This window comes from Microcaecilia unicolor, chromosome 4 (assembly GCF_901765095.1).
Source record: "Microcaecilia unicolor chromosome 4, aMicUni1.1, whole genome shotgun sequence".
NCBI classification, from domain to species: Eukaryota; Metazoa; Chordata; class Amphibia; order Gymnophiona; family Siphonopidae; genus Microcaecilia; species Microcaecilia unicolor.
Genome location: NC_044034.1, coordinates 149,577,985 through 149,705,441, shown reverse-complemented (window position 1 = coordinate 149,705,441; position 127,457 = coordinate 149,577,985). Strand labels below are relative to the sequence as shown.

The 127,457-nt window shown below is 43.3% G+C and overlaps 3 protein-coding genes across 6 annotated transcripts; 2 read left to right on the top strand and 1 right to left on the bottom strand.

The window, feature by feature from the left end:
• The first annotated feature begins 12,198 nt into the window (after nucleotides 1-12,198).
• DHCR7 (7-dehydrocholesterol reductase) lies at nucleotides 12,199-44,508 on the top strand. Of its 4 annotated transcripts, none has more exons than XM_030200732.1 (8): nucleotides 12,199-12,271; nucleotides 24,685-24,779; nucleotides 25,979-26,201; nucleotides 30,005-30,095; nucleotides 33,622-33,835; nucleotides 38,334-38,538; nucleotides 41,181-41,312; nucleotides 43,518-44,508. In XM_030200732.1, the coding sequence occupies exons 1-8, from the start codon at nucleotides 12,248-12,250 to the stop codon at nucleotides 43,980-43,982; spliced, it is 1,449 nt and encodes a 482-aa protein (XP_030056592.1). In that variant the 5' UTR covers nucleotides 12,199-12,247; the 3' UTR covers nucleotides 43,983-44,508. The 4 variants fall into 4 exon arrangements, with proteins under 4 accessions (XP_030056592.1, XP_030056593.1, XP_030056594.1 ...); XM_030200733.1 differs by lacking the exon at nucleotides 12,199-12,271 and adding an exon at nucleotides 17,510-17,600; XM_030200734.1 differs by lacking the exon at nucleotides 12,199-12,271 and adding an exon at nucleotides 21,568-21,726.
• A 3,359-nt stretch (nucleotides 44,509-47,867) lies between these two features.
• Nucleotides 47,868-94,090, top strand: LOC115468762 (zinc finger protein 90-like). Its single transcript, XM_030200730.1, has 11 exons — nucleotides 47,868-47,968; nucleotides 51,822-51,927; nucleotides 56,626-56,894; nucleotides 66,756-66,817; nucleotides 69,710-69,927; nucleotides 71,412-71,537; nucleotides 74,448-74,990; nucleotides 77,286-77,387; nucleotides 83,745-84,305; nucleotides 89,332-89,403; nucleotides 93,238-94,090. The coding sequence occupies exons 2-11, from the start codon at nucleotides 51,840-51,842 to the stop codon at nucleotides 93,384-93,386; spliced, it is 2,190 nt and encodes a 729-aa protein (XP_030056590.1). The 5' UTR covers nucleotides 47,868-47,968; nucleotides 51,822-51,839; the 3' UTR covers nucleotides 93,387-94,090.
• Nucleotides 94,091-102,634: 8,544 nt separating this feature from the next.
• LOC115467947 (L-lactate dehydrogenase B chain-like) lies at nucleotides 102,635-126,579 on the bottom strand. Its single transcript, XM_030199452.1, has 7 exons — nucleotides 126,445-126,579; nucleotides 125,734-125,851; nucleotides 122,684-122,857; nucleotides 110,017-110,190; nucleotides 107,120-107,231; nucleotides 103,938-104,061; nucleotides 102,635-102,799 (listed from the first exon to the last, which is right to left on the bottom strand). The coding sequence occupies exons 1-7, from the start codon at nucleotides 126,577-126,579 to the stop codon at nucleotides 102,635-102,637; spliced, it is 1,002 nt and encodes a 333-aa protein (XP_030055312.1).
• Between the last annotated feature and the right edge of the window lie 878 nt (nucleotides 126,580-127,457).

Genomic DNA, 127,457 nt, shown 5'->3' with positions numbered 1-127,457 from the left:
CTGAAGCATGTAGTTTAGGTGGGATGTGAGGTCTGCTATGAAGCGGTCAAGGGTGGATTTCATTAGGTAGTTGGGACAGGTATCTAGTTTACAGTGAGTGTTGGAGAACCTGCTGATCGCCTGTGCAACTGCATCGACGGTAAGAAGGGTGAATTTTAACCAGGTTCAGTCAGCCGGGTATTCTCCAATGGTTGGGTCCAACTCATTAAGGAAGATTTCGATGCCAGTGTTGTGCTGAGGTAGCGTGTTGCGTAGGTTTGCAATTTTTTCATTGAAATACTTAGCAAGTTTGTCTGCAGATGGGATGTCTGTATTTGATGTAGTGACCAAGTTAGTGTCTAGGAGTTTGTTCACGAGTTGATATAATTTCTTCATGTCTTTGTAATCTGTCAGTATTTTAGTTTTATAGTATGATCTTTTGGTCTGTCTTATTGCGTATTTGTATTTTCTTTGTGATTGGTTCCATGTGTTGAGTGTGTGTTTTTCTCCATGCTCATTCGAGTTTCCTGGATTGTGTTTTTAGCTTTTTCAGTTCATCATTGAACCATGGTATTGAGTTATGCTTACGTAAAGTTCTTGTTCATAAGGGTGCTATTTCATCTAGTATGCATTTGCATCTTTTATCCCATTCCACGAGGTAATATATGGAGTCTGTTTGTGCTGTCCATTCATTGTTGTATATCTGTTGCCAGAATGTTTTCGTGTCTACTTGACCTCTTGTGCTGTAGGATGTGTGAGAGGTACAGTTGTGTTCCCATGTATCTATGTTCACTAAGCCTCCCTCATCTTCTTTCATTATATTCCATGAAAGTTCCACCTTCAGATCTAACTTAAAAAAAAAATACGTTGCTTCCATTAAGTCTTCCACAAAAATCATGGTCAGTGGCTTCATCTGCTCCCTCGGGGTGCTGCATTACTACAAAATCTACCCTGTTTTGTCTCCCTGTCCCTTATTTATCTTCACTTGGATTGTACAGAGCCAATTTAGCCATAAAGCAAACTAAGCACTCACCTAGGGCAGCATCTTCTAAGGAGTGGCAAAGAGTAGCTGAAGTGAAAGTAAAACAGTCTTGACACCAAACTAGCTCATGAAAAATGAACATGAGAGCATGCTGTTACCTTCAGGATGTTTCAAGTAGCCCCTTTACCTGGGTAAATGGCTTTTGGAAAGTGAAATTGTGCATTAATTGCATTTATATAAAAGTTAAACATCAATGTTCAATCATGTATTTGTACAAACTTGTTCTTGGAGGGATGGTGTTGGGGTGATCACAATTTAATTATCTAATTCTTAAGGAGGGGGCTCTAAGACCTGAAAATAAATTGGAGGGGGCACAAAGCTGAAAGTTCATCTAGGGTGTTTAACACCTTTACATCGGTTCTCAGATTGTAAACCCTGTATAATAGAGACTTGCTACCTTCTGTATTTGTCTGGTTCTGTATTCCCTGTAGATTTCCTCTGCTGTCTCTTGTGAAGTGTACACTGATACACACATTTCTGCTTTGTACTTACTGGCTTTGTCCTATTCCTTGTAAGAAGTAGTAATGTCCTGCAGTTGCAATCCAGATGATTTATGAATTATGAAAGATGGTAGGAATTATTAGGGAAGGGATGCAAAATAAGACCAAATATATTATAATGCCTCTGTATCACTCCATGGTGCAACCTCACCTTGAGTATTGTGTTCAGTTCTGGTCGCCATATCTCAAAAAAGATATAGCAGAATTAGAAAAGGTTCAAAGAAGAGCAACCAAAACGATAGAGGGGATTGAACTTCTCTCATATAAGGAAAGGCTAAAGAGGTTAGGGTTCTTCAGCTTAGAAAAGAGACAGCTGAGGAGGGATATGATTTGTTAAGTAACTATAAACAGATTGAGGTCTACAAAATCCTGAGTGGTGTGGAGCGGGTGGAGGTGAATCGATTTTTCACTCATTCAAAAAGTACAAAGACCAGGGGACACTCAATGAAACTGCATGAAATACTTTGAAAACAAATAGGAGGAAATATTTTTTTTCACTCAAACAATAGTTAAGCTCTGGAACTAGTTGCCAGAGGATATGGTAACAGCAGTTGGTGTATCTGGGTTTAAAAAAGGTTTGGACAAGTTCCTGGAGGAAAAGTCCATAGTCTGCTATTGAGGTGGAAATGGGGGAAGCTACTGCTTGCCCTGGGATTGGTAGCATGGAATGTTTCTCTATAGTTTATTCATACATGTTATAGAAAAAAATGCAAAAAAACTAAGCTGTGATGTTAGCAGATCAGATCACATGATGTACGGACTAATCTCTACAGTGCAAATACTCCAGCTAGCAGTGGGCTTTGCCCAAACCTGATGCAAGTACCATGTTTTAATCCTCAACCTAGTCAGACTCTGGTGTGTCTCAATTAAATAATTTAAAATAAATTATATAGTATATCACACGTACGGGTTTCAGAGGCACAAAACAAATGCATTCAGAAATGTCCAAGATGTGTCACTGGATGATACTTCTTCCCCAAATGTGCTAATTGTTTATGGTTGTATTCTCTGTTGTATACAGGGCCAAATATATTAGGTTAAGGTCATAGGCATTACTATGGGGTGGCACAGGGTGGCAAGTGCCACCCCAAAAATTGTTTTGCCACCTCGGTATTAGCACACTGCCCCTGCACTTGGATAGAAGGGAAAGCAATGCTGCACATGGATGGGAGAGATGGGAGTAGAGAATACTGCACAGAGAAGGGAAAGGGGAATGTACATGGATGGAAGAGAATGGAGAGGGGGACATGTTGTACATGGAAGGGGAGGGAAAGTGAAAATGTGTACGTGGATGGAAGAGAAGGGAGAACAGGAATGCATCTGTGGATGAGGGGGGGGGGAATGCTGAACATGGAAAGAAAGAGAGTGGAGGGGAGAATTGTGCATGGATGGAAGGGAAGGGAGAAAGAAGAAAATGCTGCACATGGATAGAAGGGAAGGGAAGGGAAGAGACAGGAGGGAAGACGTGCATAGATGGAAGGGAAGGAAGAGGGGGAAATGCTGCACTTGGATAGAAGGGAAGGGAAGAGAATGGGGAAATGCTGTACATGGATGGAAGAGAAGAGAAGACGTGGAAAACTAGATAGTTTTGAGAAGAAGGAAGAAAAGTGGAAAGATAGGTGCTAAAGATGGATGTAGGGCACAAAGTGAAGAAGAAAGGAGGTGAGAAAATAAATAACAAATGGACTGGAGGTCCTGGAAGTAGTTAAGCACACAGAAGGAGGGAGACAGAACCAGAGATTGGGAACAAGATTATTAAAAAAATAAAATCACCAGAGAACAAAGGTAGGAAAAAATGGTACATTCAGTTTGAATTATGTCAGTTTTTAGAATTTATGTCTGCTTGGCATTATTTTGCACTGTAGAGGAGGAAATGTGTTTTGTTTTGTTTTTCTATTTCTCTGGTGTTGCATTGCATGCAGAGTTTGGCATCTCAGGTTTCAGTTTAATTTTTGTCTACATTAGTACTTTTAATTTCTGGTTGTTTATCCTGTATTTTTTTTTTTACAAGCATTAGTGTCTATGCTCCGTTTCAGATAGCACCAGCGTTTTTGTGCTTAGCCTTTCTATCCCGTGTAATCTTGGAGGAACATCTGTGTACGTCAAATTTTGAAGACCCCTGAGGAAGCCCTTTTTGGCCGAAACACGGACCGTGTAGGGTCCCAATAAAACTATTTTGGTGCTCTTACTATCTGTGGTCTTCAGTCTGGTGCTTTTGGTTTCTCTTCTTGTGGTTGTTTATCCTGTTTTTCAAAAGGGGCTACTCTGCTTGTGTGACCAAGGCCAGGGTGGGGTGCTGTGGAAGAGTATGAGAGATGAGATAGGTCCCAAGGTGGAAATGGAGTTAATGTGGTCAAAGAGAGGTAATAGGGGATTGAGGACAAGGTAAGAGATAGAATGACCTGGAGACAGGGGAAGGATGGATAGACAGGGATGGAGCAGAGGCTGGTGAGGGGATGAGAGGTGGCAGAGGGTAGATGAGGGATGAGAGGGTGAGTTCAGAGGATAGAAATGGGGGACTAGGGAGTGGATGAAATATAGAGGGAGGATTAGCAGACTGGGGAAAGAGAAAGACAGATGGGGAAATAGGATTGCTGGAGAGAGGGAGAGGAAAAAAGTCGCTAGGTAGATGAGAGGTGAAAAGAAGGTGACTAAGTACTAGAGGGTGAGAGAAAGGGAGAATGAGGGGTAAAAATCATATATGGGTGGCTATAGAGACAGAGAAAAGAAAAGTGAAAAAATAAACATAAAAAAAGAAAGATCAGTGCCAGATGGATGTAGAGAAAAAGAAGGAAGAAGGACAAGAGGACAATGTCTTTTCATAGGTGGGTCAAGGCTATTATGGTTGGGTAAGTTTTTCTTGTATAGGCTTTGAGTGTCTTTTTGCAGGGTTTTGTGTTATTTTGCAAAGTCTCTGATCTGTTTGAAAGCAAGCTCTGGGGCCAGAGCTGCCAAAGGTGACCCTTGTCACCCAAAATAAAAATGCTCAGGATTGGTCTCTGCATCCTATAAATGTCATCGTACAAACAAAAACCCATCTGCTTTAAACAAAGTGTCTGACAGTGGAAGGAGCTTGTGCTGTTCATGAGGTGATAATCATTCTAAAAAACTTAATGGGGCTTCAGGGCAACGTCCCTACATTTACCATATGGCTCCCCAAGTTTCAGGAAAGTTGCCATTCTGTTATGTCTGAGAGCAGTCAGTTTAGTCATCAAATAGACATGATCCAGGGGTCTGTTTGCTTTTTCAGAGCAGTCAGCTTTGTATATATAACCAGAAAAAAAGGCTGCTCCCTTTTGCAGAGCCGTAGCGAGGGGAGCTGACACCCAGGGCGGGTCGCCGCTGTGCACCCCCCCCCCCCCGGGTGCAGCACGGCTCACCCTCCTTCCGCTGGAGCGCACCTGCCCCCCCCCCCAGAGCGCATACCTGCGGCGAGGGGCGGGCGGGCGGGAGGGCCGATCCGCCCCGACTGCACGTTGCTGGGGGGTGTCGGCTCCGCGCTGGTTCACTGCTCTCAGTGCACCAGCGCGGAGCCGACACCCCCCAGCAGCGTGCACCTGGGGCGGACCGCCCCCCCCTTCCTACGCCACTGCCCTTTTGTGCTTAGTGATTATATATTGTTCATGCTGTGTGCAGAGAGACTCAGATCTCAAGCCTTTCCTGCAGCTTAGACTGTGTGTGTCTTAGCTGTAGATGCAACTTTGTTTGATTTTAATTTCCTTGTAAATGTTTGACCATTTCGCAAAGTCACAAATATGTTTTCTTTGAGCTTTTGCAACTGGAGACCTTTTTTTTGAATGAGAAAACCATAGGGCTTGGTCTGCCTTTTCCTTTTTTACTGGAGTTTGGGAGGTATTGGGAGATGTCATAATTTAAAGCTTCTGGTACGATGATAGTTTGTATTTTCTTGTTTTTGTTTTTCTCGTTTAAAATATCTCTTCTCCTTCACATGATGTGGATTGAATTGTTCTAGTTGTTGGAATTTTGATCCCTTTTGAGTGGACATATTTCATAAGCGTTTTTACTGCTTCTTTTCTTCTGGTTATTTTCATTGTATTACCATTGGAAATTCAATTAAAGAAACAAACAAACAAACAGATGAAGTGCAAGAGATGATATTCATTGACTATGAATGATTGACGAGATAATGATTCAGAATAAAGATCTATGTATGCTTTATTGACTGTGCCAAAGAGTTTGATAGAGTAAATCATGGCAAGTTGGTAGAGATAAAGTTAGAGATGGTATACCAAAACATTAAGGGGGTCTTTTACTAACGCGTGCTCACGTTTTTAGTGTGTGCTAAAATTGGGCATGCGCTAAATGTTAGAGACGCCCATAGGAATGCATCGGTATCTCTAACGTTTAGCGCATGCCCAATTTTAGCATGCGCTAAAAACGTGAGCGAGCCTTAGTAAAAGGGGGTCTTATATATTTGTATCAAACAGCTACAGGCAAAACAAGAGGATATGAAAAAAAAAAGAGGAGTATGAAAAAAATGTGTGCTCTCCCCGTGTTTATTCAATTTACATATAGTGATTTTTTAATCTTGGAAGCTCTGGGAAATCAGTGGCATCAACTTAACATACATTCCCTGTGCTGATGATCCCGTACAATGGGCATCTAGGAAGAAAGAGGAAGGGAAGGAATATGGGCTTTAGGTAATACCTTTTTGGTAATAGCTCAAGAGCCAGCGCAAGAGTTTTAGGTACACTAAGCAAACCTTCAGTCTTGCACCCCCTCCCCCATCAATCATGATCAATCCAACATCAGCACTCCTAGAATATTAATAACCTGGGTAAATGGGTTATTTGAAAACTGTCCACCTTCCCTCCTGTTGTTTTTATTTTTTTTAGTTTGTGGGGGTTGTCAGGGCCTATTGTTTTCCTTTGATTGCTGGTGCTCCTCAGAAGCTGCTGCCCTAGGCAACTGCCTAGTCCTGATTAAGGGTTGTGCCAGCCCTGAGTTAAATTCAGGTACAATAGATAATTCCTTTTCCCCACACAGTAGTTTTTGCACTTACTGCTCTAATAGGACTGGCCATAACATTTGAAGATGTCATAGAGGCTGATATGTACATCTTTGTTTGGGGGGAGGGGGGATGGTGTCAGTGACAACTAGGGGAGTAAGAGGGTTATGCCTTAATCCCTCCAGTGGTTATCTGGTCATTTAGGGCATCTTTTTGTGATTTAGTCGTGATTGAAACAGACCTACACCCATAGGCGGTCGGTGGCCCAACTGTTTGGGAAGGCTAAAGGGGGCGGGGTTAGGGGTGGGGCCAGGGGTGGAGCTTAAATCCATAATTGTCTGATAACACACAGAAAAAAATAAATAAATAAAAATAGAAGTCACAATTAATACCTTTTATTAAATTTAGATATTAGCTATGTTTCATATGTCAAAGAATAAAGTGGTTGCTCAAAGCATATACTAACCACAATCGCTCAACTGCAAAACACTATGCACAACTTTGTGCAAAAACACACTCAGAACCTTACTGTACCATAAATATTACACTGGGCAGAACCTAATACACCAACATACCACCCATACGTAAAATGCAGACCGTCAACAATATGAAACAAGGGATCATAATATCACAATTCTCATGTAGAGCCACAAAACACCCTAATTCATGTTTAATGTGGGATAAAATGCCGTAAATAAATATAAACTTTTAATGTTGAGCACCTGATTCTCAAAGTGGACATATTCCAAACACTATAATGAAAATAAAATAATCTTTTCTACCTTTGTTGTCTGGTGACTTTGTTTTTCTGATCATGCTGGCCAAGTATCCGATTCTGCTGCTATCTGTCCTCTTAACTCCGGTTCCAGGGCTTCCTTTCCATTTATTTCTTTACTTTCTGCCTTTCTTCTTCATTTCTTGCCTTACATCCGTAAGTAAAAGCTGGGTCCTCTGCAGACTTGACTGTCCAGTGGATCCAGCTTCTGCCTATTTTCTCCATCGATGTGCAGGTTTTCCCCCTTTTCCCTCATCTCCTTCCTCTGTCTTTCCTCCCCTCCATGCATGTCCAGAATTTCTCCCCTTCATTCATGTGTATCTCCTTCCTGTCTTCCCATCTCGCCATCCATGTCCAGCAACCCTCTTCTCCCCTCTAGCCACCCGTGTCCAGCAACCCTCCTCTCCCCTCTAGCCACCCACCCATGTCCAGCAAATCTCCTCTCCCCTGACCTCCCCTCCACCCATGTCCAGCAACCCTCCTCTCTCCCCCCTGCCCTCCCCTCTATCCACCCATTCCAGCAATCCTCCTCTCTCCTCTGCCATCCCCTCTATCCACCCATTCCAGCAACCCTCCTCTTTCCCCTGCCATCCCCTCTATCCACCCATTCCAGCAACCCTCCTCTTTCCCCTGCCATCCCCTCTATCCACCCATTCCAGCAACCCTCCTCTTTCCCCTGCCATCCCCTCTATCCACCCATTCCAGCAACCCTCCTCTCCCCTGCCCTCCATGCATACCCAGCGCCAGCGCGATTCTCTCCTTCCCTTCCCCTCCCCTCCCCTCGTTTACTATATGCCCCGCGCCATCTTTAATTTACCTGCGTCCCACTCCCAGCGTCGGCCCGCCACATCATTTCAAAGCCCACCCTGCTGCCTGTCTCTATTCTTCCCTCCGTTCGCGATGTGATTCGTTCGGCAGAGTCCCGCCTTCTGACATCATTTCCTCGAGGGCGGGACTCTGCCGAACGAACACGTCGCGAAGGGAGGGAAGAATAGAGACAGGCAGCAGGGCGGGCTTTGAAATGACGCGGCGGGCTGACGCTGGGACGCAGGTAAATTAAAAATGGGGGCAGTTAGTAAACAAGGGGAGGGAACAGGGAGACTCACGGCGCCGCCTAACTCTTTCCTGCTGTGGCTGGGGAGGCTTAGCCTCCCCAAGCCTCTTATACCGGGCGCCTATGCCTACACCAAAACGTTTAACTTTTAGCCCTGGACATTTTTGCTTTCTTCTTTTATGGCAGAAAAAATGTCCAAGCTTTGAGAATGTCTAAATCCTGCCCCCAACACGCCCCCCTTGTGATTTGGATGCACTGAAAAATGTCTTAAAATGGGTTTCAAAAATAGCAATTTGGCAAAAAAAAGTCCATTTGCCGCTTTGTGTTGCTTTTTGGATGTTTTTCTGTTTCGAAAATGAGCCCCTTGATATATTATTTTATTTATTTATTTCGATTTTGCTCACACTGTAGTCTGGATATTTCTCTGTCCCAGGAGGGCTCACAATCTACCTTGCCTTTCCTGAAGGCATTAGTAGCTGGTGTTTGTATTAAAGTTAGAATAGAAAGGAATGCTAATTAGAATAGAAAAGAAGCAATCAGTTATTTTTTTTTTTTATTTCATTTGTACCCCGCACTTTCCCCACTCATGGCAGGCTCAATGCGGCGGGCAATGGAGGGTTAAGTGCCTTGCCCACAGTCACAAGGAGTTGCCTGTGCCGGGAATCAAACTCAGTTCCTCAGATCCCCAGGACCAAAGTCCACCACCCTAACCACCCTAACCACTAGGCCACTCCTCCACTTGTTATAACATCACAAGTCATAGAGGTGATCCAGTATACAATGCATATGCCATGCACTTACAGTAGGTCATGCAACATAATCACAGCATTCATGCAGACAACTACCCAGGACAGTGTAATCATGCAGTGGCACCATTACCAGCCAGGGTTAGAAAGGCTGGTAATAGTGTCATTATATGTAAGACATACCTTCTCAAGAAACCCAATGAGTATTCCATATGCACTAATAGTTATCTTGCCAACCACTGTAAAACACAGCATCATACAACCTTGTAAATGTAACTGAATCTATATAATCTCTAGCAACTGTTAAATGTAAGCCACACTGAACCGAAACTAGTTTTTGGATAATTGTGGGATACAAGTATGAATAAATAAAAGTAAATAAATAAATTACACAATAATAAGCAATGTGCACACAAGAAGATCAATTCTATAACCTATGTGCACATATTTATATTCTGTTAAAGAACAGGCTCCTCACCTGCACCCTGTTGTCAAATTGCCACTATAGTGTATTTGCACACAGTTAGACATTATTTTTATTTATTAATTATTATTTTAAGTACATACAGTCAGATTTAATTAAAAAAGCAGATTACAATAGAAACATACATAAATTCAGTAAAACATAAACATCACATGGTAATCTGTATTGTAGAAAATCATTAGCATCATATCTACTGTATATGATTTGAATGTTCTAATATGTGCTTATTAGATGCATTTATCTCTGTTATTTGAATTTCAGTGCTGTTATATGTGTATATTTTTGTTCCTGTTTTATGGTAGGTCTGTTATTAGGTTTCAATTTGCTGTTTTCAAGTTTACCTCATTTACAAAGCTTTGGCAATAGGGGGCCTGCGTTGGCATCAGCATGAGTTTTTTATGCACGCCAAGGCCCCCCTTTTACCACAGCAGGTAAAAGGTAGGTCTTTCTTTTCTTCAGGAAATGGCTGTGCGGCAAGGGAACCCTTACCGCCACCCATTGAGGTAACCCAGCAGTAACCAGGCAGCACATGGAACTGCCTGATTACTGCCAGGTACACACCAGTACTACAAAAATAAACATATTTTTGTAGTGCCAGATATGACGGCATGCTGGGGATGGAAAAGCTCGGCAGCATTTCCTTTTTAGCGCACGTTGGCCTTATTGCTGCTTTGTAAAAGGGCCCCCAATTATATTTATGTTTATATTTGGTCATTTTACTACTGTTATGGTGTTAAAATGATAAGTTTAAACTGTACCTGCTATACACCACCTTGGGTGATTATCCTCATTAAGGCGCTTAATAAATCCTAATAAATAAATATAAATCACAACATACAGCTACTCAAAACATTTGTACCACTTCTTTGGGTCAGGTGTACATTTGTGCACTGTTAGGGCTAGTTACTAGAGCCTATTTTATGGAGGTACATTGGTGCCTATCTGGTGACTTTTTTGGATGCCTCACGCAGGTGCCCTATTTATTTATTTATTGAGTTATTGCATTTGTATCCCACATTTTCCCACCTCTTTGCAGGCTCAATGTGTCTTACAATACATCATGAATGGTGGCGATCAGGGCCGGTCTTAGGCAGAGGCGACCAAGGCGGCCGCATAGGGCCCCGCGCCTAAGGGGGCCCCGCTCTGCCTCCGCTCCGACCTCCGCTCGCCTCGGACGACCGTCCGCATCATTCATGATGATCCCGCGGCTCGGCCACTCCACTTATGGGGAGGGGAGGTTTCATGATAGCATTGTGCTTATTATTTCAATCAGTTTTTTTGTACAAGTTTAGCTTCATTTGTCTTTATTTGAAATTTCATAAATTAAAAAAAAAATTTTTTAATGGAATAATCTTATCAATGGGGTGGAGCTAGGGTGGGGCGGAGCTAGGGCAGGGCTAGGATGGGGCCCCACCAAATTGGTCTGCACAGGGCCCCGCACTTGCTAAGACCGGCCCTGGTGGCGATACATTAGAAAATAGACATTTTGTGTTATTGAAGGATCTTGGGCAATATGATAAGGAAAAAACATGATAATGGTATAGCAAGCAGAATATTATAAGACAGTTCTGATTATATATGAAGGAGTTGTGTATATTCACATTGGTTGATCTTTGTGGTATGCTTTGTTAAAGAGATGGGTCTTCAGTAGTTTACGAAAGTTCGTTAGTTCACAAATAAAACCAGGCCTAAATAGGCAGTTTTGATATTTCACATAGTTCCTATGTTATACCACTCTCCCCCAACAATGAAGAGAAATAAATAAGAACATAAGACTAGCCATAATGGGTCAGACCAACAGGCCATCTAGCCCAGTATCCTGTTTTCCAAACAGTGGCCAAGCTAGGTCACAAGTACCTCGCAGAAACCCAAATCGTGGCAACATTCCATACTACAAAGCCCAGGGCAAGCAGTTGCTTACCCATGTCTGTCTCCAATAAGAACATAAGAACTGGGTCAAAAAGGAAATACAGGCATTTGAAATGCACAGTTATACAGGATACCAGCAATTCTGATGATTATCTGGAAATACCTCAACTCACACGACAAGTGCATGAGATGCAGTAGAACCACTGGTTTCATTTACACCCCCCCCCCCCTCCAATATACACCAGTCAGGATTCAGGAAGGCGCCATACTTTTTTATATTCCAGCTCCTCTTCCAGTGCACTCCTGATGCTGGCACCCAGGACCATTACCCCTCCCCCCCTTATGGATATGCTACCTATGAAACTAACCGGAAAGCTAAAACAGCCTCTATGGTAACAACTAATTCTAAAGAATTAAACTGGAGAAAGAAGTTCTTTTCATTATCATGTTTGGGCACAAGAAATGTAGGCTATTGGGAAAAATATTGTGCCTGACAGGCTGTATCATGCAAACCACCAGAATTTTGTACCATCTGTGCACAACATAGTCATGCAGCAGCTTGCAAGAGTACTGCAGGTTCTTCATTCCTTCCAGCTCTTCCTTCCTTATCCCTTTTCTCTCCGGTTACTACGGTTACTTAATGGGCTCAGATGGTTTCAGACAGCTGCACCAATCCAGCTGTGAAGCGCCATGCGATGCACTGAATTTCATTGGGCAGCCATCGTAGGACACCACCCATAGGGCTATGGCCATAGATGAAAAAGGACCTCCCCCGTAGATGTCGCTTCAGTAACCTCATACTACAAGAGCTGAAAGAGGCGAGCAGAAAATGAAGACGCGAGACCAGAGCCAGGTAAGAATCCGGGCTGCTCGTTTTCCCATTGTTACAGAAGCCATACAAATGCATTCGCGATATACACCGAAACATGCACGGTAACACGTATAAAAAAGGTTAAATTTAGCAGAGGTTTGATACTATTCGCCAGTTTCATGCCTATGCTTATTCAGCATATTTAAAGAGCTCAGAGTCATTCATGAAAACAGTACTGCTCACTCACACTCAACAGAATTTAGAACTGTTGATTGGAACAACACATTAAAAAAAACATGTTAATTGCCACTGACTTCTCATCACAATTTAGATGAGTATAATAATAATAATAATAATAATAATAATAAATATAGTTGAATCAAAGTGGGGTGCATGAGTACCTGTCCAGTCTCTTGGGTGAGATGCACGATCGGTCCTATTCAATGTCTACCGCATCATACAAAGAATGAAAATAACAAGAAACCACGGTGGCTTGTAAGAGTAAATCGCATTTGAACAGAATAAATCAGAAACATTTTTAACTATTTACAGGTAGAATTCACATTGAAAGAGTGCTCGGGATAATAGATAATGAGGAAAGACAGCGAGCCTAACCCCGGACTGTTGGTAATGCAGTATTGCAACTAAGGATGCCATACGTTTGAGGTTTCTTCCACTCTGTCGCCTCCACAGGGATGCTGCTACTTGTATCTAGCATTAGTGGTAAAAGGTCAAAAGAAAAGATACCAGGTCGGCCGGCCGCAGGCCTCCACCTTCATCTCCAGTTTAGAAAAAAGGAAACCAGTGATCAACCTGTTATGAATGTGGCAGCAAATCAGCATTGTGTACCATCCTGTGCAGAAACCACGTGTTTCCTCCGTTTCTTTTTTTCTTTGAGGAAAACAAAAAAAAGAGTATCAGCCACCTACTAAAAACACCTTCTGGTCTCTCTACAGCTTAATAGGCTGCAACTGAATATGGCTAAAACTAAAGCAGAGGTTTTCTGCAGGAACCAACAATTTGTTGCCCTGTACCTGTACATCGGTGGTGCTGATTCAGGAGGTTAGCACTGATCTTAGGGGTTTTCTTGGACTCTGGGCTGTCTTTTCTTGCCCACAATGCATCAGTGGTTCACCAGTGCTTCTTTAAATTGCAACAGACTTGCTCAATACATTGGTACTTACTTATCTAGATTATTGTAATTCCCAGTTCAAGGGTATTTGTCAAAGAACTTAAGCATTTGCAACTTGTACTGCAGTGAAGCTACTTTTGAGGGGGGAGAAAAATATGTTACCCCTCTGTTACAGGCTGAACATCGGTTACTGATTCATTTTCGGATTTTATTTAAAATACTTCTCTTGGTGAATAGGCTTCTCAAGGTGGGTTCTCCAGAATTTCTGTCACAGTATATGATTCCATATAGTCCCTCTCGGTCCCTTTGCTCTGCACAGCAGCATCTGCTGTTGGTACCAACCCCAATCTCTTTGACAACTTATAGGAACTCAGGGGGTTGTTTACTAAAGCTTAGCTTGAGTTATCTGCAGTAGGGCCCATTTTATTCCTATGGTTTTATTTATGGTTTGCAAGTGAGTTTGTTGTCAAAGATGACACCTAAAATCTTGATGGCCGCTTTGAAAGGAAGAGGTTGGTTATCAATGAGAGGAGGAAAAGGAATAGGACACACAAATGGATTCACATTTTGTAGCATTAAGGGGTTTGTTTTAAGCCAGGCAGAGACTTTGGGCATGTAGTCATTAAGAGAGGGATCAGTGATACGACAGACTCTGAATATTGTCTGCATAGCAGAATGTTGTACATCCATGGTCTTGTATGATGGCCAAGAGCAGAGCGAGAAAGACATTGAATAGGGAGGGATCCAGGATTGAGCCCTGGGGTACACCAGATAGAAGATCAAGAGTGTCTATAGAAGTGTGATTAAAGGTGAGCTGAAAGGTTCAACCAGAGAGAGAGATTATATGGAACAGGAGTTGGCAAACTATGACCAATGGGACCATTTCATTCAGCTCACTCTGCCTGCCAACTCTGTAGCTCTAAAATCACCAGTGCTGATGTAATTAGCAAAGGGTCACATGCACTTCTAAATGATGATAGCAAAAGGAAAGGGATGGCCTGTGAGCTGTAGTGTTGGTTGTTTCAAAGCTAATTTGATGTGCTGCTGGTTTCAGGTGGTAAGTGTGTGTTTGGCCCAGGTTGGTGGAGGCATCCTCTTGCTGCTCTGGGAAATGGTTCCTTAGCATGTAGCATAGTAACATAGTAGATGACGGCAGAGAAAGACCTGTACGGTCCATCCAGTCTGCCCACAAGATAAACTCATATGTGCTACTTTATGTGTATACCTGACCAGTGGCGTTCCTAGGGGGGCTGACACCCGGGACGGATCGCCGATGCACCCCACCCCCGGGTGCAGCCCCCCCCCCGGATGCAGTGCGATCCCCCCACAAAAGACTCCCCCCGGGTGCACGCCACTGGGGGGGGGGGTGCCGCGCGTGCCTGTCCTTCATTCGTTCCATGCTCCCTCTGCCCCGGAACAGGATGTTCCGGGGCAGAGGGAGCATGGAACAAATGAAGGACAGGCGCGCGCTGCACCCCCCCCCCCAGCAGCGTGCACCCGGGGCGGACCACGCCCCCTTTGGTACGCCACTGTACCTGACCTTGATTTGTATCTGCCATTTTCAGGGCACAGACCATAGAAGTCTGCCCAGCACCAGCCACCCAATCTCCACTAAGCTTCTGAGGATCCATTCCTTCTGAACATGATTCCTTTATGTTTATCCCACGCATTTTTGAATTCCGTTACCGTTTTCATCTCCACCACCTCCCGCGGGAGGGCATTCCAAGTATCCACCACTCTCTCCGTGAAAAAATACTTCCTGAAATTTTTCTTGAGTCTGCCCCCCTTCAATCTCATTTCATGTCCTCTAGTTCTACTGCCTTCCCATCTACACAAAAGGTTTGTTTGCAGATTAATACCTTTCAAAGATTTGAACGTCTGTATCATATCACCACTGTTTCTCCTTTCCTCCAGGGTATACATGTTCAGGTCAGCAAGTCTCTCCTCATAAGTCTTGTAACGCAAATCCCATACCATTTTTGTAGCTTTTCTTTGCACCGCTTCAATTTTTTTTACATCCTTAGCAAGATACGGCCTCCAAAACTGAACACAATACTCCAAATGGGGCCTCCCCAACGACTTATACATGGGCATCAACACCTCCTTTCTTCTGCTGGTCACACCTCTCTCTATACAGCCTAGCAACCTTCTAGCTACGGCCACCACCTTGTCACACTGTTTCGTGGCCTTCAGATCCTCAGATACTCATGGTCCAGCATGCCATGTGTGGCATGCTGGACCATGAGTGGGTGAAAGCCAAGAGCTATCATGTTTCTGGAGGTTGTCTGAGAAGTATAAAGCAGTTTCTTCAATCTTTTCTCAAAAGGGAGAAAAGGCCCCTTCTTTATTTTCTTTTCTCCCAGGAATACCATCCACTTCCACTCTTCTTTTCTTTGGGGGGGGGGGGGGGGTGAAGCAGTGAAGAGTCTGTATCCCTCTTTCCCAGCTCCTAAACAGGTAATAGCCACAAACGTGACCCATGGAAAATAAAAACTGTCTACCTCTAACTTTCAGCTACAGTGCTTAAAGGATTTCCAGAAACAAAAGAAGACTGCAGAATGTATTTCTAGTTTAGCAAAACTAAATTTTGAAGATAAAACTAACTAATTTGTTAAAGAATCAGATAACACTGGGCTAGACTGAAAGCTGAGCTTTAATCTAAACTCTTAATGCTTTTTAAAATCAGTACTATCAGATAGCACCAGGTATGGGTGGAAAATCTTACTGCATGTGGAATATGAACACTAAACCCTTGAACAGGTAATGCCATCAAAAGCTGTTGCTTAGTGGTAAGAATGTGGAATGCTTTTAAAGCCAAGGTACTGTAGTCAGATAAATGTATTTATATGAGCACTAAGGGAATAGGACTTCATATACTGCCTTTCTGGTTTTTGCAACTATATTCAAAGTGGTTTATATAGTATATACAGGTGCTTATTTGTACCTGGGACAATGGAGGGTTAAGTGACTTGCCCAGGGTCACAAGGAGCTACAGTCGGAAATTAAACCCAGTTCCCCAGGATCAAGATCTGCTGCACTAACCACTAGGCTACTCCTCCTCCTCCAAAGTAGTTTGTAATAATAATCATTGTTATAGCTGTACTGAATGTACAATACAGCACTGTACATTGATGGTAAGAATATGCTCCTACCAAAAAAAAAAAAATTACAACCTAAATTGTTAGCTAGGGCAACTGGAGAAATAAGTAGACTCTGGATCTCGTTCATTCGTTCTCTCTCTCTCTCTCATCCTAACATCAATAGCATTAATTTTTGTTCTTAAACATTGGGCAAATCATACTTGTCCACTAACAGAGAAGGTGCAACCAGAAACTGTGCTTGGTCTTGCAGGGATTGGACCTGGAGATGTTTTCTTGGTTTTTGTCTTTTCTGTGCGTTAAAAGTTTATTTTAATAGTATAAGCCTCATTCTTTGGTACACATTCCATTTTATTTAAATCATTTAATGCATTAGCTTGGCAACAAATGTTAAAAACAAATTAAATTCTCATGCTAATAAAGTTTTTATTGTGCTGACGGGTCCTTATAGCGCACAAGCAAAAGAATGCTAAAGAAGCATGCTTCTCAGTGAGTGTTGCTTTTATCTTGGAAATTGCTCACACTGAAATTAGCTAAACGAAAAAATAGCGGCTCTTTTTATCTCAGAATTCCGCGAGACGCCGAGACCTTAGCGAATCGCCTCCTCCTCGAAATGACGTCAAACCCTTCCGCGCGGCGCGCGCGAATCATAACCTCTTTAATTCCCTTTTGTGACTTTGTCAGCTTCGCGCGCACAATCTCATTGAGGTTTGTTATCCAACAAGCAACAACTACCAACTTCCTTGCAGACAGCTGCAGCGAAGCGGCCACAAGCCACGGTCCCCTGTGTCGTCCACTCACCGTGGGCTAAACCACTCGCTCGAAAAGACGGGGGGGAGGAGAAGAGAGAATGAAAATTTTAAGAATTATATTCACCCTCTGCAACACTCAGAGCTTGTGTATTCTAAAAATTGGTTCGCATGACGAGGTTTTCCTCCCGTGCACCTGCCTCTGTTTCCATCGAAACAGGAGTCCAAGCCATGCTTCAGCTTCCCTTTTAGACCGGTGGACTCTGGCAAGGAGGTTTTCTTTTACCCTTGCCGTGGGCTTTTTTTTTTCAATAATAACTTTATAAAGCCACGCCCACGCATATCGTAGCTACGGGGAGCTAGGTCAGAGAGAGGCTGCTCCCTGGGCTGGGGTGAGTGTGAAGGGACTCGTCTCAGTGATGAATGTCAGTTTCCTTCCACGTGACTCATCCTGATGTGCTTTATTGGGTGGGTGGGGGGGGGGGGGCAACTAATTATATAACAAAATGGCAGATAACGGTCACCTCTGGGATGGGGGAATTGTATGCATTATCTGGTGATCAGCTAGAAGCAGTATGTTCACAGAGGCACTAAGAACTTGGTTCTGCTTCAGGTTGTTAGCAAATAATAAAGGATTTAGTAGGGACCGTGGGAGCCAGCTTTGGGGGGGGGGGGGTGCAATGAATGGATGCTTGAGCACCCCCAATATTGAACAAACTCTTTCACTGTGTCCAGTGAGGGGTAATGTGTTTTGCGTTTAGCACATGCAATCATTTTGAAAAGTTGGCATTTTTCACCCGTTGCCAGATACAGGGCGTGAAATGATAACAATTGAAGTTCAAAAGCCCCCTATTGCCCGGCCTCTGGCTGTACTAACATCTAGATCAGTGTACTGTTTCAGCCCACGGTAACTGCATGGTTTCTTCACTGACCCGAAGAGATGATGTTCTGGCTTATTACCTAGCGGCTGTCTTCTAATAATTGTAGGTTCTCTGCCTCCCTTAGCTAGTTGCTGGACCTAACGTTTGTATGTCAGTTTATAGGACGATTTTTACAATCCTGTATCTTGTTTTCTTTTTGCTAGACTTAAGCAGCGTTTAAATACAGCAAAGCTTGTCAGTGATACCTTATTAGTCCAATAAAAAGGTATCCCCTGTAATTTGTTGATTTTTTTTTCTCAAATTGAAAAACAGATTCTCCATTTTTAGTTGAATTTTAGTTGCTTCCACAAATGGAACAGAGAAAACAAAAATATCTCAAATTTAAGCAATGTGGATTCCCCAATCTAACTGTAATAAAATTAAGAGCTAACTTTACTAAGGGGGTTATGTGTGCAGAAGTGCATTCAGATGTAAAGCAGTCCCCTGCCTTCTCGGATTTGCAGGAGGGGTTTGACTTCCAGTGTGGTCACAAAAACGCACTGGAAATACACATCTCATTAAAATAACTGTTACCCTCTCCATGCACCTAACTGAGCTTTTTGAAGGGCTCCCAGGAACTGAAATCTTTGTAATGAATGCCTTCATGACTATTGTTTTGTAAAAGGAACAGGCTGTATACTCTAGCTCATTTTAAACCTAAACCTTTTGACATTTCCGTTGGCCAGCCACATTTCTGCCTTGATTAAATATCTCAATACCAACGTGTTTGCCTACAGAAAATAGTTGCTTTTTAATTTAAAGTTAAAGAAAAGTGGTATGGTAGCTGTGTTGGTCTACTTTTAAAGGTAATAAATAGAAATAAATCCAAACTTAGAAAAGAAAATAAGATGATACGTTTTTTTTTATTGGTACTTAGCAGTGGTGTAGCCAGACTGCCAATTTTGGGTGGGCCTGAACCCAGAGTGGGTGGGCACAAAATGTTCTCTCTACCCCCCTCCCCCAGCAAAATTTAGTCACACTAATCAGATGCATTTGTCACACAGGGGTAAAGTGATGCTTTTCAGTGCATCAGGTTTCAGAAAATAATTTATTTAATAGCCTAACACCCTTTTCAATGAGCTTTCAGAGGTCTAAACCTCATGCCTCAGGTCAGTATAATGCTGTTATGGTATCCTCTCCTGACCTAAGGAAGTATTGGTCTCTGTAACGTTATTAACACAGGTACCATATTACTTGATCCTAAATTAAAAAATAAAATTATTTTCTTTACCTTTGTTGTATGGCCATTTACTTTTTCTCATTGTGTTGCTCCCAGTCGCTAGATTCTGCTTTCCTTCATTTTTGCTTAACTCTTCTGCACCATTTGTCATTTTTCTTCAATATTTTTCAGCGTCTCCCTCTGTCCAGATTTAATTAATTCTTACTATCCATTCTTTAATTTCCTTCTTTTTCCTTCATCTACCTATGGCTTTTCATCCTTTTCTCACCCTTGTTCTCCCCATGCCCCTTCCTCTTATTCTCCAGTCTTTCTCTACTCTCCTTTTCCATCCATGAGCTCTCCTCTTTCTCTCCCCATCCTACCAGTGTCTCCCCTCTTTCTCTCCCCATCCTTCCAATGTTTCCCCTCTTTCTTTCTGCATCCTTCCATCCAGCGTCTTCCCTCTTTCTCTCCCCATCCTTCCACCCATCTACCCTCTCACCTGATCCTTCCATCTAATGTCTCTCTCTCCCCCTCCTTCTATCCAGTGTCTCTCTCTCTCTACCCTTTTCTGTTCAGTGTCCCTTCTCTCTCCACATCCTTCCAGTCTCTCCCCTTTCTCTCTGCTTCCATCTCCCTCTTTCTCTCCCCATCCTTCCATCCGTTTTCCCTCTTTCTCTCCCCATCCTTCCATCCAGTGTCTCTCTCTCTCTCTATCCCCTTCTTTCCATCCAGGCCTGCCTGCCTGCCCACCCACCCACCCAACACTGACCTGCCAAGTCTTCCGCGAAACACACGGCGCCACCTCCCATTTCCGGCCACTGCTGCTTCTCCTGTTGAGCAGCAGTGGCCGCTACAAAACAAAAAGTGCTACCAAAAATGTTTTTAGAAAGCAAGCACGGCACCGCAGGCAGCCATCAGGCATTGGCTGTCGGCTCTGCAGCCGCTCCCCTCACCTCTCACGTCACTGCGCTCCTCCGGGGTCGTCCTCCAGGGGCAGTGACGTGAGAAGCAAGAGGAGCGACTGCAGAGCCGACAGCCAATGCCTGATGGCTGCCTGCGGTGCCGCACGTGCTTTCTAAAACCATTTTTGTAGCACTCTTTGTTTTTGTAGCGGACGCTGCTGCTTCACAGGAGAAGCAGCAGTGGCTGGAAATGGGAGCTGGCGCCGCGTGTTTCATGGGAGACTTGGCAGGTCAGTGTTGGGTGGGCGGGCCTGGAGGGAAAGTGGCTGGGCCTGGGCCCGCCCAGGCCCGCCTGTGGCTATGCCCCTGGTACTTAGTAACGGGCCCGCCCAGGCCCGCCCGTGGCTATGCCCCTGGTACTTAGTAACTTAGTACTAAGTTAGTTCAATTAAAAGGGTATCTTATTTTCTTTTCTATGTTTTGATTTATTTCTGTTTATTACCTTTAAAGTTAAAGAACAAATGCCAGAAAAATTTAAAATTATTTTTGAGACCTGTGACCAAATTATTGATCATGGTTGTTTACTCAACCCAAATCTTTATTTGATCGTAACAGGTTTACTGCAGTGAAATGAGCCTGCCATGATTGGGAAAGTGCGGGGTACAAATGTAACAAAAAATAAAATAAACCCTATCATTCAGTAAAGAAAAAAAAGGAGTCTCACCATCGGGTGTAGATTTCAATGTCTGAATACTGTGTTGTAACATTTACACTTTAGCTGGCTCCAGAAAAAGGAGGACAGATTGAGCCAGTCTGGGTTTTACTTCCATTGCTTTCAATGGAAGCAAAACCCAGACTAGAGCCGAGCCATATGGTAACCCTATACATACCCATTCTGTAATTCTTTTTAATTTTTTTGCCACTGTAAGTTGCGGTGATAATTAACTCTGTGTTGAAACAATAGAGGAGATGGGTTATGGTCAAAACCTGATGAAAATTCAACAGCCTTTATGATTGTACCTTTTTCAGATAAAGGTAGTCCTTTAACTACCTACCATTCAATAATAGGGCATCTGCGCAGGAAACTGTACCCTGAACTCAGAAACTATACTCTGACCTCCCACGTTACTTTCAGGTATAAAAGAAGCAACAGACTGCAGAGCTGATACATTGCACAAGGAGGATAGAAAATGCTGCCAGTGATTTTCTAATGATTTGCTAACTCAAGTTAAAAGTCCAGTTCTGTATCTACCCAGAATAGGAAGGAAGTAAGGAATCAAGCAAAGTAGTCAGGCTTGTGTAGAATCTTGGCAGTGAGAACTGACATTACTGGGAAGCTTGGATGGGCCAGTTGTGCTTTTTCTGCCATCATGTACTACATCTCAGTGTATGAAGAATGATGTTGCTGTTTATCTGGATCAAAGTAAAACAATCTTGAAGATGGAGCGAAGTGATAACATCCTCTATAGAACCAGCAACACAGATAATGAAGACAGATAAAGATAGTAAGGACCATCTTACGCAGAAATAAAAGGTTGGTAGGAAGGGAAATGGGGAGAAATGCATTCACTGCCTATTAATTTATTTAAATTGCTTATATGCTGTCATAGTTACCTGATGCTAGGGTCCACCTTGGGGATCAGCACCCAAGAAAAAGATCTAGGTGGTGGTGTAGATAATACTGAAGTCTTCTGCCCAGTGTACAGTGGCGGCCAAAAAAGCAAACAGGATGCTAGGATTATTAGGAAAAGAATGGTAAATAAGACCAAGAATACTATAATGCTTCTGTTTCGCTCCATGGTGCAACCTCACCTTGAGTATTGTGTTCAGTTCTGGTTGCTGTATCTCAAAAAAGATATAGCGGAATTAGAAAAGATTCAAGGAAGAGTGACCAAAATGATAAAGGGGATGGAGCTCCTCTCCTATGAGGAAAGGCTAAAGAGGTTAGGGCTCTTCAGCTTGGAAAAGAGATGGCTGAGGGGGTATACAATTGAGGTCTACAAAATCCTGAGTGCTGTAGAACGAGTTGATTCACTGTTTTTATTTTTTTCAAAAAGTACAAAGACTAGGGACACTTAGTGAAGTTACATGGAAATATTTTTAAAACAAATAGGAGGAAATATTTTTTTCACTCAACAAATAGTTAAGCTCTGGAATTCTTTGCTGGAGGATGTAGTAACAGTGGTTAGCATATCTGGGTTTAAAAAAGGTTTGGACAGGTTCCTGGAGGAAAGTCCATAGACTGCTATTGAGACAGACATGGGGAAGCCACTGCTTGCCCTGGGATTGGTAGCATGGAATGTTGCTACTATTTGGGTTTCTGTCAGGATTGGCCACATTTGGAAACAAGATACTGGGCTAGCTGGATCATTGGTCTGACCCAGTACGGCTATTCTTGTTCTTATCTAGTATGCTTGGTGGTTTACAAGAAACACATGAATTAACATAATCATAATACAAATAACCTGAAAGGGCAGCTTAGTAAAACAAATTGAAACTATCCAATATAAATTCATACCTGTGTAGAAAAAGCACAGAAATATAGGTTTTAATGTTTTTCCCTAAAAACATAAAAATTGTGCTCCATCTAATGATTACTGATGTCGATGCAAGGGCCCTCTCCCAGAAAATGCATGTGTACATGCTAGTACCCACTTTCTGAGCACAAGTTGCACAGTAGAGCATACCTAACTAAACTGGAGCACGTCTAATAGTGCAAAACCAAGAAGAGCTTTAAGCAGCAGTGTAATACATTCAAACATGATGAGCTGCAGAAAGGCAATTGGTGAAGACCCTGTAAACTTGGGGAGATATGATCAAATCAGCCACATCTATTAAAGGAACTGGGAGTTCTGTATTTCATTTATTTAATATTTTATGTATAGTTGTTTGCTGTTTATTTTGATTGTGTATGTTTGTTACCCACATTGTAATCCTTGGAAATAGTGAGCTAATTGAACTGCCATTCTGGAGAATGATTGAGAAAAGTTTTGTCTGTTGGGCTGGATTCTATATAAGGTGTCTAAAATGTAGGTCTACAGTAAGACACAGTTTGTAGAATAGAGCATAGGCTGGGGGAATGTGCATACAATTTAGGCGTGGCCATTTATGCCACTGAAAACCTGGTGTAAATACCTGCCCCTAAATATAGGCACATTCCCCCAAATTCTTTAACAATGTGCATAAATATGATTCACACCTCCAAACACCTACACTCCTCCCATGGCCATGCCCCCTTTCTAGCTACACGTGTTGGAATTTACGAGCGCCTTTTTTTAGAATACGCCTAAAAAGAAGTACCTGTAAATTCCAATTATTGCCCAGTGATAATTGGTTGCTATCGGCCAGTTATCACTAATTGGCTTGATCCTCAATTGGCCATGCACACAATTTAACGAACGCTACTCGCATCTTAGAATCCAGCCCATTGTGGCTTCTCTGGACAGATGGAGTAGACTGTGGCATACCAACAGAGCTTTGGAGCTGCACAGCCTCCGCTCACAATTCCTTATGCTTGTTTATTTGGATTTAGCTCACGCCTTTCCAGTTGTAGCTCAAGGCAAGTAATATTCAGGTACAGTAGGTATTTTCCATATTCAGAAGTTGGAGATGTGCAAAATTCTTGAGGTATGAATAATTTTTGCACAATAGAAGCCAAAATTCCCATGGCACTTGACATATTTACCGAACTGAAGCAATTCAAACAGGAGAGATGGGGAGTCTGAAAGTGCAAGATTGCAGAAGAAAAGATAGTAAGACTTGAGTGGCTGCTGTCTTTATGAGTTTTAAAACATTAAAATCAAGGCTCTTAAGTATAAACATCCAGAAGATTCTCAAACCACAATATTTTTCACATCTAGATTATATTCTTGAAAGATGTATCACAAATTTCTGACCATCTAGAACTCAGTAGTGCTACTCAGGGTGTACCTTTTCATACCATAAACCATAACCCTGTTGAAAATAATATTTGCACATAAACAGTGTGCATGTATATTAAACATATAAATGGCAAGTGACCGACTCACCTGCAAATGCGCAGTAGAGACTTCCCTCTCTGTCCTGCCCTCGCGTCAAGACGTGATGACATCAGAGGGCAGAACAGAGAGGGAAACGGAGTCGGACTGTCGGACGCTGCCGCTGGAGCCTGGAAACAAACATGGCGCACACCAACCTCCACCCTTCCCCGCCGCCGCTCCCGCCCCCCTCCATATCGGGCCCCCTGCACTGACCTGACAGCGCCTCTCACCTCCGTGTGGAAGCGCTGCAGGCAGCAGCAGAGCAATCTGCTGCTGCCTGCAACGCTTTCACACGGAGGTGAGAGGCGCTGTCAGGTCAGTGCAGGGGGCACGGAGAGGGGAGGAGCGGCGGCGAGGAGGGTAGCTGGAAATCTCCCCCGTTTTAACGGGCTTAACGGCTAGTAGCATATAAAAAAGGGAGAGCATACATTAAAATGATCAGTTAAACTCAGTGTCTCTTTTTCCCCCTATAGAACACGATGATGGAACATCCCAAATCGAATCTAAGGAGTCAGAGCAGTAGACAAAGTGGTGAAAAAATTGATCATGGGCGGTGGGGAAGAGCCTGGTAAGATCTGGACCCAAAGCTGTGCACAGCTGGGCATACTCCATCATTAAGTTACCATGCTAATATGATGTGGTGAGTCTTACTGGTTTCAGAGGATGGTTCAACAGATTGTACTGCTGTTTGTCCAGTGGAACTGGATATTTTTTGTTGCCAAATGGTGCAGTAAATATTGGGGAATAAAAAAATCCAGCTGGCAGGGTACGGGAATCCCCACCTCCTGGTGCAGTGAGCATGGACCAGGGCTGTTGGAGTTGCCTGAGCCAAGGACCCTCCAGGCCCTCCCATGGTCTCAGCCAGAGACCTGTATAGTAATTTTTAAGTAATGGTAGGGAAGGGGGATGGGATTTGATATACCTTCTTTCTGTGCTTACAATGAAAGTGGTTTACATATTATATACCAGTACTTACTTTGTACCTGGGGCAATAGAGGGTTAAAGTGATTTGTCCAGAGTCACAAGAAGCAACAGTGGGAATCTAACTCAGTTCCCCTCATTCTCAGGCTACTCCTGCACTCCACACTGGCTTTCCTGAGCAGTTTTCTTAATCCACAGCTACTGGGTTTCAACTATTTCCACTTTACTAAATGCTCCTGCATTAACTCTGTGTTATCTAGTTAGCACATGCTAATGCAAACATGCTAGCTGGATATTACTTCCCTGACCATTCTCCACCCCTCCTGAAAAAATTAACACAAAAAAATAATGCACGATTAGTATGCACTGAAAGGCAAAATACTGTAAAACTAATATATTTTGCAGTAAGACTTTAACCCTCAGTTAAGTGCTTAATGTGGTTTCATAAAAGGGCCCCTTCTGCTCAATATTTCTCACACTATTTTGTGCAGTATGAAACAGGCAATGTCTTTCTTAATCCATAGGTCCTTAGATAATTATTGCAAACTGGTTTCTTTTTATAATGCCTAGTGCACAATATGATGTCATTAGTAAATAGGGGCTATTATCTGTAATAGTTTACTTTTGTGCACAGTATAGTGTGAACTGACTGTAGGAGACAAGCCTCTGGGCTCCTTGGATTAAGTGAAATGTATCTCAAAGACAAGATTCCCATGTGTATTGATCATTTTCATGTGTACCTTGATTTTTTTTTTTTTTTTTTTAAGTAGCGTATATGTTGAAGAAGTCTAGTTAGGGATTGTCCACATATGGACTTGTGATATAACCTTCAGGTTCTTCCTGCAGGGAGGTGGACTGGTTTTCTTTGGCAAGTGTCATCTTCCTTCTCCTCTTCGCACCTCTGATTGTCTATTACTTTGTAATGTCATGCGATCAGTATCGTTGTGCCCTGACTGGACCTATCCTTGATCTGTACACGGGACCCTCGCATCTCTCTGACATCTGGAACAGGATGCAGCCAATAAACCGGAGAGCTGTAACCATCTATACTGTGTGGGTCACGTTCCAGGTAAGGTCTCCTGTTGCTGTGCTGCCCTGAAGAAACTTTGAAGGATAAAGGCAAATTTGTTAATCAGACTATTGACATTTCTGGACTACCTAACCAAAAGTGTGCCTTAGGCAACTTGTAGGAAATGAGAAAAAAATATATAGTCCAATTGGTGTCAAAATGTGAACTTCAGCAACCATACACAAAGATTATACAAATCCTCAGCTCTAATGAAACATTTGGGCAAACTCTGGTTCATCTCCCTTCAGGTCGGAAACTTTTGTTCACTTTGAGGCATATTTTCAAAGCACTTAGCCTTCCAAAGTTCCATAGGTTTCTATGGAACTTTGGAAGGCTAAGTGCTTTGAAAATATGCTTCTTTGGGTACCAGGAGTAGGCTGCTAGACCATGAACCCGTTGTATGTTCTCCGTTATTGGCCCTAGCCTTGAAGTGGAAATACATTGTTTATTGTTTTTGAATAAGTTTGAAGCTCAACTGTTTGTCTGGATTTTACAATGTTTATCTTATGATTAGTTTTAGTTTTACAAGTGTTTGTTATTCACTAAGAAATGTAATGATGGATTGGTTATAAGTATATTAAGTGAAATGAAATGTATGTTTCATAAAGCACATCAAAATTGTATTTGAATGAAAAGAGCTGTACAAATGAAATGTACACTTTTTCCATTCATAATAATGTTCAATTAAGATTCAGTCGTTATCCCCTCCAGAATTTAGAAGCATCTCCCACTCTTTACTTACGTCATGGGGGCTGCTAGACTAATCCTTGTCAGAATCCCATGCAGGTAATGCACACAGATGGTTGAAGAGTGGATTGAGGGAAGGAGATTTTAAAAATTGTGACAATGAAAGGTGTACACTTCTATTCCAGGGGTTCTCAGTTCAGTCCTTGAGACACACCTAGCCAGTTAAGTTTTCAGGATACTCACAATGAATATGTATGAGATAAATTTGCATGGAATACCTCCATTGTATGTAAATCTGTCTCATGCATATTCATTGTGAGTATCTTAAAAGTCCCAACGACTGGTTTGAGCACCTCTGTTCTATTCCAAAAAAGTGTGACAGTATTCAAAGAAATGAAATACAGTGCAATCCGCTTAAGTGCAAGGGTCTGGGACCAAAGAAATACACGCAGTTAACAGGAGCGTGCACTTAACCGTTGTGACCCAGAGAAGCTTGACATCTGATAAACATATGTACAGTACTGTTTATTATACGTATACAGTCTCCGTTAACTGACGTTAGGCTTACTTGAAGTAATCAGTCACAGTCCTCTGTACACCCTTGTGTCTGTGAGTTCCATAGACTAAGTCTGCCAGACGATAAAAACTGTCATAGCACTGACATCCAGTGGCCTCCAGATAGGCCCCCACAGTGTTGAGACTCTCCAGGAGGTTGTTGAATTTCGTCAGCATGTGCCTTGCTGCTCATTTCATCATCTGTTTCATCTTCAGCCATTGCCTGCATGTAGGCGCATATCTCAACAGTGCTGTCGTCAGCTATTTTTATTTTTTTATTTTTGTTACATTTGTACCCCGCGCTTTCCCACTCATGGCAGGCTCAATGTGGCGGGTAATGGAGGGTTAAGTGACTTGCCCAGAGTCACAAGGAGCTGCCTGTGCCGGGAATTGAACTCAGTTCCTCAGTTCCCCAGGACCAAAGTCCACCACCCTAACCACTAGGCCACTCCTCCACTCATAATCAACAGCTACGTAGTGATGAAACTCCTCTTCAGTAACACCGGCTGGGATGTCAATAGCCTGTTCATCTGACGCGTTTGCAACAGCTGCATCTGTTTCGTCCCTCTCCACATCCCTAACAAAGCTTGCCTGCTTGTAACAGTTCACAATGGTTGCCTGTGTAACATGATACCAGGCTTCTTTCTGCATATGTATTTCTGCATATGTAGGGAATCCAACAGTGATAGATTACGAGCCAGTTCAACAGCACGTTTATCTTTGCCAGTCTGGTCATCCATAACGCTCATCAGACGACGTAGCACAAGAGCCCGATAATGTTGTTTGAAATTGGCTATTATGCCCTGATCCATAGGTTGGATCAGAGAGGTAGTAGTGTTTGGTGGCAGGAAGACCACCTTGACGTTAGACAGCCTGACATCATCCCTGTGTGCAGCACAATTATCACAAAGCAACAAAATCTGACGCTTTTGTGCCCGCATTCTAGTGTCTAACTTCTTTAGCCACTGATACAAATTTCCGTTAGCCTTGTATGACACAGGAAGTCGCTTAACATTCTTGAAGCAACAGGGCTGTTTGCTCTTTCCATTGACGAGTGGTTCCAACTTCTCACTCCCGTCCATATTGTAGCAAAGGAGGATCGTCAGTTCAACGTTTTACTTCCTGTAGTTTCGGCTTGTTTGAATGCAAGTGTTCCATCAGGAATCGCTCACCAGTAGAGACCGTTTTCGTCAGCATTGAAAATGTCACAAGGTGCAAACTCGTTCAAGATGGTAGGAAGAACTGAAACAACCCAATTTTCAGCACCAAAGTCATCAACGTCTTGTTTTTCACCATGCTGTTTCTTGAATTTTATGTTGTTCCTCTCCTTCCATCTTTCCAACCATCCAACAGTGGCTTTGAATTCAGTTAGTCCAAGACTTTCAGCTAGCTGATTAGCTTTCTACATAAGCAGTGGACCACTGACAGGAAACTGTCTGTTTCTGACTTGAGAAAACCACCGAAGAGCATCTTCTACATCCTCAGCTTTTCCTGCCCGTTTACGTTTCCGGTGTGGATTTGTATTGTTTTTTGCCAGTCTTCCAGAAGCTGGTCTTTCTGCTTCAAGATACATGAAATTTGACTTGGATTGACACCATATTCTTTAGCAATAGATGCTTGACTTTGTTTTCTAATTTTTTAAGAATTTCCATTTGTTCAGCCAGTGTTAAAGTCTTACAGTTGCGCAACGACGACTCCAGTGTACACTCTAACAACATTCTTTCGATTATTCTGCTTGTGGCAGTTAACCGAGATTTCAAATTTACCGCCCCTCTGTCACGCGCCAGTCAGCTTCCATATTCCATGTGTGCGCTTATGCAGAGTCTTTCCTGCAGAGGAGTGGTCTTAAACCATGCATATAAGCGAATCTTGCACATAACAGTGGTGCGCTAAACTGAAGTTTGTCCCCACAGAAATTGATGGCGCCAAAAATGGGACCAAAGTACGGCATGCAGTTAAACAGAGCATGCACTTATCCGACGTGCACTTAAATGGAGTGCACTGTATATGTGAGCACACTGAAAGAATCCAACATTTAAAGAGAAACAAGATAGCAAAGAAGGCCCCAAACTGGCATTTGAAGAACATTGCTCATAATGCAGTATTATACAGAGGAGAGGAAGTGACCTAGTGCTTACAAGCAGTGATTCCCAAACCTGTTTTCAGGATATCTACAATGAATCTTCATAAGTTTAGGTTTGCATGTACTTCCTCCATGAAGATTCATTGTGGATATCCTAAAATTCTCACTGGCTAGGGTAACCCCAGTACAGATTTGGGAACAACTGGCTTAGGGCAATGGGCTGAAAAGCAGGAGTGCAGGGTTCAAATCCCACTTCTGTCACTGACTCCTTGTGACCTATACCATTGCCTCAGGTACCTGCTGGCTGTAATCTCTTCAGAGTAAGGAATCCATTGTACTGGAGTCTTTCTCAGCACTGTACAGTGCTCTGTATGTCCAGTAGCGCTATAAAAATAAGTATTAACTGTTTTGTTACGTAACAAAGACAGAAATGATATTGATGTGCTGTAAAATGTGTTGATGTATCATTTGTGTGCAGATCATTTTGTACATGGCTCTCCCTGATTTTTGCCACAAGTTTCTCCCAGGATATGTAGGAGGAGTCCAGGAGGGAGCTCGTACTCCAGCTGGTAAGGACTCATGTTTCCTGGAATATCTTCTCTGGTATGCACTATAGTGTACATAGCCTAGGAAGTTCTTAGACACTTAAGAGAGGCTGAGCACCTGATGGGCCAGTCAGAGACTGCCAGTTTTGATTAGGGAGGGCCTTCCACAATTGAACTGGTCCCTTATTACAGGGAAATTCAGCCAGTCAAGCAGTGGCGTAGCCAGACTGCCAATTTTGGGTGGGCCTGAACCCAAAGTGGGTGGGCACAAAATTTTCTCTCTACCCCCCTCCCCCAGCAAAATGTAGTCACACTCAGATACATTTGTCACACAGGGTAAAGTGCTGCTTTTCAATGCATCAGATTTGAGACAATTTATTTAATAGCCTAATCCTTTTCAGTGAGCTTTCAGAGGCCAAAACCTCCTGCCTCAGGTCAGTATAATGCTGTTACGGTATCCTCTCCTGACCTAAGGAAGGAAGTATTGGTCTCTGAAACTTTATTAACACCATATTACTTTATCCTAAATTAAAAATACAATTATTTTCTTTACCTTTGTTGTATGGCCATTTACTTTTTCTCATCGTGTTGCTCCCAGTCTCTAGATTCTGCTTTCCTTCGTTTTCGCTTAACTCTTCTGCCAGGGTTTCCTGGCCATTTGTCATTTTTCTCTCCTTTTTCTTTGCTTTCTTCAATATTTTTCTGCCTCTCTCTCTCTCTGTCCAGATTTAATTCATTCTTACTATCCATTCTTTAATTTCCTTCATCTACTTATGGCTTTTCATCTTTTTCTCACCCTTGTTCTCCCCATGCCCCTTCCTCTTATTCTCCAGTCTTTCACTACTCTCCTTTTCCATCCAGCAGCTCTCTTCTTTCTCTCCCCATCCTTCCAGTGTCTCCCCTCTCTCCCCATCCTTCCAGTAGTCTCCCCTCTTTCTTTCTTCATCCTTCCATCCATCCATCCAGTGTCACCTCTTTCTCCCTACCCTTCCATCCAGCGTCTTCCTTCTTTCTCTCCCCATCCTTCCACCCATCTACCCTCTCTCCTGATCCTTCCATCTAATGTCTCTCTCTCCCTCCTTCTAACCAGTGTCTATCTCTCTACCCTTTTCTGTTCAGTGTCCCTTCTCTCTCCACATCCTTCCAGTCTCGCCCCTTTCTCTCCCCATCCTTCCATCCAGTGTCTCTCTCCCTATCCATCCGTTTTCCCTCTTTCTCTACCATCCTTCCATCCGTTTTCCCTCTTTCTCTGCCATCCTTCCGTCTGTTTTCCCTCTTTCTCTCCCCATCCTTTCGTTTTCCCTCTCTCTGCCATCCTTCCATCTGTATTCCCTCTTTCTCTCCCGATCCTTCCGTTTTCCCTCTGTCTCTCCCATCCTATGTTTTCCCTCTTTCTCTCCCCATCCTTCCGTTTTCCCTCTCTGCCATCCTCCTATCTGTTTTCTCTCTTTCTCTCCCCATCCTTCTGTTTTCCCTTTCTCCCCAGTCCCCATCCTGCCATCCGTTTTCCCTCTCTCTCCCCATCCTTCTGTTTTCCCTCTTTCTCTGCCATCCTTCAGTCTGTTTTCCCTCTTTCTCTCCCGATCCTTCCGTTTTCCCTCTTTCTCTGCCATCCTCCTATCTGTTTTCCCTCTTTCTCTCCCCATCTTTCAGTTTTCCCTCTTTCTCCCCAGTCCCCATCCTGCCATCCGTTTTCCCTCTTTCTCTCCCCAGCCTTCTGTTTTCCCGCTTTCTCCCCAGTCCCCATCCTGCCATCCGTTTTCCCTCTTTCTCTCCCCATCCTTCTGTTTTCCCTCTTTCTCCCCAGTCCCCATCCTGCCATCCGTTTTCCCTCTTTCTCTCCCCATCCTTCCGTTTTCCTTCTTTCTCCCCAGTCCCCATCCTGCCATCCGTTTTCCCTCTTTCTCCCCAGTCCCACCCGATTCAGGCCCGCCAGCCCCAGCTACAAACAGAAGAAGCGCTCAGCTGATTGAGCTGAGCGCCGCCACCAACGCTAAAGATGAGAAAAAAATGTTAAAAAAAAAAAGCGCGGCACCGCAAGCAGCCTCGAAGCATTGGCTGTTGGCTTTGCAGGCTCCTCCCGTCTCTTACGTCACTGCCCCTGTTTTGCTCCAGGGGCAGTGACGTAAGAGATGGGAGGAGCCTGCAGAGCCAGCAGCCAATGCTTCGAGGCTGCCTACGGTGCTGCGCTTTTTTTTTTTTTTTACATTTTTTTCTCATTGTTAACGTTGGCGGCAGCGCTCAGCTCAATCAGCTGAGCGCTTCTTCTTTTTGTAGCGCCGGCCCTGCTGCTCAACAGGAAAAGCAGCAGTGGCCGGCAATGGGAGCAATGGGAGTGGGCGGGCCAGAGCTGAAATTGGGTGGGCCTGGGCCCACCCAGGCCCACCCGTAGCTACGCCCCTGCAGTCAAGATAACCACGGAGTGGTTTTATCAAGAATATCAGATCCACTTGCATATTTACAACGGTCAAAAGTAAACTGACTGACTTTTATTCACTCTTGTGCACAGACCCACAAAATTTCAGCCTGCAGCTACAGGCTGTTCTTTCTAGACTTACTGCAATTCCTTGTAACTGGGGTTATCTAAGACCTAAAAAAAAAAAAAAATTCATTAATCAGTACAAAGCACTTATTGGAAAACAAGATAGCCCACATTAAGGGATCGAGAGGATAATTAAAATAATTATAAAAGAAATCCAGATTACTCCATAATAACCCTAGTTAAATTCTTGGTAATCTTATATTTACCTGACATCTTTACAAGCATTGCAGGCAGTCCAAAGTTTAGCAGCCTGGTTGTTGCTAGAGGTACGGTAGTTAACTGGTAAGTTTATTTACTGTAGTACCATACTGTTCATGTTGCTGCAAGTGTCAAAAAAATGGTGTGTTTCATACCAGTAATTGAAAATGTGTGCTTTTCTTTCTGCATACATTTGTTTATTTACCATATTTTTCACTTTTGCAAAATAGGGGTACATCTTAGAATCAAGGAAATGTAGTATGTTTATATTGCTTTTTTCCTGACATGTTTGTGTATTGTTACCTGCCTAGTGCAGTAGATGGTGGGGGCTGTAAATACAAACCCCTAGGGCAGTGTGCATAAAATTCTATCCTCTATGCGGTTTGGGAATTGCTTATAAAAGTATTAACCTGGCAGGGACAAAATTACAGCATGCAGTTTGTCTAAAATTTTGCTAAATTTGCCCCACTAGGTTGCTGATAACCAGATTAAACTTTTACATCTTGCTGTAGTGCAGTGCTCAAACATGATCCTTGATGTGCCTCGACCCAGTCAGTGTCAGGATTTCCACAATGACTATGTATGAGATCTATTTGCATATATTGTCTGAATTGAATGTAAATAGATCTCATGCATATTCACCGTAGAAATTCTGTAAACCTGAAACCTGCATGAATTGTGGTCCATGAGGATCAAGTTTGGACATTCCACAGCCACAGGCAGCTATGTGAAGTCAGGCAGTTTCTTGCAGAATGAATTGCTCAGATTCCTGAAATGCATGACCCCTAACATTTCTCCAATATTCATTAGGTATAATAAACAAGTATCAAATCAATGGACTTCAAGCCTGGATAATAACTCATCTCCTCTGGCTTGCCAATGCTTACTATTTCCATTGGTTCTCTCCAACAATCATTTTTGACAATTGGATACCACTCTTATGGTGTGCAAATATTCTAGGCTATGCCGTTTCCACATTTGCAATGGTGAAAGCTTACATATTCCCTACTGATGCAAAGGACTGGTAAGTTTTGTACTACTATTTAACATTTCTGTAGCACTGTTGTATAACTGTTCAATCACAATTTTTAAAAGTGCTATTAAAAACTTTAATTGCAGTTAATCACTGCCCAGATAGTACCACAGCAGTCAGACCTGAAGCTGTCCTAAGTTTACTTGGTTAGCTAACCATCTGTTTTGCGAAGCCTTCTTCACCCCTCTTTTAATTTTGGTTGTAAACTGCATAGGAGCCATAGTTGGCCCCCTTGCAGTATATCATGTTATGTGAAATAAGTAAAATAATAAACTAGGTAGTGGGCTCAATATGGGGAAAGGGGCAGGAGTTAGTTTTACCAAATGCACTCCCAAAGGTCAGGACCCTAGCAGTAGTACCACAAGACTACTGCTACAGGTCACAACCGCCCTTTTGAACCTGGAGCCAGCATGGGCAGGAGTGACTGGAAATCACTTCTGCCCATCCTACCCTAGACCGTCAGGGCATCCTTAAACAGGGCCGGTCTTAAGGCGAGGCGACCGAGGCGGCTGCATAGGGCCTCACGCTCAGGGGGGCCCCGCGCAGCGCGCCTCAGGTCGCCCCGCCCCGACCGCCCGAGCACCACTCTCCCTCCCTCCCAAGTTCAACAACGCGCGACGGCGACGTGGTGGGGGCGGTCCACCCCAGATGTCAGCGGGTGGTGGTGGTGGTGCTCCGAGTCCGCTCCCGGCGCTGCTCGTCCTGTCCTGCCTTTAAAAACCCAATTTGAAGCGCTGGAGTAACAGGCAGCAGCGCCTCGCGTCTGCCCTTCTACTAAAAATCTCTTCGACAACATCATTGGGCCTTCCCACATTGAGTCCCGCCCTCCTCTGAGGTAACTTCCAATTACCGCGAGGGCGGGCGGGACTCAATGTGGGAAGGCCCAATGACGTCGTCAAACAGATTTTTAGTAGAAGGGCAGACGCGAGGCGCTGCTGCCTGTTACTCCAGCGCTTCAAATTATTATTTTTTTTAAAGGCAGTGAGGGTGGTGGGCCTGGGCGGCAGGAGAATGGAGCTGGTAGGTGGGGAGGGACTCAGATGGGAGAAGGGTGTGGGGCTCTCAGGTGGGGGAAGGGTGGGGAGGGGTTCTCAAATGGGAAGGAGACTGAGGTGGGGAGGGGTTCATGGATGGGAGAAGCAGAAGGGGGTGGGGAGGGGGTTCTTGGATAGTTGAAGGGGACGGGTGGGGAGGGGACTGGGGTTCTTGGATGGGAGAGACTGGGGAGGGGTTCTCGGATGGGAGAAGGGGACGGGTGGGGAGAGGACTGGGGTTCTTGAATGGGAGAAGGGGACTGAGGTGGGGAGGGGGTTCAAGGATGGGAGAAGGGGATGGGGAGGGGGTTCTTGGATGCTTGAAGGGGACGGGTGGGGAGGGGACTGGGGTTTTTGGATGGGAGAGACTGGGGTTCTTGAATGGGAGAAGGGTACTGAGGTGGGGAGGGGGTTCAAGGATGGGAGAAGGGGATGGGGAGGGGGTTCTTGGATGCTTGAAGGGGACGGGTGGGGAGGGGACTGGGGTTCTTGGATGGGAGAGACTGGGGAGGGGGTTCTCAGATGGGAGAAGGGGACTGGTGGGGAGGAGACTGGGGTTCTTGGATGGGAGAAGGGGACTGAGGTGGAGAGGGGGTTCTTGGATGGTTGAAGGGGACGGGTGGGGAGGGGACGGGTTCTTGGATGGGAGAAGGGGACTGGGTCTGAGAAGGGGCAATATGGGAAAATGGGGGCCATGCGTGGGTCAGGTGGGAGAATGGTTCTGAAAAGGGGGGCCCTAATACAAGGCATGTGGATGAAGGGGGCTGGAACTGGGGGCTGAAAAGGAGGTTAGGTGGGATAAGAGGTTGGAGACTGAAAAGGGGCAGGGGCTGAAAAGGGGACAGGGAGAAGTGGCTGGGGGGCTGAAACTCGGGACTGGTAGGAGAAAAGAGCTGGGGCTGAAATGGGGGACTGGTGGGATAGTGGGGCTGGAACTGGGGGCTGAAAAAAGGGGCGGAGAGAGGGGCAGATCCTGGATGGGGGAGCAAGAGGGAGGGCAAACCCTGGATGGATGGGAGAGGGAGGGCAAATGGTGGATTGATGGAGCAGAGAGAAAGGGCAGACAGTGGATGGAAGGGATAGAAAGGACAGACAGTGAATGGATAGGGGAGAGAGAGAGGGCAGACAGGGGCAGATGGTGGATGGAAGGGGCAGAGATAGAGGGCAGATGTGGATGGAAGGGGCAGGAAGAGAGGGCAGACATTGGATGGAGGGAACAGCAGAGAGGGCAGACACTGGATGGCAGAGAGAGACCGAAGACAGATGCTAGATGGAAGGAAGACAGTGAAAAGAAGATGAGGAAAGCAGAAACCAGAGACAACAAACTGTAAATAAAATATATATTTACATTTTTTTGCTTTAGGATAAAGTAGTAATGTAGATATGTTAATAAATGTTTATAATAGAACATGCAAACAAGATAATCTTTTTATTGGACTAATTTTAATACATTTTGGCTAACTTTCGGAGAACAAAACCCCCTTCCCCAGGTCAGGTCAGGATAGGATACTGTAACAGTACTATACTGTATTGACCTGAGGAAGGATGTTTTGGCCTCTGAAAGTTAAATATATTAGTTCAATAAAATGGTATTTTATTTTCTATATTTGTTTTATTTCTATTTGTTAATTTGTAAAGTGGTGATTGGTATTTGTTAGTTTTTTTCAAATTTACATCTGCTGTCTTTATATTTTGCACAGTACTAGGGGACATTTTCTGTTTCTGTGGTGTTGCATTGTATTCAGAGTCTGGCATCTTGGGGTTTCATTTTATTTTTTGACTAAATAGAAAGTTTATGATTACTTATTCTATAGTGGATTAGGGTGTATCTGTGTTTGTGAAAAAGACATGGCTTTCAGTTGGCACTGACTGCAGGATCGACAAGCCCTGGAGCTGGGGGCCTTGGAGCTCGGAGGGAGGGGTGGCGGGCCCTGGCGCTAGGGTGGGGGCAGGGCTAGGGTGGGGCCCCATCAAATTGGTCTGCATAGGGCCCCGCACTTGCTAAGACCGGCCCTGTCCTTAAAGGTAGGTCTGGGAGGGTCATCACAAGGGGGCTTGGATGCTCTTGGGGGAGGTTGCGCTCCCATCCCCTCTCATGTCAGCATTATCAGTACTCATAATTTTAATCACCATTAACAATGATTAATCAACAGCACTAGTACATACCACCGTACAGACACAAAAAATAGAGGAAATGCCTGTTCCAGACTTAGTCTAGTTGACACAAAACAAATTACTTCTATTAATTCCTTAATAGAGATGTACATGCGTTAGTGTCCGGTCAATTCATTAGTGTGCCTTAAATATTTTAGTGTGCTAAGTGATTTAATGCTCAGTAACCAACGAATTGTGTGTTTTATTTATGTATTAGGATTTATTTATCGCCTTTCAAGAAATGTCATCCAAGGCAGTATATAATGTGTATAATCCAGACATAGACAGTAATTAGTGGTAAAAATATTACACATTAAAACACAGTATGCTACTTCCAAAGTTAACACAACACACATTAAAACATCTTAATAGACAGCATGGAAGTAAGCAGAGGTGGAACATGTAGACATAAGATGTTAAGGTGCTCATTTTCAAAGCACATAGACTTACAAAGTTACAATAGTAACCTGTGTGCTTTGAAAATGAGCCTCTGTCAATTAGTATGCATTAAAATGTAATAGTACATGCTAAAGTGGAGCTATTAAAAGGAATGTGTGAAACACACACACACAAAAAAGACCACACAAAAATCAGGAAAAATTAAAATGAACCTTTTTTTTTTTGCTTCCACAAATCCTTATCACATACATTTTTCAGAAACAAAATATGAAAGAGAATTTTCATAACCTTTTACAGCAATGAAATAAGAGATTCTGTGGCCATGTTATTCATAGTGCACAGCATACAACCCCATGGTGAAGCCTTGCCCTTTCCCAGCAGATGGCTCACATTTAAATAAATGGTTGCAACAGCTTCACCTTGTTTTATTATTTGTCAAATGTTTTAAAGCATTTGTTCTCAATAATTGCTAAGGACTCCACATAGAACCAGACAAAGAGCTTGCTGTGTTTTCTACTACAGACCTGTAGAAGTGGTATTGGAGAAACGTGGATTCCTTCCAGATTTCATACTTATTGAATTGACTTGACTGTTAGGGTACTATTTTGCTTCTGGAGATCCTGCCTCTTCAGTACAGTCCTCTGCGCTTACCCTGGTATAGGAATGTATTTTCCTCCATGTTGATTATTGTAGCTGTTCACTTCCTTTCTTGGATTCTGGTGATAATACATCTATTTAGCATTTACAGATATGGCATAACAGTGCATATGAGACATTTCATACAGGCATCTTTCTGTCTTGTATTCAGCCTTCTGCTTCTCAGTTTAAAGAATCAGCCTAATACTTTAGCAAATTAATAAAGTAATAAGGGGAAATGATTGAATTTTCCTTTTTTTTTTTAGCAAATTCACAGGTAATTTTTTCTACAACTTCATGATGGGGATTGAATTTAACCCTCGCATTGGAAAGTGGTTTGATTTCAAGTTATTTTTCAATGGTCGTCCTGGTATCATAGCCTGGACCCTGATTAACTTGTCATATGCTGCAAAACAGCAGGAGCTGTATGGCCAGGTTACCAACTCCATGATCCTCGTCAACGTTCTTCAGGTAAATTCAGAATAATTGTTGCACAGATTCCATATGCATTAAACTGTAAATGCATATGGTCCACCTTATAATCGAAAGAGAAAAATGCCCATATTCCGACCTAAATCGGGAGATGGACGTCTTTCTCTCGCGGGCGCCCAAATCGGTATAATCGAAAGCCAATTTTGGGCGTCTTCAACTGCACTCCGTCGCAGGAACGAATAAAGTGGACGGGGGCATGTCCGAGGCGTGGTGATGGCGGGACTGGGGCGTGGTTATCTGCCGAGGAGAGATGGGCGTCTTTAGCTGATAATCAAAAAAAGGCATTTTTACTGCAATTTTGAGTCACTTTTTTTGGACCCTTTTTTTTCACGAACAAGTCCCAAAAAAGTGCCCGAACTGACCAGATGACCACTGGAGAGAATCATGGATCACCTGCCCTGACTCCCCCAGTGGTCACTAACCCCCTCCCATCAAAAAAAAACCCCCACTTTACAAACTTTTTTTTCCCAGCCTGTATGCCAGCCTCAAATTCTGTACCCACTTCCATGACAGCAGAATGTGTTCTATCCTTTGACAGGCTTTCCCTGGTTCTGATGTGGGTCTCGGGTTAGTGTGACACCTTTTCTGTTAAGGGCACTGCAGAGTCACATCAGCCATGCATTGTGGTGGATGTAGGGTATTGGGCTCCGTGATTCCACTAGCTTGTGTTAAATGCTCACGATGTTGGTAGTTGGTAGGCTCTACTCCCATGGTGCTTTTCCCTCTGCTTACTGGGTCAGAGTGTGCCCTGTTTTGTTTCCGGTAGTCCTTGAGGTAGTGGCCATTTTTGTAAGCCAGTTTTAGATCCTGTTCATGTGTTAGCCACGTTATAGCACTTAGTTCTTACCTTGAATGTTGCTGAAAGAGGGCATTGTACACTATTCTGCCAGCTCAGACCTACTGGTAATCTCAGTACCAGCGAGACTCGTTGCCAGTGGGGCACAATCTCTGATCTGCAGTTAACTGTGAGTAAAGGTGCTTATTCAAATAAAGGACGTTTTCAGCAAGATTAGTCTTCAGGTGTCAACTGCTGTAACAAGGTTATACACCAACAACAAGTCCTGTCCCTGGAGCACTTTTAGTGGGTACTGCAGTGCACTTCAGGCAGGCAGGCAGGCAGACCCAGACCCAGGCCCATCCCCCCCCCCCCCCCCCCACCTGTAACACTTGTGGTGGTAAATGGGAGGCCTCTGAAACCCACTGTACCCACATGTAGTTGCCCCCTTCACCCCTAAGAGCTATGGCAGTGTTGTACATTTGTCCCTCCCACGACCAAATGGCTTGGATTAGGACGTTTCTGAGCTGGACGTTTTTATTTTCCATTATCGCAAAAAAAAAAACAAAAAACCACCCAGCTCAGAAAGGACCAAATCCATGGCATTTGGTCCGTCCAAACCGTATTTTCGAAACAAAAGATGGACGCCCATTTTTTTCGAAAATACGGTTTGTTCCGCTTCTTCACGTACCCGTTTTCGGACATAGATGCCCATGGAGATGGGCGTTCGCGTTCGATTATGCCCCTTGGTATGTACCTATTCTATAATGTTAGATATAATGAAAGGGCTCTTCTGCTAAAAGAGATAAGGGTCTATAAAATCATGAGTGAGGTAGAACAGTATCATTTGATTTACTGTCAAACAATATACATTGTAACAAACTTTACAGTAATTTTCATACACAGTTAAATAGGAAACAGCTATTTCCCATCTCAAATAGTACAAAGCCTGATAGGCAGCACATTTAAACAAATTGGAGAAAGTATTTTCCCATGCAGCTTGTAACTAAGCTGCAGAATATGGCCAAGGCAGTTAGCATGGCTGACTGTAAAAAGGTTTTAGTCAAGATCCTGGAGGGAAAGTCCATCAACTATTATTAGCCATATAGTCCTGGGAAATCCATTGCTTATGCCTGTGTATGAACAATAAGGAAAGGATCTACTTTTCTGGACTGGCCACTGTTGGAGATAAGATGCTGGACTTAGACCAAGACCTTTGGTCTGACTCAACATTTTATATTTTAAGGTCATGGATTTGATATACCACCTTTCTGTAGTACAACTTGAACTAGGCCTGGTTTTGCTCCACATATGGACTTTGTTTCTGCTTTTTCTAAGAGAAATTAAGAGCACTATAAGTTCATGGATGCAGTGGGGAGTTATCATAAGGCTGAGTTTAATGGTAAGTCACAGATGAAGGGCATGCAACTTTCTCATGCATATTGTGGGTATACTGAAAATCTGACTGGCTAGGTGTGTCCCACGGACTGGGTTGAGAACTCCTGGACTAGATTCCCAAACCTGGTCCTGGAGGCACCCCAGCCAGTCCGGTTTTCAGGATATCCACAATGAATATTCATGAGAGAAATTTATATACACTGTCTCTGCTGCATGCAAATCTCTCTCATGAATATTCATTGTGGATATCTTGAAAACCTGACTGGCTGGGGTGCCCCCCAGAACCAGGTTTGTAAACCAATGGACTAGATGAACCCTGCAGTCCTTTTTGTAATTCTAGTGGTTAAAGGTCACATTCAGCTGATTGTTTTCTAGTGTATACAGGACTTGTGGGAAAGCAACGCTCATCATCATTCTTCAGTCAGTAATATCAATTTGGTATTTGCAGGCTATCTATGTGTTGGACTTTTTCTGGAATGAGACCTGGTACCTGAAGACCATTGATATTTGCCACGATCATTTTGGATGGTATCTGGGATGGGGAGATTGTGTTTGGCTGCCTTATCTCTACACATTGCAGGTAAAGAGAAGCAAGAAAAATATCCAGTACCAGCCCAGTTCTTACTCAGTTATTAACAGTGGTGGTGCACAAAGTGGAAATTGCTCTTTTTCTGGGAAAACTTCTCTAGTGGGCTACAGTACCATGAGCCTTATTCACAATGCCTCAGGTTCTTTCCTCCTCAGCCAATGTAGTTACAAGTCCTTGGGTAGGAACCAGAGGTTGAGGCTCCCTCTGAAACCATAAATCTATCCAGCAAGTGTCATCATAGAAGTGGCTAATATTCCTCCCCACCAGAGTCTGTGAAGACTGCCTCCATAGCATCCCCACTGTGGAAGGCTCAGGGAAGTACAAACTGGGTCCAGGAACTGAACTAGAAGGTTGCATGCAGACAGAAATCTAACTCATCTCCACCGCAAGTAATCTCCTCCATCCCAGCCCGCCATGCCGCAGTCACCTTGACCCCCCCTCAAGAAAGCCAGATTCTACAAGCAGTAAAAATTCTAGTAAGAGTAACATAAATCATTTTCTTCTGTACTCGGCTAAGACAGCAGATGTACAGATTAACAGGACCCAAAGCAGTCCAAAACAAGTAAAAGTCAGAAACAACAGTTTATACTTAATTGTTCAACCGCCCTTAGGATTCAACTTTGGGTTTAAAAAGCAAAACCATGTGCTTGTAAGGACTGGATAAATGAATTAAAGCAAATGCCCTTAATATGTAATACTTGGTAGCAATAATGAAACAGTAATAGAATATTCACATAGCAAGCAATCTGAGGCAACAGATTTATTTTCTGCTGAACAATTAATTTTGTAAAAACTTGGCGGCTAATAGTGTGCTGAACAGGACAATGTTAGCACATTTACACTGATACTGGACAGAACTTCTGCATGCAGGAAGCCCTTCCCTCTTTGTGAAATAGTAGTAATAAAAAAGGCAAGTGCATTTTTATAATATACCACTGCAATCCACAAAACAAACGGAGCAAATTCCCACATGCTATATTTTTCTTTTAATGTAGACACGGGGGAAAAAAAGATTTTAAGTGCTCACAGGTTTCAACCTAATTCATGTTTAATGTAGGATATAAATGTAATAAATAGAAACTGAACGTTGAGCACCTGATTCTCATAACATGATGTCTGTTTTAGTGGCCTAGTACCAGGAGAAAAAAAAATCTCTGCATGAATATAACAGTGCTAGGGTGTCTCTTTAACCACCTCCTCCAAATGACACACTGATTACAATTTATAAACAAATTACTACTCTACCTATGAAAAGTTATTCCATTATGATACTTCCTGTGTACATCCATATGCTGCACAAGTTGGTATGTTTGAAAATATAAGTGAGATTAAATTAAAATGCTCCCAACAATAAAGAACGTGGATGCAGCAGCTTATAGGTTTGTTTGTTTGCTTTGTGTATATGGCGATGATGGCTGCATGAGGAAGGGGAAACAGAGACTACTGTAACTGGCTTCAACTCCCTCCCACCGACCCCATCCAGCCCTGGATGTCCTCCCTGCACATACCTCAGATTACCCTGGTAGTCTGTCTTGCTTTGGGGCAGGAAAAGTCCCCATGCACTCATGACCGCTGCCGCTGATCCTCTTGCCGCCGCCACTTGAAATCTCAGTGCCCATTTTAAACAAACGGCGGTGGACAGAGAATCGGAGGCAACAGGCAGGAAAGCATGGGGACTTTCCTGCCCCGAAGCAAGCCACTAGACCATGAGGGTAATCTGAAGTATGTGTGGGGAGGGAAAGCAAAGCTCTGTTAGTTTTAGAGTTCTGCGGGAACCCCGCAAGACCCAGGTCCATCCCTGTGGGATCCCCATAGACCTTGGACTATCCCTGCAGTCCTGGAGATCCCTGTTAGCCCCGTTCCCGTGCAGCTCTCTAAACTGAATCCAAGTTTTACACCAGTTTGACCCAGAATCCACTTATTTTAGCATGTTCCACTTAATCTCCTCCCCCCCCCCACACACACACTTTTTTTTTTTTAACAATCCTGGATTGCTTATGGAAATACCCTGCTAGTTTCATAGCTTGAATCTAATTTGGTCTCATTTTGTGCCTGGTATTTCTACGCTATAGGAATTAGTTTGACATGTCTTGCCTTGCATTGTATTTATCATAGTAATGTGTAAATTAGAATAATTTGTTTCATCATGGTTGTGTATTTTATCATTCAGCATTCTATAATTTCTTTTACTTCCAGGGTTTATATTTGGTCTACAACCCTATACAGCTCCCCACAGCTTATGCAATGGGTGTCCTGTTTCTTGGGCTGGTTGGTTATTACATTTTCAGAATGACCAACCACCAGAAAGATCTGTTCCGCCGCACTGATGGTAACTGCACAATCTGGGGCAAGAAGCCAGACTACGTTGAGTGCTCTTACACCTCTGCAAATGGACAAAGGCATTACAGTAAGCTGCTGACCTCAGGATTCTGGGGCCTTGCACGCCATTTCAACTATACTGGAGACTTGCTGGGTTCCCTGGCATACTGCCTAACCTGCGGGTTTGAACATATTCTGCCCTATTTTTACATTATCTACATGACCATTCTGCTGACCCATCGCTGTATCAGGGACGAGCATCGCTGCTCCAGCAAGTATGGGAAAGGCTGGGGGCAGTACACCATTGCAGTTCCATACAGACTACTGCCAGGCACTTTCTAAATCAAATACAAAAAAATATGCAATTATAATTCAAGGGTGATAATGAAGGATTCCTCCAAATCTGCTATCTCAAAACAGAAGCCACACTTTTAAGGTGCTCAGAAACCATCATCCACTTGGGCGCAGAAGGCATCTTTGGTGGTTATATGAACCACTGTAATGCCAGGAAAAAAAATGACCTCAAAGTTGCTCTCTAGTTTGGCACTGTCACAGCAGGTCTAATTATCAAGCACTTCCTCTGGAAGTAAAAACACCTGTATGCCAAAACATTTGAGCTGAAAGCTGTGTTCTTTGTTTTTCTGATTCCATCTTGTAAGTCAGCTGTTTCGGTAAGATATTGTAGCCTTGAGAGGCTATGCAGGTCTTTATCTGCCATCACTTACAATTATCAGACTGAAACAATCAGCCTTGAACTTCTTTCAACCATCATGTCTTACCATGAAAAGACTGTAGTCATCAAGTTTTAACACAAATGAAAAAGGTTTATAACGTTCTTCTGAACAGTCAATAAACCAACTTTTATTTATATAGGTTTTTTTGGGATAACATTCATATTTATGAAAACCTGAATAGTCTTTTAGTGTCATAGTAACATATAATTTTACTGAATTTTGCTTTAAAGTTTGATTCATTTTAAATTGTAATGAGAGGTTTGGTTAAAATTTAATCTTTTGAGAGTCAAAGTATACATTTGATCTTTACCTCCACTGTTTGGTTGAGGATAACATATAGCTATAATCTTGAATTACTCAATCAAGGTGCTGGTAATGCTAAATCTTGAAAGTCATGGGGAAAGGCCTAGATTTATTTCCAAAGCCTGAAATCTCTGAACCAGAAACAATTTGAAGGCAATGTTCACAACCCTGGGGGATCATGAGGATGGAACATCCCAGCCACTGCATAATTATGACACCTACTGGCCAGAAAAGATGTGTGCACATAGATCCTGGAGGGAGCTGAGAACCATCTCTGCAATTAAGAGGGGGAGGGGGAATTTACAATGGGGCATAGCCCTGGGTAGCTGTAAGCTGAAAACCAAGAAGGAAACTGCCAGGCCAAAACAAGAGCTTAAAATAACAGTAACACCACTCTTTCTTTTTAATAGACTACAGCTTTTAAGAAATTGGATCTTGTTCATAATGTTATTGTGAGAGGATTTTGAAAGTAGGAAACAATGACCTCATACCAATGTTGTTTGATAGATCCCCTACAGAGAAAAAAAGTAACTCTGTACAGCTGTATCAGTACAAATTCTTTACAGAAGGGCTCTTTTTGTCTTTACAAGATAGGTTGCCAGCTCCAGTAGCACATAAAGCTGGCACACACATTTATACCTTCTTTAAAGATAGAAATGTGTGTTTTTGTGTGTGTGTGTGGGGGGGGGGGGGGGGGGGGGGGGGGTTCTGTGCACGGTACACATGAATGTTATACATAAGTATTCCCATACTGGGAAAGACCAAAGGTCCATCGAGCCCAGCATCCTGTTTCCAACAGTGGCCAATCCAGGTCACAAATACCCGGCAAGATCCCAAAAATGTATAAAACATTTTATACTGCTTATCCTTCAGAAATAGTGGATTTTCCCCAAGTCCATTTAATAACGGTCTATGGACTTTTCCTTTAGGAAGCCGTCCAAACTTTTTTAAAACTCCGCTAAGCTAACCGCCTATACCACATTCTCTGGCAACGAATTCCAGAGTTTAATTACACGTTGAGTGAAGAAAAATTTTCTCTGATTCGTTTCCTCTTTCCCACATGCATCACTTTGCACTTGCTCACATTAAACGTCATCTGCCATTTAGACACCCAGTCTCGTAAGGTCCTCTTGTATTTTTCACAATCCTCCCGCGATTTAACGACTTTGAATAACGTTGTGTCATCAGCAAATTTAAATTACCTCACTAGTTACTCCCATCTCTAGGTCATTTATAAATATGTTAAAAAGCAGCGGTCCCAGCACAGAGCCCTGGGAAACCCCACTAACTACCCTTCTCCATTGAGAATACTGACCATTTAACCCTACTCTCTATTTTCTATCTTTTAACCAGTTTTTAATCCACAAGAGAACACTACCTCCTATCCCATGACTCCAATTTCCTCCGGAGTTTTTCATGAGGTACTTTGTCAAATGCCTTCTGAAAATCCAGATACACAATATCAACCGGCTCCCCTTTATCCACATGTTTGTTCACCCCTTCAAAGAAATGTAGTAGACTGGTGAGACAAGATTTCCCTACACTAAATCCATGTTGAATTTGTCTCATTAATCCATGCTTTTAAATATGCTCTGTAATTTTGTTCTTAATAATAGTCTCTACCATTTTGCCCGGCACCGACGTCAGACTCACCGGTCTATAATTTCCCAGATCTCCTCTGGAACCTTTTTTAAAAAATTGGTGTTACATTGGCCACCCTCCAATCATCTGGTACCACACTTGATTTTAAGGATAAATTACATATTTCTAACAACAGCTCCGCAAGCTCATTTTTCAGTTCTATCAGTACTCTGGGATGAATACCATCCGGGTCAGGAGATTTGCTACTCTTCAGTTTGTAGAACTGCCCCATTACATCTCCAGATTTACAGAGAATTCATTGTTTCTCCGACTCGTCAGCTTCGAATACCATTTCCGGCACCGGTATCCCACCCAAATCTACGAGGGTGTGTTTAGTGCACTATTGGTTTGTTTGTTTTTTACTAAAATTAAATTTCTCAATAATGATCAAAATGCTTAACTGCTGTCTGTTGTCCAGCATTGCTTTTTCTCCCCTACCCATCCTACTTCACCTTGGCATAACATGGCAGAGGGAAGGCATGGTGGCAATAGCATGTGGGAATCGCTGCTGGAGACCACAAGAAGACCTCCAGCACTTCCAACTGGTAGTTCATCTTGATATCATGTACCATAAAAAAATAATACACTCAAGGAACCTTCCCTCTTGACAGACTTGTTTTGAAAATGTAAGAAACTGAATTTTGCTGTGTTTTATGCTCGAGGATGAAAAATTGGCACCTGGAAAGGCAACTATGCTTTCTAAAAAGCTCTTGAACAGTACCATTCTTCAGAAGTTCTTCCACTGCTCCAATAAAAAGGCATTTCACTATTTTCAATGAACAGTTAAACTTAAGAAATTACAGAATTACGTTAAGTAGCGCCAGAAATCGTGCACTGAAGGTAACTACCGGGCGTCCTCATTGGACGGGTGACAACCCTCTAGTAAAAGAGCTCCAAATTGACACCTGATCCAAGGAAGGTGCAATTGAATTAAGCACAGCACGTGTATATTGAAAGTGGTTAGAAGGGAACATTCATTTTATACAATAACAGTAACATAAAGCTACAGGGCAGCGGAAAGTCTGAGTTTGGGTATTTTCATTTTAAAACATACAAAAACGTAAATAACAGTAAGAGCACAGAGGCAGTAAGTGGGGAAAAGTACAGTGTATGCAGAAACCTGAGGCAGCGAAAAGTCTGTGTTCAAGTATTTTCACTGATTTTAAAACACACAAAAATGTAAATAACAGTATAAAAAAAAAAGTCCACTATGCAGAAACGTGAGCGCAATGCAAGAGTACGGGAGAGGCTGAAGATACTTTTCTGGACACGCGCAAGGACTAGGCTAAACTGCGTCTGTGGACTGCACAAAACGGGGCTTTCCTGGTCCTCCAGGCGGCTCCCGGACAAACCAACACGGGAACCCCCGGTACCTGTGTCTCCAAAGCGCGGCGGGAGGCAGCAGACACCTACGGTATCTGTACCTCTATCAAACCCATTCTCGTCCCACCTTCAAACCACTCGCCGCGCAGCTACTCCCAAAGGCAAAAGCTGCGGCAACTGCCCTCAACCACCGCCGGTCCCTCTCCTCCAGGTCCGCCCCCTCAAACGCAACTTCCTGTTTCCGGCGGGTCGCTGCAGCTGTGCTGCTGTTGCGTGTGGCCTTTGGGACTTGCTGCGCTGGCGGCGACCTCGACCACTAATTTGAAGGTAGGACAGGGGGAGGTGGAGAGAAAAAGAGAGAGAGAGAGGCTGGACCAGGGGAAAGGAAGGGAGAGATGCGGGACCCCGGGCGGAGAGAGGCTAGACCACAGAGGAGAGGAGGGGTAGTTCTGTAGAAGAGTTAATTAAGGCTCGGGGCCGGTATAGAGGTCTTCGACCCCTTAACCGTAGCCATCAACCTTGTGTTCCCTTTAATTCAACATTCAGACACCCCTTCCCCCTCAACTGACGTCACACCCATGCATCGTTCTCAATGTGCAATTCTCAGGTGCTTAACACTTCATATACACTACTCCTACTACTTATCATTTCTAAAGCGCTAGACGTACCCAGCGCTGAACAGTTGAACATGAAGAGGCAGTCCCCTTCTCGATAGAGCTTACAATCTAATTAGGACAGACAAAAGATAAGGGAATATTAAAGTGAGGATGATACACACTTATACTTTCCCTCACTTACTGTATTTATAACTTCGTTTGATATACTGGAATCAAGGGCTTTACTATTTTGCAGTCACGTGTTCTAAAATACAGTGTACATGAATGTAACTCGCCTTGAGCTACTACTGAAAAGGGTGTGAACAAAATCCAAGTAAATAAATGTACACCAGGTATAAAGTGGATTTACTTTATAATATGATATAACACAGACCTTTAAATACTTGAATGTATTAATGACCAACGAAATCTTTTTCAAAAGACAGGGAAGCTGTAGAACTAGAGGCTATGAAATGAAACTGCAAAACGGTAACCTTAAAAACATTAGGACATAACTTTTTCACAGAAAGGCTGGTGGATGCCAGGAATGCCCTTCAAAAAAGCATGAGATAAATAGAGAGGATCCCTATCTTGCAAGAGGATGGGGATCAAAAGAAAACATTGTTACATGGAATTCCTGCCCCAATGTATTAGAATTGAGGGGGAGTCTTTTTTTCTGGTGGTCAGTTGCTTTACCATATAAAGGTGGCATGGACCAATGATGTCTCTGTGAAAGGCCCACCCAGGTCAAGACCTTAAATGTGGGTTCTGCCACCCATTTGGAGTCACAACCTGATAATCCCACAGTTTGGAAGTTTCGGGAATATGACAGAGAGAGAATCATTTCAAATAAGATCTTTGTTATAGGAGACATCTTAAAGAGATCAAAGAGCTGCTTGCCAGGAAATCCTTTTCAGGATTTAATTTAACCACGTTGAGTAATAACAGCACTATAATATGAACATGCCCCTGGATTGTATATAAGGCACTGTGAGTAGCCCTCATGTAAAATGGCCATACTTACAATTTAATCTGCTACTGAATTGAGTAATGAGCCAATTAATGACAAGAATTGGCTGATGATTATTCATCAATAATTGGAACTTAAGCACGCTTCTTTTTAGGTGAAAACGGGGTGCAGCCATGGGAGGACTAGATGTGTCAGAGGTGTCCATCACATTTACGTGCATTGTTATAGAATTCGGGGGAATGCGCATACATTTAGGCACAAGTATTTACACCAGGTTTTCAGGGACATAAATGGCTGCATCTAAATATACACATGTTCCCCCGGCCTATGTGCTATTCTATAATCCGTGTCATACTGTAGATGTGGTTTATAGAATTTTGGATGCCATATACAGAATCTGTCCCATGATGTCTTACAGGTCTGAGTTTGAGCTCCAGGCTTTCTCTCTGGGCCAAAGGAGAGCATCAGGGTCTTTGTCTGTGATCACTGACAAGAAGTGACACTGTCAAGTTCTTAGTAACACCTGCTGGCCAGCCCTTCCTGCATCTTAAGATCAGGATTTCTGAGGAAGCCCTCTGAATCTGGATGGTGGCCCTTATTCCAGAATTTAAGGGGGCAATGAGTTCTAGGATTTCACATGAGGCTGCCATGGTGTTTCAGATCATTTTGTGTTCGATTGGGGAATGGAATAAGGCCAAAATCAGTGGTGACTGTAGAGGATTGAGGAAAAGGTATTGTTTTTATAGCCTATAGCGCTGTTTATTTTTATTTATTTTTTTTTTTACTTTAGTTGAGCATAACACAGTTTAAGTCTTGGAATAGATGTGCTCTGTGTTCAGTGTTTCATATTTTATTTTTGTGGACCTGGTTATTAACATTGCATATTTTCTCTGAAATTTTCCATGGTTATTAAATGTATAATTTTATATTGATTTAATTTTGAAATAATAGGAAGTTCATCTGATTTTACTAATTATATTTCCAAATGTTTAACAACAGAGATGCTGTGCGAACGTCCTCACCGGTCTAAAAAATCTCATTTTTTTTCTTTTATTTAATATAAACAATTCTATTCTTTGCTTTTCGGTACTTAATAGTATCGGATAAACTGGAAGTTGAGGGACACTTATCTGTTTCACAAGAATTCTTCATTCAGTTTTTTTCGGTTTGCTCAACAGAGCGCCTCCGTTTCACTATATGCTTCCTTGGGAGACAAACCGTCAACTTTTCATTCTTAATGTCCTAATGACAAAAAATGCATAAGCAAGACATACGCCACAAGAGTTTTGTATTGATTTAATTGGAAGGTAATGGAGTTCACATAGTAAATGATAGCAGATAAAGATCAGTATGATCTATCTAGTCTGCTCAGTAAGATGGGTCACACTACTACTACTACTATTTAGCATTTCTATAGCGCTACAAGGCATACGCAGCGCTGTACAAACATAGAAGAAAGACAGTCCCTGCTCAAAGAGCTTACAATCTAATAGACAAAAAATAAATAAAGTAAGCAAATCAAATCAATTAATGTGAACGGGAAGGAAGAGAGGAGGGTAGGTGGAGGCGAGTGGTTACAAGTGGTTACGAGTCAAAAGCAATGTTAAAGAGGTGGGTTTTCAGTCTAGATTTAAAGGTGGCCAAGGATGGGGCAAGACGTAGGGGCTCAGGAAGTTTATTCCAGGCGTAGGGTGCAGCGAGACAGAAGGCGCGAAGTCTGGAGTTGGCAGTAGTGGAGAAGGGAACAGATAAGTAGGATTTATCCATGGAGCGGAGTGCACGGGAAGGTGATTAGAGTTGTACCTGCTACTCAATGCAGGTCACATCCCATTCTATCATTGTTGAGGGTTGTACTTACTGATCCAAGCAGGTCACACCCCTCTATGCCTTTGAGTAATATCAATGTAAAAAGAAATTCGAGGGAGAGACACGAACAAAGAGTCAATCCCCTAAAAAAAAGTCCCACAACATGGGATGCAAGGGCACAGAACCACAGAATAAATAATAAGTATAGAATTATTAATTTATAATTTGTGAAGGGGTACACAGAGAGTTCAGTATAGGCTGTATCCACAACTGAGCCGAATTTCAGTGAGTCAGGTCGCAAAAGCGGCTCATTACCAGGCTCTAAATATATCATAATATACTCTCTTCAAAGTGTTTCCCCAATTTTTTGTGTGAATACACCATTACAAACTTAAAGTGAAAAAATAATGAAAAATTGTAGTGCCCGCTTTTGGTATATGTCCAAAACAGTTTTGTAAGGAGAGTACTCCTCTGAACTAACAACACAACTCAGATGGCTCAACTTTTGAACCTATTCTGTTGTAACAAGTACATATATCTTGTGAATGCACTGGAAAAATCAAGTTAAACAGGAACAAACTTATCTGTGTGAAAATCGGCTCGGTTGTGGATACAGCCTATACTGAACTCTGTTCACAAATTATAAATGAATAATTCTATACTTATTATTTATTGTGTGTGTGGTTCACACTTGTGGCATATGCCCTTGGATCCCTTGTTGTTGGATTTTGTTTTAGGGGATTGGCTCTTTGTTCAGGAGTTTTGTTTGAGTAATAACATTGGATATGTTATCTGTTCACTTGTACAGCACAAACTAGATGTAACCATGCTACAGCCGGGCTTGATTCCTACAGAAAATGTGAAAGAAGAGCTTGCAGACATTTCTGATCCCCACAGGACATGCAAAGACCAAGGTAGGCACAACTTCATATACGCTGGTTTTAAACAGGTCAGAACTGAAATTGAGTAGGCTGATTTTTACTTCAGTGTTCAGTTCCACAGCAGATAGGAGAGAGGCAAAACAATGGAAAGACACTGGCCAAATGGTAAGTATGGAAGCAGTCCATTAAGGACTGGTGCAGGGAAACTGGAACGCCAGTCTTCTGCACTATCTTCCAATCTAGTTGCTGTAACTATCTATTATTTTATACATACATACAATGTACATCCTACCCTTGACAAAAGAAATCATCAGAGTGGTTTACAGTCCAGATCAGCACCAGGATACAAAAACAAGTCACATGGTTTACAATCATTGACAATGATGACAACATTAATTATATAATATATAAAAGACAAAAAGAAGGGGTGAGTAATTGCACAATTAAAATACCTTTACAACCCTTAAATAGAATGAACATTGCTGCAGACAGAAAAGGGTGCACTTATAAAGTTACATAGAGGTATACTTCAAAGCACTTAGTCTTTGAAAATGAGCCCCATAGGTTAGAAACCTTAGAAAGCTTGTTCAAATAGCCATGTTTAAATCCTAGAAATAAATGCTCGTCTTACAGGTAAGGAGCTCATTAAGATAGGAACCAGACAAGAAAAACAGGCATGGCATGAAAAATCAAGTGTTAGTATCTTCTACTATGCCAATCATGATCTGTAATGTAATACCACTTGTATCTCTCACTCCGGAAATGGCGATCGCCATGACGGAACAATGTAAGCCACATTAAGCCTGCAAATAGGTGGGAAAATGTGGGATACAAATGCAACAAATAAATAAATAAACTAGGGGAAGGAATAGTTCAAAGATTAGCTTGGAAAAGACCACAGTGAATGTATAGGAGCATAAGAAATAAGAGTATCCGAGGAGAGTATATGATGAGTCAGCACTAGAACCCTAAATATTATCCTACTTGTGACTGGCAGCAAAGGTGTAACATGGTCTGAACATCTTACATTATACAGTATTGTAACAGCCAGATTTTCCAAAATTTGGAGACACCACAAGTGGACAAGAGAAACACCGGTCAGCAGAGAGTTACAATAAGCTAGACTTGTTAGTGACGGGTGAAGTGCTTTGATGTGTCAGTCATTCTCTGATAAAATGTGTTTCTATTTATTATATGGAAAAAAGATCACTGTGTGTACATATCTGCTTTGCTAGCACACAAGGAAAATGATAAAGGACCCAAAGCTGACAACATGAGTGCACCGTGCATGGCACGTTCCTACTTCACATTGCTTGGGGATGACAATTTGAGATTGGAGACCATGTGAGGATTTTAAATGTATGATATTGAGACAGCATTAAGTTTCAAACTGATACTGTAGATCTGTTTATTATTTATAACAACATCTTTACCAATGAAAAAATCTTTGTTGTAAACAGTATAACAAAACTCCCAGAACATTTGAGGCAGACTGTTCTGGTTTGAACCAAACACATATACCTGGAGTCTGCTTCTCCCATGCCAGTTTCTGTGGGAATGATCTCTTTTGAATCACATTAGCTCACATTGCACTACCCCAGCTGCAAAGGACTTAAATACAAGCTGATGCATGCCACTACCTTCTCTTACATGAGCACACAGTTATGGAATGCATTACCTACAGACTTAAAAGCAATCAACAAAACAACTATCTTTCGAAAATCTCTGAAGACATTTTTCTTCAACAAGGCCTACAATGAGAACCTATAGCCTCACTGAGCCACCTCACCAACCCACTCAATTATAAACGCCCACCTTCTATAATACCCTAATCACTCCCTTCCTTCTTCTTTCTTCCCTTACTTAATCGCTACACATTACTAATTGTACCTGATATCCTGTAATGACAATGTTAACAAAACTATGTAAGCCACATTGAGCCTGCAAATAGGTGGGAAAATGTGGGATACAAATGCAATAAAATAAACAATTTCCAGAAACCTTATATCCAGCTAACAAGGCCAACTGACAAGTGCCCACCCTTAACCCTGCTAAAAGTACACGTGGAGTTCACAGTGCACATGCTTTTAACCGAATTAAGAGGATGCAGTCCTAGCAAGTGTTTGGGTGGGATTGACAAATACTAGGCCTGTATTTTATTTTCATATGCCCATATGGTATTTCTCAGGCAAATTTAGCCAATGTTAAAAAGCAGGTGTGAAATCCAGGGGCCAGTGTACTCATGGGCAGTTTTTAAATGGAAGATACATGTGGGCGTTTCCTGTGCAAATATGTATAATGTTCACAATATTTATTTACTTTGATCACATGAAACCAGATATGCTTGCCAATCAGGCTTGGACGTTGTTTAAAAATACCATTGTGGATGCCCAGACCAGATGTATTCCAGGTATTAACAAAGGTGGAAAGAAGAGCAAACAACAGCCAACGTGGTTAAAAGGTGAAGTGAAAGATGCTACTGGAGCTAAGAGAAAATCCTTCAAAGAAAAGGATCTGAATGAAGAAAATAAGAACCGTCAAGCTAGATGTAAAGCATTGATAAAGAAGGTTAAAAGAGAATATGAAGAAAAACTTGCCGCGGAGACAAAAACTCATAGTAACACCTTTTTCAGGTACATCGGAAGCAGAAAGCTTGTGAGGGAATCTGTGGGACTGTTAGATCATGAAGGAGCAAAAGGAGCACTCAGGGAGGACAAGGCCATAGCAGAGAGATTGAATGAATTCTTTGCTTCGGTCTTTATGGAAGAAGATGTAAGAGACCTACCTGTACCAGAAATGGTTTTCAGGGGTGCGGAGGAACTGTAAGAAATCCTGGTGAACCTGGAAAACGTACTGAGCCAAAATCGACAAATTGAAGAGTGATAAATCACCTGGATCGGATGGTATACACCCCAGGTACTGAAAGAACTTAAACATGAAATTGCTGATTTGTAACCTGTCATTAAAATCGTCCATAGTACCTGAAGATTGGAGGGTGGCCAGTGTTAACACCAATTTTTAAAAGGGGTTTAAAAAGGGATCCAGGGGTGATCTGGGAAATTACAACCGGGTAAGCCTGACTTCCGTGCTGGACAAAACAGTGGAAACTATTATAAAGAATAACATTACGGAACACATAGACAAACATGGTTTAATGGGACAGAGTCAGTATGGGTTCAGCCAAGGGAAGTTTTGCATCACCAATTTGCTTAATTTCTTTGAAGGTGCAAATAAACATGTGGATAAAGGTGAGCCAGTTGATGTAGTGTATAAGATTTTCAAAAGCTTTTGACAAAGTTCCTTATGAGAGACTCCTGAAAAAATTAAAACATCATGGGATAGGAAGCAGTGTCCTTCTGTGGATTAGAAATTGGTTAATTGGCAGAAAACAGAGGGTAGGGTTAAATGACAATTTTCTTAATGGAGTGCTGCAGGGATCTGTACTTTGACAGGTGCTATTTAACATATTTATAAATGATCTGGAAATCAGAACAACAAATGAGGTGATTAAATTTGCAGATGACACAAAACTATTCAAAATTGTCAAAACATGCAGATTGTGAAAAATTGCAGGAAGGCTTTAGGAAACTGGAAGACTGGGCATCCAAATTGCAGATGAAATTTAATGTGGACAGATACAAAGTGGTGCACATTGGGAAGAATAATCCGAATCGTAGTTACCAGATGCTAGGATCCACCTTAGGAGTCAGCATTCAAGGAAAGGATCTAGGTGTGATTGTAGACAATACACTGAAATCTTCTGCCCAGTGTGTAGCAGTGGCCAAAAAAGCAAACAGGATGATAGGGATTATTAGGAAAGGAATGCAAAATAAAACCAAGAACATTATGTCTCCATGGTGCGACCTCACCTTGAGTGTTGCGTTCAATTCTGGTCACCATATCTCAAAAAAGGTATAGTGGAATTAGGAAAAGTTCAAAGAAGAGCAACCAAAATGATAAAGGGAATGAAACTCCTCCCATATGAGGAAAGGCTAAAGAGATTAGGTCTCTTCAGCCTGCAAAAGAGACTGCTGAGCGGGGGGGGGGGGGGGGGGGGGGGTGGTATGGTATGATTGAGGTCTACAAAATCCTGAGTGGTATAGAATGAGTAAAAATATTGATTTTTCACTCTTTCAAAAAGTACAAACACATGGGGACACTCAATGAAATTACATGGAAATACTTTTAAAACAAATAGGAGGAAATATTTTTTCACTCAAATAATAGTTAAGCTCTAGAACGTTGCTGGATGATGTGGTAATGGTGGTTAGTGTATCTGGGTTTAAAAAAGATTTGGACAAGTTCCTGGAGAAAAAGTCTGTTATTGAGACAGACATGGGGGAAGCCACTGCTTGTCCCGGGATTAGTATCATGGAATGTTGCTACTAATTGAGTTTCTGCCAGATACCTATGACCTGGATTGGCCACTACTGGAAACAGCGGGCTAGATGGACTATTGGTCTGATCCAGTATGACTATTCTTATGTTCTTAAGCTGCATCAGTGGTAGGTGCTGAACAAATATAACCAAAGTTCCACAGCCTACAGGATAATGAAAAATGTGACAGCTTCTTATAGTCCACAATATTTTCCAAGGCTAATAGAAACACATTCCAATCATACTGATCCTCAGTGAGGTGCCACGTACCTGTGGGCTTTGCACATGGGTGGGCTGTTTTGAAAATTTTCCCTTTCAGTTGTATTTGTTTGACTTTTTTTTTTCCTCCCTCAGTCAATGAAGAAAATCAAGAATGTTCAAAAGATGCAGGTCTTGGTCGGGGGCTTCATGCACATGTTGTGGACAATCCCGTGGAAATGGGGACGCACTGCAGAGCATTTTATACTACTCCCTATGGACTTGCAGTGGGGCCTTCTGGAAGCCAGCGAGGTGGTCTTGGAGTGTGGTGCACCATTGCAGCTATCCCCCAGGGAGTTCTCTTTGGCCCTTTTGAGGGAGATTTGGGAAAAGTGGATCAACTGTCTGTCTTCTATAATTCAGTGGCAAGTGCAAACAATCTTCTTAAATAATTTTATCTCAACCCAAAAGTTAATCTTGTACATGGTGTTTCTCTGTAAAAGCTGCCCAGAAGAGAGGTAAAGACTATTGACCTACTAAGGGCTGCTGACAAGGCCCTCAGACATTGAAATAGTCAGAACTAGGTTGCTGTGTAGCAGTTGATTCAAAGTGGGGACTCTAATTCTAGTGCTGAACCCATTCCTGCTCATTCACTCTGCAGAAGGTAGATGTGAATCGCTTGTTTACTCTTTCCAAAAATACTAGGACTAGGGGGCATGCAATGAAGCTATAAAGTAGTACATTTAAAACAAATTGGAGAAAATATTTCATCACTCAACGTGTAATTAAACTCTGGAATTCGTTGCCAGAGAATGTGGTAAAAGCAGTCTGCTTAGCGGGGCATAAAGGGGTTTGGATATCTTTCTAAAAGAAAAGTCCATAAGCCATTATTAAGATGGACTTGGGAAAATCCACTGCTTATTTCTAGGATAAGCAGTATAAAATGTACTGCTTTGGGATCTTGCTAGGTACTTGTGACCTGGATTGGCTACTGTTGGGAACAGGATGCTAGGCTTGATGGATCTTTGGTCTGTCCCAATATGGCAACACTTATATACTTACGTTATGTTCAGGTAAAGCTGTAAGTTCAGCTTGAAGCATGGGCATTGGATGGACAACTTTGCCCAACACAACAAAGCAGCTAAAGAACTTGGGAGTGGAACTGTAGTGTCATTATTTGGCACCCTTCAACCAAAACGGTGTTCAGCTGCTCCTGTAAAGCTCATAACTAGAACTCCAAGAACATGTTACAATCCAGCATTATTCAGGTTCAGGAAAAAGGCCGCCATAACTGGACATGTGCAGCTTAGCTATAAATTTTATAATCAAATTTACTTTTCTTTCCGCTAAAGGTGAAAAGTAAAACCTGGCCACAATCTGTGTGTAATTTTCTTTTGGCAGAGTCACTTTGAGCACGTGGCTTGATTTGTGATAGCTTGGTAGTCTGCAGAATTTATATTTTACATTTGCAGAGTGGTCTTTGCTACTGTAACTTTCGAACACTGTTTAGCAGTCACTATTAATGTAGTCTCTTAATTTTTCTGTTGTGTAGCTTTTATGCTAAGTAGAAAGGTACTGTTCTATATCTCTTAAATCCTTACTTTTCCAGAATTTCTAAGGCTGGCTAAGGACAGAAATCCTGCATTTACTTTCCAGAATTCCAAAATGAAAACTTGTGTATATCTTTAAATTATGTTAGATCTAGTCCACAGGTGTCCAACCTCGGTCCTCGAGGGCCACAATCCAGTCAGATTTTCGAGATTTCCCCAATGAATATTGGAAAGGCAAGTTTATCACTAAAGTCTATCGCAAACCTACTGATAGGAATACTCTTCTCCATTATAGAAGTTACCATCCTAGCCTGTTGAAAAATAGCAGATACAAGGTTTTTATAGTCAAGCTCAAGAAATTAGTAACAGATTTACACAAAGAGGGCATCCACGTTCTGTGGTTCATAAAGCAATGAAGAGGGCATAGAATGCACATAGATCTTGATTGATTCAGTCCCAAGAAAAAGTAAATAATGATGATAGACTGACATGTGTATACCATTTGTACCTCTTACTAATCCAATTAAACAAATTATTTGCAAACATTGGCCTATGTTGCAGCTTCACAATATGTTTCAATCTATGCCCAGGTTCGCGTACACTAGGGGCCCAAATTTAGGAGAAAAATTAAGAAAATATTGTTACTGCACAGAGGCTTACCATTCTAGATGTGAAGGATACATATATTGTCAATATGCTTTAGTAACAAATAGTATTAAAATACCAAACAAAAGAAAAGATTTTTATTTAAGGTCTAAAACAAATTGTGAGTCTTCATTTGTTATTTAAGCCATTAAGAGGGGCATAATCGAAGGGGACGCCCAAGTTTTGCTGGGGACATCCTCGTAAAACGTCCCGGTGGAGAAGCAAGATGGACGTCCATCTTTTGTTTCGATAATACGGTCGATGGCGCCCAAATCTTGACATTTAGGTCGTCCTTAAAGATGGTCGTTCCTAGACTTGGTCGTTTCTGATTTTCAGCGATAATGGAAACTAAGGATGCCCATCTCAGAAACGACCAAATCCAAGCCATTAGGTCGTGGGAGGAGCCAGCATTCATAGTGCACTGGTCCCCCTGACAGGCCAGGACACCAACCAGGCACCCTAGGGGGCACTGCAGTGGACTTCATAAATTGCTTCCAGGTACTTAGCTCCCTTACCTTGTGTGCTGAGCCCCCCAAATCCCCCCCAAAACCCACTACCCACAACTGTACACCACTACCATAGCCCTTACGGGTGAAGGGGGGCACCTAGATGTGGGTACAGTGGGTTTCTGGTGGGTTTTGGAGGGCTCACATTTACCACCACAAGTGTAACAGGTAGGGGGGGATGGGCCTGGGTCCGCCTGCCTGAAGTGCACTGCACCCACTAAAACTGCTCCAGGGACCTGCATACTGCTGTGATGGACCTGAGTATGACATTTGAGGCTGGCATAGAGGCTGGTAAAAAATATTTTTAAAGATGTTTTTTAGGGTGGGAGGGGGTTAGTGACCACTGGGGGAATAAGGGGAGGTCATCCCCGATTCTCTCCAGTGGTCATCTGGTCAGTTCGGTCACCTTTTCGTGGCTTGGTTGTAAGAAAAACAGGACCAGGTAAAGTCATCCAAATGCTCGTCAGGGACGCCCTTTTTTTTTCATTATGGGTCGAGGACGCCCATGTGTTAGGCATGCCCAAGTCCCGCCTTCGCTACGCCTCCAACACGCCCCCGTGGACTTTGGTCGTCCCCACAACAGAAAGCAGTTGGGGACGCCCAAAATCGGCTTTCGATTAAGCCGATTTGGGCGACCCTATGAGAAGGATGCCCATCTTCCAATTTGTGTAGAAAGATGGACCGCCTTCTCTTTCAAAAATAAGCTTGTAAGTGTCCTTGTGACCTTGGGTATATTGGTCAGACCATAAAAAAGATCAAATATAGTTTAGCAGAGCATCTGAGCAATATAAGACTACAAAAAGTGGAAGCGCCATTGGTTGCTCACTGGGTGAGCGTTAAGCATGAGCTAAATGACTTGAAGTTTGGGGTGTTGGTTCAATACAATGTTGATTCAGGCGGTAACATTTTACAGAATATATATATATAAAACGCACCTCCATCGTTCTATGAAGCCTCCACAACTGTCCCAACGTTCTACAGGCATGGTGGTGAAACCCAAATTTCACCCATGACGGTTTGCTCCGCCCTTGCGTCAACATAATGACGACGAGGCTCAGCAATGACACACAACAAATCGGATTGCGGAGCCGTTACGAAGCGACACAATGCACCTAAGACGCATCGCGGACCAATTAAAAATAGCAGGACAAAACCCGAAACCCGTTGCTACGCGAAAAAAACGTGACCAAAGACGCATCGCCAACCAATAAAAAGCAGCAGAATAAAACCCGTTGCTACGTAACGTCGAACGCAGCATGAAATGCACCAATCGCAAAACAATGCAAATGACTCTTCCCACTTTCATGCACCTTAGTTAGAGGTGAACCTCGGCTGTTAAAAATTCACTTTGCTGCCACGGAGTTCCCAGACGAAACGGAGAAGGGGGAACTGAGGCACAAACAGTGAGATTTGATTACAGGATAACGGAGGAGCATTGCTGCCAGCAGGTAGGGATACAAAAGGAACACAGGCAAAATGGGATACAGGCGAGCACAGTGCAGAAGATATACACATACACAGACTCTCTTTCACACAAACACACACTTTCACTGTCTCAATCTCACACACACAGACATACACTTTCTAAGACACACACTACAATTGTGAAAAAAAAACTAACTAGCTACAATTAGCAACTGACCCTCCACTGTCACAGGGACTATCAGCACCTGTCACTCAACCACACATGGGGCACGGAGGGCTTGGAAGACAGGGAAAGAATCAAACAAACACACACTTACACTGTCTCTCTCTTCCACACACTCACAATCACACACATACACTTTCTATGACTCTCACTCACACACACATATACACACTCACTACACTTGAGAAATAAAAAAAAAAAAATCACACAAATGTTACTGCTGTGCTATCTAAAATTAAACTGCGGACTCTTCATTTTTACACTATCCTGACATACTCTCACAAACACGCACACACACCCACTGTCTCCACCTCATGCACACACACACATACACACTCTGTCACACAGACACACGGCATACACACTCTCTTTCTCTATTAATTAGCTATAATGAGCAACTGACCCTCCACTCTCACAGGAACTCCTACCACCTCACTCTCTCTCACACATGGGACATGGAGGGAATGGAAGACAAGGAAAGAATCAAATAAACACACACTTTCACTGTCTCTCTCTTCTACACACTCACTGTATCACACACACTCACTGTATCACACACACTCACTCTATCACACACATACACTTTCTCTAACTCTCTCAAACACACACAAATACACACTCATTACATTTGAGAAATAAATGCTTTATAATCAATTAATGACAAAAAAAAAAAAACTTGCTAGCGCCCATTTCATTTGTTTATGAAACGGGCCTTTTTTACTAGTGTGGTTTTTTTATTAAAAAGATTGATATTTGAATGGAACACGGTGGATCCGTTTGGGTTAGATAAAGAAGTTGATTGGTTGAGAATTATCACGTTACAACTTCTATCTGAGTCAAATAGGATTGGAGTAAGTTATTTCGCATGCACGGGCATCAGAGTGATGCCATTTTCTCCCGGCTCCAATGGAGGTTTGCTCTGATGTTCAGTTGTTTAGGAGTATAAAAGTTTAGGCTTAGGTAGGATATGCATATAATTTTCATAATGTTAATCTGCACTTTGTAGTTTGAAACCCTGACGACACTTAGCGAAGCTCAGTGACTGTGTTGGGTTTCACGAAGAAGGGAGTGACTGCGTAAAAATGTTGAAAACATACCATAGATAAGATATTATTGAGGCGACATAGTTTTCACGAATAAAAGAGGGAAGAAGCAGTTGCAGGATGTAACAGCGTCCTCGTCAGCTGGTGTTTACAAAAAAGCTGTATGGACATTTTGAAATAATACCTATAGTAGCATGTGCCATCGAAGGAGGATCCTTAATACTGTTTATGTATATAGAAGGTAGGAGGAGTATCCATTGAAGTTTTATGAATTACACTATAGGGCTTCATAAAGTATATTTTTTATTATTTATTTATTGCATTTGTATCCCACATTTTCACACCTCTTTGCAGGCTCAATGTGGCTTACAATACATCATGAATAGTGGAAATATACGATAAGATAGATATTTAGTATTACAGACAGATCTTGGGTGACATGATTATGATAAGACAAGATAGTAGTCTAACAAGCAGATATACTAAAAGGCATATTTTCAAAGCACTTTGGGAGGCTAAGTTCCATAGGTTTCTATGGAACTTTGGGAGGCTAAGTGCTTTGAAAATATGCCTCTAAGTCTTTTCTGGATATATGTGTGGAGAGGTTCACATTTGTTGGTCTTTGTGGTATGCCTTGTTAAAGAGATGGGTCTTCAGTAGTTTGCAGAAGTTAGTAAGTTCATAGATCGTTTTTAAATTACGCGGCAGCGCATTCCAGAATTGTGTGCTCAGGTAGGAAAAGGTTGACGCATGCGTTAGTTTGTATTTTAGACCTTTGCAGTTGGGGAAGTGAAGGTTGAGGAATGTGCGGGATGATTTTTTGGCATTCCTGGGTGGTAGGTCTATCAGGTCTGACATGTAGGCTGGTGCATTCCCATGAATTATTTTGTGAACTAGGGAGCATATCTTGAACGTGATGCGTTCTTTGATTGGGAGCCAGTGTAGTTTTTCTCGTAGGGGTTGAGCATTTTCATATTTTGTTTTACCGAATATGAGTCTAGCTGCAGTGTTCTGGGCTGTTTGGAGTTTCTTGATTATTTGCTCTTTGCAGCCAGCGTATAGTGCGTTGCAATAGTCTAGGTGGCTGAGTACCATTGATTGCACCAGGTTACGGAAGAAGGACCTTGGGAAGAAAGGTCTTACTCTTTTTAATTTCCACATTGATTGGAACATTTTCTTGGTTGTGTTTTTCGTGTGGTTCTCAAGTGTTAGGTGTGTTTATGGCGGTGAAGTTGTTCATGTTGTGCTGAGAGGTGAGTATTAGGCATTGGTTTTTTTCTGCATTTAGTTTCAGCTGAAATGCATCCGCCCTTGAGTGCATGATTTGTAGACTTTGGTTGATTTCATTGGAGATTTCCTTTAAATCTTGATTGAATGGGATGTAGATCGTTACATCATCTGCGTATATGTATGGGTTGAGATTTTGGTTTGATAGTAATTTGGCCAAGGGTATCATCATTAAGTTGAGTAGAGTCGGTGAGAGGGGGGATGGGATCCCTGTGGGACTCCACATTCAGGTATCCATGTGGCTGACGTGGTCGATTTGGATGTCACTTGGTATGATCTTGTTGTTAGGAACCCCTTGAACCATTTGAGTACTTTGCCTCCGATTCCGAAGTACTAAAGGATATGTAGTAGTATTCCATGGTCAACCATGTCGAAGGCGCTAGACATGTCGAATTGTAAAAGTAGTATGTTCTTGCCAGTTGCGATCATTTGTTTGAATTTAGTCATTAGAGTGACTAGTACTGTTTCTGTGCTGTGGTATGGATGAAATCCTGACTGGGAGTCGTGTAATATTGAGAATGTGTATAGGTAGTGTGTGAGTTGTTTAGTCACCATTCCTTCCATTATTTTGATTATTAAGGGAATGGATGCTACTGGTCTGTAGTTGGTTATTTCACTAACACTTTTCTTCGCATCTTTGAGTATAGGGGTAAGTAGAATGTTTCCTTTCTCTTTCGGGAAGAGTCCGTTTTGTAACATATAGTTCAAGTGATTCGTTAGGTCCGTTATAAATTGTTGAGGGGCATATGTCATAAGGTTGTTTGGGCATGTGTCTAGTTTGCAGTGAGATTTGGCGAATCTTTTGAGCGTTTGGAAGATGTTTTCCTCCGATAATGTCTCGAAGTTGGTCCAGGTTCTGTCTGCTGGGTATACACCAGGGTCTGGGTCTAGGTGGTCAAGGAGTTCGGCATAGTCAATGGTACTGACAGGAATTTTTTTTCGCAATTGAACAATTTTCTCGTTGAAATATTTTGCGAGGTTATCTACTCCTGGTGTATCTTCGTTATTGGTAGTGACTGGTGTGGTATCTAGCAGTTTATTCACGAGTTGAAAGAGTTTGTGCGTGTCCTTTGTGAGAGTGCAGGTGAAAGGGGATCCGGGAAGGCGCGAAGAAACGGGGTACAGGGAGCCGGGGAATCCCAACGGGGCAGATTTCATGTGCACAACACCCACATTCAGAAAGCTGGGCTACCGGAGGCAGAGAGGTTGGCTGGGTTAAGGAAGAAGGGGAGGAACTACCAGTCCCAGAATCCTTCTCTTCCCCACCCGGCTGTGCAAGAGTTAGGGGAGGAGATAGAAGATTGGGAAATGGTCTCTGAGGAAGGTGATGAGGGCCAGCTGGAGAGATTGGGGGTGGGGGAAGTTGGAGAGGAGGATAAAATGGAGATTACTGAAGGGCTAGGGGAGGAACAGATGGAGATTGGAGCCCTGGCTCAAACCCAAAAAGCTGCTGTAAGAGGGTGGCTAGCTGTACCTTGGAGAGACTGGTGGAAGACCGGAGGAGAGAGGCTGAGGCACTGGGGGAATTCTCTACTAAAGAGGAAACAGGTGCAGTCTGTGGGAGAGAAAGAGAGCTGGGCACAATTGAAACCCCAGCCTGAACCAGGTGGGAATAAAGCTATGTAACCGTGCTGTAAGAAGGTGCAAGGAAGACTGTGTAGACTGTTGCATACTAAAAAGGTCTGGGCTGCAACCTACTAAGCTATTGGGTTTTTCCCTCTGATAATGTACTGTTCCCTAAGTGACGTAATCTGAGCTAAAGTGAAGTGAAGTTATATGGACTGTTTTGAACCTGAATTTGACTGTGTTGAACCTGAATTGTGCTCTGGGCTGCTGGCCTAAACAACCTGGAGTGAAGGATGTTTTGTTTGATTTGAAGCAAGAAAATAAAAGCTCTTACTTATAAACATTGGGCTTTGAATGTGCCTCTGTGAAAGGAAAGGAGGGAGGAGGAAGTCCTGGGAGTTCGCAGGGCCTGGAGCCAAGGCACAGAGGAGCCAGATTGCTGTGGAGTGAAGGCAACAGTCGTGTGGAGGAAGAGGCAGCTAAGCAGGGTCGAGCCTGGCTGGTTCCTGGATGGGCGACCCAGCTACACCTTGTAGTTTGGTCCATTTTCAGTTTTGTAGTATAATCTTTTAGTTTGTCTTATGGTATATTTGTATTTTCTTTGAAGTTGTTTCCAGGCATTGAGTGTGGGTTCGTCCTTCTTTTTATACCATGCACATTCTAATCTTCTAACTTGTGTTTTGAGTTTTTTCAGGTCTTCATTGAACCACGGTGTTGATTTTTTTCTGCATGAAGTTCTGGTTTGAGTTGGGGCGATGTTGTCTAGAATCGATTTGCATCTATCGTCCCATTCCCGTAGGAATAGGTTTGCACCTGTTTTTATTGTCCATCCATTGTGATAGATCTGTTGCCAGAATGTTACCGGGTCTATTTTACCTCTCGTGGTGTACGTTTCTCGTTCTTGTTTGTTAATAGAGTCTTTCGTGCGCCATTGGAGTGAGATGTATGCTTTGTAGTGGTCTATTTATTACAAAAACTGGATTGTGAAACTCTAGGGATAGAGGGATATTAATATATGGTTTTATTAGATTGGGAGGAGTGTGTGGTTAAGATTGTGGGAAGGTACTTTTTATATAATTTGAGATTTTGACTAAAGAGATTTTGATACATCAAGCAGAGAGTAATTTTTATTTATCTTTGTTACATCTGTACCCCGCGCTTTCCCACTCATGGCAGGCTCAATGCGGCTTACATGTGGCAATGGAGGGTTAAGTGACTTGCCCAGAGTCACAAGGAGCTGCCTGTGCCTGAAGTGGGAATTGAACTCAGTTCCTCAGTTCCCCAGGACCAAAGTCCACCACCCTAACCACTAGGCCAAATAGTTACTATATTGATTGATATCAGTTGTAACTGAAACAGAATATTTACTCAGTAGGTGATTATACAATGAAATATGCATGAGATCTATTTGCATGCACTGCCTCCATTGTATGCAAATAAATCTTGTGCATATTCGTAGTGGAAAACCTGACCTGGCAAGGGCCAAGGTTGGACACCCCTGATCTAGTCTTTCTGCACAAGTGGTAGGTTTTTTTTTGTCAGTGCCATGATACACCACCAGGTGGTATTTTAAAGAGTTTCTCTTAACTCAGTTCTAACCAGCAGCTCATCAGATATGTACAGTATAATGGTATGCTTCAAGTTATTAAATGTGAATGGTGGGCTTTCTTCTACACAGCACAGGACTAAAGCATAAGCAAACTAGGCACGTGCCCAGGTCCCTCTCAGATGAGTAATTCAGTGGTTCCCAAGGCAGATTGTTGCTGTAGTAAGTCAGTTGATGTCAGAAAGGAGAGTGGGGTAGGTCAGAGCCACCACCCCACTACCTGTCTTGTCCCTGCTCCAGTCCACTGGCCTGCAATAAGCAGGATGAGTAAATGAGCAACGCTTCTTAGCTGCTGCTTCCACCTCTGCAGTCAGAACCACATGGTGCCCATATGAGGGAGTTTAAAATGTATTTATATTAAAAGAGGGGGCCCACCAGAGAGTTAATCCTGCCCTTCTACAATGTTACTGACCTGTGTTTATTTCTGCTTTGTAGGTTAAAAGGCGGTCATTTCACTGTACTGGTTCGCTGAATGAATCCTATTCAAACTGGATGATGTGAGTTGATCTCTTACAAGTACCCAGCATCTACAAAGCACAAAACTTCTCTTTTGACAAAGAGTTTACATTGATAGCTATAAAATGGTAATGGGAGGCCAGCCACCTCAATTTCCCAGAGCCCTGGGATACCATTGAGGATGGTCTCACAGTGCTCAGAGTTGGCAGATACATACAGTGGTGGAAATAAGTATTTGATCCCTTGCTGATTTTGTAAGTTTGCCCACTGACAAAGACATGAGCAGCCCATAATTGAAGGGTAGGTTATTGGTAACAGTGAGAGATAGCACATCACAAATTAAATCCGGAAAATCACATTGTGGAAAGTATATGAATTTATTTGCATTCTGCAGAGGGAAATAAGTATTTAATCCCTCTGGCAAACAAGACCTAATACTTGGTGGCAAAACCCTTGTTGGCAAGCACAGCGGTCAGACGTCTTCTGTAGTTGATGATGAGGTTTGCACACATGTCAGGAGGAATTTTGGTCCACTCCTCTTTGCAGATCATCTCTAAATCATTAAGAGTTCTGGGCTGTCGCTTGGCAACTCGCAGCTTCAGCTCCCTCCATAAGTTTTCAATGGGATTAAGGTCTGGTGACTGGCTAGGCCACTCCATGACCCTAATGTGCTTCTTCCTGAGCCACTCCTTTGTTGCCTTGGCTGTATGTTTTGGGTCATTGTCGTGCTGGAAGACCCAGCCACGACCCATTTTTAAGGCCCTGGCGGAGGGAAGGAGGTTGTCACTCAGAATTGTACGGTACATGGCCCCATCCATTCTCCCATTGATGCGGTGAAGTAGTCCTGTGCCCTTAGCAGAGAAACACCCCCAAAACATAACATTTCCACCTCCATGCTTGACAGTGGGGACGGTGTTCTTTGGGTCATAGGCAGCATTTCTCTTCCTCCAAACACGGCGAGTTGAGTTCATGCCAAAGAGCTCAATTTTTGTCTCATCTGACCACAGCACCTTCTCCCAATCACTCTCGGCATCATCCAGGTGTTCACTGGCAAACTTCAGACGGGCCGTCACATGTGCCTTCCGGAGCAGGGGGACCTTGCGGGCACTGCAGGATTGCAATCCGTTATGTCGTAATGTGTTACCAATGGTTTTCGTGGTGACAGTGGTCCCAGCTGCCTTGAGATCATTGACAAGTTCCCCCCTTGTAGTTGTAGGCTGATTTCTAACCTTCCTCATGATCAAGGATACCCCACGAGGTGAGATTTTGCGTGGAGCCCCAGATCTTTGTCGATTGACAGTCATTTTGTACTTCTTCCATTTTCTTACTATGGCACCAACAGTTGTCTCCTTCTCGCCCAGCGTCTTACTGATGGTTTTGTAGCCCATTCCAGCCTTGTGCAGGTGTATGATCTTGTCCCTGACATCCTTAGACAGCTCCTTGCTCTTGGCCATTTTGTAGAGGTTAGAGTCTGACTGATTCACTGAGTCTGTGGACAGGTGTCTTTCATACAGGTGACCATTGCCGACAGCTGTCTGTCTTGCAGGTAACGAGTTGATTTGGAGCATCTACCTGGTCTGTAGGGGCCAGATCTCTTACTGGTTGGTGGGGGATCAAATACTTATTTCCCTCTGCAGAATGCAAATAAATTCATATACTTTCCACAATGTGATTTTCCGGATTTAATTTGTGATGTGCTATCTCTCACTGTTACCAATAACCTACCCTTCAATTATGGGCTGCTCATGTCTTTGTCAGTGGGCAAACTTACAAAATCAGCAAGGGATCAAATACTTATTTCCACCACTGTACACAAATGGCAGTCAGGGGTAGGCCAAGTATTTGATACTGTAAAGCCTGAACTTTATGGCCATGGCTGACACACTGCCCACAGCAAAAGGAATTAGTGTGAAAAACGGAGAATATTGTGATATATCTCTGTGTCACTGACAAAGTGTGTTGCAAAGCGAGGGAAGTTGGCAGTATAGTCACCATAAGCGCTGTGATAACATAATGAGCCCCTTACATACAATCCTTTTGGAGATGGGTATTCTTTCCAAAGTAGATGAAAGCAAAATTTTGCAAAATGATGAAAAGGGGCAAAATAAATTAGCAAATTAAAGGGCATTAATACACATTATTTGTAAATAGGCCATATTGAGATTAATGAGTTCCAGTTGAAGTTGACCTGTTAAAAATCTGTTAGCAAATGTTAGAATGCATTTCTGCAGCTTAGTGAATGATCTTTGATAGATGCCATAGAAGAATGTCTGTTATATGCTACTTTTTCTTTGAATAGTACATGTGGTGGGAGGGGGAGGAGTTGACCTACAGAATGGTTTGATGTATTTGATCTGAGCATATATAAATTTGTGCTTATGACTTTATAAAAATGATAGAACCTCATACAAATAACATATAATTTTAAGGAAGAAGAACAAACATTAAAAAAGGCAAAGGAGAAAGCAAGTAGAGCCTGAAAGGATGAGTCCCCATGTTTGAGCGTCTTCTTAATAATACTCCAGACTGTGCAGAGCATCCATAGCTGGACTTGCTGCTACAAAAACCAGATGAAGATAGGGTTCCAGGGTCTCTTGTTCTGCCTGAATTTATTTCCTATGTACAAATATTAAGAAAAACCAGATGCACCACCACCAATGTTTAAAAAGATAAATATACAGGTGATCAGCAACTATCAGTATAATAATTGAAAATACAAAAAGGACTAAAGAGAAGCAATCGCAAGTATGCTGTCAGGGATCAGAGCTTCAGCTACTGGTCAGCAGATCATATAATCGTAGCTCTGTAATTAATAAATTATGTTTTATTTGACAAAAAAATAAAGTGAATTGATTCACTAGCACAGGAAGGTAAGAATGGCAGCTAAATCTAAACAGTAAGAACCTTTCCTGTTTCCATGTGCTGAGCTGCAGGTTTGTCAACCATGCTGAAAGTGAGAAAGCTCAAAATCTGGCTCTTTTCCTACATGAGGGGAGAGTTTACTACAGAGTCTGTCGGCCTATTTACCCAGCTGAAGAGCTTCTAGTCTGGCACCAGGACAGCACATGCAGAAAGTTAAAAGAGGAAAGTCACGCCCAGCAGCAGTCCCAGATCCTGGAAGGTCCACCTGCCAGTTGTGACAGAAAAACTGGTAAGAGTAACATAACATAACAATCGCTTTATATACCGCTACAACCTCACAGTTCTGAGCGTTTAACAAACTTAAATAAACCAGAACACAATTTCCAGAATGCACAATACTGTCAATTAGGATAAGTTACATTAAATCTGCTAATACGTATTTCTGAAAAAAAACAAAGTTTTCAACATTTTTCAACCTGTAAAATGGGACAGCTGAAGAAGGGACTGATGACGTCTCAGATTCATATAGAACGTCTTTATATTATATTTCCATATTTAGTGGTTTGAAAAAGCAACATGTAAGAGCCAAAATTCAATTGAATAAGGATAATGTTTTTAAAAGGGGTGATAGGGAAGACCAGAAATTTTCTTCCTCCATTGGGTTTCCCAGCTCAGTTGGATTTGTATTTAGTATGGTTCCACAGACCTTCATTTGCAGCTAGTTACAGATTCTCCTTCCTCCTCGTTCTTTTGACCTGCTCCCTTTTCTCATATTTCCACTCCTAGCCATCCCAACATCAGTCCTTGGTCAAAAGCAGCAGTTTATTCCAGAACACATGCACCTTGGTTGTGGCCGCTAGGTGTCACCATTGTGAGTGGCTGAGATTCTTACCCTCCTTCCCTTCCCAAGGTCTGTGAATGCTGTCTCAACATCCCTAGTCCTGGCCCATCCAGGGAACTGAAAGTTGAGTTGGGACTCAGACCCAGATCTCCTGCATGGCAGTGCACTGACTCACCAGATCAACCTATTGATTGATTGATTGATTGATAATTTTTCTGTTTATCCAATAAGAGATACAGCAGCCTCAAGGAAATTTTATCCACAAAATGTATGAATTTTAAAAATATTCCAGGTTGGCTTTATTGCCCTGTGCATGAGCTCGTTTTTTTTTTTCTGTCAGGAATATGTCATCTCCTTGGAAAGATGAATAAGTGGGGGCACACAGAATATATTATGTGGAATTTCATAGCTCAAAAAAGAAAGGGAAGAGTTATCCTTTTCCCTCCCTCCTCCCCCCAAAAAAATGCATTGAAGGAAAAAATGGTCACCTCAGACATAAGGAAAAGTTCTTCTGGATGCAAGGGGTAGCCTAGCAGACCAGTAGAATTCACATCCTATTTCCACTTGGGCTTCTTATGACCTTAAAAAGTCACTTAACTCTTCATTGCCTCAGGTACAAACTTAGGGCCCTGTTTACTAAGCTGCGCTAAGGGCACACTAGCGTTTTTAGCGCACACTAATGATTAGCATGCTGTAAACGCTAAGTTGCCCATAGGAACATGTGGGCGACTCAAGTGTTTAGCATGCGCTAAAAACGCTAGCACACCATTGTAAACAGGGCCTTTAGATTGTAAGACTTTCAGGGAGGGGAAAAGACATACTTTACCTGAAATGTAATTCACTTTGAACTACCAGTAAATTAAAAGAATGTGTTACAGAATACAGTGTCTTTGGTATGAATTGTGAAGTAGCTATTTTCTGTGCTTTTATAGGTATTTGGAAAGCATTGCCTTGCCGAGAGTATTGTGATACCACTGACACAGAAACAAATGGGGCCTTGTCAGCCATAAAATCTGAATTTTCCATGTGTGAAGAAAAGCTTCACAGGGAGCACCCAGGTGACAGGATTATTTAATTCATTTTAATGGCTGCAGGTGCTTCCAGTACTTGTGCTGCACAGTCTGTTCTTTTGTTCATGAACAAATGGTGCAGGCTTAGACCTTCCTCATAACTATTAAAGAAGTTGACAATTGAGGCTGTGTGAAATGTTCTCTTAGCATGACAAAACATCTAAGAGGGAATCCTCATCTATCATATAGCATTTGTAGAAGTCATGTTATGCACCCCTATATCAAGTAAACATGATACTTTTTTTTTTTGTTTGTTTGTTTTATTGCATCTGGCTTAAATGTTTGCCGCTTTGTAGTATGTTTCATCATGCAGCGAAAAAGATCCTGATTTGTGTGGGGTTATCGCTGCTGATATCATCTCCAGTGTGGACAAATTAAAACATGGGATTTGTGACACCATAGGTCTCATTTTCAAAGCACTTAAACTTACAAAGTCCCATAGGCTAGTATGAGGTGTATTTTCAAAGCACTTAGACTTACAAAGTCCCATAGGCTAGTATGAGGTGTATTTTCAAAGCACTTAGACTTACAAAGTCCCATAGGTCTACTTGCCTTGAAATACGCCTCGTGGAGGGGCATAATCGAACGCGAACGCCCATCTCCGTGGGCAGCCATACAAAAGGGTGGGACAAACCGCATTTTCGAAAAAAGATGGGTGCCCATCTTTTTTTTCGATAATACAGGTTGTGTGGGGCAAATGTCTAGGATTTGGGCGTTTTTGAGCTGGGCGCTATCGGTTTTTAGTGATAATGGAAACCGAAGGCGCCCATCTCAAAAACGAACAAATCCAAGGCATTGGGTCGTGGGAGGGGCCAGGATTCGTAGTGCACTGGTCCCCCTCACATGCCAGGACACCAACTGTGCACCCAAGGGGGCACTTTTACAAATTACAAAAGAACATTAAAAGAGCTCCCAGGTGCATAGCACCCTTCCCTTGTGTGCTGAGCCCCCCAAATCCCCCCCAACACCCACTGCCCACAAGTCTACACCATTACCATAGCCCTAAGTGGTGACGGGTTACCTACATGTGGGTACAGTGGGATTTGGGGATTTTTGGAGGGCTCAGCATTAAGCACCACAAGTGTAACAGGTGGGGGGAGGGGGATGGGCCTGGGTCCACCTGCCTGAAGTGCACTGCACCCACTAACAACTGCTCCAAGGACCTGCATACTGCTGTGATGGAGCTGGGTATGACATTTGAGGCTGGCATACAGGCTGGAAAAAAAAAGTTTTGAAAGTTCTTTTTTTGTGGTGGGAGGGGGTTAGTGACCACTGGGGGGAGTCAGGGGAGGTCATCCCCGATTCCCTCTGGTGGTCATCTGGTCATTTAGGGCACTTTTTTGGGACTTATTCGTGAAAAAAAAGGGTCCAAAAAAAGTGCCCTAAATTCTCGCTACTGGCGCTCATTTTTTTTCGATTATTGGCCAAAGGCGCCCATCTCTCCTCGGCCGATAACCACGCCCCAGTCTCGCCTTCACCATGCCTCCGACACGCCCCCATCAACTTTGGCCGTTTCTGCGACGGAGTGCAGTTGAAGGCGCCCAAAATCGGCTTCCGATTATACCGATTTGGGCACCTTTGCGAGATGGCCGCCCATCTCCCGATTTGGGTCAAATATGGGCGCTCATCACTTTCAAAAATAAGCTGGATAGTAACCTATGGAACTTGGTAAGTCTCGGTGCTTTGAAAATATGCCTCAGCACCAACTGCGGCTACTTCAAGGAATTCAGTTGGATTTCTGAGAAGATGCTGAGAAATTGGAAGTAAGTGGATGGTGGGTACAATTTTTCATTTTTTTTGTTGATGTGTTGTTTTTGTTTTTTGTTTGTGAGTGTGTGTTAAGTCCCAGTGCTGTCTAGAGCACTGATGGATCAAGTTTCAAGTTTAATAGAGACTTTCTACCCCGCCCATCAGACTAACCATTCGAGCAGCTTACAATCTAAGGTTAAACCAGAAAGATTAGAAAACACACAAAACGAGACCCGATAGAAGTGGGGAAGGAATGAACTACAATATGGATGGGAAAGCAGAGGGAAAGAGTGTGGGGGGGGGGGGGGGATTAAATAAGGTGTTAGCCAGTGCTTGCTGCAAGGCTAACAAAGAAGAACTAACCATAACCATCCTTAAATAAAAAAAAGTTTTAAGATCTGTTTTAAATGCCTCCAGGGAGGACTGACGTAGAGAGTTTCACTGGGACAGAATTTTCATCCGTCCCCAGTGGAATCTCCTCCATCCCCGCCTGTCCCTGCAAGTAGTCTCCTTCATCCCCGCCTATCTCCTGTGCTCAAATAACCTGGCTTGTGGTAAAATAACTCACCTTAACAGTATCCCATGTTGATAATTTCCCCTCTCAGTGCTTATGGAGGTTTCATTGCTATCAACCTTATCCATTCATTTTATTTTGTGCTTTTGTAGTTGCTATGGCATAAGAAAAGGATAGGTAGGCTGGCTTGGCACTACACTTCTGCAGAAACCCCTCAGGACCTGCGTCCATTCCGTGGGAGACCTGTGGACCTGGAGGGGATTCCTGCTAACCCCATTCCCGTGCAGCTCTCTAGACTGAAACCTCAGTGCTGTAAGCAATGAGTTCCACAGCTCTGGGCCTAAAAGGGCAAAAGGTCTGGCTGCTCCTGTACACAGGCTGTTTGCTGAAATTCAGCAGGGGGATGCAAAAGATGAGTAGTGTATTGCCCATGCTTTAAGGAGGTGTTTTAACCTATTTCATAAAATGCACTTTGTTGGCAGATATCTGAAATCATCTTGATATTGTTGTCAAATATGTGAGAGCACTTTTGCCCATTTGCCAAAAAGAAATTGTTTTAACATTTCATTCTGCCATTGGTGTTCTTAATGGATAGGCAGACTGAATGAAAGGCATGTGTTTTTCTCTTTTGAAAGCATTAGGTTTTCAGCAGAGTGTTACTGGAAGACGTGAAGAACCAGCCACAGAAAACTTAACCATGGCCAGCTTACATGTGTCACGCAGTAGTGAACTTGTAACCAAAACTCCCCACTCTTCTTTGAACAATCCTACTGTTTACAGATCTTCCCGTCCTCCGTCTAACCAGAAAACTTCAGAATTACCTCTCTACAAGAAACCCAGTCGCTTTGGCCTGGGGAAGAGGTTCAAGTGTGACTACTGTAGCCAGCTCTTTTCTAGAAGGGTGCAGCTGAGAAACCACTTGTGCACTCACAATGTGGAAAAGCCCCACATGTGCAAAACGTGTGGCCGTGGCTTCTTCACCAAGTCCAACTTAAACGGACACATGCAGATTCATGCCAGAAGCCGGTCTCATGTCTGCAGCAAAAGCTTTCAGCGTGGACCACACCGGCGAGCTCATCTGTGCAGTCACGCTGGGGAGAAGTCGTACACTTGTGATCACTGCAGCATGTGCTTTGAAGACAGCTTCATGCTGGAAAAACACAGAGTCACCATGTCTGGTAAGATTTTATCATCGTCATTTAATTCTTATAGCACCTGTAATCTCCTCAGGATCTAATCACATTTTAGAATTATATAGCTTCTGCCATGTGCCTCCTTAATCTCTGATACTTGGTTATGTGTACGTGAGGATATGTAAAATATGCATGCACACATTTCTGTGTTGTAGCTTGGGCTGGCCCAAATTGCTGAGTGGTATCATTGCCTGCTTTTATATAGGAAGTACAAGCAGTGGCGGCCCTACCATTAGGCCACCTGAGGCAGGGGCCTCAGGTGGCACTCCTCAGGGAGCAGCATCTCCCCCCTTCCTTCTTCAGTCCCCTTCCCCGAGCCTTCCTTTGTTTATTAAAAGTCGGTGGCAGTGGCAGCGATTCTCATTGGTTGCCCTGCTGCTGGCACCGGCTTGTCTCTGTGGCTTGCTTCTGACATAACTTCCTGTTTCCTCGGAGGCAGGTCGTAGTAGAGAGAGCCCATGGGAATCGCTGCCGCCACCACCTTTTGGGGGAAAAAAAGGTAAGCTTGGGGAAGGGGGTTGAAGAAGGAAGGGGGGGGGGGTGCCATTTCAGCCCTCGCCTCAGGCAGCAGATTGCCTTGGGCCGCCCCTGAGTACAAGTTTTATGTACTTTGGGCTGCATGGGGGTTGAGGATTCTGTAGAAGGGGCCCCAGCTAGCACTTATTTCTGACACCCATTGACCAGATTTTGGGTGCATCACTTATACCAAATTCCAGAGGAGCTGTGCTCTGTGACCTTGGCAAGAACGATCCCTGTGATAAGTTGTCTGAGTGGAGAAGGGGAAAAAAAATGGTGTAAAAGCTCTGGGAGAAGCCAGTTGCCATAGCAGAAAATGTAGGTCCTTCAGTTAAGATCTCCAAATGCCCGGCTTTATCTCTTCTGGGGTACATCAGGTTCAGGTTTTCTGCTTTCAGCCTAAAAGTATGGGGAGCCAACAAAGCCTCGGCAAAAAGTCTGTGCAGAACTTCTTATCCCAGGAATGACTGAATTGGTCTGCGTTGTAGCTCCCATGTTCTGCAAATAAATTAGTCTTATGTAGGAGCTTATTCAGGAGGAGCCCACTCCTATTAGGACTACGTGTCAATGAAAACTCCTACGTCAAAGCTTTAGAGCTGATTCCTTAGAGGAGAGGCAATTAAATCTTAATTACTTCTGTTGGGAAGGTTAGATATCAGTTAGATGTTGCAAACACTGACTTGGATGCTCTAGCAGGCTGCTGGTAGCAGATTAATGTCTATTCAGCCTTTTATTCTCTGGATCTTGGGCAGGTGATCACAATGGGAAAAGAGACCTGCCAAGGTTAGCCATATCCTTCTACTATTAAAATATATTGAATGGACCATTCTAAGCTGGTTTACTCTTTGCCAGCATGTAATCAATAAGACTATGGACTTTTCCCTCCAAGAACTTGTCTAAACCTTTTTTAAACCCAGATACACTAACTATCTCTCTTCCAGTTCCCATTTGTAGTATTTCTGAATAAAGATGCCATGTCACATGTACTCTGTTAAAGGAGCAGACTGCTGTTCCCAAGAAGATAGGGTGTAGAGCAGGGGTTCTCAAACCAGTCCTCAGGACATACCTAGCCAATTAGGTTTTCATGATATCCACAATGAATATGCATGAGCTACAATGGAGACACTGCATGCAAATCTGTATCATGTATATTTATTGTGGATATCATGAAAACCTGATTGGCTAGGTGTGTCCCGAGGATTGGGTTGAGAACCCTGGTGTAGAGGAAAGAGTTCTGCTGATTCTCACCGAGGCTGTGCTTCCTTGTGAAATGGTGTCACATTTACCTAGTTTCTACAACGCACTGCTCAGCAGAAGACTTCGACCACCTTATCCTGCTGTTTGTGGTCTTACACCTTGAACAACTTAATTGAGTGGTTAAAAATAAAACATACATCAAGTGGTTGCCAGTTGTCAAAGGGCCACACTCACTCAGCACACAGCTACTCTTGTGCTTTCCAGGAGCATTTTTATAAGGAGCAAAATAGTTTGTTTATTGAAGAGTAGACAGTACCGTTGCTACCAGTTACAAACTGAGACATAGGGACATGGTGATTGATTTTTACTAAAGTCACTGGGATGGAGGAGGGCAGAGACTGGAACTCCAGAGAACAGAAGAGTGTTGAGCCAGACTCTTATGATGAAGTTTTGCCCCGGTGGGGTCTATACACTCTGTACAGTTTACTGTATCTTTAAGGATTTGTTAACTTATTCCTGTATTTACAAGAGAGCCGTCATCTTCACACTTGCTTCTGTTCCCTGTAGAGTGTGGGAAGTTAAAGCTTTCAGAAACAGAATTCCAGCACACGAGCGGTTCACCAGATGCGTGGAAACCACTGCCAAGAAAAGAAGAGCGAAATCTTCCTGGTAAATCGTAGCTTTTACTGTTGTCTCAAGAGCCTTTTCACCCTTCTGAGCAATATGAGTTGTGAGTAAAATTTGGCTGTTAACTCCACTTAACAGCCAATTATTGAATAAGTTACATGTGCTGACCTTAATGTAGAACTTGCACGTGCAAATTTGCATGCTAGTTGGAAATGTAGCACCAAGTTCACAGAATTAAGGTGTAAATGATAATACTGCTGCAACTCAGAGAAATCCTGATTCTGAATAACAGTAACAACAGGTTTCATTGAAGACCTTATCAGGCAGCTACCAGAGTTCTCAACACAGAAGGACTTGCCTTCGTAACCGAACCATGCAGCCACTTAAGAGGGTCTATCCCCAGCACAGTTCAGGTCCACCTGCACCTGCCACTTGTGCTGTACACTAGCACCCTCCTCTCACCGACTGGGTCACAACCACCTCTGGGCGAGACTCCCGCTCTCAAATTATCCCCAGTGATTTCTAGGTTACTGGAACCATATTCCCAGTAGTCCCACAGTTCTTAGAGAGCACTCACAGACCCAACACAACAAACCACCAGGATTCTTTATCTGTCCGGACAGGCAGAACCAACAAACTGAACAAGTTTATTGTCACAGGAACAATGAACAAAAACAAATGTGCAATCAGCAAACAATAACAGGTAACTGACGGGGATGATCAGAAGCAAACGCCGACACTAGAGGCTGTTAGCGCCATACTACTGCCGGCGTTTGCTCACGCCCCATGATCAGAGCCCTCGAGCGCGTGAAACAACGCGCTCAAGGGCTCTGAACGCAACTAGCATGCAAATGCATTCTAAACAGGGCTTAACATATTTATCCCCAATGATCAGCGGCAAGCGCGCCAAAGATTGGGTCACTGCCCGTGACAAGCCCTACGCCAGCTCCGAGCTGGCATTAGGGTTTGCAGATTATTGGGGAGGAATGGTGTATAGCCCTGCCCAGCGCATTCCAGGATACACTGGGCAGGGCTGGGCGCAGCCATTTTGAGGTGTCACAGGAAGAGGAGGGAGGCAGGCTACCCTTCCTCCTCCAACACACAAGGTAGGGGGGTAGGGGGGACTGGACCACCAGGGAACCCTTGCTGGGGGAGACCCTTATATGGTATATAGCCCCGCCCAGCGCATCCCAGGATACACTGGGCAGGGCTGGGCGCCACCATTTTGTGGTGTCGCAGGAAGAGGAGGGAGTCGGGCTACCCTCTCTCCTCCAACACACAAGGTAGGGGGGTAGGGGGGACTGGACCACCAGGGACCCCTTGCTGGGAGACTAGGGGGGGCTGGAGACCCACCGGATCTCCAGCCGTCCCTGAACCTGGGGGGGGAGGGGGAACTGCAGCCCCCATTGCTCGGGGCAGCCCTTGTGTTTGACAGTTTTGGGCTTTTGACAGCCCATACCTGTCAAACGTGCGGGAGGATTGTGCTGAGCGCATGCTCAGGCACAATTCTCCCGCACTTCTACCCCATGATCAGAGATAATTGCGTGCTTAAATTTGCATGCAATTATCTCTGATCATCTGTGCAGTAAAGCTCCACGCTGTTCCAGCGCTATTTTAGAGCACTGTTTGGAACAGCGCAGGGCTTTTGATCATCTGCTTGTGAATTATGAATCGATTATAACACTAGCTAAACATCTATATACTGTCTAAACAATACCTGGGAAGGTCAGGACATATAATTCACTGAGCCTCAGCAAAGAGATCCAACGAGATTTTAAAGTATACTTCTGCCTGCTTTCTGCTTGTGTTAAAGGAAAAGAACATTCAGTTCCTTGTAACAGTTTTACAGCAAAGAAACACCACCTGCTGCCCAAATAGGAGAAATACACTTCAGGACATAATTAAAACAGGAAAATATCTAATACATTTTACAGGCTTAAAACACACTTTCTTCATACCTCCCCCTTTGAGAGAGACCCCGGACTGCGGCCTCCAAATATGAATGGGCCTCGATAGTCCAGTGTCAGGATAGTTCTAGCTCTTCCTTTATGGAGAGTCCATCAGCTTTACCATGTTCACTGCCTTTCCAGTGCTTATAACAGAAGCTTGTACAACACTCAATACATGCTAACAGTTTTAATCTGTATACTTCATTTTGTGAATAGTAAGGAGTATCTTCTGATGGAAGTGTTTACCACACTCAGCACATGTGAATGGTTTTACTCCTGTGTGGATTCTCTGGTGCTTTGTTAGCTGTGATTTATGAATAAAGCTTTTTCTACATTCAGTGCATATAAACAGTTCTTCCCTAAATGGGTTCTGTACTGCTTTGGCAATAACTTACGGCAACTGAAAATGTTCTTACACTCCGTACTTGAAACTGGTCTCTCTCCTCGGTGAAATTTTGTATTTCTTATGGAGCTTTCTTCCTGGTTGAAGCTATTGTCATAACCAGGACAAGAAGATATTCTATTATCAGTGTTTTTCTGATATTCTGTAATGTTTGCTTTATTGATACAGTTTTTCCCATATTCTATACTTGTACATGTTCCAGTTTCTTTATCATTTTTCAGGGGCTGCATTATCTCTTTCTTCATACTGAAGTCTTTCTCATACTTAGAGCATGTAAAATGTATCTCTTTTATACATGTTTTCTGTTGTTCTAGTTCTACCTTTTGACTGAAGGTTTTTCCACAGTCTGTACGTTTAGATGGTCTCTCCTCGGTGTCAGATCCCTCTGGTAATGTCTCTGCTAGGAGGTCAGGTATGGGCTCACTATCCTGACACTCTTCTGGTAAGCTAGCTGGCACCATAACTGTTTGATTTGCATAGGCCTTTAACATATTTACATGAAAAGTATGCTGCTTTCTGTCTTGAGAGTCCATAGATATATCATAGTTTGTATCATTCTGACCTTGTAAGGTCTGACCCAATTATCTTGAAGTTTTCATTCTGACAAACTGGGACTAAAACAAGTGCCTGCTGGCCCTCATAAACTCTCTATTTCGGGCCTTATGATCATATCAGGTCTTTTGCTTAGTCTGGGCTGCCTTCAAGTTATCTCTGACATAGCCCACAAGTTTTTTTAATCTCTGTCGCATTTAACTACATATTCAATTACAGGGGTGTCAGAGGTATCAACTTTCCCCTCCCAATGTTCTCTTGTTTGTTCAAGGGGCCCTCTGGCCATAAAGCAACTCAAATGGGGAGAACCCTGTAGACTCCTGGGGTACTTCTCTGTATGCAAACAGTAGGTAGGGCAAGTATTTATCCCAGTCATGGACTCCCGTTTCCACAAAAGTCTTTTTAATGTTCCATTAAATCTCTCCACCAACCCATTAGTTTCAGGGTGATATGGTGTGGTACGTACAGATTTTACTCCACAGTGTGCCCACAGATTCTGGATCAACTCAGTCATAAACTGTGTCCCTTGGTCTGAGAGTATTTTTCGTGATTATCCTACCCAGGAAAATATTTTTAGCAGGGCAGTGGCAATATTCTCTGATTCTATGGACAATAAGGCTACCACTTCAGGATATCTGGTAGCAAAGTCTACCACTTTCAATATATATCTTTTCCCACTCCGGCTAGGGACAGCTAGAGGCCCCACTATATCCACTGCTATTCTCTCAAATGGCTCACTGATAATGGGTAAATGTTTCAGGGGGGCTCTGGAGTGATCTTGGGTCTTACCCACTCTTTGGCACGCATCACAGATTCTACAATAATCAGCTATAGCTCAAGATACTTCTGGCCAATAGAAGTTCTGGGTCAATCTAGTGCATGTGCATGTCACCCCCTGATGTCCTGCTAGTGGAATGTCATGTGCAATCTGTAGAAGTTGTTCTCTGTATGTCCAGGGCCTATTAGGATCAGCAAGATCAGTCTCTCTGTACAACAAGCCCTGTTTCCATAGCATACAATCTTTACCAGTCTCATTGGTTGGCTGACCAGCCCTCTGCCTCAGGGCTTCCAGGTCAGGATCAGAGCGCTGTGCTTCCTGAAAAGCATATCTCTTGTCTTATATCGGTATCCATGTCTGAAAGGGTCTCTGCTGGTGACTCTGACAAATCAGGGTCATCAGTCGGATCATTGGGTGTGTCAGTTAACTCAGGCTGTTCCATACTCATTGGCCTGGTCACCTCTGGAACTGGTGCTGCTGGAAGCAGTGGAGCACCTCCTCCTATCGCTTGGTCAGCTGGTCCCACCTGGACTGGCTCAGGATCTGGAACCACTCAGTGGATGGTGATCCTCACGTCACACACTGAGCCTGAGAATCCCACCACACTGCCACTAAAAAAGAAGGACAAGGTCTGTCATGAAACGCCTAGCCACCCACCTAGGGTTACCCAGTGGCCACTTAGAGGGTCTAACCTGCACCCTCCCCCCACCGACTGGGTCACAACCGTCTCTGGGCGAGTCTCCCACTCTCAAATTATCCCCAATGATTTCTAGATTATAGGAGCCACACTCCCAGTGGTTCCACAGTTCCCAGAAAGCACTCACAGACCCAACCAACAATCCACTAGGATTATTTTATCAGTCCAGACAGGTAGAGTCAACAAATTAAACAGGTTTATTGTCGCACAGGAACAATGAACACAAAAAAATTTTCAATCAGCAAACAATAACAGGTAACTGAATTATGGATCAATTATAACACTAACTAAATATCTATATACTGTCTAAACAATACCTAGGAAGGTCAGGACATATAATTCACTGAGCCTCAGCAAAGAGATCTGTCTCTCTTTCCTCCCGGCATAAGACTGAATCAACAGCTGCAACTGATGGGTAATTTTTCAAACTCCAGACCAATCAGAGCCTAGTCAACAAAATTTGAAAATATACTGCTCCTTTTTTCCTGCTTGTGTTAAAGGAAAAGAACATTCATTTTTCTGTAACAGCTTTACAGCAAAGAAACACCACCTGCTGGCCAAATAGGAGAAATATACTTCAGGACATAATTAAAACAGGAACATATCTAATACATTTTACAGGCTTAAAACACACTGTTTCTTCACAGTATCTTAACTACCCTTAGTTGCTATTCTATAAGTTACACACTCAATTTCCAGAGTCTGCAACTTCAAAGGGATGTGGACCTGAGAAGAGCAGGGGCGTGTCAGGCAGTTACACGTGTGGGTTCTAGAATACTATCATGTATCTAACTACCCATAGACTCTATTCTGTAAGTTACGCACTCAAATTCCAGAGTCTGCAAATTCAAGGGCGTGTGGACCTGGGAGGGGGTATAGGTGGGTCAGGGGCATGTCAGGCAGCTACATGCGTGGGTTCTAGAGTACTATTACACATCCAACTACCCTTAGTTGCTATTCTGTAAGTTATGCACTCAAATTCTAGAGTCTGCAACTTCAAGGCAGTGTTGTCTTGGAGGGGCAGGGGTGTGTCAGGCAGCTACACGCATGGGTTCTAGAATACTATTATGCATCTAACTACCCTTAGTCGCTATTCTATAAGTTACCCACACAAATTCTAGAGTCTGCAACTTCAAGGGAGTGTGGACTTGGTCGGGGCAGACAGTTACAAGCATGGGTTCTAGAATACTATTATATATCTACCCTTAATCGCTATTCTGTAAGTTACGCACTCAAATTCTAGAGTCTGCAACTTCAAGCGGGTGTGAATGTGGGAGGGCAGGGGCAGGGGCATGTCAGGCAGTTACACGCATGAGTTCTAGAATACTATCATGCATCTAACTACCCTTAGTTGCTATTCTATAAGTTACGCAGTCAAGTTCTAGAGTCTGCAACTTCAAGGGAGTGTGGGCTTGGGAGGGGCAGGGGCTTGTCAGGCAGTTACATGCGTGGGTTCTAGAATACTATCACACATCTAACTACCCTTGGTCGTTATTCTGTAATTTACTCAAATTCCAGAATCTGCAGTTTCAAGGGAGCTTGTCAGGCAGTTCCTCACGTAGGTTCTAGAATATTATCATGCATATAAACTGCCCTTAGTCGCTATTTTTTAAGTTACGCACTCAAGGGGTTGTGGACCTGGGCAGGTCAGGCAGTTATGCGCATGGGTTCTAGAATACTATCATGCATCTAACTGCCTACAGTTAGGGACTAAGCACATAAATGTGGACTTAGGCTAGTAATTTATAACAGTAGTTGCACTCACAAGAGCTTTTCTAGAATTTGCGCTTAGCACACATCATCTCAGTGCGTACATTTTGGCAACCTTTTGAGAATTTACCCCTTAATGCCTGCAGTGATGTACTTTGGGAAATGGAAAAGCCGTAGGATGTGTGACTAATAATAAACTAGTACAGAGTTAAAATAAATAGTTGAATTGGGATTGGAGGGTTTATCCGACAATGGACTGATTGCTGTGAGTCTGTCTAACTTCTGACACTTCTTTTTATTTGTTTCCCAGATGCCAAAAGCGCTGTTCTCCAGGATGTCACACACAACTCTCAGTTTGGAACAAATGAGCATGAGCGAGCCGTAGAGTGGGAAGCGTTCACCAGCAATCCTCATCCTCATAAAAGCAAACTCTCTTCTGGCTGTCCCAAGTTCACCAGTGTGACTAAAATAGTTGCACAGAACGAACTCCGAAAAAACCCTAGGAGGAGTGTAATCCATAGAGCTGTGTCTGATGTTTCCAGAACACATTCGTGTGAACTTTGCGGAAAGACATTCTCTCGTAAACACTTTTTGACTCAGCACCTGCGGACTCACACAGGAGAGAAGCCTTATGCTTGTCTTATCTGTGGGAAGTCTTTCTCTGCAAAGTCAAACCTCACTGAGCATGTGAAGATTCACACAGGGGAGCGGCCCTTCACTTGCAGCCTCTGCAGCAAGAGTTTCCACCGCAGCACGCACCTGAGGGCCCACCTTCGCTGTCACAGTGGAGAGCGGCCGTACCAGTGCCAGGGGTGCAGCAGGACTTTTACCCGTCGTTCCGCACTGAAGAAGCACAGAATGTCCCTCTCTGGTAACTAGGATTCTACGTTTCCTCTTTACAAACGTGTGGTGTGCTGTTTTTCCAGTCTACTAGTTATAAAGTAGTGCGGTTGTCCTGTTAGTCCACTTCAAAGTTAATGGAAACAAAAAAATGAAAAGAAAAGAAGATGATACCTTTTTATTGGACTAAATATAAGTTTTTGTCTAGTTTTTGAAGGCCAGAACCACCTTCTTTTGAGGAAGGAAGTTCCGGCTTTTGAGATGTAACCAAAAACTGTATTTTAGTTAGTTCAGTGAAAAAGATATCATCTTTGTTTTTCTTTTGTTTCTGTTTATTATCTGTGACAATGGGGCTCATTTTCAAAGCACGTAGCCTTACAAAGTTCCATAGTAACCTATGGAACTTTGGAAGGCTAAGTGCTTTGAAAATACGTATGCTTGTAACCTACCACCTTTTTAAAGTAGAATTGGAAATGCAAGTTGATAGATACAGTGGGTAAAACTAGGAGCGGCTTGAGTCTTTCTAGCTGGAATGGGATTGGTTGAGGAACCCTACTTGCAGGACACATCATGCAATGGGATAAATTATCTGCAGTGAAACCAATTCTTCTCAGGTGCAAGCTAGGAGCCATTCCTTAACTGAATGACAGTAATACAGACCTCTTTAGCGTTTTTGTAATGTGTGTTCAGAGCTTTAGTAGGTCTGGGCAGTTGTTAAGTATGTTTTAGATTGCACAGGTATGAAGGCATGCTGTGGGGGGTGAGGGAGGGTTTGCCACATATGTCGCGGTATAAATGGTTGGGAGAGGGGCTATAAAAACCAAAGCCCTTCCTTACTGTATGTATTGCTGTGATATGGCTTGCCTCGCTTTGAGTTAATTTGTCATGTTTTCTTCATTGTTATTGTTATTCTTTGTAAAATCAATAAACAGTTTAAGCATTAGATTGCACAGGTATAATCTTTTGCATGTTCTAAGGATTAGCACGTTTCGTAGATTAGTTTATTGTCAGGTTTAATTAATCCTGGTAAAAACAGAGGGCCATCAGGATGGGTCCTGGTAGATAGAGGCATGGTGACAGACAGGCAGACTGTATTTTAAGCTTTTAGCGTATTTTGAGAGGCCATGTGCTATTTTGAGTAGCTGCACAAGCAGAAAAATTATAAACTATCAATTTTGGCAGTTCTGATACATCAGGTTCTCATCAGGGACTCTAGTCAGAATGGGTTTCCTTGTCTGGAAATATACAGTAGCAATAAGATGTGGGAGCTTTATGATTAAAACTGAAACAGGAATGCCTTGGCGTCTCAGCTGAAATGCTGTGCAGAGGCCATTCCAGTCGCAAGGGACAGCACCTGGTGGCGAGGTATAGACCTCATAATGCAGAGCTCCCAAATGAGCCTTACTGTGTGGTTTCTGGTTCAGGACTCTGGGTATTGCAGATCGTGTTTGGAGAGAAGGGATATAAAATAGGGAATTTCTCTGGTGCTTATAAATAAAGCTCATTGCATCAGAATCCCAGCCCTGATTCTAACTAAGGCAGAAGCTCACAGAAATAGGGGAAATGGTTGTAGAAAGAAAAAAAACCCTAACTATTGAGAACTAAAAGAGGTTAGCACATAAAAACACTGTCCTCAGATGCCACAAATTGGAAAGTACATTTTCTCAGGGTGGAACTGGTACAGAAAAGGACTATGCTGCAGTTTTCTATTATTTCAGAGTAATGATTGAGAAAAAGAAGGGTCAATGAAGATTATTGTAGCCCAGTCCTTTTGAGAAGGAGAAAGCTTTGAAAGGCTACAAGACTCTGATGATCCAAAAAATAGAGAGAGAATGCTCTCAAATGCCGCTATCAGTAGACTCATTACTACTACTACTACTATTTAGCATTTCTATAGCGCTGCAAGGCGTACGCAGCGCTGCACAAACATAGAAGAAAGACAGTCCCTGCTCAAAGAGCTTACAATCTAATAGATGGCATGTACGTGCGATTGTGTGTATATGCCAAAATTCCACCTGAGTGCTGATCTGTAGGTGCCCATGGGAGAAGTTTGGTGAAGTATGGGTGCAACTCACAAGCGTAAAGAATACTGTGAATTATGCGCCTGTCTCTGGCATATGCCAACTCCATAGCTAGCCTAAACACTTGTTCTTAAATTATAGGCTCCTTCCAGGCACCTAGTTACAGAATGATTCCCCTGATGCCCTAAATTTAGAAAGAAAAAGAAAGGGTAGAAATCTGTAACAAGGCAAATAAATTAACAAGCACAATAACCAAACAATGGCAAAAGTAAGGAAAATCATTTTCCCAGGGTGGGTTCCTAAAAACTGTTTGAATGGTACCTCCGTTTTCCAAATGTTTCTCCACTCCTTATAAAGGGGAGCAGTAATTCATTTTCTGTTGGTGTTCATTATATTATTTTTTTGCAAACTGAGGAGACCGTGTACTCAAGTGAACCAGCACCAATCGTTTCAACGTTAATGACCTGAAAATAAAGCAGACAATAAAAGTGCATGCGTATACTTTGGAAAATCTTAACTATATGTCCCCAAGGTACAGCTTTGTTCTTTAATGCAAAGCAGTTTCTGTGCATTGTGTTTTCATTTTTGCCAGTTCATAATGAGTTGCTATGCTTCTCATTTCCTGATTGGAATAGTTTTCACATAAAATCATCAGGAATTAAAGATAGCATAGACATGAATGAAAAAGAAAGCCGGGGACGTAACAAGATGGCGCAGGTACGCTGAAGCTGGCGAGTCTGATCAAGCGTTAGTTTACAGTTTTTCCTCCTAGCTATTCCACACACCAAGAGAAAGGGGAATGTTAGGGAAAAGCCCTCCACCACCTTAACCTCTTCCCCGAAGTAACTCACAATCAACAGCTTCACCCTTCGGCGGCCACCAAACTCGACTGGAGTTGAACTTCTGCTGGATGTCGGGGTAGGGAACCCGACACCCCAGGAAGACGAAGTAACACTCTCTCCTCCAGCGCCTGACAGTCCACCATGCCCTGCCTTACAACGGGAAGGAAAAGCGGATACCCAGGATTCGGTAGATGCGGAACTGGGAGCCTGCAGAGGAGGTCTCCCCCCGGAGCTAAGGGCAGGAGGGACAGGAGGTAAGGTGGAACTCCCGAAACCTCCCACGGCGGTTACTCTCGAGGTCCTCTGGCAGACCATGGAAGGTTTAAAAGAAATTGTTATCAAGTCCACACAACAAACAACTAATCTAGTCACAACCGTGTCCCTATATTGGCTTTCTTCCAGAGTAGACTTGTAAGTCTGTCCCCCATATGCTTTAAGATGAGAACCACTGACCATTTTAGTAAGTGTCTTTAGATCAACTCTCTAAATCAATTGATAACTTGAAGGAAGAATTCAATGATCAGGTACAGACTTCTCAAAAGGATATCTGAAAAATGAAAGATAATATGGCGTTGATAGTTAAGGACAATTTAAATATCAGACAAAAGATTGAACAGATAGAAAACCATAATAGGAGGTTGAATATGAGAATATTAAATTTTCCTAGGCCAATTGGTGTCCTTCCTCTGGAATTGTTTAAAAAGTATTTGGCTGAAAATTTGAAAATGTTACCCCAGAATTTTCCCCTGTAAACAAGATGTATTACTTGCCTAAAAAACACCAGGAAGGGACCCAAGTGGTATTGGATCGTGAGAATCCTGATGAACTGAAAGACATTTCCTTAATTCTGGAAGATTCTCTATCTGAAGTAACTGATAGGCCACATTACTGGTTTCCAATGTGTTTGAGCAAGACTTTAACACAGTAATGAAACTTTAACAATATGCATCAAAAATTCTGTGGTCAGAAATTTTGGATATTTCCGGATGTCACCAAAGTTACTCAAGATAGGAGAAAGAAATTTCTGGATTTAAGAGAGGAGACACGGTCTTTGGGAGCAACATTCCTATTAGCCTATCCATGTAAATGTGTAGTCAAATATCTTGGACTGAAATATGTTTTTTTCATGCCAGAACAATTAAAATCTTTTATTGACCTGAAAAGAGTAACTAAGACATAACATCAGAAGGCCTAAGTTTGAATATAGTTTGGTGGAGTTGCAGCCTTTTTTTTTTGTTTATATTTTCCACTTTGATGTAGATATCTCTGATGTTTACCTTAAGTCCCCCCCCCCCCCCAACTGATTTGTGGTCTAAGGAAGGGACAAAGAATTTAATAATTTTCTTCAAATTAATATTGGTATATTATATGGCATTTCTTTGCCGCCTGTATTACATGTAACAAGATTTGTGCTTGTGTGAATTATATAAATGAATAAATAAAATATATATAAAAAAAGATAGCATAGATTTAAACAGGCTTGCATGTGCTGTTGACATTATAATGTTTGATGCAGTTTTTGTACATTTGCTCTTCGGTGAGTCCACAAAGGGAGACACCCAAGTGCCATTTGTTAAAAGGTTGTGTGTGTGTTTGGTGTTGATCTCTGGGGGTGCTCTGGACATTCATAGAACATCCACCAGGTATTCTATTCAAAGCTGTGTTGGCTTTCTTGCAGTTGTCGGACAGGCAGGCGCTTCAGAATGTTGTTTGCCATTGCAAAGAAAGGAAAGGCAAGTGCTTTAGTCTGAGAAACACCTTTGAATTTCATTAAAGATGCAGTCAGATTTTAGTTAGTGGTTGTTGACTTAAGTCACATGCAGTGGAAGGGCAATTAAAGATCCAAAATTTCTGCTCTGGCTGCTAAATGTTTCATTCTTAATACATTGAGGCTTCCAATAGGTTATGATATTTGTACGTGCAGTAGTTCCCTGAAAGGATCCACAAATGTAAAAAAGGTAGTGGAAAACATAATCAAACAGATACAAGTGCCCCCCCCCCCCCCCCCCTACACACACACACTTTGCTTTGTTGGAAAGGCTGACACTGGCAGTATTATGACGTTGCAGGTGTTCTGAATTAAGGAGCTGAGGGTTGTAGGCAATAGATTATAAATGGAATTGCTCATGATTATGCCATGTTCTTGTTGCCAGGGAATTGTGAGGACCCAGTTTAATCCTCTTAATTTTTTCAGCTTGCTGTAAAACAGCATCCATGCGGCAGACACCTGAGGGCATCGCAAATGCACAGGATGGTGCTTACAAAGGTAGTGCATGTTCAGTTTTTAACCATGCATGACTTCCCAGAGAATTAGTGCTGTGACAGGATATAATGTACATATTTTCTCTTTATTTACCAGTAATGTTACCAGATAAGACAGATTCAGTGTCATTTGGATTAAGAAATTGTTTATTCAGTTTTCTGAGTCAGTTTCTCAAATCCTTGCTTCTCCCTCCCTCTCAGAACTGCTTTCTATATTAGTTATTTCAATAGCTGTCATCTAAAACTAGACCACACAAAAATCATGAATTTTGTTGATCACTTGTCGCCAAATTCAGAAAATGCGGAAATCGTAACAAGTCTCTTGTCTGTAACAGCACCAAAAAGCAAAACCAACACTGAGTATAATAAAAATAATTTATTAAACTAAGCATATTTAAAACCCACGATTATCTAGCAACGTAAATTACATAAACTCTTAAATCTTAAAAATTATGTATTTTTTTTCAATACAGTGTTCCACCAACAGTTTTGCTTTTTCTTTCCTGTTAATACAGCTTGTATGCTCTGAAATTCTTGTTTTAAGGTTTCTTTCAGTTTTCCCAACCTATAAAGAGTTGCATGGGTATAATATAGTATTAAAAAAAACATTATTCATGTTACAAGGAGAATGATCGTTCAACATCGGGGCTGCCCAACTGTTAGGCAGGATTAAGCAATTACCTAGGGTGGCAGCTTTGGGGGTAGGGGGGCAGTAAACATTAGCTGCAGTCAGACCAAAACAATAGATCTGACAGCCGCACAAACTCAGAGCCATTAAGCTGCTTATTTATAGGACGTTGTGTGATGATCCTGCTTATTGAGTTTAATTATCAAAATCTTGGGGGGAGGGGCCTGAAATTATAAAGCTGAAGGTTTGCCTAGGGTGCCCACCACCTTGCACCAGCTGTGTTCAGCGTATGTTCTTTCCTAGTACTTGGGTGAATAAAATATCTAGGGCCCTGTTTACTAAGTCGTGCTGTAGGCGCACTAGCGTTTCTAGTGCACGCTAATGCTAGAGACACTCATATATTCTTATGGGTGTCTCTAGTGTTAGCATGCAATTTTTAGCATGTGCTAAAAACACTAGTGCACCTTAGTAAACCGGGCCCTTAGCCTGCAAAGGGATTGCGCATATTCCCCTGGATTCTATATAGCGCTACTTAAGTTGCATGTGCAAATCTGGATTTGCGCACGCAGTTGAATTATTTAACAAGCCAGTCAGCACCAATAATTGCCAATTAACAAGCAATTATTGACAATTGACATTAATTAGAATTTATGTGCACAACTGTCTAAGCATATTGTGTAATGTGATGCGTGTAAATTCTGAGTCACATAGTTTAGGGAGCGTGGAATGGGCATTTAAAAAATTTATGCGCATTGTTATAGAATACACCCATTCCGCACTTAATTTAGGCATCGGCATTTACATCAGGTTTTACTTGGCGTAACTGCCCATGACTAAATTTAGTCACACAGATGGACGTTTGGTGTATTCTATAAACCATGTGGAAATTTAGGTGTATACTATAAAGTAAGCCTAAATTTAGGCATACTTTATAGAGTAACACCTAGGTGTATATTTTTTTCAGCGCCAGTTTTTTTAAGGTGTGATATATAGAATCTACCCCATTGTGCATTCTCCACACATCAACCCCTGGATTCTATATATGGCGACTAAAGTTGCTGCGCAAATCAGCGCACATAGTCGATTTGCATGCGCAACTTAATTGTTTAACAAGCTAATTAGTGCCAGTAATTGGCCACTAACAAAAAAATTATTGGTACTACTTGGCACTAATTAGAATTTACGCATGCAATTGTCTAAGTGTTTTGTGTAAAGTGGTGCATGTAAATTCTAATGTGCGGATCACAAAAGGGTGCGGGGCATAGGCATTCCTGAAAATTATACACACTCTTACATAATAGGCCCAATCTGCGCCTAAATAAGACGTGGGTATTTACACCAGGTTTTAGTTGGCATAAATGACTGTGCCTAAATTTTAGTTGCGGGGACGGCTGCAACGCGTATTCTATAAACCACGCCTATCTTTAGGCAAGATAAGTACGGGGTTTTTTTCTGTGCCAGTTTTTTAGAATCTGACCCCAAATGGCCAGTGCTGACAAAACCAATTCGTCTCTTTCCCCTTCATGTGAGCAACAGTAAATGTTTTTTCGGAATGCACTGAAGATTGGATTATATAGCAGTTTCTTTAAACACTCTAACCACTCCCCCCCCTGTTTACTAAGCCTGTGCTGAAATGCTGACACAACCCATTCAAAGTGAATGGGCTTGTGTCGGTATTGCGGTATTGCCGTGCCACAGCCTCTAGAGCGGCTTAGTAAACAAAGGGTAAATGTGTAAACCTTAAAGGATGAACGATCCTTTCACTCTAATCTCCCTTAACATTACTCTTTAAAGGAGACCATTTGATTCTCTAGTCTTACATAAGTACTGCCATACTGGGAAAGACCAAAGGTCCATCAAGCCCAGCATCCTGTTTCCAACAGTGACCAATCCACCTGGCAAGGTCCCAAAAAAGTACAAAACATTTTATACTGCTTATCCCAGAAATAGTGGATTTTCCCCAAGTCCATTTAATAACGGTCTATGGACTTTTCCTTTAGGAAGCCACCCAAACCTTTTTTTAAACTCTTCTAAGCTAACCGCCTTTACCACATTCTCTATCAATGAATTCAAGAGTTGAATTACATGTTGAGTGAAGAAAAATTTTCTCCGATTCGTTTTAAATTTACTACATTGTAGCTTCATCGCATGCCCCCTAATCCTAGTATTTTTGGAAAGCGTGAACCGACGCTTCACATCTACCCATTCAACTCCACTCATTATTTTATAGACCTGTATCATATCTCCCCTCAGCCACCTTTTCTCCAAGCTGAAGAGCCCTAGCCGCTTTAGCCTTTCCTCATAGGGAAGTTGTCCCATCCCCTTTATCATTTTCGTCGCCCTTCTCTGCACCTTTTCTAATTCCACTATGTCTTTTTTGAGATATGGCGACCAGAATTGAACACACTATTCGAGGTGCGGTCGCACCATGGAGCGATAAAAAGGCAATATAACATCCTCATTTTTGTTTTACATTCCTTTCCTAATAATACCTAACATTCTATTTGCTTTCTTAACCGCAGCAGCACACTGAGCAGAAGGTTTCAATCTATCATCAACGACGACTCCTAGATCCCTTTCTTGGTCCGTGACTCCTAACATGGAACCTTGCATGACGTGGCTATAATTCGGGTTCCTCTTTCCCACATGCATCACTTTGCACTTGCTCACATTAAACGTCATCTGCCATTTAGACGCCCAGTCTCTTAAGGTCCTTTTGTAATTTTTCACAATCCTCCCGTGATTTAACCACTTTGAATAACTTAATATAACCCTTGCATATGCAGCCTTTTGGGTATCCCCTCTCTCAAAATATTTTATCCTATCTCAAGACTGTTTATTGAAATCCTCCAAAGTAGAGCATAACAGCCTTTAATTGTAGAAATTGACTACGTTTTCTTTCAATTATCTATTGTGAAAGCTATCAGGGGTTTTTCAGTATATTGATGTAATAAAGCCAGTGGGACTTTTTGAAATCAAAATATCTAAATAAGGGTATAGTATTAATATTGTGGTTGAATTGATGACTCAAATATTCATGGATTTCTGGTCATGTGGCCCACTATGAAAATTCATATGAGTCACTCTAGAAACATCTTGGATGCCCCATTCCAGTTCTTCCAGTCTCATCCAACGCTGTTAAATACTACTTTGCTTAAGAAACACATCTCTTTCTGTAAGTAAATGCAATGTTTCCTGCATTCTTTACAGATTTTGGCAGCTCTGCAGACAATGGCATTCTTGAAGTTGAAGCATGCAGGGCAGATCCTCCTTCCCAGCCATCAAATTTCCAGCAACAATTCCATTTAATTTCTCAGAATGGGAACTATATTAACGGTGCAGATCTAAAGATGACATAAGATTCAGTTCTGTATTTTTCAATGAGAGGAAGAAAGTATTTTGTTGAGCAATAAGTAAATGTTAGTATGATGGAAGAGACTTAATGTGTGGCTTGGTGAAAGTGCAGTGGAAACTTCTTTTGAATATTTTAATATTTCTGGATAAACACTGGAAACATACAGCAAGAACTGCTGGTCTCTTAAAATGATCGGTAATAAGAAGACATGTTTTGTGACTCGGAATATGTAAGATCTTGTCTTCTACAACCGAACAGTACTCAAGGTCCTGAAAATGTGCCAAAGCCCACTAAAGCCAGTTTACAAAGGCAAAATGCACCGGCTGCTGCTGAAGTCACAGTTAAAGCTTTCACGCAATAGAGAAAGGGAGTAATGTGGAACCCAGTGTCTGAGCAACATCTTTAAAACTCAGGGATTGGAATCATAATATTACCAGTCAAGGCTGCTGGGCAGTAAATTTGATGTGGCTTTTTTATGCTTTGTGTAAAACTGCAATACAGAGAACATAAAAAGTATCGAGATGTAAAGCCATAGTTTGGCTATTTCTTTTCTTTTTCATCAGTTATTTGTAATTATTTGTACAGGTTTTATGTTGAACTTTCTGGAAGCTGTTTATCCATTGAGCATCCTGTATAAACTAAACCCCAGGAAAATCAGGAGCCCTTTTACAAAGGCGCCCTGAAAAATGGCCTGCGGTAGTGTAGACATGTGTTTTGAGCATGTGCAGAATCATTTTTCAGCGCACCTGAAAAAAATGCCTTTTAAAAACTTTTTGCCGAAAATGGACATGTGGCAAAATGAAAATTGCCGCGCATCCATTTTGGGTCTGAGACCTTACGGCCAGCCATTGACCTAGCAGTAAGGTCTTGCGCAGTAACTGGGCGGTAATGGTCCATGCACATAAAATGCCAATTACCGCCCATGCACCAGAAAATAAAAATATTTTCCGTTGCGCATAGTGGACACATGTCAAAAATGAAATTACCACAAGGGCCATGTGGTAGCTGGGTGGTAACTCAAAATTGATGCACGTTGGGCGTGCATAGGCGCCTATGCGGCTTAGTAAAATGGCCCCTCAGTCAGTTACCATTAAAACATGGGACTTAATTTACCTTTTTGTGCAAATACAAAAACTGAATTGCTTTTCATTTAGTTTTTAAACTGTAATGGGGAAAAAGTATTTAAAATATATATAATAAAACTCACCCTCAACGTTCTGAAGACACTGACGTCACTTCCTTCATGAAGGGTTCGTGGTGGTGAAGCCACCAAAATCACCAAGTCTCTGGGCCCCGCCCTCGCGTCAAACGTGATGACGTCGAGGGTGGAGCAATGGCGTCACATATTGAGGGCGGAGCAATGGCGTCAGTGGCTTCAGAACGAAGAAGGTGATGAAGGTGCGTTGACGAGGTGCACAGCAATGGCGTCAGTGGCTTCACAACGACGAAGGGGTAGGGAGGGGGGGTTGAGGAGGAAAACCTTGCTAGCACCCGTTTCATTTGCTCCAGAAACGGGCCTTTTTTACTAGTAGTTCAATAATTGTGGAACCTATGATTTTTTTATCCTCTCCAATTGTTAGTAAATCCTGCCACAAGATTTTAAGATTCTTTCGTTTAATCAAGTGGTGAGAATGTGACATGTTCTATAACCATTAACTGGCCATGCTACTGTAAATTTATAGAAGTGAAAAACTAATCCAAAGCATTATTTTAAAACACTTAATTGCATAAAAACTGTAAAGGGGTTTCCTGAAGTGTTTTCCCTTGACTATTCACTGACAATCTTTGGTGTGTGTATTTTGTACCCATTACAATCAGAACCCCAGCCCCTAAGGATTTCTACACTATTTTATATCCCTTCTCCTTGAATTCAGATATCTGTACTCATCTCCATCACCCTTTCTGTACAGCAGTATTCCTGTAGATAACCTCCTGCAGTTTGCCCCTTCACCATCATCCTATGGAGGTATCATTCCAGAGTTTGCTTTGTGCATTTATATCTTGAAGATATTAAAAAATGTCCCTTGTCATGTGTCCCTATACTGGCTTTCTTCCAGAGTAGACTCGTAAGTCTGTCCTCCGTATGCTTTATGATGAGAACCACTGACCATTTTAGTAAGTGTCTCTAGACCAACTCCATCCGATTTACCTCCTTTTGAAGTGACCATTGCTCTCTCACCAGTGACTTAACAGAGGCGCTATTATCTTCCTTTTCCTGTTGCCCGTTCCATGCACAGTGCACCCAAACGTCTTTTTTGGTTTTTTGCTGTTTCCTTAGTACTTAGTTGGCCACCTTAAGATCATTGTATATAATCATCCTCAAGTCCCACTCCTCTTTCATGCACTCAGCTGCTTCCTCTACACTGTGAACCACCACAAATGAGGGTAGGCTTGTAGCTTTAAACATGAAGCAGAGATCTCATATCCAGTGGAGCTATAACCTGCTCTTTCAAAGCTCAGCAGTGTGTAATGATCAGTTCCCTTAATCTATTCCTTCCGGTGGCACAGTTGCGATACTAAGTTGTAAAGGGAAGTGCCAGGTCGCCTTTATCTCACCTACTGGGAATCCGAGCTCTCTCACCCTGCCAGAGAAGATTCCTCTGCAACCAGTATAACCATTTGGGAAACAATCTTTTTTAACAAATTTATCCTCCCTAGTAATGAGAGCGAAAAGGGAAGCCATTTTTTTTGCAGCACACACTAATTCTGCAACCAAATGTGAAATCTGCAATTTGTATAGATTTTCCAAATCTGAGGTATGGTAATACCCAAGAATTGAAGGAACTCGGAGGTCCTCTGGAGTGGAAAACTTGAATCCCATTTTCCCTAATAGATTTCATGGGGGCCAAAGCCTCAGATTTACCCCACATTTATTAATCTCCCATAACAGACGTAGTAATGGATGCCTTGAATCAATAATGTGCACCAATATATTGTCACTAAATGCTGCAACTTTGAAGATTGGCCCTCCACAGATCCACTCCAAGGATTCTGACTTCCTTCTGTATTTGTATAAGTAACTGTTCCAAAAACAGTAGAAATAGATCAGTGATGTAGCTATGGGTGGGCCTTGGCTCAGGCCCACCTAGGAGCGGCACCACACTGCTCTCTGTCCTCTTTCCTCCATGACACCCCAGCATCTGCCCTCCTGTATTTGAATCCCATCCCACCCTGGTGTACCTTACAGGCATTCCTGGTGCCTGCAGTGATTCATTTTTGCTGCTTGCATAGACCCTGCAGTCTTCCATCTTCTGCATATTCACTGATGTCATTGCCCATTTGCTGTTAGATGGGATATGGCAGATGGAAGCCTGCGGGGCTGGCGCAGGCAGCAAAAATTAATTGCTGCAGGCACTGGGGACACCTGTAAGGTAGAGATGGGGTTCAGAGATAGGAGGGCAGATGCTGGGACGCCACGGAAGAGAGAGAGGAGCGATGGCGGTGTAGGTGAAAAATATGTACTTTTTTCCTTTTTAAAATATATCTCTGGGAAGATGGGGGGTGTGGATGGACCCATCCAAAATACTGGGTCTGGCTACGCCACTGAAATAGAAGCAAGGAGAGAGCACAGCCCTGCCTGGTCCCTTTCTACAATGCAAGGGCCTATCCCACTGGTCACTACCGAGACACTGGCAGCCGCGTATAGAGCCTTCACCACCAGAAGAAAAAAGCTGGTTAGCACAAACTCCTGCAGTGCGTAGAATAAGTACACCCAACTATCCTTGTCAACAGCTTCCTCCACATCAAAGCTGGCCATGAGTAATATATCGTCTTTCTTTTGCATAATTTTATAGACGTCAGTAGCTTTCTAATGTGTCAGCCACTATACACATAGACCAGGAGTGAGTTGCCTTTTTATAATGTGTAAATTGGCCAAGAATATACTAGGGCATTCCTTTTGGACTGTCCTAGCCCTTAATAAATTGAAACTTGAAACTAGGATTTTGGACTGCTGTCCTGGCTTATTTGACCATGCTAATGAGCACATTGATACCCTTTACAAATGAAAATACTGTATTTTCACAAATATAACATTCGTTATATAGATTTTTACAAACCATGCACACCCCCTATGTGTTATATGCATTTTTACAAACCATGCACACCCCCTGTGCGTTATATGCATTTTTACAAACCATTCATACCCCTGCACGCTATACCAGTATATTTTTACTAAGACATGCTAGTTGCAACATTAGTGCATTTGTTTTTAAGGCCTGTTCTTTTTAGATTTTGTTTTTCCAGATTTCGTGCAGTAATAATGCCTGCAAAAACCTGAAAGAAAAAAAAAAAGCTCTTCAAAACAAAAGTGTTAGTTTGGCAATTTACATGTCTTAGAAAAGTAAACTGGTATAGCGCATGTTATATGCATGGGTGCATTATACTACTTTATTTTTACATAGACTCACAATTTGCGTGTGTTATATGCGTAAAATACGGTACTTTTGCTGGATGATTGCTCGGAAATAAAGCAGGTCAATGAACGGGCAAAGTTCTTCATGCAGAAGGTCTTCTACCTAGTAAAGAAGTGTATTCCACACGCTGGAGGGAAGAGTTCCAACATCTTTGACTCAATACTGCATTTCTCTGTACAACCTGGTGATGGACAAAATCTTGGCTGAGCCGGTGGGAATGGCTTCTAAGGCTTTGGAGTTTCTGCCTGGATCCCCTTCCTAAACAGTACTTAAGGTTTGGCATAAAGGAAGATTTTCTGCTCCCTCTTTAGGGGAGAGAGGGTCAGGGAGGGGGGTATTAGGGGTACTGTTGTGTTGTGTTTTCTTATCCTGTTGTTCATGGCATTTGATGTAGTATGTATAAGAAACACTATGTACCATGCTGCTTTTTGTATGGAATGTTTATTAAAAATTTTAATAAAAAAGAGATTAAAATGAGGGAACAAGACCTTTTCTTTTTCTTTTTTTTAACTGTACGGGCTATTTTTTCTTCCATTTGTATCTTTGTTTTCCTGACCGCTTTCACACCTTTTCTTAGCTTTTCTAGATATTGTTGCTTGTGTTCCTTTTTCTAGAGAATGACGCCCATCCCCACCCTCTCACTGTCAACTCTGTCTTCATCCCCGCAAACTGTGTCCCTGTCCACAACCTTCAAACAGATCAGTACACTAGAACAGTCCAAAAAAGTAAAGTCAGAAGAAACAACACAGTTTACACCTAATTGTTTAACCACCTTTAATGTGGTAGTGGTAGCAAGCAATAATTAAACAGTGATGGAATATTCATTCACATAGCAAACAGCCAGAGCCAACAGATTTTATCCAAATTCCAATTAACATAATTAACTTTGAATGAACTTGGCACTGTGGCTACTTTGTGAAATAGTAATAAAATAAGGCAAGTGCATTTTTATAATATACCATACCACTGCATTGCACAAAGCAAAAGGAGCAAGTTCCCACATGCCATCTAAGTGATCAACCTGCAAATGCTCTGGTGAGATCTAAGTCAGCTTACAGAAAGCAGTACTAGGAAAACTAAATACATAGCTCACTGCATAGTGAAACACTTATTGATTACTTTATTTTCAAAGTTATAAATATATTACAAGCTTAAGAAAATATCAGTACTAAACACGATTTCAAGATACTCTTTTGTTATGAATGCCAGTAACTGAGGGGAAATGTGGAGATTAGAACACAATAGTAGCATATCTAAAGCACAAAGGCAGCAAAGACCATTCAGTGAATATACATCACAGACAGACCCGCACAACGGAATAACATGGTGAACTGTAGAGAGTAAGTGTAAGAGATTTATATTGAACCTTGCCCAATAAAAAATGAGCTATAAATGGCAGTTTAAATTAAAAATGTTTAAATTCACAAAAGTGCATGGGGGGGGGGGGGGGGGGGAATCAGCAAAGACCACCAGCACAACAGGTGGGGGGGGGGGGGGGGGGGAACCAAGAAGAGATTCTATAATAGAGCAAAGCTGTATTGTAGAAAAGCATTAGTATCATAACTATGTTATTTGAATGTTCTAAAGTTTGCTTATTAGATGTTTCATTAGTATTATGCTGACATCGTATTATATCTCTTCTTTGAATTTCAGTGCTGTTAAATTTGTATATTTTTGATCCTGTTTCATGGTAGTCCTATTATTAGGCTTCAATTTGCTGTTTTCAAGTTTACCTCATTTAATGCTGTTAACAAAATTGTATGTTTTATGTTAAACTGTACCAGCTGTATGTTGCCTTGGGTGAATCTCCATAAAGGCGATTAATAAATACCAATAAATAAAGAGACATATAGGGGAGGAAGAGGATGGGGGGGGAGGGGTTATAAAGCTACTCACGTTATCACCTACTTTAGTTTGCTGACCCACCAGCTGACCAGAGACTCAGAGAGGAAGTAACAGAGGCAGCCGCTCCTTCCCACGTTCTCGTTAGCATGGCAATGCTCCCTTAAACCGCATTCATTTGTTAGTAGAAACATAAAAACATGACGGCAGATAAGGGCCATATGACCCATCCAGTTTGCCCATCCTCTGTAACTCTTAACTTTTCCTAAGCGATCCCACATGCTTATCCCATGCCTTTTTAAATTCTGGAACAGTCCTCGACTCCATAACCTCCACCGGGAGGCCATTCCATGCCTCCACCACCCTTTCTGTGAAATAGTACTTCCTTAGATTACTCCTAAGCCTATTCCCGCTTAACTTCGTCATATGCCGCCTCATTTCAGAGCTCTCCATTTGAAGTACTAGGACAACTGCGGCGAACGAGAAAGAAAACGCCCTTCCTGACTTGGAAAACCTCCCCCACTGCCCACCAAATTGAGGGGGATAGGAGACACTCACCACCTGCAGCTCCAGTCTTCGACAGCCGTCTTAAAGCTGTTTACTAAAATGGAAGGGGAACACAAAACAGTTGGATTAATATTCCTCTGGCTGCTGGACTGGGCTCACGCACGTGGCACGCTAGCTTCGCCTCAGACAGTCGAGTTCCTGGAGTGACTAAGTCCTCCAGCTCCTCCTGGGCGAATGGGAATGGTGAGTGATGCGTGGTAAGGACGGCGTGATTGCATGGCACTGCAGGCAGGGAGGAGCACTGAGCAGCCGACTAGCATAGCCGAACAAACAGTAAAAATGTAAGCGGTCAATTTACTGCAGGTGCAGGGGTTATTACCGCTCCTGTGGGGCGGGGATATAGCCACTGTTTGTGTCCACAGTAAAAATCTGAAATTATTTAGTGTTCCTGCGGTTTTACCACGGATTACAATGGTTTACCCGCTCCCGGGTCATTCTCTACCTCTTTCTACATCACTTGCTCTGTATAAGCAGTAGCCTTTTCAGCTGCTGCTTTAGAAAGTGGCCTCTTTTTCGTCCAGTTTTTATTTACTTTCTGAACAAAGAAGTTTCTTACCCTTATAATATCTCTTTTCAGTTTTGCTCACTGCTTTTATTCTTCCTGTAGGTATGCCCAGTGTCCTTAGTTAAACACACTTCATGGACATCTTAAAAGTAAAATTGCACAGTGCTCACTTTTCATTTCTAATCTTTATCTCTCCCTTTAATACAAGAAAACTAGAGAAAGCAGTATTGTTCTGAATCAAACACATTTTTATTAAAAAGGTTTCAAATACAGGACAATGATTTTAAAATGTGTAATAACAAAGATACGAGGTTTCCATTGTTTTGTTTGTAATTCTCTGTTTTACAGTTGTCAGCATGTACCCAGATATAAAATTAAAGTTGCAGGAATGGTGCAAACACTGGGCCAGTTGCTACAGAAACATTTCAAAAGTTGATGAGGCTAGCTGCAAATTCATTTGGAAATCATCAGAATCACATAAGAGCTGACATTCAAAAGAAGTTATATGTTCACTAGCCACCAGTGAATGTTCAATTTCACTACCTGTGTATTTTCAAAACTTATATGGACAGTGTAGAGCTGAAAATCTGACAAAATGACCTGAGGCCGTCCATATAATACAGGGCCGAGTTTGGGGTGGAGTGCGGGCAGGCTGAAAGATTATCCAGACAGCTGAATAGCTATCTAAACTAAAGTCATGCTGGCACGATACCTGCACTATTCATTACCTATATTGATAGCCGTGCTGAAGATGGCTATTAGTTTAAGTGCCAGTTTAATAGCCTTGCTGGCTGAAAATCCACCTCATAATTTTTAAGACTGGTAGAGGTCATTTTATAAAGCAGCAGTAAAAAGTGGCTTGCAGTAGAGTGGGCATAACTTTTAGGTGCGCGGTGGGCCATTTTTTACCGCAGCTGGGGAAAAGGCTATTTTTTAATGGGCCTGCGCTAATATTAAAACTAGCGTGTGCCTTTTTACGGCCTGAGCTCTTACCACCACCCATTGACCTAGTGGTAAGGGCTCACATACTACCCACGCGGTAACCAGCGTGTGCCAACATGGGCACTTTGCCGGTTACCGCCAGGAACACCCCCACGGTAGAAAATTATTTTCTACCGTGGGATTTGGTGCACGCCAAACTCGGAATTTTCACCAGGTGAATGCACTACCCTGGCAGTAGTGCCGATTGGGTGCACACTGCCCACACATTAGCTCTCCCACGCCAGGGGCGTAGCCAGACACCCAATTTTGGGTGGGCCTGGGCCCAAGATGGGTGGGCAGAAGAACTCCGCCTTGTCCCACAAGTGATTTGCTCTCTCACTTTCTCGCTTGCATGTCATAGTGGAGGAGTGGCCTAGTGGTTAGGGTGGTGGACTTTGGTCCTGAGGAACTGAATTCAATTCCCACCTCAGACAAAGGCAGCTCCTTGTGACTCTGGGCAAGTCACTTAACCCTCCATTGCCCCAGGTACAAATAACTACCTGTATACAATATGTAAGCCACATTGAGCCTGCCATGAGTGGGAAAGTGTGGGGTACAAAAAAAATTATTATTATAGGGTCTCTCAAACATCCCCCTTCCCCTGCATACCTTTTAAATAGCAGCTTTTCACCGGCAGTGAGCAGCAACTAATACACACTGCTCATGTTGGCCCCACAGTCTACCCTCTGATGCAACTTCCTGTTTCCACGTAGGCTCCAGGAATACATCAAAGGGAAAGCTGTGGGGCTGGTGTGAGCAGTATGTATCGGTCGCTGCTCAATGCAGACGAAGATCTGTTATTTACATGGTATGCAGACCCAAGCCCACCCTTGGCTACGCCACTGTCCCACGCCTTTGTAAAAGGGCCTGTAGTGATTGATAGAGCACGTGGATTTAATTTACAGTGATATAAAGAGAAAAACTTGTTCTAACGCTGCCAACTCAGAGTCTCAACTCCTTGTTAATTGCTCCAAGTCTCTCTGCGCTGCTTCTCAGCTGCCTGGTTTCAGTTTCCTTCAATGGCTGCTTCAGGATCCCACAGACTCCGCACGAGCCTAAGATGCAGGGCAGGCTTAAAAATATTTCATCTTCAATCCCGTGCAACCCCTGACAAGCACAAGGGGCAATTTGTGTAAGTACAACATTAAACACAGGTCAATAGTGAACATGTCTCGGCTGTTCTTTGTAACAGTGCTTCATCCACAGGATTATTTTAACTTGATTGCAATCAACAGCCAAGCACACGTGCCATTTCAGTCAGTGTGTTTTACTGCCAATTAATGCTGCTGTAAGAGAAATTGTAGTAGCCAGTGTGTATCTGGTTTCTACTCATATTCCCATAAAGAAAGCCTTGAGAACTAAATTTGCACAAGTAGCTATTTTTACTAGGTTCCAAAATTTGTGGCTATTGTATTTTTATTCTCTTACAAGCAAAAAAGCCCATTTCTCCAAAAATGAAATGGGCCCTAGGAAGGCTATTGTCTAAGTGATTTCTCCTCTAGCCTAGTGGTTAGTGCAGTGGACTTTGATCCTGGGGAACTGAGTTCAATTCCCACTATAGCTCCTTGTGACTCTGGGCAAGTCACTTAACCCTCCATTGCCCCTGGTACAAAATAAGTACCTGAATAAATGTAAACCGCTTTAAATGTAGTTGCAAAAACCTCAGAAAGGCAGTATATCAAGTCCCATTTCCCTTTCCCTCTCTCCTCTGCCCTCCCCTCCATGTCCAGCAATCCTCCCCTCCCCTCCCCTCTTATCCATGTCCAGTGACTCGCCCCAGCCCTCACCTGCCCCCCCCTTTAAGCACCCAAGTTCCAGTTCAACCCCAGCCCTTACCTGCCCGCCGCCCTTCCTTTAAAACTTTTATTTTACCTCAAGTCCCAGCGGCATCAGTGAAAGTGGCAGGCTTGGCTCAGCTCGCCTCCAGCCTTCCCTTTCTTTCCCTCTCAGTGTCCCGCTCTCCTCTGACATAATTTCCTCTTTCCACGAGGGCGGGACACTAAGACGAAGGGAAGGCTGGAGGTGAGCCAATTATGTAGTAGCTCATTTGCATATAGTTATGAACCCAGCCATCCATCCATCCAGGGACGCAGATTGACAAATTATTATATAGGAGATGATGTGCTTATAGCTTGGTTTTGGTATATAACTGCAAATAAAATCCATTAATCCCACAAATTTGCAAAGATCATTTATACAGTACACACTACTGCATGGCCTTGACCTGGGCTGTAATGAGACGTACCGTGGCAAGGGTGGACACACAGTGGATGGTTCTAAGGTTCTTGAGGATTGCTTGCACCAGGTTGGCCACGCTCAGACCAAGAGCCCAGGAAGTCTCTCCTCTTAAACTGCCTGCTTCTTTTGCACTGCAGTTGGATAAAGAAATACAACCTTGGACCAATATGATGACAAAAAAACAATACCAAAATGAATCAAATGCTAAGCATAAAATTATGCATAATGATGGGATTTTTAATAAAGCTGAAATGTAGAATATTCTGCACTAGGCCAGTATAGTTATTTCCAAGTGATCTACAAAGAAATGAGTCTAGCGCTAATCCTTAATGTTTATCACCTCGTTTAACACTGGTTTATGCATACATTTCTTTATACTACTGCTAAATTACACAGTCCCAGGCGAGAGACTTTTTGGCCAGCCCTAGTTTTGAACTTTCATCCCAATGCAATCTGGTATTTGTAGTTCCTGGTGCTAGTCCCACAATGCACCAGGATAAGGTTACCCAAAATCCAGGACTGGCCTGAAATCCCCCCCCCCCCCCCCCCTCTCCTGGAACTGGGTAACTTGGAAGCTCTGCTTTTGAGCTTGGTCAGAGCAGAATATGATTGCTTTTATGATGGGAGGGGGTGTTATCAGCTGTCGAAATCAGTTGGAGGAAAGAACACTTTATTGTGTAAAGAAAGTAAAGAGAGTTGCATTTAAGAGTCAAATCAGAAAGATTTAACCAAGAAATCTATTGAAACTTTGTTGAATCTCTTTTCTTTCAGATTTGGGTGCTACTAATCCTGAGCTTTGCTAAAGTTCTGGACATACAGGTATTTCATTCAGTATTGATTTCTGAAAACCACTCTTATTTATGGAATCTTCCACAGATTGTGAGACACCAGTGTTTCAGACAAATGTAACAACATTTTCTTTCAGATGTCTAGAGGTGAACTGTTTTTAAGCCCTGCAACTCAGACTGTGAAATCCTGCAGTAAAACCAGGGGCGGCCCAAGGCAATCTGCTGCCTGAGGCAGGGATGAGATGGCGCCCTCCCCCCAGCATCGCACCCTCTCCCCCCAAGTCCAACATCTTGCCACATCTTTGTCTCTGCCAACTCCCTCCCCCCTTCCTTCCTCAACCACCCTCCCGAGCCTACCTTCTTTTTTTTGTTGTTTTGAAAAGTCAGCAGCAGCAGTGATCCCCATATGCTGCCCTGCCGTCAGCACCGGCATCTCCTCTGTACTGTGGCCCGTCTCTGAGGAAACAGGAAGTTACGTCAGAGAGGCAGCCTGAACTACAGAGGAGACGCTGGTGCCGGCAGCAGGACAACATATAGGGACCGCTGCCGCCTTTTGAAAAACAAAAAAAGAGGATAGACTGGGAATAGGGAGAAGGAAGAAAGGGGGGACAGATGCTGCTCCATAAAGAGTGCCGCCTGATGCCCCCGCCTCAGTTGGCCTAATGGTAGGGCCGCCACGGAGTAAAACAGTGCATTTGTGTACTATTGTACCATGGGAAAATTTATCATGACATTCACTAACCCACAATACAGTGAATCCCCTGGTAAATTTTGTTTTGCATGTCTGGGCTTCGAGCTAGACCAGTGAGGTAAAAAAAAAAGTCTTCTCCCTCACCCTGATCCCTTAAAAAAAAGTGTGTACACCCACAAACCAAATTGCTGTCTTCTACTACTGTCTACTGGGATATCCCTGCTGCAGAGCCAGTTCAAGGGATTGTGGTGCCCTGAGCCAATTTGCTTCTCCCCCACCACCACCCACAGGAAATTACATAAGAATGTAACCATTGCCATACTAGGACAGACCGAAGGTCCATCAAGCCCAGTATTCTGTTTCCAACAGTGGCGAATCCAGATCCCAGATACCTGGCAAGATCTCGACACAGAAAGATTTTATGCTGCTAGAAATAAACAGTGGATTTTCCCCAAGTTCATCTTAATAATGGCTTTTGGACTTTTTTTTTAGGAAGTTAGCCAAACCTTTTTTTTAAACCATGCTAAGCTAACTGCTTTTACCACATTCTCTGTCAACAAATTCCAGAGTTTAATTACACATTGAGGGAAGAAATACTTTCTCTGGTTTATTTTAAATTTACTACTTAGTAGCTTCATTGCATGCCTCCCTGGCCTAGTATTTTTGGAAAGAGTAAACAAGCGATTCACATCTACTGTTCCACTCCACTCAGTATTTTATAGACCTCTATCATATCTCCCCTCAGCTGTCTCTTCTCCAAGCTAATGAGCCTTAGCTGCTTTAGCCTTTCCTCACAGGGAAGTCGTCCCATCCCCTTTATTTTTGTTGCCCTTCTCTGTACCTTTTCTAATTCCGCTATATCTTTTTTGAGATGCGATGACCAGAATTGCACACAGTATTCAAGGTGCGGTCATACCATGGAGTGATACAAAGGCGTTATAACGTTCTAATTTTTGTTTCCATTCTTTTCCTAATAATTCCTAACATCCTATTTTCTTTCTTAGCCACTGCAGCACACTGAGCAGAGGGTTTCAACGTATCAACAATGACACCTAGATCCTTTTCCTGGGTAGTGATTCATAATGTGGAACCTTGCAACACGTAGCTATAATTTGGGTTCCTCTTTCCCACATGCATCACTTTGCACTTTCATTTGCTCATTTTAGGGGAGGTGAGACACAACAAAGGGAAGACCCAGGGGCTGGCTGAAGGCAGCCTGTCTTCATGCTGCTGCTGATGGTAACTCAAGTAAACTTTACAAGACAGCAGGGGGAGGGAGAAGAGAACAGAGGGAGTGATGCCAGACCTGTGGGGTGGGGGGCAGTGGAGGAGGAGAGAGAGACTGGGTTGGGGAGAGATGCTGGACCCACGAGAGGGGGGAGAGAAGGCTTAGCCATTGGAGCAGGTGAGGCACTGACGTCTGAGGTTGGAGATTTTGTGCCCTTTATTACTGGCACACTGAGTCAGTGGTCACGTGGTCCATTGGTTAAGCCGACCCTGTTTTGATGGGTAGTGAAGGGAAGACCAGAGCTCCTTCCACAGCAGTTGGTGTTTGCCAGATAATAGCTGCAGGCCCTTACTGATATTCTTGTAATGTGGATGGGGTGACGCTTGATACTGAATTTCCTTTTGTGACAATATTTATTAGGAGTAGCAGATTTCTAACCATTATTTCATGAAACGGAAAGGAAATAGCACATTTCTAGCAACCTGTCCGCTATGTTTCTCTGGATTTGCCTAGTGAGTTCTTGATCACCATCCCAGCTGGGGTCCACATCTTGTAGACTAACACCAGCCACGTTAGTTCCACTCCACACGGCAACTGCAATAAATCAAAATGTTTTGTCAGCAGCTCGGCCTTTCAGCCTTTTAAGCATGACTAGCTAAAAGGAGGTGGATGATGTGCAAAACACGCATTAATAAACTTTTTCAAAGGCCTTCCAAGACCATTACTATCTAATTGGGTCTCAAAGTTTCAAAGCAAACAAGCTGTTACTAGGTAACCATACCCCCCCTATAGAAAGAGATAGAGAGTAACATATGTTCCCTAATTACCATTAGCTTCAGTTACATTAATCACATCACTTAATGTCCAGTTTAAGCTGGTCGTTGCTGATGACTCAGCCTGTTAATGTTGCTCATTCTGCTGAATTTGAGAGAATCCATTTAGCACATGGAGGTCATGGAGTATGTCTGCATTTGGATTTTTTTGATAGAAATCACCTGTTTTATACCAGAATGACAACATAAGCAGCTGTATGCCTTTATAAGATAGGCTGCTACGATGACCCACAGTTGTTGTAAATACGTTTATCTTTTCATGTTTTTTAAGAAATGTAAGACATTTCCCTTATGTTAATTGTTGTATGGAATTTATTGCAAGTTGTAGTTCTCTGGAAATTGTCTGGACTTCTTGATTCTGTAATCTGCATAGAACTTGGTTGTCATTGCCATAGCCACCGAGAGGGGGGGCAGGGGGGGACAAAATTCCCCGGGCCTGGGCCTCCAAGAGGGGCCCGGCGCCGCAGTCCCACCCGCCCTCCGTCGTCAACCGTCTGCCACCAGGCCGGGACCCCTGCATTGAAATCACAGCACCTCTCACCTCTGTGTGAAAGCGCTGCAGGCAGCAGGGCAGCAGATCGCCTCCCTTCGGGCCTCCTTCCCTCCCTGTGTCCTGCCCTCGTATGATGTAACTTCTGCGAGGGCGGGACACAAGGAGGGAAGGAGGGCCGAAGGGAAGTGATCTGCTGCCCTGCTGTCTGCAGGGCTTTCACATGGAGGTAAGAGGTGCTATGATTTCAATGCAGGGGGCCTGGCCCGGTGGCGGACGTAGGGGGGCGGGTGGAGGGGGCGGCCTTGCCACGGCCCGGCCCAGTCTCTCAGTGGCCCTGGTCATTGCAGGCTATACGAATAAACTGTAACTGTATAAAATAGGTATGTACATCACAGCCCTCTTTCTCTCTCTGCTCTGTCCAAATTATGCCTCCAAAACACCTACTGCAAGTGAGGCAAATTAAATATGGACAATTTTGTCGGAAAGAGTATGTGCATGTACGTATTTGGGCTCGTAACTTTATAAGAACCATTTTTCACATGTAAAATCTACTTTTACATGCAGAAAATGCATTAGAAGATTACCAGCTATATGAATGGATTAAAAATAGAGAAACAATGACCAGCTTAAGTGTTCTTGTAGCCTGTTCATTATAGTGCAAGTCCTGGAAGCAGCAAGAAACTGGAGGAGAATTAGGTCATTTACTTGAGCAAGTAAAATAAAATCATTAAGACTTCCCTAAATCTTTGGGAGTTCTATTTCATTTTATAGGTGAAACTAGAAAGGAATGGTGGGTAACCTGCACAGAGCAGCTGTTAAAACTCTAACCACCTTACGGACCATTTCAGTTTTTACCTGCCATCAGTTATTATGAAACAAAAGAAAAAAAATTTTGATACCTTTTTTTATTGGACTCAATTGATATGTGTTTTGTAAGCTTTGAAGGCAAAACCTTTTTTCTCAGGTCAGGAATGAGCAAAAGATGACTATCAAAGTATATAATGAAACATGAAAATCTTCAAAAGTCAGTCTTGAAAGAAAGGGGGGAGGGGAAGAGGAGTGAAAAACAGGGAGAGGTGGAGGGATAATCAAAAGGTGAAAAAGCACTTTATGATTTATAATGTAATAGGAAACCCAGATCTTTGTTAAAGTTTCTCAGGTGTGTGAAAAAAAAAATTCATCATCTTAACTCCAAAGGTCTTACATTCCTGGATTGTTTTAAAGTTTCCTGTTAGTTTTCTGACTATAAGGTCATTGACGCAGTATCCAGGTTCTGAAAAATGCTCACCCCCAGAGGTGTCACCTTTATCTGCTTTGTGGTGTTTGATGTGGTGCCTATAGAGGTGTATTTTCAAAGCACCTAGACTTAACAAAGTTACATGACAACCTATGTAACTTTATAAGTCTATGTGGTTTGAAAATGAGCCTCTTTGCGATCTGATTCTTATATTTAGTATCTGTCTGGTCTCCCCAACATAGCACCCTTCTTCACATTGTCTGTATTAAATAACGTATGCGACTGTCTATGGGAAACTATGACTAAAGTCTAGTGACTCAGCTCATGTTTTCCAGAGAGGATCACATGTACTGCATTTCAGGAAGAACATGAGTAAGATCCCCTTATGTTTCCCCATGTTTAAGAATGTTCTGCCTTCAAAATCTTGTAAAAAAATGTATTAAGTTCAGTAAAAAAAAAAAAAAAGGTATTGCCTTATTTTCCTTGTTTTGATTAACATGGCTACCACGTTACTCTATCAACTACTATGTTACTGTTTAAGAAAGTCTTTGAAATAGAGAGTTGCACGGGGATAGAAATTTCACTCGTCCCCACAGGAATCTCCTCCATTCCCGCGGGTGGACCTGGAGGAGATTCTCGCAGGATTCCCGCTATCCCTGTTCCTGTGTAGCTCTCTACTTTGAAACAACCCTTTGGGATGCAGTTAGATACAAAAACATTTTCACTATGAATTTGTGTTGCATATAGTTGACCTATTCTGTAGGACCACCTTTTGATAATAAGATGCAGATGAAAAATATAAATGGAGGCACTCACCGCTAGATTCCCCGAGTTCACCTATTATGTAGCCCTGGATGTTGCTTGGATTTATTTGGAGCTTCTCACTCAGCAGGGAGCGGAAGCTGGCAGAGTTGGGGCTGGTGCCTGTGCCGATGACACGATGCTTGGGAAATCCAGACAATTTCCAAGCAACATATGTCAAGATGTCAACTGTAAGAAAATTGGATGAGTCTGTATGTGAGATACATCATGGCCTGAGGAAGAGATTTAAGTGCAGGGCAAAAAATAGACATATTCATTATATCTCGACACCATTACTGTAATACAATCTATGCTGGTCTACTGCAGTCCCAACTTTGCTGTTTACAAACTCTATAAAATTCAGCCGTCTGTTTATTATTCAAAGCTAAATATTTCGATTCTGTCACTCCCCTTCTGAGTCAGGTTAATTGGCTCCCCATAGTATTCCATATACAATTTAAAATTCTCATTCTCGGATCCAAGATGGTGACTGAGTAGGATGCAGAGGAGGAACGCTCTTCCTAAAGAACTGACAAAGTTACCTTTTCCTGGCGATAGAGCATGCCGAAGAGAAAAGGCAAGCCTAAGGGACCTCCCCTCCCAAGACCAGAGTCCCTCTCTTCAAGACAGCCTTCCATCTCCTTGTTTATGGTATCCACCCCGACGGAGCAACCGAGAGAAAGAAGAGTCCCGGTTTGGAGAGCGAATTATCGCTCAGCCCACTTGGACCAGCAACCCCACCACCACCACAACTAAACGGAGCCGTAGTTCCAAGCGTGAGAGAGAACGACTCAAAGGGGCAGCAGACCCCGTTTGAGGAAGTGGTGTCAGCTTCCATCTTGGTGGAGGGAAATCGTTCGCCAGGTACGGCGGGAGGAGAGGCGGTAGCAGAGGGAAATCGGATAGCTGACTTTGGGGAGGAAACTTCGCTATGCGCCATGGCGATACAGCCCCTGGTGAAAGCCCAAGAAATATCATTGGAGTCTATTTGGGCAGCTCTTGAGGCCTTGCATAAGGTGTGTACCTCATTTATTTCTGTCTCATTGAACAATGCAAAACAAATAAGAGAGATAAAAGGAAATCTTGTGACTGTTTCTACTAAACAAAAATCCTTAGAAGGGGACTTGGTTAAAGTGCGAGAGCAGCAATCACAAATGGCTGGAGATCGTTTAATAATTCATAGGAAAATTGAAAACCTGGAGAATTCAACAAGAAACTTAAATCTGCGTATATTAAATTTTCCTCAAACAAATTATATATCCGCTAGAGAAATGTTTAACAAATTCCTTAAAGAGATTTTCAAATACCCAGAACAATCTCTTCCTCCATTACAAAGAATATATTATCTTGGAGATAAAAAGAAGCCACAACAAATTATTCCACAAGAAATTCCTACTCAGCAAGAAGTTCCACCAGAGGCATTAGATCTAACAGGATTCCTTGAACAATCTAAAGAAGAAATAAAAACCCGAGCAACTGCAATTATCACATTTGTATTCTTGCAAGATAAAGAATCTTTGCTTCGATTATATTTCAAAAATATTCAACCTGAATTTTTAGGTAGTAAAGTCCTGATTTTTCCAGATATCTCTAGATGGACACAGCAAAGGAGGAAGAAATTTCTGGATTTAAAACAGAGAGTCTTGGAGATTAATGCTTCCTTTCAACTGAGATTCCCTTGTAAATGTTTGATTTCCTATAAAGAAAATAGATATATTTTCTATGAGCCAAAACAATTGAATAGTATTCTAGATATGCAAGATAACAAGAGGACATGACTGATAGATAAAAGCTGGTTAGATTTATAAAAAGGATAACCGCCTACTCAATTATACTTTGATTTGTATTTTCTGTTAATTTTGCCAACGTCCTTTGGTGTAACCTAGGATCCTCCCCCATTATTGCGGACTGTTTGATCCAATGTTTTTACTTATGTTATAAGATCTGTTATTTCCTCATGAATTCTACAGTGATGTAGAATTAATTTAATATTGGTGTATCTTTCAAAGATTGTAATCTTTGTTTAAAATGAAAATTAATAAAGAAATTAAACAAAACAAAACAAAAATTCTCATTCTCGCCCATAATACATTGCATCTTGGTAGTCCGTCCTATCTTGCCTCAGTAGTTATTCCATATACCCCCTCAAGGGTTGTACGATCCCTAGACGCTAATCGGTTAGTACTTCCCTCCCCTAAGTTCAACCCAGAACTCTGCTTTCTTTTTCCTAGCCCCCTTTCTTTGGAATAGCTGCCTGTTGACATAAGATCTGAGCTTTCCCTACCCAAATTCAAGTCAAAACTTTCTTCTTTTCTACAGCTTTCAGATTGGGTTCCAGTGTGAGTTTGTATAGATACACTTTGCTCCTCCCATATTGTACCCCCACCCCTTCTTCCTCCCTCCCTCCTTTTGTTGTTTGTCTTGGTTTATGTTTTATTGTAGTATGGATGATTGAATCTTTCCTGTAATGGAGTTCCTATCTTAATTTGTGTAATATACTTTCTCCGAGGACAAGCAGGCTGCTTGTTCTCACTGATGGGGTGACGTCCACAGCAGCCCCTTCAATCGGAATCTTCACTAGCAAAAGCCTTTGCTAGCCCTCGCGCGCCGATGCGCACCGCGCATGCGCGGCCGTCTTCCCGCCCGAAACCGGCTCGTGCCAGCCAGTCTTCTTTTGTCCGCGCTCGGTACGGTCGTGTTTTGCCGTTCGTGCCCCGGAAAGTTGATCTCGCGCGTCGTTTTCGACTCGTTCTTTCTAAGAAAGTTTGGAAAGTGTTTCGGGAAGATACTTTTTGGTTTTCCCTTCCCGTATTTCGAGCTTTTCGCCCCGGTAAGTTTTCTTTCGTCGTCGGGGTAGGCCTTAGTTAGGCCTCGGTCAAAATTTTCTTCTACCTATTTTTGTGGTGCCAATTTTCGCCATTTCGAGTTTTGATCTCGCCGGTATGATTTTTCCGCCCATGACATCGAAGCCTTCCAGTGGCTTCAAGAAGTGCACCCAGTGCGCCCGGGTAATCTCGCTCACTGACAGGCACGCGTCGTGTCTTCAGTGTCTGGGGGCTGGGCACCGCCCTCAGGCCTGTAGTCTGTGTTCCCTTTTACAAAAGCGGACTCAGGTAGCGAGGTTAGCCCAGTGGAACATTTTGTTCTCGGGCTCTTCGTCGGCATCGGCACCGGGGGTATCGAGTGCATCGACGTCTCCAGCGTCCAGACCTTCATCCTCTGCCGCCAGTGCATCGAGTGTATCGAGGCATCGACCCTCTGCATCGGCGCTGAGACATCGGACGACTGTGTCGACGTCGGTGGTACCGGGACCTCGTCTGCTGATGTCGTCGGACGGTGGTGCTTCGTCTGGAGTGCAGGTGAGGGCTGTCCATTCCCCTGCTGGTGGCGGTGAGCCTTCGGGTGGGTCTCCCCCTACCCTGAGGGCTCCTGCGGTACAGCCCCCCCGAGACCGACCCTCTTCGGTCTCGGCCCCGAGGAAGAGACGGTTGGATTCTACGTCCTCCTCATCGGTGCCGGGAAGCGCCAGTGACGTGCTTCGCTCCAAAAAATCGAAGAAGCATCGACACCGGTCCCCTTCCCGTGTCGGCACCGAGAGCTCTGGGTCGCCGAGGGAGTCGGCACCCAGCAGGCATCGGCACCGAGAGGACCGCTCACCCTCTGTCCAAGAGGTGTTGATGCGCTCCACTCTGGACAGCCCGGAACAGCCTCCACGCCCGGAACAGACTCTGACATCGACGCCTGCATCGACCTCCATGCCTTTTTCTGCAGCCGCTCTGAACGAGAGCCTCCGGGCCGTTCTCCCAGAGATCCTGGGAGAGCTGTTGCGCCCTACCCCTCCGGTACCAGGGGTGCTTGCGCCACCGGTACCGTCGAGCGAGGCGCCGGCTGGTCCATCGCCCGGGGTGAGGTCTCCGGCGTCGGTGCCGCGTGCGGTACCGACTGCGGTCGCCTCCCAGGAAGGCTCCCCGACTACGTCGGCGGAGGGAGCTTCGCCGGTGCGGGCGAGGGAGTCTACCTCTCGACGCTCCCACCGTGGCCGTGGTTCCACGGAGTCGAGCCGGGCACGGTTGCAGACACAGGTTCGTGAACTTGTGTCTGACACCGAGGGTGAGGCCTCGTGGGAAGCAGAGGAAGACATCAGATATTTCTCTGACGAGGAGTCTGAGGGTCTTCCTTCTGATCCCACTCCCTCTCCTGAAAGACAGCTTTCTCCTCCTGAGAGTCTGTCTTTCGCTTCCTTTGTCCGGGAGATGTCTACGGCCATCCCCTTCCCGGTGGTTGTGGAGAACGAGCCCAGGGCTGAAATGTTTGAGCTCCTGGACTATCCTTCTCCACCTAAGGAAGCGTCCACAGTACCCATGCATCATGTCCTAAAAAAGACATTGCTGGCGAACTGGACCAAGCCATTAACTAACCCCCACATTCCCAAGAAGATTGAGTCCCAGTACCGGATCCATGGGGACCCAGAGCTAATGCGCACTCAGTTGCCTCACGACTCTGGAGTTGTGGATTTGGCCCTAAAGAAGGCCAAGAGTTCTAGGGAGCATGCTTCGGCGCCCCCGGGCAAGGACTCTAGAACCTTGGAGTCCTTTGGGAGGAAGGCCTACCATTCTTCTATGCTCGTGGCCAAAATTCAGTCCTACCAGCTCTACACGAGCATACACATGCGGAACAATGTGCGGCAGTTGGCGGGCTTGGTGGATGCGCTCCCCCCTGAGCAAGCCAAGCCTTTTCAAGAGGTGGTCAGGCAGCTGAAGGCATGCAGAAAATTCCTGGCCAGAGGGGTGTATGACACCTTTGATGTTGCGTCCAGGGCCGCTGCTCAAGGTGTGGTGATGCGCAGACTCTCATGGCTGCATGCCTCCGACCTGGAGAATAGAATCCAGCAGCGGATTGCGGACTCGCCTTGCCATGCGGATAATATTTTTGGAGAGAAAGTCGAACAGGTGGTAGAGCAGCTCCACCAGCGGGACACCGCATTCGACAAGTTCTCCCGCCGGCAGCCTTCAGCCTCTACCTCTACAGATAGAAGATTTTTTGGGGGAAGGAAGACTGTTCCCTACTCTTCTGGTAAGCGTAGGTACAATCCTCCTTCTCGACAGCCTGCGACCCAGGCTAAGCCCCAGCGCGCTCGCTCTCATCAGCAGCGTGCGCCTCAGCAAGGCCCCTCGGCTCCCCAGCAAAAGCAAGGGACGAGCTTTTGACTGGCTCCAGCAGAGCATAGCCGACATCCAAGTATCAGTGCCGGGTGACCTGCCAGTCGGGGGGAGGTTGAAAGCTTTTCACCAAAGGTGGCCTCTCATAACCTCCGATCAGTGGGTTCTTCAAATAGTCCGGCAAGGATACACCCTCAATTTGGCCTCAAAACCTCCAAATTGTCCACCGGGAGCTCAGTCTTACAGCTTCCAGCTCAAGCAGGTACTTGCAGAGGAACTCTCCGCCCTTCTCAGCGCCAATGCGGTCGAGCCCGTGCCATCCGGGCAGGAAGGGCTGGGATTCTATTCCAGGTACTTCCTTGTGGAAAAGAAAACAGGGGGGATGCGTCCCATCCTAGACCTAAGGGCCCTGAACAAATATCTGGTCAAAGAAAAGTTCAGGATGCTTTCCCTGGGCACCCTTCTTCCCATGATTCAGGAAAACGATTGGCTATGCTCCCTGGACTTGAAGGATGCCTACACACACATCCCGATACTGCCAGCTCACAGGCAGTATCTGCGATTTCAGCTGGGCACACGTCACTTCCAGTACTGTGTGCTACCCTTTGGGCTCGCCTCTGCGCCCAGGGTGTTCACAAAGTGCTTGGCTGTAGTAGCAGCGGCACTTCGCAGGCTGGGGGTGCACGTGTTCCCATATCTCGACGATTGGCTGGTGAAGAACACATCCGAGGCAGGAGCCCTGCAGTCCATGCAGATGACTATTCACCTCCTGGAGCTACTGGGGTTTGTGATAAATTATCCAAAGTCCCATCTTCTCTCAGTGCAGAAACTCGAATTCATAGGAGCTCTGCTGGATTCTCGGACGGCTCGCGCCTATCTCCCAGAGGCGAGAGCCAACAACTTGTTGTCCCTCGTCTCGCGGGTGCGAGCGTCACAGCAGATCACAGCTCGGCAGATGTTGAGATTGCTGGGCCACATGGCCTCCACAGTTCATGTGACTCCCATGGCCCGCCTTCACATGAGATCTGCCCAATGGACCCTAGCTTCCCAGTGGTTTCAGGCTGCTGGGGATCTAGAAGACGTGATCCACCTGTCCACGAGTTTTCTCAAATCCCTGTATTGGTGGACGATTTGGTCCAATTTGACTCTGGGACGTCCTTTCCAAACTCCTCAGCCACAAAAAGTGCTGACCACGGATGCGTCTCTCCTGGGATGGGGAGCTCATGTCGATGGGCTTCACACCCAATGAAGCTGGTCCCTCCAGGAACGCGATCTGCAGATCAATCTTCTGGAGTTGCGAGCGATCTGGAACGCTCTGAAGGCTTTCAGAGATCGGCTGTCCCACCAAATTATCCAAATTCAGACAGACAACCAGGTTGCCATGTACTACGTCAACAAGCAGGGGGGCACCGGATCTCGCCCCCTGTGTCAGGAAGCCGTCAGCATGTGGCTCTGGGCTCGCCATCACGGCATGGTGCTCCAAGCCACATATCTGGCAGGCGTAAACAACAGTCTGGCCGACAGGTTGAGCAGGATTACGCAACCTCACGAGTGGTCGCTCAATTCCCGTGTAGTGCGACAGATCTTCCAGGTGTGGGGCACCCCCTTGGTAGACCTCTTCGCATCTCGAGCCAACCACAAAGTCCCTCAGTTCTGTTCCAGGCTTCAGGCCCACGGCAGACTGGCATCGGATGCCTTCCTCCTGGATTGGGGGGAGGGTCTACTGTATGCTTATCCTCCCATACCTCTGGTGGGGAAGACTTTGTTGAAACTCAAGCAAGACCGAGGCACCATGATTCTGATTGCTCCTTTTTGGCCGCGTCAGATCTGGTTCCCTCTTCTTCTGGAGTTGTCCTCCGAAGAACCGTGGAGATTGGAGTGTTTTCCGACCCTCATCATGCAGGACGAAGGGGCGCTTCTGCATCCCAACCTCCGGTCCCTGGCTCTCACGGCCTGGATGTTGAGAGCATAGACTTTGCCTCTTTGGATCTGTCAGAGGGTGTCTCCCGCATCTTGCTTGCTTCCAGGAAAGATTCCACTAAGAGGAGTTACTTCTTTTTGTGGAGGAGGTTTGCCGTCTGGTGTGACAGCAAGGCCCTAGATCCTCGCTCTTGTCCTACACAGACCCTGCTTGAATACCTTCTGCACTTGTCTGAGTCTGGTCTCAAGACCAACTCTGTAAGGGTTCACCTTAGTGCAATCAGTGCATACCATTACCGTGTGGAAGGTAAGCCGATCTCAGGACAGCCTTTAGTTGTTCGCTTCATGAGAGGTTTGCTTTTGTCAAAGCCCCCTGTCAAGCCTCCTACAGTGTCATGGGATCTCAATGTCGTTCTCACCCAGCTGATGAAACCTCCTTTTGAGCCACTGAACTCCTGCCATCTGAAGTACTTGACCTGGAAGGTCATTTTCTTGGTGGCAGTTACTTCAGCTCGTAGAGTCAGTGAGCTTCAGGCCCTGGTAGCCCAGGCCCCTTATACCAAATTTCATCATAACAGAGTAGTCCTCCGCACTCACCCTAAGTTCTTGCCAAAGGTTGTGTCGGAGTTCCATCTGAACCAGTCAATTGTCTTGCCAACATTCTTTCCCCGTCCTCATTCCTGCCCTGCTGAACGTCAGCTGCACACATTGGACTGCAAGAGAGCATTGGCCTTCTATCTGGAGCGGACACAGCCCAACAGACAGTCCGCCCAATTATTTGTTTCTTTTGATCCCGACAGGAGGGGAGTGGCTGTGGGGAAACGCACCATATCCAATTGGCTAGCAGATTGCATTTCCTTCACTTACGCCCAGGCTGGGCTGGCTCTTGAGGGTCATGTCACGGCTCATAATGTTAGACCAATGGCAGCGTCAGTGGCCCACTTGAAGTCAGCCACTATTGAAGAGATTTGCAAAGCTGCGACGTGGTCATCTGTCCACACATTCACATCTCATTACTGCCTGCAGCAGGATACCCGACGCGACAGTCGGTTCGGGCAGTCAGTGCTTCAGAATCTGTTCGGGGTTTAGAATCCAACTCCACCCCCCTAGGCCCATGTTTGTTCTGTTCCAGGCTGCACTCTCAGTTAGTTGGTAAATTTTTTAGGTCAATCTCAGTTATGTCCTCGCCGTTGCAAGGCCCAATTGACCATGGTTGTTGTTTTGAGTGAGCCTGGGGGCTAGGGATACCCCATCAGTGAGAACAAGCAGCCTGCTTGTCCTCGGAGAAAGCGAATGCTACATAGCTGTAGAAGGTATTCTCCGAGGACAGCAGGCTGATTGTTCTCACAAACCCGCCCGCCTCCCCTTTGGAGTTGTGTCTTCCCTTCTCTTTGTCTTGCTACATATGAGACTGGCCGGCACGAGCCGGTTTCGGGCGGGAAGACGGCCGCGCATGCGCGGTGCGCATCGGCGCGCGAGGGCTAGCAAAGGCTTTTGCTAGTGAAGATTCCGATTGGAGGGGCTGCCGTGGACGTCACCCCATCAGTGAGAACAATCAGCCTGCTGTCCTCGGAGAATACCTTCTACAGGTATGTAGCATTCGCTGTATATTTTAAACATTTTTTTTGTAAACCGCTTTGATCTTCTTTTAGCTAAGGCGGTATATCAAGTCTCCAAATAAATATAAAGAAATTCCTTGAGTCACTCCTTTGGATGGTTTTGATTTAACCTCCTATAATTTCTGGAACAGAAAAACTTCCACAGAAAAATAAGCTGTGCGAGTGGACTAACTTACATTCCTTTTGGAAATTTCCTGTTTTGCCTTTGTCCGAAACTTAAATCTGCAGCTGGTATTTTACCTTCCTGCCTTACCATGGTAGTAGCCAAATTCCACTGCATGTTCCTTCAGGTTTTAGAAAGACACAGAGAGACAGTCACTCTTGGTTGTTTTTACACAGGGTTTAGCATCTTTAGTTCAGCCTCTTTCACTCTGATTGTCATGAAGATTATCTCAATAAATTAATTCTACCTAGACAATTCTTGGCCATGATTTTATTTATTTGGATTGAGCTCAAGGTGAGCTTCACTGGGAGGTATTTCCCTATCTGTAGAGGGCTTACAGTCTAAGTCAGGGGTAGGCAACCTCAGTCCTCGATGGGCTGCAGTGCAGTCAGGTTTTCAGGATTTCCCCAATGAATATGCATGAATATATTTGCAAACAATGGAGGAAGTGCATGCAAATAGATCTCATGCATATTCATTGGGGAAATCCTGAAAACCCAACTGGTTGCAGCCCCCAAGGACTGAGGTTACCCACCCCTGGTCTAAGTGGTTATAGGTCTCTCAATGAGGGGGTGCGGCATTAACAACCTTGTTCTTCAGACATTCTCTCTCTCTCTGCTTCTTCCCTTTGGGGCAACCTGTAATATGCCTCTGTTTATACTTGGCCCTGGATAATACCAGGCTAGACACACTGCCCTGCTCTCAGATGATTGTGCTTTCCAGACCCTCAGCTCCTGCACCCTACTTGAAGTCAACAGTAGACCTCACCACCTCAAACCATGGTCTTTGTTTTATTTATTTATTAGGATTTTACTCACACCTTTTTCAGTAGTAACTCAAGGTGAGTTACTAGGTATTTCCCTGTTTCCAGAGGGCTCACAATCTGAGTTTGTAACTGGGGCAATGGAAGGTAAGCGACTTGCCCAAGATCATAAGGCATAGCCACAGGATTTGAACCAGGCTTCCCTGGTTGTCAGCCCAGTGCTCTAACCGCTAGGCGACTCCTTCACTCTGTAATGTTATTAGTCAATTTATTTCACAATTGCCGAAATCTGTCTTATTATTTGTACTAAATACTAGCAATAATTATGGCAAATTGTCTGAAAAGACACCGGGGTAAAGAGGAATCTGTCTCCACAGGTTTATCCATCTGCAAGATATAATAGCAAAGTATTTGAACTTTTGATTTTTGATTGCAGGACTGTTTTGCCTAAACTAACATCCATAAGTGTAATCATTTCCTCTCATAGTAACATAGTAGGTGACAGCAGAAAAAGACTTGTATGGTCCATCCAGTCTGCCCAACAAGATAAACTCACATGTGCTACTTTATATGTATACCTGACCTTGATTTGTATCTGCCATTTTCAGGGCACAGACCGTAGAAGTCTGCCCTGCACTCACCCCGCCTCCTAACCACCGGTGCTTCCACCCAATCTCTGCTAAGCTTCTGAAGATCCATTTCTTCTGAACAGGATTCTTTTATGTTTATCCCACAAATTTTTGAATTCCATTACCATTTTCATCTCCACCACCTCCCTCATTCCCATGCTCTGGAAACTCTCTGAGCTTCCCCCAGACACTGGCATTTTGCTTATGCTGCCAAATTTCCTGGGACACTCAGGAAATCTACAGGTACTAGTACACAGGGCCGGTATTAGGCAGGGGTGACAGGAGCGGTCGCACAGGGCCTCGCGCCTCCAGGGGCCCCGCAGCGCTTCCTGTCGCTCCCTGCCATATCGTCGCTCAGCTGCTTTCCTTCCAGCCGCCCTGCGTTTAAAAAGTTGCAGCAGCGGCGGCGGCGGCAACAGCAGCAGCAAAAAAGCAGGCTCATCTTTAGCCTTTAAGCCTTCCCCTTTTCTCTCAGCGTGCACTGATGCAATTTCCTGTTTCCGGTTTCTGCAAAGGCAGCACAGTGTGCACGCTGAGAAAGAAGGGGAAGGTTTAAAGGCTAGAAGCAAGCCTGCTTTTTCACTGCTGCTGCCACTACAACTTTTTAAACGCAGAGCGGCTGGAAGGAAAGCAGCTGAGGAAAACTGAGGGCACAGATGGGGCTAGGGTAAAACGGGTTGGGACCTGAAACTCGGGGGCTGAAAAGGGGGGTAAGTTAAGTTGGGGGCTGGGGTGGGTGAGTCATTGGACATGGAGGGGGAGGGCAGAGGAGAATCGCTGGACATGGATGGGATGGGATGGGAGGGCAGGGGATAGAGGAGAATCACTGGATGTGGATGAGAGGGGAGGACAGGGGGCAAAGGAGAATCACTGGGCATGGATGGGTGGGGAGGGCATGGGAGAGAGGACAGTTGCTGGACATGGATGGGTAGGGAGGGCAGGACAGCTGTCAACACATTGCAAGAAACTGCAAAGGAGGGATGACAAATGTCAACCTATTAAATGTGCCTACAAAAAAAGGATGACAGCTGTCAACACATTGCATGCAACTGCAAAATAGGGATAACAGCTGTCAACACTTTAATGTACCTGAAAAAACGGAATGACAGCTGTCAACACACTCCATGTATCTGGTAAGTAGGTCAAAAAAGGGATGACAGCTGTCAACACATTGCAAGAAACTGAAAAGGAGGGATGACAACTATCAACCTATTAAATATGCCTTAAAAAGAGGGATGACAACTGTCAACATACTGCATGTGCCTGAAAAATAGGGATGACAGCTATCAATGTATTAAATATGCCTACAAAAAAAGGGATGGCAGCTGTCAACACATTGCATGGAACTGCAAAATAGGGATGACAGCTGTCAACACTTTTAATGTACCTGTAAAAAATGGGTTGACAGCTGTCAACACACTCCATATGTCTGGTAAGGTTAAAAAAGGGATGACAGCTGTCAACTCATTTCATGCAACTGCAAATTAGGGATGACAGCTGTCAACACAATGCAAGAAACGGCAAAGGAGGGATGACAGCTGTCAACCTATTAAATATGCCTTCAAAAAAGGGATGACAGCTGTCAACACATTGAATGTGCCTGCAAAATAGGGATGACAGCTGTCAACTCATTTCATGCAACTGCAAATTAGGGATGACAGCTGTCAACACAATGCAAGAAACGGCAAAGGAGGGATGACAGCTGTCAACCTATTAAATATGCCTTCAAAAAAGGGATGACAGCTGTCAACACATTGAATGTGCCTGCAAAATAGGGATGACAGCTGTCAACACATTGTATGCAACTGCAAAATAGGGATGACAGCTGTCAACACTTTTAATATTCCTGTAAAAAACGGGATGACAGCTGTCAACACACTCCATATGTCTGGTAAGTAGGTTAAAAAAGGGATGACAGCTGTCAACCTATTAAATATGCCTACAAAAAAAGGATGGCAGCTGTCAACACAATGCAGGAAACTGCAAAGGAGGGGTGACAGCTGTCAACCTATTAAATATGCCTTTAAAAAGAGATGACAGCTGTCAACACATTGAATGTGCCTGCAAAATAGGGATGACAACTGTCAACACTTTTGATGTACTTGTAAAAAAACGGGATGACAGCTGTCAACACACTCCATATGTCCGGTAAGTAGGTCAAAAAAGGGATGACAGATGTCAAACACATTGCAAGAAACTGGAAAGGAGGGATGACAGCTGTCAACACATTGCAAGAAACTGCAAAGGAGGGATGACAGTTGTCAACCTATTAAATATGCCTACAAAAAAGGGATGACAGCTGTCAACACATTGCATGTTCCTGGTGAGAAGGTAAAAAAAGGGATGACAATGGGTGGAGAAGGGGGTCCAGCTGCAATCAGGAAAAGCAAGTTCGACTAGGTCCATGACCACTGCGTTCAATAGTTTACCTGGATTAGAAACTATAAGAAGAACGGCATCAGGGCTGTACTTGGCTAAATTAGGTATAATATATTTGAAAGCTTCCACATTTCTCTCCAGAAGGGTGTGCTTACTCTCGCCTTCTCTCAGATGCACTCCGACAGCAACAGCACAGAGCCTGGAATTCGCAGTAACAGAATAATCTAGAAGCAAGAAAATACCAGACTATAGGATCTTCCTACTAGGTTTATTTTTTGGTGTAGCTGCCTGCACAAAACCACAATATTTACACACCCTAGAGAGAGGCCTGGATTTAGAAATAGATAACATAAGGCAACCATCAGATTTTGAAAGCAGTAAACACCCAGGAGTCTGATTCTGCTTGCTTTAGAACAATGCTGCATGATTACTGGGAGAATCTCCCCTACTGTTCTCCAGTTTTGTATCTGAGCGCCAACATCTTAAAATCTAGCCCTGCCTAAAGAGACAAACCTAAGGACACATACAGAGCTTTATTCAATATGAAGTATTTTTTCCCATAGGCACAGAATGAGAAAAAGTCCTTTTTTTCAACAAAGCCCATAGAATACAAAGTGCAAATCATAGGTCTCCATATATTAAAATCAGTAGCACAAAGGAGCAATTAATTTCACAACTTCTTTCTGTACTTGTCCCTGGAAGTTTAGAATACATTGATGGTCTTCATTTCTCTTGTTGGCCTCTCCTCGTTTCTTTACCTACCTCTTTTTGTTCCTCAACTTTCAGAACATCACAGATCTCATTAAAGACATATTTGCAATAATAAGAAAAGAAGAACATTAACCAAATAGTAAATTGCATGTATGTTTAAATCTTGTTATTAAATATTAAATTAAAACAAATCAAGAATAAAACTACAATATACACATAATAAATTCCAAACAATAAATTGCATTTACTCAGAATTATTATATATATGAACATATGAATGTTATGAGGGGCACTGCCAAGCCTCTCAAAGGTCTGTATAAAGTGTGCTAGTGCTGGTTGACACACTTAAAGGAGAGAAAATACAGTGCAAAGATTCCTTTATCCTCAACAATACTGCTGAGCACCCAAGACTGTAGCGAGCTTTAGCTGTGCCCTGTGCGACTTGCCCACTGGCAATTTTTTGTGCCTCCCCCCACATATTTATGCCCTATGTGGCAGCACCACTTGCACAGCCCTTGGTATGGCGCTGCGAGCACAACATTGTGTCTTCTAGACTGGTGCCCACACCTGTGAATCAGGATAAGGAAGTGGCAGCTGCACATACGCCCTTTTACAAAGTGGCAATAAGCCTAACGTGGGCTTACCGCTTGCTAAAAAGGAAGTACCACCAGGCTACCGCAGCAGCCTGTCAGTTCTTCCCACCCCCAGCGTGCCGTCCTCACCTGCACTACAAAAATATATTTATTTTTGTAATGCCGGTGTGTACCTGGCAGTAATCTGCCCGATTAGCGCTGGAGCCCTTACTGCCACCTCAATGGGTGGCAGTAAGGGCTTCCCTCCCCCCCCAAATGGCCGCATGGCAAGTGCTTCACTTGCCACACGGCCATTTCTTAAAAAAAAATAAAGACCTACCTTTTTCCAGCTGCAGTAAAAGGGGGCCTCAGCACGCGTCAAAAACACGCGCTGATGCCAGCACAGGCCCCCTTTTGCCACAGCTTGGTAAAAGGGGCCCTCAGATTTCAGAGTGCCATCCAGTGACCTGCTTAAGGAATCTGACAATTGCTTCATGCCTATATTTCAGAACTGGTAGAAAAAGGGTTTATATTTAAATATCTCCACCAATGCGCTTTTTGGACTTTTCCACGTTTTAAGCACAGCTCTGCTTCTGCATTTTGTACAGGGGGGTTCAGTAGGCTACAAGGATGCAGAAAGGGATCTTGTCAAAAAGCACATTTAATATATACGTTGTCAAAAATCACATTTAATACAAATGTTAGATGCGATTTGGTTCTGTCTGTGGAAAGCACGGTTGATTTGTATTTTGTTGTTTTGTTTTTTTAAGGCATTTACCAGTTACCTTTGGCTTAACAGTGCATTAATCTATAGCATGGGTAGGCAATGACAGTTTTTGAGGGCCACAATTCAGTTGAGTTTTCAAGATTTCTACCATGAACATGCATGAGATATATTTGTATACAATGGAAACACTTGCAAATCAATCTAATGCATATTCATGGTGGAAATCTTGAAAACTCGACGGAGTTGTGGCCCTTGAGGATCGTGATTGCTCACTCCTGATCTATAGGAATGACAAATATTATTACAGTAAACTGGCTGTAGGGCAGCCAGATCTGATTATCCTTTAGTAAGTCCACATCAGCCCAGCAGTACTAAGGATGCACTTTTGTTTCATTAGGCCAATATCTCCCAACCCTGTCCTGGAGGCAAGCAAAGCCTGTCACATTTTGACAATAACCATGATGAATATGCATGCAGATCTCTCTTGTGCACATTTACTGCAGCAATCCTGAAAACTGGCCAGCTCGATGTGCCTCCAGGACAGGGTGAGGAGACATTGCATTAGGGGGTCCTTTTACTCAGGTGCACTGTAAAATGGCCTGCGGTAGTGTAGGTGCGTGTTTTGGGCGCACGCAGAATCATTTTTCAGCGCACCTGCAAAAAATGTCTTTTAAAATTTTTTGCCGAAAATGGACGTGTGGTAAAATGAAAATTGCTGCATGTTCATTTTGGGTCTGAGACCTTACCACCAGCCATTGACCTAGCGGTAAAGTCTTATGCGGTAATGACCTATGCGCGTCAAATGCCACTTGGTGCGTGTCCGATACGTGCATCCAAAAATAAAAATTATTTTTCGGACACACATATCGGACGTGCGCCAAAAATGAAATTACCACAAGAGCCACGTGGTAGCCAGGCGGTAACTCCATTTTGGCGCATGTTGGGTGTACGTAGACGCTTACGCGGCTTAGTAAAAGGGCCCCTAGGTCACTTGGTAGTAACCTAACTTCTTCTGCATCGTAGTAGACTTTAAATTCAATTGCTTCCATGGGACACGTTTCACCAATAGTGTCAGAAGTTAGAACACTACCTTTATCCACTAGAATCTTGGGTGCATTCAGAAATAAGCCCCCATGCTGTAAATGTGCTGCTTCTCGGTGAAGTTTCTCTTCTCTGATGTCAACGAGAGCTATTTCATCTGCTACATTCTAGGAAAAATATAGTAAAATAATTCACTTACTGGCCTCTAATGTACCACAATGAGGGCAAGAAATCAACATTATCTTGTTTCTATCTTTCTATTTTGTGGAGGCCTGGTGCTGTCTTCCTGCTCCTTTTATTGGGCTTCTGACTCAATCAGATCCAGGACTGAGATCTGGCATCCCGAGCCTTCATTCTCCAGTACCCAGGAGCTTTTCCCTATTTTATATCTCTCAGACCATTTACTGCATTAACAATCCTTGGTCGGTCCATGTGCCCAAACTCCTCCTTGAACCCTGCAATCGTGGACTGTGAATCTGGCCACTAGGAGGTGTCACTGCACAGTAACTGTGACTCCAGCCAGGGGTATGAATGCTCCCTCTGCAACATCACCAACCATGACCGATCCAGGGAGCAGAAGACCTGACGCAAAAATGAAATCAGTTTGGTTTCAAGCTACTCTTAAATTATCAGCTTTATCAATTAAAAAAAATTGGTATTAATCCACAAGGCATTAGCTGCTTTGTGCTATACAATGCGAACAAAGGAGCAAATCGATTAAAACATGAATACATTAAAGATTAGTTCTGAAAATTCCTACCGCTTGCAGAATGCTGACAGTGCAGGCCACTCCCACCTGCCCAATGCCTACAAGTGTAACCTTTGACCTGGCTCTGGTGGCAGTGACCTCTTCAGGGTTCAAATCCAACATCAGTGATTCTCTGAAGACAGCCATGTGTTAAAACAATAAAATCAAAACCAAATTCCTAAAAAAGAAATACATTAGAGTCTCAAATACAGATTTATAATGCAGCTTACAACATATAATCATACAATGTTCTTGGTGTTTGCTTTTATACTATGTAGCATACAAAATCTACTAGAGAGCAAACTAACACTCTACTGATCTGATAACTGTGTTGTTATAGAGGAAAAGACTTCAGAATCTCGGTCTCAGCTGATAATGCTTATAGCTAAACAGCTGACCGCTATGCTCTGCGTGGCTCCAAGTCTGCTCACACTGGCGAGAATCCTCATTAGTCTAAAAAACCTCTAGAACACAAGCAGTTATTATTTATATATATATGCTGTGCTACAACCGTACTCTAAAAGTACTTAGCTGTGGTTTTGTGCTGGAACCAGTATACACGTCTGTGCCCGACGGCGAGCTCCCGCTTCGCTCTTCGTTAAGTCCGGCTCCTTAGGAAGCAAAGAGCGAAGCGGGAGCTTGCCGTCGGGCACGGACGTGTATACTGTTTCCAGCACATAACAGATCTTTGTAAGCCACATTGAGCCTGCAAATAGGTGGGAAAATGTGGGATACAAGTGCAATAAATAAATAAATAAATAAAAATGTGGCGTACATACCTGCACCTAAATTTATGTCTGGAGCACCATTATTCTGTAATTATGCACATAATTCAAAACCACGCCCCTGTTCTGCCTCAAAAAGTCCATGACCCTCCCATTGCTGCTCCCCCTTTCTTGGACCATGCGTAAATTTTAGACACGGATCTCATGCCTAAATTTACGTGTGTTAGTCCCAAGTAAATGTAATTCGTGCCAATAATTGCTTGTTAAAAAGCCAATTATTGGCACTAATTGGCTCGTTAT

Coding starts and splice junctions, on each gene's coding strand:
- DHCR7 (XM_030200732.1), top strand. CDS start 12,248: ATGAAGACGCGAGACCAGAGCCAG. Junction 30,096..33,621: donor GGGAGCTCGTACTCCAGCTG/GTAAGGACTCAT, acceptor AATATTCATTAG/GTATAATAAACAAGTATCAA. Junction 33,836..38,333: donor CCTACTGATGCAAAGGACTG/GTAAGTTTTGTA, acceptor TTTTTTTTTTAG/CAAATTCACAGGTAATTTTT.
- LOC115468762 (XM_030200730.1), top strand. CDS start 51,840: ATGCTACAGCCGGGCTTGATTCCTACAGAAAATGTGAAAGAAGAGCTT. Junction 66,818..69,709: donor TCCTATTCAAACTGGATGAT/GTGAGTTGATCT, acceptor GCTGAGCTGCAG/GTTTGTCAACCATGCTGAAA. Junction 77,388..83,744: donor AGAAGAGCGAAATCTTCCTG/GTAAATCGTAGC, acceptor TTTGTTTCCCAG/ATGCCAAAAGCGCTGTTCTC.
- LOC115467947 (XM_030199452.1), bottom strand. CDS start 126,579: ATGGCTGTCTTCAGAGAATCACTGATGTTGGATTTGAACCCTGAAGAG. Junction 110,191..122,683: donor TCTTATAGTTTCTAATCCAG/GTAAACTATTGA, acceptor ATTTTCTTACAG/TTGACATCTTGACATATGTT. Junction 102,800..103,937: donor GTGTGTCCACCCTTGCCACG/GTACGTCTCATT, acceptor TGTGCTTGTCAG/GGGTTGCACGGGATTGAAGA.